We start from the raw sequence: 144,179 nt of genomic DNA, 5'->3' as shown, positions 1-144,179 counted from the left end.
CGGCGACGTTGAGCTCTATGCAAGCAGGCATCACGAGTGAAGTAGGGTGACGGCGGATTGCATGTCATAGGTAGGGGGCGAGGCGAGGATCAGGTGGACGACGTCAGTGACGGTGGCAGATCAATGTTTTGAATGGTGACCCTCTCCAAAAGCTATTAAAAAAACTATAGCGGGCTATAGTAGAAGCTATTCATTCTGCGGTTCTATAGAAAACTTGAAAATTCATAATGAATCATGGAAGAAAAAAATTGTGAACACAAATGCTCAAATACATGTAGAATATCTAAGAGAATATGTTTCCAAGTCCATTATGTTAGAACTGGCGGTCCTGAACAAGAGAGAGAAAGGAGAGAGCTCGGAGGTGGAGAGGGGACACACTAGGGCTTTGAACAAGTGGAAATGAGTGGGAGGTGAGGTCCCTTGCCCTTATGCCCTTGGTAACTTATATTAGCAATGGCTATTTACAAGTGACCCTTTGGTGGGGTTGGATTTCATATGACACTACTCTAGCTAGCTACTAGTTGGGCCTCTTTAAGGAGAAGACTTAGACCATATATCTCATGGGCTCCCCCAACATCGCTCCCAACAAACATTTCAGCAGGAGGGTCTTCGTTAACACTTCAGCGACTACAACGAGTCAACGACTCACCCATGCCAACACTTCCACTAGAGGGTATCATCATCTTCGATGACTGCAATGACTAACCTTCAATACCAACAGCTAGAGGGGCTTCTCTGACATCTCCGACATCAACATCGACAACATACCATTGTCAATATCTTTGGCAACTACAATAACTTTCCTCCACCAAAATTCGACATGAGGACTTTCACTAACATCTTCGGCGTACACAACGACAAACCTCCGCCAACACTTTGGCATGAGATGCTTCACCAACATCTTTGATGACTATGACGACTCATCTCCACCAACACATTGACAGAAGGGGCTTCGCTATCATCTTGGGCCACTACAACAGCTCGAGAGCCTTATCGACACCTTTGGCATCAATGTTTATGATGACTTACATTCATCGCCTAGTTCGAGGGGTGACATCAACTCATTCAGCACCGAGGTCTACTTCACCTTCCTTGACCACTTTGGCTTGAGGGGCCCACCGACAACTTTGGTTCGAACATCAACTTCTGCTGCTATGGTTACTATGAGTACGTCAACTACAAAAACCATAACTGAAAATTTGGTCACAAGTGCCAGCCAAGAGGAGTCAGGGGAGCATACTGGAGGACCTGACACTCTAGAGGGTGAAGTCTTTTGCTCGACACCCATGAGAGAAGATTTGGAGGCTTCACTACAACCTTTGGCTATGGCTATTTCGAGTACATCAACTACAACTGCACCCATTCATGAAGAAAAGGTGTCTCCAAGGTCCCAAAGGCAAAGATCTTCACGCCGAGAAGGTCATGAAGATGAAGATCTATGTAATGAGAAGGTCCCATAGGCAAAGTCCTACACGTTGAGTGAAGCTAACAATCCATGTCATAAAAGCGGTCGAGGGAGCCAAAGGCCAAATATGAAGATACCGGGTAGATCGACATTGAGGCACTTAGAGTTAGTGGCTTCCTGAGTTAGCACTTTTATAGACTAGAGTCGTATGCATGCTCTTTTATCCATGCCCTTTTTCCCATAGGTTTTTTTTGGGATGGAGTTTTTAGAGAGGCGCACAAGCGTAGGTTGCGAACGGCGATCCTCGACCAAGGTTTGAGTTCTATTTATGTCTCATCTAGTATGAGCATCTATTAGGTCATGTTGTACCATCTATAACCCAATAGCTAATGGGCTTCTGTTGTGGGAACCCATGAGGTATATGGGTCAAATCTCCCCTTTGAAGAGGCCCAACTAGCGGCTAGCATAGTGTCATGTGAAATCCAACCCCACCAAGGCGTCACTAGTAAGTAGTCATTGCCTATATAAGTGCCTAAGGGCATGAAGGCAAGGGACCTCACCTCCCACTCATTTCCACTTGTTCAAAACCCTAGTGTGTCTCTCTCCACTGTCTCCTCCCTCTCTCCCTCTCTCATGTTCAGAACCTTTAGTTCCAACACATTATTTAACATTTGTCATAGCTATCAACATACTGTTGTGATCAACACTCAATATTCAACAGTTCAACAATTATTTAATAATTTATTACATCATTTATTAAGTAAAGAACCTAGAGACGTAGATTATAGTGGGTAATGCACGAGAAAGTGAGGATGTAGGTTGAGTACTTATACCATTGGATGGAATGTGTGTCCGACTACCACAATTCATTGCATCAGAGTGTGTCTGAATCCGATTACGAGTCTAATTCCGACTATGAGCCGCGCCAAGATGGATGACAGCATAGGCCATTGTGCCGGATGGGCCACCGTCATAAAGCTACGCCACCCCACCTAGAGCCGCTTGGCAGGCCATGGGCCACACCTCGTGTCGAGCCATGGGTGGTCCACTACCGCCCCACGGTGCCCCACACCGAGTAGCTGGGCATGCCGCCGCCGCTGCACGGTGCCCCATGTTAAGCTGTAGGTAGACTGCTTCCACCCTGTGCCACCTGATAGGATCTAGATGGCTAGAGGGGGTGAATAGCCTATAAAATTTTCTACAAAAACACAATACTAGTGCAAACTTGGTTACAACAATAAGAGGCCCCTAATAGCTTCTACTTTGCATTATCTCAATTTTCACACAAGTAATCCTCCTATACAATTCTAGTAGCTTGATCTCTAGACTATGTCACAACAACATACAAGCTACAACTAGCAAGAGCTACTAAAGAAGCAACTACAACTAATTACATCTTGCTACTACTACAACTACCACTACTCTAGGTCAGGTACATAACTACCACATAAGCAATGTTATGAAAGTAATGCGAGAGTGTGAGTAGTAGGCAAACCAAACAGGACAAGTGATGACACAAGATATATCCTCGAGGTTCAGTTGCTTGTCGGCAACATGCGTCCTCGTTATGGTGAGTCCTCACTTGATGGTTCGCAAGCTAACTAGCGTGACAAGCTAGACCCACCAAGGGTGCCACAAAAACCACTCAAATGGTACACTCCAACTAGCCATGATTCCACTAGAGTTGCTCTTCATGATCTCCCATGGGGATGAGCACAAGAGCCCCTTACAATCACTTAATCAGAGCCGACAACAATCACCAAAGCGGCTCAACGATCCACTGCTTCTCCAAGCCATCTAGGTGGTGGCAACCATCAAGAGTAATAAGAATCTCGTAGCTCAAAGGATCTCTAGTGCCACTAGATGCAATAACTCAATGCAAATGCACTAGAATCACTCCCAATCTCAATTTGGATCAAACAATAAGCAAAGAGATGAGTGGGAGGTATTTGCACAAGCTCACAAGGGTGTATATTGTGTTAAAGTACTAAGAGAGCCAACCAAATGCCAACCACCACCTATTTATAACACCCCAAGCTCAAAGAGTCATTAGAGTTTTTATTGTGTCAGTCACGGGGGCACCGGACCATCCGACGGTCCCATCGGACCATAATATAGTCTATGGGTCTGATACCCTATGTTGTGCCCACATGGCAGTCAACCATTTAAACTAGTCATTGGTGCCAGCAACGGCTATTGCGGTGTATTAGACTGAGGGTCCTAGTCCGATGCCCCACCGGACCAACAGCGCCCTGGATCCGGTGCAACTCAGAAAGGTTCCAGGGCATGTTTTCACCACTGGACTAGTCCGATGGCCCGCACTGGAACAACAACCAGAGTTTGATGGAGCCTTTGAACTTCTCCCACACACTGACACGTGGGACCTCTTAGTGAATAGTGATATTGTATGGTCCGATGCTCCTAGGCGTGGCTAGGCTAGGGGTATTTGTAGGGTCGAGATGGCAGACTAGAGGGGGGGTGAATAGTCCTTTCTAAAATTAATCGCGCCGGCTAACCGAAACAAGTGCAGAATTAGAACTATCGGTTTAGCCAAGACTACACCCCTCTATCTATGTTCTCTAGCACCTTCCAAAGATACTAATTAAGCAACAAAGATGTCAGGCTAGCTAGAGCTCACCTAACAAATTCTAGGAGCAAGGTCACACAAACCTATGCCACTAGTACTTTAAGCGATAAGGGAGCTCCTACACATGCTAGTAAGCAAAAGCACAAAGCCAACTAAGCTCACTAGCAATGCTCAATAACAAGGCAACCAATGCCAAATTAGAGAGCGCAAATACTTAGCTACACAAACTAAGCAAAGTGACTAACAAGGTCACACAAACCTAATTAGCCACGCAAGGGAGCCACTTCTATGCTACACAAGCAAGAAGGTAACTAGTAAGCTACACAAGCTAACTAATTATAAGAGCAACTACATAAGCACAATGTATATGAAAGTAATTACAAGCTTGTGTAACGAGGATGCAAACCAACGGGAAGAACAAGGTTGACACGATGATTTTTCTCCCGAGGTTCACGTGCTTGCCAACACGCTACGTCCCCGTTGTGTCGATCGCTCACTTGGTGGTTCAGCGGCTAATTGGCATCACCCGCCAAGCCCGCACGTCGGGCACCGCAAGAACCTACCCCGAAAGTGAGGGTACCTCAATGACACGCTCAACTAGAGTTGCTCTTCGTGGCTCCCACGGGGCGAGCACAATGCCCCTCACAAAGCTCTTCTCTGGAGCACCGCACAAGCTTCTTGCAGGCTTTTACGGAAACCACCACCAAGCCATCTAGGAGGTGGCAACCTCCAAGAGTAACAAGCACCACCGGCTTGCAACTCGATCACCTAGTGCCACTCGATGCAACCTCACGATTCAATCGCACTAGAATCGCTCTCTCACACAATCGAATGATCACTATCAAGTATATGTGAGATGGAGGGCTCCCAAGCACTACTACACAAGCCACCAAGGCTCTAGTGTGCTCAGCTTACAGCCCAAGGCCGACCATGGCTTCTATTTATAACCCTATGAACAAATAGAGCCGTTACCCCTTCACTGGGCAAAAGTCAGGACGACCGGACGCTTCGGTCCGATCGACCGGACGCGGGACCTCAGCGTCCGGTCGTGTGATGTACGCCATGTGTCCTCTTCTTCAAACATAGTTCGCCCAATCTCAACAGTCACCTGTCGACCGGACGCGGCAGCTTGAACTGACCGGACGCACCAACCCCAGCATCCGGTCGTTTCCGCGATCGGACGCAGCACCAGCTCAGCCTGGGCGTTTGGTTTTAACCAACGGTTTGGTTTAGTTTTTTTGGTTTTTCAAAATTTTGGTTTCCAGAAAATGACCCCCGATCGGTTTGCTAAAATTCCAAAAACCGACCAATTTTGGTTTGGTTTTTTAGTTCGCTTTTTCTGTTAAAACAGAATAAACCGATGCAAGAAAACAACAGACAGGATTTAGAATTGACAGCACAACACGGTATATTATTTGAAGACTCAAAACTGTTACAAACTTAACAATTCAATGCTCAAATAAAATATTACAAATTTGTAGTTCATTCTTGATAATAAACCATAGTACTCCATTAGTTTTGATAAACAATAGGGAAAAAATAGGTTCCAGCCAGCAGGACTATGGACTATTCGGTTCCTCGGTACTTCAGTTTGGTATAGCATCGAAACTGAACCGAAAACCAAACATCGAACTTCACAGAACTGGAAACCAAAACCGAACCGAAAAAATGAACTACCGACTATTCGTTTCAGTTTCGGTTCGGTTCGGTTCGGTGTTCGGTTTTTGGTGAAAAAACGCCCAGGGTGAGCACCAGTGTCCGGTCACTTCCAACTTCTCTGCTCTGCCTACGTCATCACACGTCACCCTGACCGGACGCACCCTATCAGCATCCGGTTACTTCCAACGCCTGTGTCTGGTCGATGACCGATGCCTGCCCGCTGACTGCCACTACTGACCGGACGCTGGAACCCAGCGTCCGGTCACTACGTGACCAGTGTCCGGTCCACTCTATGAGGCCCTATCTTTTTGAAACAGGGCGCCGGTGGCACCGTCGGACTGTCCGCACTCTACGGGCGGACACTCTGCCGGTGGAGTTTTGAACCATTCTCACCTCCGTTCCTTCATCGAGTTGATCCACATCAACTCCAACTTCATCTCCTTTATAAATGTGCCAACACCACCAAGTGTACACTACTATGTGTATGTGTGTTAGCATTTTCACAATCATTTTTCAAAGGATTAGCCACTCAACTTGCCACGCCACTCAATCCTAGCGACGATGCAAAGTTAGATCACTTGAGTGGCACTAGATGACCGATATGCAAACAAGTTTGCCCCTCTTGATAGTACGGCCATCTATCCTAAACCTGGTCACAAACTTCTCTACACACCTATGACCGGTGAAATGAAATGCCCTAGGTTATACCTTTGCCTTGCGCATTCCATTCCATCTCCTCCAATGTTTATGCAACACATGCACCAACATGATCAACAATGATATGATCCACTTCATATCATCACGTGATCATATTGTTTCATCGATCTTGACATCACTTGCTTTTCATCGTTGCCTTCGTCCATCAGCACCAAGTCTTGCTCAAGCTTCACCGCCACGCGGTCCATCGCTCCAAAGCCTCCGACTTGCCCTTCACGCTTGCAACCGGTCCATCAAGCCAAGTCTTGTCTTGATCTTCTCCACCTTGATCACATGACTCAATGTCATGTCTCATGTGCAATGAGCTCCTTCATCATCACATGTGTGAGCTTTGCAACATCTCTAAGCCATTTTCACCTTCATGGCATATGTTGCTCACACACATGTACCTATAGACTAATCACCTATGTATCTCACATAACCACAATTAGTCCACCTAGGTTGTCACTCAATTACCAAAACCATACAAGGACCTTTCAGTATTGACCAGACTTCATATCATCACGTGATCATATTGTTTCATCGATCTTGACATCACTTGCTTTTCACTGTTGCCTTCGTCCATTAGCGCCAAGTCTTGCTCAAGCTTCACCGCCACACGGTCCATCGCTCCAAAGCCTCCGACTTGCCCTTCACGCTTGCAACCGATCCATCAAGCCAAGTCTTGTCTTGATCTTCTCCACCTTGATCACATGACTCAATGTCATGTCTCATGTGCAATGAGCTCCTTCATCATCACATGTGTGAGCTTTGCAACATCTCTAAGCCATTTTCACCTTCATGGCATATGTTGCTCACACACATGTACCTGTGGACTAATCATATGTGTATCTCACATAACCACAATTAGTCCACCTAGGTTGTCACTCAATTACCAAAACCACACAAGGATCTTTCAATCTCCCCCTTTTTGGTAATTGATGACAACTCTACAAAGATATGGAAATTAAGCTCTTTTGGATTCATGTTGCTTGCCCAAGCAATTTTACCATGTGAAAATAATTTTTGGACAAGTACCACAAATTCAAGATAGTAGTATTAGCTCCCCCTACATATGTGCTAGAGTGTTTGATTTGAAGCTCGCACATATGCATAGATTAAAATTGTGGGAGAGTAATTACTACTAAATGATGCTAAGGTGTATAGAATAAACCTTTGAAGCATGTACCAATCGGAGTTGCACCTTTAAGTTCATCCTTAGCACCATGGTTAGCTAGATATCACTTGGAAATAAAAGCACTAGATACCTTGTGAGATCAACATTAAAAGCAAGGTACTAGCATTACTTGAAAAACATACCAAGTGTCTAGCTATCATCCTATGCATGCTACTTATCAAATCATCATTCAAGTTCTACAACTAGCATATACCACACAAGCATTCATATTGAAATTGAAAGCTTATGCAATGCAAGCAAGCACATGAATATGCACATATCAAATGCAATCAATCAAAGTTCATGAGCTTGCTCCCCCTACTTGTGTGCTTCTCTTGTCCAAGAATTTTGATCCATCTCTTTTCTTCAATGTTGCTCCCTCTTTGTCCATGTCCATGTCCAACCTCTCCTTCTTTGAGCTTTTATATCTTATCTCTCCCCCTTGTACAATCTCAATCTCAAAGCTTTCATATCTTTGTACAATCTCTCCCCCTTTGTCATCAATTTCCATAAAAGTGTGCTTCTCATTGATGCAAAGGTATGCATTTGGGGTAGATGGTTGAGGCTTGAATCTTGCATTTTTTATGGACATCATTTGATTGGTGGAATGACACCATTTGTAAATACCACTTGTAACTTGTACTACTAGTACCACTTGTAGGGCTTCTTGAGATACCACACATAAGATTTTTGATCTTGAGATCAATTTATGGGACACCTCCCCCTATGTGATAGCATGGGTCATCCATTTGATACACTTGAGCTCTTGTAGGTGAGGGATGCATTCTTCATTTGATGATCACTTAAAGTTGAGGATCACTTGTGGAACCATCGTCTTGCATGATTGATACCATGTGTAGATATGATATCACTTGAAAGAATCTTCTAGTATGAAACCACTTGTTGGATTTATCAATAAAAACCATTTCTTAAACATTTGCTATCTTCATGAGTATCACTTATAGGATATCACTTGTGAGTTGATCCAGACATCATTTGTAGATTCTTGATGAAATGCTAGAGTCTAGATACCACTTGAAACAAATGAACTAGATATCCATTTGCATTGTTGTCTTGTGCTTGTACTTTTATCACTATCATGAGCTTCTATGGTTAGCTTGAACTAAATTGATTTGCCTAAGCTTTCAAGTCCAGTTTGAACCAATGACAAGCTTCTTCACACCTCTTGCAAGGGTTATCTTGCCAATGTTGTACTTGTCACTTGTTAGCAATCCAAATTAGATCAAGTACTTGGGATCACTAGCTCGTGAACAAATTCATATACTAACCATTAGATCAAGTAATAATTCAAGCAATAGTGGTAGGTTATGAATTTAAACATTTCATTTGTTATGCATGATCCTATGAAGTATGAACTATATGCACTAACCGCATACTAGTAAGGGATGAAATGATCATGCACATTACAATGATACCTTTGCTATGTTGGAGTAGAGGATAGTCACATAGATTCCAATTCATTACTCCAATAGCAATGTGAAGTCCAATTATAAGCTTGGTGAAGACCAATGGATACCATGTTGAATTCCATTCTTCACCCATATGAAATGAATACCACTTATGATCAAGTGTACTTTCTTGTTGTGGTTGGCTTGCTTCATCTTTTGATCAATGCTTGTATGAGAGCATCAACATGAGAATACCACTTGAAATATTATGACTAGCTCTCTTTTGGGCGTTGCTTGCTTTTCTTGATCAATCCTTTTGATTGCTTCAACTAAGCATCTCAAACATTCCTCGGATCACCACTTTCATGTTAGCCTTCCAAGTACCACACTTGGTTCACCTACACATAGGCGGCAAGCCCCTACACTAGGGAGAAGTGACATCTCTCCAAGAACCATTCTTGATACTCACTTGAAATGACTTGATTGATTGATCCAAGCGATGGACTTAACTTGGTGAGTAACCTTGATTCCTTCTTTAAGTCCTTTTATTTCTTCTTGTTTAAGTCCTTTTCTTTCTACCAAATGATTTCTAATAGTCACTAGAACTTAAACTTCAACTTCATCTTGAGTTTGATCTTGATCTTCCAATTTGAGTACCGAAGGTGTGCAAAGTACACTCCACAATCAAATGGCCTTATACTCTTTACTTTTCATGCTTCTAGATCATCTCAAAACCAAACTTAAGTACCTCACACACTTGTAACTATGTTTCCAACTTGAGGACATTTCAATTAAAGTGACTCTAGATCACTTTTCTGGCAGATTTTGTACCCTTCAAAGAAATAAGCATATTTCCCAAAGTACAAATCCAAATACCAAAAAATTTGGTGGAGGTGTGCATTACTAAGTTATCTAGCAGCTGTAAAAAACTTGAGCTTCATTTGACTTCTAGATTGCTACCAGATTTTAATTATTCCACCACTACTACATGCTGAAAACTGTTGCACCATAGCTGACAAGATCTACTCTAAAACCGAAGCATCTCTTATCCATTTTTCATGAAATTTGTACAGCATCTTATACCATAAGTCTAGAGCATGTACACCAATTTTTATGCCAATCCAATAAGTGTTGATTACTCAAACATGGCTAAGATCACAGCTAGCTCAGATTCTTAATTATAGGACATATTTCAACAATTGAGCTATACTTCATCAAATATGAATCAAACTTGAAACTAACTTGTTTGAATACTTCCATAAGACATATATCCATTCAAACCCCTTACTAAAAGTCATCTTATGAATTTATCCAACACAAATCAATCCAACCTTGATTACTAATCAATTATCCATTCAATCAACTTATAGCAAGCAACTTTGCATATTTGTCCATTTCAATCAACTCATATGCACCCAAATGAAATGATCAACAAGAGATATACCTTGGTTAGCTTATGATCATCCAACTAGCAAGCTTCAACTCAATTATTTGCATGTCATCAAATATATCCAATGAATCACCAACAACTTGAATTATAGCACTTGTATGTTGATAGCGCTTGGACTTCACTCAATTTTCTCTTGGCATTGGGTTTGGATGTGCACTAAGCTTCATAACTTGATTCAACATATGATGAACAATGTGAGATCAATTAAATCAAGTCTCCAATGTCGATGGTACCTACAAACAATCATCCACTTTTTGATGGTACCCAAATAATTTTGGGTCCTCGCAAGTTAGGTGCAACATACTTGGGCAACGCCTTAGTATGAGTAGCGGGATGTTTTGCAATAGCAACCATGGAGGTACCATTACCATCTTTTCTAAGCACATTATTATCAACAATTGAAATAGGCTTAGAGATGTCACCTAGGGGACATGAATGTGCCATGTGTCCCCTTTCCCGGCATGAGTAGCACTTTCTCTTTGCTTGAGCCTTCTCTTCTTTGCTCATGTGGTGCTTCTCATTGCCTTGCCTCTCATGGATTGCTTGAGCCTTCTTCTCAAGTTTGGTAGGACACTTAGAGGCAAAGTGTCCCACACTTCCACACTTGAAGCACTTGATGTGAGCATGATCTTTCTTCTCATCTTCATTCTTGCTCATCATCTTGGCATCTTGAGTTTGCATTGGATGCCTTGCCTTTCCTCCCCTTCTTGTTTTCTTCTTCTTTATCATCAAATCACCACCATCTTCATGGTTGATCTTGATTTGAACTTGGGGTGTCTTCTCTTGCTCAACTTGTGGCTTTGGTTGAGGCTTCACTTGTTGCTTCACCAATTGCTTGGTTGGGCACATTGAGGTAAGATGACCCCAAGTGCGGCACTTGAAGCACTTGACATGCTTGAGCCTCTCATCTTCTTTTATCTTCTTGAGCTTCCCAATGTTAGGGCAACCATTTGCAAGGTGTCCCGCTTCATGACACCGAAAGCACATGGTATGAGAAAGCTTTCTTTGTTGTAGCTTCTTCATCTTTCTTTCTCTCTTTCTTTCGCCCTTTGTCATCTTCTTCTTGAAGCCAAGGCCACACTTGTCACCATAGTTTCTTTGAGTCTTCAACATGTGCTCAAAGGTGACTTTTGGGTTGTAGCACCTCTCTAGCTTGTTGCTCAATTTCTTCACTTTATTTTTTAGCTCATTGTTCTCCTTCAAAAGGTTAGTCTCACAAGACATAGAAGTAGAACAAGCATCTAATTGTAAAGAGCATGTCATATCTAATAAATCGTCACAAGAGGTGGATACATGCTTCTTGCCTACATCACAAGGGTTAGCAACAATTTGTGATTTATCATTTGATCCATGTGATGAGCTCTCATTATTTTTAAGTTTCTTTGTAAACATTTTAATGAGAGAAGCATGTTGTTCTAATAATTCATCATGAGATGCAAGTAGTGTCTCATGATTCAATTTTAGCTCATCATGTGAAGATTTATAAGCATAAAAAAATTTCTTATGTTCTTCACAAGAGTTCTTTAGAAATGAGTTTTCATTTTCTAATTTCAATCTTTTAGCTTTCTCATTTTCTAAAGACATGGTCATGCTAGCAAGTCTACTAACAAGCTCATCATATGAATCAACATGATCAACCACATTATCATTTGTTACCTTGGTGTCACCTTGTGACATAAAGCAATGTGGTGATGTGGTTGGAGAGCTTGTAGTAGCATCTTCATCAAGGCTTGAGCATGAACCATCATCACCATCAAGTGTGCATGGGGTAGCATCATCACTTGCAACACTTGTGGCATCATCATCAACCTTATCAAGTGAACTTGTGGAAGATCGATCATCATCATCATCACTTGACCATGAGGTGGAGCAATCTTCCACAATCACCAAATTGTGGTTATGCTCAACACACTCATGTGCCTCCATCTTGGACTCATCATCATCATCGAAGACCATCCCATATTTCTCATTGAGATAACTCCAAATCTCATGGGCGGTCTTCATGTCAATGATCTCTCCAAATATACAATCATGCAAAGATCTATACATGATGTTAGTAGCTTGGATGTCGAGATCTAGGCATTTCTCTTGTGCTTGAGTTAGATTATCTTCATCCAACACATGAGAAAAGCCTACATCTACCATCCACCACATTTGAGGGCAAATAAACTTAAAATTGCATATCATCCAATTTTTCCATCGTGTAAAGTATGTGCCATCAAAAATGTGTGGACAATCAACATCTAGCCCATAAGCCGCCATCCTCTTGGGTCGGTGAAGACCACAAATGAGAGACCTAGCTCCGATACCACTTGTAGGGTCGAGATGGCGGACTAGAGAGGGGTGAATAGTCCTTTCTAAAATTAATCGCGTCGGCTAACCGAAATAAGTGCGGAATTAGAACTATCGGTTTAGCCAAGACTACACCCCTCTATCTATGTTCTCTAGCACCTTCCAAAGATACTAATTAAGCAACAAAGATGCCAGGCTAGCTAGAGCTCACCTAACCAATTCTAGGAGCAAGGTCACGCAAACCTATGCCACTAGTACTTTAAGCGACAAGGGAGCTCCTACACATGCTAGTAAGCAAAAGCACAAAGCCAACTAAGCTCACTAGCAATGCTCAATAACAAGGCAACCAATGCCAAATTAGAGAGCGCAAATACTTAGCTACACAAACTAAGCAAAGTGACTAACAAGGTCACACAAACCTAATTAGCCACGCAAGGGAGCCACTTCTATGCTACACAAGCAAGAAGGTAACTAGTAAGCTACACAAGCTAACTAATTATAAGAGCAACTACATAAGCACAATGTATATGAAAGTAATTACAAGCTTGTGTAACGAGGATGCAAACCAATGGGAAGAACAAGGTTGACACGATGATTTTTCTCCCGAGGTTCACGTGCTTGCCAACACGCTACGTCCCCGTTGTGTCGACCGCTCACTTGGTGGTTCGGCAGCTAATTGGCATCACCCGCCAAGCCCGCACGTCGGGCACTGCAAGAACCTACCCCGAAAGTGAGGGTAGCTCAATGACACGCTCAACTAGAGTTGCTCTTCGTGGCTCCCGCAGGGCGAGCACAATGCCCCTCACAAAGCTCTTCTCCGGAGCACCGCACAAGCTTCTTGCGGGCTTCGACGGAAACCACCACCAAGCCATCTAGGAGGTGGCAACCTCCAAGAGTAACAAGCACCACTGGCTTGCAACTCGATCACCTAGTGCCACTCGATGCAACCTCATGATTCAATCGCACTAGAATCGCTCTCTCACACAATTGAATGATCACTATCAAGTATATGTGAGATGGAGGGCTCCCAAGCACTACTATACAAGCCACCAAGGCTCTAGTGTGCTCAGCTTGTAGCCCAAGGCCGACCATGGCTTCTATTTATAACCCCACGAACAAATAGAGCCGTTACCCTTTCACTGGGCAAAAGTCGGGACGACCGGACGCTCCGGTCCGATCGACCGGACGCTGGACCTCAGCGTCCGGTCGTGTGATGTATGCCACATGTCCCCTTCTTCAAACACAGTTTGCCCAATCTCAACGGTCATCTGTTGACCAGATGTAGCAGCTTGAACTGACCGGACGCACCAACCCCAGCGTCCAGTCGCGATCAGATGTAGCACCAGCGTCCGGTCACTTCCAACTTCTCTGCTCTACCTGCGTCATCACACGTCACCCTGACCGGACACACCCTGTCAGTGTCCGGTTACTTCCAGCGCCAGCGTCCGGTCGATGACCGATGCCTTCCCGCTGACTGCCACTACTGACCGGACGTTGGAACCCAGCGTTTGGTCACTACGTGACCAGTGTTCGGTCCACTCTGTGAGACCCTATCTTTTCGGAACAGGGCGCCAGTGGCACCGTCGGACTATCCGCACTCTACGGGCGGACACTCTACCGGTGGAGTTTTGAACCCTTCTCACCTCCGTTCCTTCACCGAGTTGATCCACATCAACTCCAACTTCATCTCCTTTATAAATGTGCCAACACCACCAAGTGTACACCACTATGTGTATGTGTGTTAGCATTTTTACAATCATTTTTCAAAGGATTAGCCACTCAACTTGCCACGCCACTCAATCCTAGTGACAATGCAAAGTTAGATCACTTAAGTGGCACTAGATGACCGATATGCAAACAAGTTTGCCCGTCTTGATAGTACGGCCATCTATCCTAAACCTGGTCACAAACTTCTCTACACACCTATGATCGGTGAAATGAAATGCCCTAGGTTATACCTTTGCCTTGCGCATTCCATTCCATCTCCTCCAATGTTTATGCAACACATGCACCAACATGATCAACAATGATATGATCCACTTCATATCATCACGTGATCATATTGTTTCATCGATCTTGACATCACTTGCTTTTCACCATTGCCTTCGTCCATCAGCACCAAGTCTTGCTCAAGCTTCACCGCCACGCGGTCCATCGCTCCAAAGCCTCCGACTTGCCCTTCACGCTTGCAACCGGTCCATCAAGCCAAGTCTTGTCTTGATCTTCTCCACCTTGATCACATGACTCAATGTCATGTCTCATGTGCAATGAGCTCCTTCATCATCACATGTGTGAGCTTTGCAACATCTCTAAGCCATTTTCACCTTCATGGCATATGTTGCTCACACACATGTACCTGTAGACTAATCACCTATGTATCTCACATAACCACAATTAGTCCACCTAGGTTGTCACTCAATTACCAAAACCACACAAGGACCTTTCAGTATTGACCGGACTGGCCAGCCCTGCTCGTCCGGTGCTTTCCTCTTGGGTCCGATGGCCCATAGTGGTCATCCTAGCCCATGATTTTCATCCCTTTTTAAATGTGCTCACTTAAAATGTGTTCCAACATTTGTGCAAGTGAGTTAGCTTTTTCACAAACATTTTTCAAAGGGTTTTTTCACGTCCTTACAAGGCCTAATGCATATGCAATGAATTGATCCACCTAGTGGCACTTAGATAACCGTTTTAAACTATGGAGTTCTCCTCTTAATAGTATAGCTATTTATCCTAGATCCGATCATGCACTCTATTGCATCTGGACCAGCAAAACAAAAATGCCCTAGCTTGTACCTTTGCCTTGAGCCCATGCATTTTGTTTTGTTTTTTTTTCTTTTCCAAGAGTTAACAACTTGATCAACATTTGGTCACAATCATCTCCTCCCATGAGTGACATCCTTGCTCAACCTTGGTGTGGACCTAACATATCTCAACCACAACACTTAGAGTAGAGGTTAGTCCACTAGTTGCCTCAATTATCGAAACCAAACATAGGGATTTCACCACCACCACACCAAGTTGTGGGTGGGCCGCCGTCCCCTTGCCAACCACATGAGAGAGAAGAGGGAGGAGAGAACCAGCCACACATATATTGACATGGTAAGAGGAGAGAACCAATCGAGGATGAAAGGATCAAGATGCCCAAGAGGGGGGGTGAATTGGGTTAATTCTAAAATTCTTTGCAATAATTAAACCCTACGGTTAGCCCACTTCACCTCTTGTGCCTAGAAAGTATTTCTATTGTTCTACCGCACAAAAGTTTAGCAACCTATGTTACAATCCTACTCTAGCATGGCAATTCTATGAATGCTAAGACACGAATTGAATTGCTCAAAGTAAAGAGAGAAGGAGGAATGCGGCGATGTTTTGCCGAGGTATCAGAGAGTCGCCACTCCTCACTAGTCTTCATTGGAGCACCCGCGCAAGGGTGTAGCCCCCCCTTGATCCAGGCAAGGATCAAGTGCTCTCTACGGGTTGATTCTTCGACACTCTGTCGCGGTGACTCACCCACAACCGCTCACAACTTGAGTTGAGTCATCCACAAGCTCTGCCGGATGATCACAAGCTCCCAATCACCACCAAGCCATCTAGGTGATGGCAATCACCAAGAGTAACAAGCACGAACTCTCACTTAACCACGACAAGCCTAATGAGAAGGGTGGATGCACACTTTGCTACTCTTGCTTTCACTAATGAGGCCTCTCTCTTGGATTCTCAAATCTCAATCGCCTCACTAGGACCTTGCTCTTCTTGGCACTCTCAAGGGTGTTTCTCAGCTGTTGGAATGGGCAAAAGTGATCCCTTGAGTGAATAGATGAAGTATTTATAACCCTTCATTCAAAACAAACTGTTATGTGCCACTGCGGGGTGACCAGACGCTCCGGTCAAGGTGACCAGATGCTCCGGTCAGTTCTTCCTGCCACCGGCAGCTAAGTTGTAACTAGACATTGACCAACGTCCGGTCAGCACTGACCGGACGTGTCCGGTCATAAAAACTGTCCCTCTAGAACCTTACTGATGTTGACCGGACTCTAGAACCCAGCGTTCGGTCACTTTGCTGCTCAGTGTCCGGTCAGTAGCCGGAACCTGACCAGCGTCCGGTTACTACTGACCGGATGCGTTCGATTAGGATTCTCCCTCTCTGGAACCTTACTGGAGTTGACAGGACTCTGGCACCCAGCGTCCAGTCACATTTCACTCAGTGTCTGGTCGCATCCAGACGATTTCACCTTGATCAAATGAACTGACCAGACTCTGCGCCAGCGTCCAGTCACATCGAAACCAGTGTCCGATCAATATTTGACCATCCATTCACTTTCAACTCGCAATCATATGTGAATGAAGTTTGCTCCAATTGATCTAAGGGCTTTTTAGGAGCTACCTAGTGCTAGATTTAACAAGTGTGCACCACACCTAACCCACTAGACTCACCTAGGTCAAGCTACCCATCCATACCCCCCTTAATAGTATGACCAAAGGAAAAACAAAGTCCTAAACTACTCTAAGTGTCTCTTCAACACCAAACGACACTTAGAACTAGTCCATCCTTTGAAAATCGAAATGATTTCCATCATAAGGGCATGACCACCATGATTGCCCAATCAATTGTCATTACCATGACCTAACTTAATTGTATCTACAAAACACATGTTAGTCATAGTAATCTCGTATTGTCATTGATCATCAAAACCCAACTAGGGGCCTAGATGCTTTCAATCTCCCCCTTTTTGGTAATTGATGATAATACAACCTCGAGTATGTAAAAGAGATGAGGTTTTCAATATGCTTGGTTCATATAAGCTTTTGACAATAAGAACAAAAGAGTTAGGCAAGCTTATATGACCGAAGCCAACATGATGTACTCAATAGATATGAAATAAGCATGAGTACAAGTAATAAAGCTCATTTGCATCGGAGTAAAGCGCGAAAGCAAAGAAAATGAGCATAACCAAGTGACATGACATATAAATAATTCAAAGTAGAGAGCACACATGTCACATATCACATAAATATCATGATCACATTAATATCATGATTACGATCACACTTATGTAGTTCAATGCATAATAGTAAACATGAATGCATAAAAATGTATCATGCTTAGAAAGCCAAATGTAGATAAGCTCCCCCTAAAAGTATCGCTCCCCCTAAGTCTATCATACTCAATCCCTCTCCCCCTTTGGCATCAAACACCAAAACCTAAGGGTCGGTCAGCGGGGCTGCAGCGGACGAGTCGGGCTCTGAGGTGCAATGAGCGATCTAGAACTGGGCAGCATCATCATCTGATCCTAAGCTCTGAGCAGTCTAACCCTCTATGGCTAGAAGTGATGCTAAAGCGGTCTGGGTTGGATCAGGGACTAGTGTGGCCTATGACTCTGCAGGTATGACTGTAGTAGGTGGCTCTGATGATGCAACTAAAGAAGGGAGCATCTCTGTAGTCCTAGTAATAGGAGCAACTGTGGAAGGACCAGGGACATGTAGATATGGCGTAGTAGGCTGCCCTGTCAACTCATTGAATATCACACCAAGGCTCCTAGAGACTGAGGTATCTGACACAAGCAGCGAAGAAGTCTGAGCCAGTGTGAAGCCCGTTTGTAGAGGTGTGAACTGTGGGGCTGGCACTAGCGAGGCAAACCACTGGGACACCTGCTCTGTAGGCGAAGGAAACTATGCCGCTGGCTGTTCCTGACTCTAAAGCCCACTGGGATGTACAACTAGAGTCGGTGAAGTGGTGGCAAGCTGACTAAGCTAAGGTGTATGTTGTGGTGGTGGAGCTCCAATAGTAGAGACAACATGCTGCATAAATCCAAGTAACTGTTGATGCATCTAAAGCTGCTGCTACTACATGGCATGCTGCTGCTGCTAGATAGCCTGCTACTATCGCTAGAACTCGTCCTGTCTGGCCTAAAACTATGCAAATGTAGCTGCGGTCTCCTGGGCCTAGCGAGCCTGATCCTGCCTCATCCGCTCAAGGATAGCAAGTAGAGTGGGGTCTGTCTGTGGTGTTGGTGGAGCTGAACTAGAGCTACCAGCCTTATGGCCATGTCATCAAGGAGGCATATGAGGGATATCCTAATAATCATCTGTACTATTACTGGGGTCGCTCTCGACCATACCCTCCTGCTAAGCATCTAGCTCCTCCTCATCTATCGCTGCAATGCCCCTGATAGTCTCATCCTGCTGGGTTGTAGTCTCTGGCACCTCTAGGTGATGGCACGGCTGGCTAGGTGCACTTAGCCTGCTGTGACGGAGCATTTAGGTCAAGTTATATGGAGGGAACTCGATAGTAGCACCAGAATACTCTACCAACATCTCTAGAGGCCTCACTGTAACTGCCCTATGAATCAGAAAGGTAATCCAGTGTGCATAAGGCAACTGTCTATGTCCTCTAAATCCCTCTGTAAGGGTATCCTCCATCTCAGAAAGCATGACATCCCAAACATCAAAGAATGTCTGCCACATCAGGGCGTTCAGCAGCCACAACTGAATATGAGTCAATCCCTCACGATATCCCATCCTTGGAAGTAGGGTCCTCCTTATGATAGCATCTAGCAATCTAGTTGTAGGAGTAAGATCCCTGGGTGTCCTGCTCGACCCCTCGCCGAATGGCTCTATGAAGCAAGGGCGAACCAGATCTATAGGAGGCACATCAAGACCACCATGAGGGTGTCTAGGAGGCTCTGTGTGTCCATAGCAAACCTCGTGAATGCGGATGGCTGAATCCTATAGCCTGAGTATCTCCCTGACCCTAAAGCTCATCAGCCTACAGTCTCGGCCTCTGAATGCAAAGTGAATGAACTTGTGAGCTGGGTCAATCTAAAGTGTAGCATAGAACTCTCAAACCCATGATGGAACATATCTGCTTGTCCGTCCAAGTAGATCTGTTAGCCCTGGTAGGTAAGAAAGGTGAGGACGTATCTACTCTCCTGTAGCTGCTACAATGGCCTCAATAGAACAGACCCTCTGAGACCTGAATGCAACCCCACTGTTAAGATATGCATTATAAAAATCTTCCTGTAGTGGTGTATAGAACCCATCAGAAGCACGCTCATCCCTCCTAGGTAGGAACCACTCCTCGAACTACACAAATCTAAGCTGTTGCACCTGCTTGGCCGTGGCGACCCTCAAATCCAGACGAGTCACTAGAGGCGGACCCTGTGGTCTGGGAGGCGGACGAGAACCCCTCCGTTGTGTCTCTGCCCTCGATGTCACCTGGGTACGAGTATGACTAGAGCGGCGAAGCTATGGTGCCTGCTCTATCTCCTCTGCCCGCTCTCCCTCCTGAGCCTGCTCTGTCTACTGTTGTGGCTCCCCTTGAGGCTGAGTCTCCTCCAAAGCAACACGGCGTCCCTCAAGCATGATAGTCCCAGATGGACTACCATAACGATGCTCAACCTGCTCAATAGCTACCCTCTATGCTAGTGAAAGCTAATCTACAATCTAGACTCCACACCTAGCCCCTCCTCTCTCTACACGCTCAGCGGTGGCTGCAACTATGGCTGCTCTCGCTGTATCAGCATCTACAAACTTCCGCTTCTTCGACGTGATCTTCTTTGTCGCCTTGCCTTTCACATCAGTAGGCAAGCGAGGCGAAGGCCTCGGATCCTCATCACCTGGACCACCTCCGGTGTTCTTGACACGAGCCATCTAGAATGATCTATTGCCTTGGACAAGAAACAACTATCACTGACACTTCCGAGGCTTGGCCTTGATCCATACTCGTGATCTTGGCCCCAAGTTAACTGACAACTGCCAAAGTGACCTCAAGAATACCAACTCACTACATGTCAGAATAGATTGGATATATGAATAATTTCAATATGCATCTAGAGATACAAAACCCTAAGAAGCAAGCAATAGGTACGAAATTAGAATCGAGGGCTTGCTACCTGATGAACCGGTGAATAGATGAGAAGAGGAACGAATCGGGGAACCACCGGATCGGCAACGGTTAGGGTTTTGGTGATGTGTTGCGACAGCCGAGAAGATGTAGGGCAGTGGATTAGGGCATGGCAAGGAGCAATGGCACGGTGGTAGAGGTGCTAGGACATAGGCGGTGCTGCTACAGCGGCGTGGAGCAAAGCAAGGGTGTGGTGGTGCTCGGGAGTGGCGTGGGCATTGCGTGGGCGTAGTGAAGCTCTGCTGCGTGGCTCAGGAGCGCTGTGGGATAGCGGTGATGCTCGGGACGTGCGGTGGCATGGGTGCGGGGAGGTGCAGTGCGGCTAGGGCGATGCTGCGGACAGCGGCTAGGGCTCTACACGACAGCTAGGGAGACAGCGATGTCGGTGCAGGTGCGGGCGATGGTGGGGATTAGGTCAGATCGTGGTACGGTTATATGGTGGCCCCGACAGTTTAGAAAAGGAAACGAGATAAGAGTTGGAATCCCACACGATATCTATTGACCAGATGCTCCGATGGCAACGACTGGACGCTGCCACCCAGAGTCCGGTCGACTCCAGAGAGGTCCAAATCCCCTGGAGTCATGACCGGACACATCTGATCCCAACTAACCGGACGTAGCCAGAGTCCGGACGATCCTATCTTTGTCTTCTTTGCTTGACCGGATGCAGGATCACCTTCTGATCGGACGTAGAGAGAACAATGTTCTAGCGTCCGGTCACTCCTTCGCAGCACCAGTTTACCACCTGTGAACTGACTGGACGCAGGAGGTAGAGTCCAGTCCAGTGTCTGGTCACTCTTTTTCAGCAGATCTTCAATGTTCCTTCATGCTGCCTGTTCCCAATCAAGTCCTAACTTCAAAAAGACCCAAATAAACACCAATTGGGATTGATGTGAGTGACCTCTCTCAAACCCTCAAAATTTTCAAAATATTCTGCCTTAGGCTATAATTCTTTTTAAGAAAATAGGCAATAAAAAATGTGATTGAAGAGAAACGACAAAACAACATTCATGCATATGCAATGCAATACAATACTTGAAAGTGATTCTAGTTGCTTGTCAAGTTTGATCCAAGGTTAAGCTTCTTCACATGCTTTCCGACGGTTATCTTAACCATGTTAGACAAGCCCTAAGTGCATTACCATAAAGTAAACATGTTGTATATTACAATGCAATGCAAGGGACAACCAAGCTCATTTTCTAGCGAAGTTGCTAAAATCAAGCACATTAAGCTCATTCCTCAACCGACAAAAGTTGCCTCATCTAGCGGTTTAGTGAAGATATCAGCCAATTGATCCTTGGTCCTTACACCTTCTAATGAAATATTATTCTTAGCAACATGATCTCTAAGAAAGTGATGGTGGATATCTATGTGCTTGGTGCGAGAGTGTTGAACCGGATTATTAGCAAGTTTTACCTCACTCTCATTGTCACACAAAAGAGGTACTTTTTCTAGAACGACACCATAGTCTAGCAAAGTTTGCTTCATGTAAAGTATTTGTGCACAACAAGCATCTACGGCAATGTATTCCGCTTCGGCGATGGACAAAGCCACACTATTTTGCTTCTTGGAGGACCAAGACACAAGTGATCTACCAAGCAAATGGTACCCTCTGGATGTGCTTTTTCTATCAACTTTGCAACCAGCATAATCAGAATCAGAATAGCCAACTAATTCAAATATAGCTCCTTTGGGATACCAAAGGCCAATGCTTGGTGTGTGCTTAAAATACCTAAGGATTCTTTTAACGGCAATCAAGTGAGCTTCCTTAGGATTAGCTTAAAATCTAGCACACATACACACACTAAACATGATGTCGGGCTTAGATGCGGTTAAATATAACAAGCTACCAATCATAGAGCGGTAGAGAGTTTGATCAACCATGTTACCTCCCTCATCTAGGTCGAGATGTCTATTAGTTGGCATTGGTGTCTTAATTGGCTTACATTCATCTATTTTGAATCTCTTGAGAAGATCATTAGTATATTTCTCTTGAGAGATGAAAATCCCTTCTCTCATTTACTTGACTTGAAAACCAAGAAAGAATGTAAGCTCTCCAATCATTGACATCTCGAACTCCTTCGACATCAATTCACCAAACTCTTTGCAAGAATCTTCATTTGATGATCCAAAGATGATATCATCAACATATACATGACAAATGAAGATATATCCATCAAGCTTCTTGGTGAATAGTGTGATGTCGACCTTCCCAATAGTGAAGCCCTTCTCAATGAGGAAATTCCAAAGACGCTCATACCAAGCTCTTGGGACTTGCTTAAGCCCATATAGCACCTTAGACAACCTATAAACATGATTAGGATATCTAGGGTCTTCAAACCTAGGAGGTTGATCAACATAGACTAGTTCATTAATAAAGCCATTTAAAAAGCACTTTTCACATCTATTTGATATAGTTTCATTTCATGATGTGATGCATATGCAAGGAGGATACGAATGGCTTCTAGTCTTGCAACTGGTGCAAAGGTCTCTCCAAAATCCAACCCTTCAACTTGAGAGAACCCCTTTGCAGCTAGTCTTGCCTTGTTCCTCACAACAATGCCTTGATCATTTTGCTTGTTGCGGAACACCCACTTTGTTCCAATGACTCTTGCACCTTGTGGTCGCTCTTCAAGAGTCCAAATTCATTGCGGGTGAAGTTGTTCAACTCTTCATGCATGGCATTTATCTAATCCAGATCTTGAAGAGCTTCTTCTACCTTGGTAGGCTCAAAACAAGAGACAAAAGAGTGATGTTCAATAAATAAAGCAAGTTTTTTTAGATCGAGTCAATACACCCTTTGATGGACTCCCTATGATGAGATCTTGTGGATGAGCTTGTAGTAGAGGTGAGTTTCTTCTATCAACCACTTGAGGGGGAGGTTGTGGAGCATCAACATCTTATGCTTGTGTCACTATTTGCTCATGGGAGACATGAGTATCTTCATTTTCTACTCTCCCATATTTATCACTATCTTGTGGCACATTTGATGAAGAAGGTGGATTGATCACTTGTACATCATCTTCATCATCATTAGGCTTGATGTCTCCAACCGGAATATTCTTCATGGCCTCCCTTAATGATTCATCACCTACATCATCAAGATTCTCATGTGCTCCTTGGGAGCCGTTAGATTTATCAAATTCCACATCATATGTTTCTTCAACCAAGCCGATGGCATGATTAAATACTCTATATGCTTTGGACTTTGATGAGTAACCAACAAGAAAACCAAGATCGCAACGTCTTTGAAACATCCCTAGGTGTTGCCACTTCTTGTAGATGTAGCATTTGCAACCAAACACCCTAAAGAAAGAGACATCCGGTTTCTTCCTATTGAGCAACTCATAAGGTGTCTTGCCAAGAAACTTTTCAAGGAATAGGCGGTTTGATGCATAGCAAGCGGTGTTGATAGCTTCCGCCCATAGAGCTTCGGGTGTGTTGTATTCATCAAGCATTGTTCTTGCTAGTGTGATTAATGTTTGGTTCTTTCTCTCAACTACACCATTTTGTTGAGGAGTATATGTTCCAGAGATCTCATGCTTGATTCCAACTTCATCACAATAGGCTTTAATATTTGTGTTGTCAAATTCTTTCCCATTATTGCTTCTAATCTTCTTGAGCTTCACTTCAAACTCATTTTGTGCTCTCTTAGCAAACTTCTTGAAGCATGATGCAACTTTGGATTTGTCATGAAGGAAGAATACCCATATGTATCTAGAGTAGTCATCAACAATCACAAGACAATAAAGATTTCCTCCCAAACTCTTGTATGTTGTTGGTCCAAATAAATCCATATGAAGGAGCTCTAGCACTCTTGTTGTTGACATGAAAGCTTTTATAGGATGAGTGTTTGCTACTTGTTTGCCGGCTTGACATGCACTATAAAGCTTGTCCTTCTCAAACTTCACATCCTTTAACCCTCTCACCAAATCATTCTTCATTAGCTTCTTGAGTGAGCTCATCCCAACATGAGCAAGTCTTCTATGCCATAGTCACCCAAGTGTTGTTTTGGTGAATAGATATGTCTTCAAATTAGCACCTTCGGAGGTGAAGTCCACTAAATATGGGTTTTTGTATCTAAATCCCTTGAATATCACTTGATAATATCACTTGATCATCATCTTTCTTGGATACAACCACTTCCTTCTCGGTAAATAGGCATTGAAAGCCAAGATCACACAATTGTCTAATGGATAGCAAGTTGAAACTCAATGAAGCAATATATAGCACATTTGAGATTGAATGATCATTTGATATTGCCACTTTGCCCAATCCTTTAACTTTGCCCTTTGAATTATCTCCAAATGTGATTCTTTCTTGTCCATCTACTTCTTCATCTAGTGAGGTGAACATACGAGGATCACCGGTCATATGTTGTGTGCGACCACTATCAATTACCCAATGACTTCCATCGGTCTCGTAGTTCACCTACACACAAGAGATCAAGCTTTAGGAACCCAAACTTGTTGAGGGCCCTTGACTTTCTCAACAAGTGACTTTGCTACCCAAATTTTCTTAGCCCTATTCTTATTGGGAGGTCCTAAGAACGTAACTTTCATCTTTCTACTAGAGTCCTTTCTAAGCATGTAATGAGCATTGAAAGCAAAGGGTCTAGCATGCTTGGGCAAGGGTTGTGGTGGTGGAGTTTGACACTCATGGGCAAAGTGGCCTTCTTGTTCACACTCAAAACACCTCTTTGGCTTTGGCTTTGACTTGTGTTGTTGTTATTGAGCTTGAGCCTTCTTCTCCTAGTTTGCCAAATACACAATGCCACTTTTATCCATCTTTATGATGGTGTTCATTAGTAGCTCACTTTGAAGATGCTTGCCTCTTGTGAACTTCTCAATCCAATCTTGAGATGCACTTTCTTCAACTTGAGTTCTTGTTCTCTTCCTTGAGTGCATCATTATTTTTCTCTTCCTTGAGTTTCTTGTTCTCTTCTTTGAGCTTCTCATTCTCAAGAATCAAATCACCATCATGATCAAGAGTTTCTAGCACTATAGTGTTGGTGGTTTTGAGCTCTTCAAGATCTTTCTTGAGCTTTTCATTATCATGCTTGAGCTTGACATACTCATCATAGTTGTCGGTTTCAACCACTTGCTTGCCTTTGCCACTAGATCCTTACTCAATGCCCTCAACAATTAAATCATCACATGATGTAGCTATATCAATCTTAACAACATCGTTAGTAGCATCATGTGGCTCATTAGATAAAAATTCTTGAGCGATAACAAGATTATCATGATTGATCTTGAGAGTTGTATATTCTTCTTTTAGCATATTATGGCTAGTGATGAGCTCTTTATGCATCCTCTCAAGTTTATCATGTTTATCTTTAAGCTCTTTCTTAGAAGATTTGAGCTCCTTGAGTTTGGATGACATAGCTTCATTTGCTTCTCTAAGCTCAACACTAGCCTTTTCGGCTATATCACATTTAGCTAAAAGAGAATCATTCTTAGCTTCTAGCTTGTCATTCTTAGCTCTAGTCTTTCTAATGATCTTAGTGTATTGATTTAGCAATTTAACAAGATAATCATATGAAGGTGATTCATATTCATCATCATCACTATCACTATCACTATCATCATTGTTAGCATGATCATCACCACTACTATCATCATCATTTGATACCTTTCGTTCACCCTTGGCCATAAGGCATAGGTGTGTAGAGGATGATGGCGGTGGTATCGGTGAAGATGATGAAGAATTAATCATAATAGCGGCCACCTTCTCGTTGTCACTATCATCATCGGATGAGCAACTAGATGAATCAATGTCCGTGAGCCAATCACCGACGATGTATGCCTTCCCATTTTTCTTCTTCTTGTGGAAGTCCTTCTTCTTGCCATCTTTCTTCTTGTATGGCTTATTTTTCTTCTTTTCATCTTCATCACTTGAGTCATCTTTCTTACCCTTGTTCTTATTCTTGTACTTGTCTTTCTTAGGCTTTGTGCATTGATGTGCTAGATGACCAAGTTCTCCACAATTGTAGCAATCCATCTATGAGATTGGCTTCCTTCTAGTGCTAGTGAAGAACTTCTTTTTCTTTTCATCAAACTTTGACACCATTCTTGTTGAGCTTCTTTTGCATCTTGGTGGTTCTTCTCACCATGAGAGCAAGACTTGCATCATTAACTTCATCATCACTTGAGCTCTCATCCTTGATTCTTGCTTTGCCCTTCTCTTGGCTAGCCTTGAATGCTAAGTCTTTGTCTTTCTTCTTGGTAGAGGATGAGCCATCTTATGGTGTGATGTGCATGTACATCTCATGAGCATTGATCTTTCCTAAGATTTGAGTTGGTGTAGCGGTGGAAAGATCACCTTGATGAAGCACGGTCACAATATACCCATATTTGTCAATGGGGAGGACACTCAAAAATTTTCTCACAACATCGGATGGTTGCATTTGAGAAAGTCCAAGCCCATTGACGTCCTCTACAAGAACATTCAAGCGTGAGTACATTTCATTAGCACTCTCTTTAGGAAGCATCTCAAAAGAATTAAGCTTTTTCATAACGAGATGATAGCGTTCCTCACGCTCGCTCTTGGTTCCCTCATGGAGCGCACAAATGTCCGACCATAGTACATGGGCATCCTTGTGGTTCCTCACCCTGTTTAACATATCTTTGCAAAGGTCTCTAAAGATGGAGTTTCAAGCCTTTGCATTCCATTTCTCATAGTTTACTTCATCGCCTTGAAGGTGCGTGGGATCCCGAGGTTTTGAGAATCCTTGTGAGGCGGCTCTAAGTATTCCAACATCTAGAACTTCTAAATATGCCTCCATGTGGATTTTCTAATAAGGAAAATCATCTCCCTCAAAGATAGGAGGAGGTCCATCCTCGTGAGACATCTTTCTCTAGGTGGTTAAGCCTAAATACGTGAGCACGAGGCTCTGATACCAATTGAAAGGATCAAGATGCCCAAGAGGGGGGTGAATTGGGTTAATTCTAAAATTCTTTGCAATAATTAAACCCTACGTTTAGCCCACTTCACCCCTTGTGCCTAGAAAGTGTTTCTATTGTTCTACCGCATAAAAGTTTAGCAACTTATATTCCAATCCTACTCTAGCATGACAATTCTATGAATGTAAAGATAAGAATTGAATTGCTCAAAGTAAATGCTTAAAGTAAAGAGAGAAGGAGGAATACGATGATGTTTTGCCGAGTTATCGAAGAGTCACCACTTCCCACTAGTTCTCATTGGAGCACCTACGCAATGGTGTAGCTCCCCCTTGATCCGTGCAAGGATAAAGTGCTCTCTACAGGTTGATTATTCGACTCTCCGTCGTGGTGAATCACCCACAACCGCTCACAACTTGAGTTGGGTCATCCACAAGCTCCGTCGGATGATCACCAAGCTCCCAATCAGCACCAAGCCATCTAGGTGATGGCGATCACCAAGAGTAACAAGTATGAACTCTCACTTGACCACAACAAGCCTAATGAGAAGGGTGGATGCACACTTTGCTACTCTTGCTTTCACTAATGAGGCCTCTCTCTTGGATTCTCAAATCTCAATCGCCTCACTAGGATCTTGATCTTCTTGGCACTCTCAAGGGTGTTTCTCAGCTATTGGAATGAGTAAAAGTGATCCCTTGAGTGAATAGAGAAAGTATTTATAACCCCTCATTCAAAACGAACCGTTATGTGCCACTACGGGGTGACCAGACGCTCCGATCAAGGTGACCGGACGCTTCGGTCAGTTCTCTCCGCCACCGAGCAGTTAAGTTGTGACCGGACACTGACCAGTGTCCGGTCACAAAACTGCCCTCTAGAACCTTACTGATGTTGATCGGACTCTAGAACCCAGCGTCCGGTCACTTTGCTGCTCAGCGTCCGGTCAGTAGCCGGAACCTGACCAGCGTCCGGTCAACACTGACCGGACGCGTTCGATCAGGATTCTCTCTCTGGAACCTTACTGGAGTTGACCGGACTCTGGCACCCAGCGTCCGGTCACATTTCACTCAGCATCCGGTCGCATCCAGACGACTTCACCTTGATCAAATGAACTGATCGAACTCTGCGCCAGCGTCCTATCACACCGAAACCAGCGTCCGGTCAACATTTGACCCTCCATTCACTTCCAACTCGCAATCATATATGAATGAAGTTTGCTCCAATTGATCTAAGGGCTTTTTAGGAGCTACCTAATGCTAGATTTAACAAGTGTGCACCACACCTAACCTACTAGACTCACTTAGGTCAAGCTACCCGTCCATACCTCCCTTAATAGTACGGCCAAAGGAAAAACAAAGTCCTAAACTACTCTAAGTGTCTCTTCAACACCAAATGACACTTAGAACTAGTACATCCTTAACCTTGTCGTCCATCCTTTGAAAATCGAAACGATTTCCATCGTAGGGGCATGACCACCATGATTGCCCAATCAATTGTCATTACCATGACCTAACTTAATTGCATCTGCAAAACACACGTTAGTCACAGTAATCTCGTATTGTCATTAATCACCGAAACCCAACTAGGGGCCTAGATGCTTTCAGAGGATTAAAATGAAGGAACAATGAATCAGAGTAAGAGGAAAAGAACCATGTGAGAATCAAAATGAAGGAACAATGAATCATTTACATGTGGGCCCGTGTGCAAGGAAGTTTAAGGGGATTCATTTTTTTTCTTAGTCTACCTCTGCTTGCGTTGACAGGCCCAGCAATAGAGGAGACCTTGGTGCGATGGTGCCTGATTCCTAGCAATTTCCGAAACCTGGATTATGATGTTGGAGTTTATAGGATGTTTGGTTAAGAAATGTAGTTCAAGTTAGGGACCGTTTGGTTTGAAAAATGGAGTAGCCCATCATCTTTTAATTCCTCACTTTGTTTTTGTTTAATTTGTGGAATAAGAAGAGATAATATATCACTATCACAGTCAGTCATTCCCCACAAGTTTAAGGAAGGGATAGACTTATGAAGCAATGTCTCATCTGACATAAGATCATTTTTCAAACAAACAATCCCCATACCGTATTGCTATTGCCCTGAAAACGTTAATCAAAGCCATATTTTTTTGTTTATCTGACCAAACCGTATGTGATCGTAGGACCACCAAGTTGTGGCAGAACCTCCTAAGTTATAGGGCCCACATGCACCTGTCACTGTCCGACGACCTTTGACATTTATGCATATGTTTCCATTAACTTAAAAAGACTGTCGGGTGTCCTCGGGGAACCCCGAATCATCCACGATTTCCGAGCAGGATCACGTTATAGAGTCATTGCAGTATTACAACATTTATTCAAATATATGCATCAGAGTAAAAACAGCGGAAGTCTTACGATAACATAGTTTACAAACCATTTGTTTCAAACCTTACAAACTAAGTTTGATAATTATTACAAACCTTAGTAGTAGTGGAGTGGCATAATTAATATAACATATCACACAAAATAAACATCCTGCCCAAGGATCACACATTTACTTCTCATCGTCATCACAAGGTACAACTGTCATGCAGCACGATCCAAAACAGATCTGCTCATGAGGCTCACCTGCAACAAGGGTCAACGAACCCTGAGTACAAAAGTACTCAACAAGACTTAACCGAAATAAAACTGATAGAACTCAGGAATGCAGGTTCAGGGATTCAAGGTATGGTTTTAGCAATAATCGAAGTTATTTCACGTAAAAGCTCTTTTAACAAAGTTCTTTATTTCAACAATTTAAACTTCATAAAATCATATACAAAGATGACACGATCCGTAATGAGATCATGAAACTTCATATCCAACACCTTCATCAACCATTCTCAAGTTCTAGTTATTAATACTACGATGATGAACAGTGAGTTGAGTCTCCATAACCGAGGAGCAACGACGATTCGAACCGATTAAAAACCCAGCTGGGGATTCCAGACCACACGACATATGCAGGTCCCCGACTCACATATATCAACCTACCCTCGGATCCTCTAAAATAAGAACGGGTCCGCGCCACCCGAGAACACAGTACTCCACCATTCCAGCCCATGGCCACGTGGGTACACGCTATTCCCGCCATCTCTCCACTCCCAGTGCGCGAGTAGCCATTCTCGTAATAGAATTGCCAAGTTCAGGCTTACCGGAGTATGTGGTTAGTACTACAAATTCTCACCTCATGCAATTCAACAACGGACGTGCCTTAATCGACACAGGCGGAAAGAACCCGCTCACAAGACCTCCATGTCTTGTGGCTCACACACACCGAGTCCGCCCGGTCTAGATTTATTACTCCACATTCCCATATCACATGCTAACAATATTAACCAATGTTCCATTTAAAACTTGCAGGTGGCAGGTAATCACCTGACTTTCATCGTTCTACGCATAGCTAAGCAAAACTAGGCATATACGAGTTTAAAAACTGGTAATATGGTAAATATGGAATAACAAGGATGGTAATGCACCAATTAGGCTCTTACTTAACTCCTAATCACTTAATGCAGTAACGGAAAGCAAAAGCAAAATTAATTTGTAAAACACAAGGTAGGGTTGTATGCATCCGGGGCTTGCCTTCGTTGACGGAAAAGTCCGGCTCCTGCGTCGTTTCACAAGTATTCGACCCGACCTCAATAGACGGATTAACCTCCTCAACAACTTGATTAACTACCGCGTGTTCACCTTCGTTCACTACACGTAATAACAATGCCATGTTTAACATGATGCGGAATTACGAAACATGATGCTCGATGATGGATACAAAAATTAAGAATTTGAATACAACTTTCCTTCGCGGTATAGTTGCAAGTCAAACAGACTAAATCTTTTTCGTAACACATACATCAATTGCCAAGGATCATTATCAACTAATGAGCCAAGGTCATCACTCAATCCAAAATTACAAACAAAACCTAAATCACTAAAGGTTAACATTTGCTTTTATGAATTAATTATTTAATTAAAATTATGAAATAAATCAACTTATTCTAATTGAGCTCAAAATTTTAGTAAATGTTCATTACATGATAACTAAGTGGCAAAACAAATTTCATAATTTTTTGGACAAGTAAATAAGCCTAGAAAAATCATGGAAAGTCATTTATTAATTAATTGAGCAATTTTTATCATACCCCAAAAATACTGGAAATCAATATTTCAAATTTTTGTTATATAATATACATCATAGAGAATTCACACAAAAATTGTCATAATTTTTGGAGCTCTAAATAATTCTACACAAAAATAACAAATTACAGCACTATTCATTTAATTCTGAAAAATAGAAAATCCACTTAGAACGCTGAGTCACTGACACCCGGGTCCCACATGTCATCTTCAACCTCCGACGTTGACCATGGCAGCGACGGCTCTGACCGGCGATTTCTCGCCGACGGTGAGATCACCGGTGACGACCAACGTACCAAAATGATCACCAAGTCTAGGCGCATCGATTTATGGCACTAACGCGACCAATTACGGACTGAACCGAGCACTACGTCGACCATGGCGGCCACAACGGCGCTGCTGCACTATGCCGGCGATGGGAGACCTGTAAAGCTTAAACGGATGGCTCAGGAAGCACCAGCAGCTCACCCCGAACACGTTGAAGCAAGGAGCGAGGTCGGAGAAGCAACGGAGAGGCGTGACGACGATCACGGTGATCACGGCGGAGCAAAACGTCGTCGGCGATGGTGTACCGGCGACTGCAGTGGTCAAAATGAACAACCAACTATGGAGTAAGCACCACAGTATCGAGACGAAACAGAATCAGCCAAAACCAGGGACGAAGATGCACCGTGGAGCTCTGGCCGCGGTGAATCGCGCTCGGCGGAGGAGTTGCCGGCCGCGAGGAAGAAGACGATGCAACTCGAGTTCCTGACTTAGACTAGCTGAATTGGTGGGTTGGCTGGATGCGCAAGGATACGGCGGAGCTGGAGCACGCTTTACCGAGACGGCAACGGCGCTAAGTCGACGGCGAGAGCTCGACGGAGCTGCGGCGGTGGCGACGGGAAAAACAGAGGAAGAAGAAAAAAACGACGACGACGGCGCCTCGGTTCAAATAACACGGCTCAGAAGCTCAAGGAAGCTGCGCTGTGGCCTTCACCGCGCCAGCGCGACGCCAAAGACGGCCACGACCGCGCCTGGAAGCAAACCGAAGATCGCCGGCCATGTAGCTTCGGCGGTGGACACTGTTCATCCAAATTACAGAATTGCCATTCGCCAAAATTCACAAATTACTCTCAAATTTTCATAACAACTCAAAAATCTCCAAAAACAAAAGTTGTTCAAAATCAAAAGTTCTACAACTTTGCTTTTATAACCATCTTCTAATTCGGTCTAGATTTTGAAATGATCTTTTAAATTCAAATAGGGGATATTTAACGAATTACGCCTTTTTGAATTACTCAAACTTTTTCTAAACAACTTGAAAAACTCCAAAAATAAACTTTGCTTAACTTGCCAAGCTCTACACTTTTGCTTTTGGGATCAACCCCAAAATATGCTTAGATTTTGAAATGGATTTTCAGGGTAGGATTTAAATGCTGAAAATCGGGGTTTTCTCGAAAAATTCAAAAATCCAAACAAACTTTAAATTTAAGTCAAACAATACAATTCAACACATACCACATGAATATAAATTCGTTTTAGTGTATGCATCTCAAAGTTTTCACCAAATGCCAAATGCTTTGCAATGCATATGATGATATGTCAGGTTTTAGTATTTTAAACACCCGAGGTGTTACACAAGTCCATGGCGATATTCATTTTTCCAGACCATTGTGGATTTGCCTTCGTATTCCCAGGTTCCAAAAAGGGCCGTTGTTTTCCAATAGCTGCTGCCCTGTGACCATAAGGTCACGGGTTCAAGCCCTAGAAACAGCGTCCTGCAGAAATGCAGAGAAATGCCTTCGTATTCCCAGGTTCCAAAAAGACCCAAGTGATCGGACTCTTCCTCTGACCCTACGCAAGCAGGAGCTACGTGCACTGGGGCTTCCCTTTTTTTAAGTTTTCCTATAGCTGGTACAAGGAAGATACAGCACAGAAGAACCATCCTGCTGATCGCTTGGAAAAATTTGGATGATTTGGAGAAATGCTGTAGGAATTTATGAGAGAAAAACATTGTTCCGGATGAAAAAAGAAGCGGATCAAGCCGGGTTTAAAGGCACGCGAACAGGACGGTGTATGCGGTAACTATTTGCATTGGAAACAATATTACTCTGTGCTAGTACACGTTGGAGCGGCAATAACGTGAATTTATTCAGTACCAAGCTGGAGTCAGCCAATAATATACATTTTTTCCATAACACAATACAAACCAATAAATATACAACTTTGTCAGAAACAAACATCAACTGGGCACAAGAAACGAAAATCATCAAGTGTCCTCATTTTAACCATAATCTCACTTAGGCCTTGTTTAAACCTAGGCCCCCTTCGCTTCACTGAAAAACAAGCCGAAACGTTATTTCGACTGATTTATTGTGAGAAAAAAACACTGTTCCGGCTAAAAAAAACAAGCCGAAACGTTATTTGGACTGATTTATTGTGAGAAAAAAACACTGTTCCGGCTAAAAAAACAAGCTGAAAAGTATAGCTTATAAGAGAAGCGAACATGGCCCTAAGGTGTAAAGTTTTGAGGTGTTACATAGGTGTTCAGATACTAATAAAAAAATAAATTACAGAATCCTGTCAATAAACTGCGAGACGAATTTATTAAGCCTAATTAATCCATCTTTAGCACATGTGTTACTGTAGTATAACGTTGCCAAATCATGGACTACTTAGGCTTAAAAGATTATGTCTCACAAAGTAATCGCAATCTGTGCAATTAGTTATTTTTTTAGTCTATATTTAATACTCCATACATGTATCAAGACATTTTATGGATAGAGTGTAAACTTTCAAAGGAGTAGCTAAGCAAGGCCTTAGCAAATGAGCTAGGAGATGGAATGCAGCTAACAAAATCCATCAGAAGTGCGAAACAGTATCTGCATACACAGGGATGGCAACACCCAACGTATCATGACATGTTGAGTTGTTTCTTCGGGCTGAAGGCATCGACCAAACAAATAAAAAAAACTGAAATTTGTAGCTGACAACACAACTGGTGTCTACTCGCAAAACTATCATTTCTCTTGTAGAACTTTGGAGAACACTGAAGAATAAGGATCTGTATTAGGGGCCAGAGACGTATAAAATGTTGGATGTGTGCTAGACAAACCGCAAGCCAAGAATGCGGATTCTATCAAGACAAGAATAGGCGCAAAAACAAGAAGCCTACCAACAACCTTACATAGAGAGAGGCAACAACAGTCTTCTCTCTCGTTTCTTAGCCAGCTTTCTTTGCCTCAAAATATACAGGCCGGCAGGGAGAAGAATACCGAGTGAGATAATGATAGCACTAAGCCAGAAGTGCCTGAAGTATAGCGTCATGTATGAAGATATTATCAGAAAACAACACAGCAAGCCCCATGATATAGCTCCGATAACATCGCGCCTGCAAAATGTAGAGAGCAGATTCATGTTAAGGTCATTGAAGAAGCAGGTGTAAATGTGCAATCTGCCGAGTAACAGCTAACAGAGAGAGGAAATAGTTTTCCTTCTATCAGTATTGCATGATATGTTAAGAGAACCATCAGCTTCCAAACTGACATGAAACATGAAGTGGTATGCTAGCAAGGTTTAGCACTGCGACTCCAGGATCATCAAGAAAGTGCATGTTGTAGAACTTAGGGAAGAGACAATAAGCTCTTTAGAGTGATGTGGTTAAAAATGCAGTGGCAAATAGTAAGTCAAGACAATTTATCAACCAGGAATAAAACAACCCACTAGTGCCGCAGTGCTACATTCAGGCAAAATTATGAGATGCAATGCAAAATCCAGCACAGTTTGAATCTGCGTACCCCTATTCATTTGTAAAGAGCTGGTCACTGATTATGTATCAAGTGCCAGAAGGTGGAATTGACAATTCCGTGTTTGAGTATGGAGTGTATGGACATGTCAAGTGCCAATAGTCCCCCGAGGTTAACATCACAAATCTGGATAGAGAACACAGCAAGATCTACAAAATAATCACTTGCACAAACACTGCTCTAAGAATGGTCAATAGCCACCAAGTGCCTTCGACAACCATATATTGGATTATCTACACTGCGAGCTAACAATGCATCGCGAAGCGAAACAGAATTCAATCGCAATACCGCCATTACCTACAACTAATGCAACTCGGCCCACTGGAGTTCCGACACAAAACCTACCCACAGACCACGAGACCAAATCTAGCACCACGAGCGTCCAGGCCCGCGAGATCTGAGCACACTGCGACTACCCCATTAGCACGGACTAGGCAGAGTTTCCCAGTCGGGGTTTCAGGGGAATGGATGCGAGCGGGGGATTTACTTGTGCTGGGATCGGATCTGGTAGTCGCGCAGCTGCTCCACCAGCTTCGACCGGGTTATCATCGCAGATACCCCGGCAGCCGCCGCCGGCGCCGACGACTTCGCCACCACCGCCTGCCTGCTGCTGGTCCTCCTCTTCTGACGGTGTCTCCCCCGATTCTTCCAGACCCTGCTGGATCTCCGAGGCCGACCGATTTGGTGGCGTCGGGGCTCGGCTCGATTTGGTGGGCTTGCAGTTGCAGGTGGATTCCGCAGCGCCGCGGTGGGTTGGGGACTTGGGGTTGTGGAAGGGAAACGGGGAAAAGTCGTCCAGAGGACGACGAGCCCACGAGGGTCCAGACAATCACATAAACAAATTTCGCTCCGGTCTTACGGCTTGAAAAAAAAACTCATGTCAGGTTTGCCCAGGCTAATCGGCACAGGTCTTAAAAGTTTTTACCCTGCTCCAGTTTATAAGTATATCAAGATTCAAAATTTGTAATCTAGTCAATAAATTTTAGCTATTATCATACAAATTTGATATCGTTATATTTGTAACGAAATATACTATCAAATGATCATAGTAAGCTTATAACCATAAAAGAACATGATATAAAACAAATGAATAGTCAAATTGTAATTTACAAAACCATGTTATGTTAGACTACATCTTATAAAATAGACTAGATGGAATACGTCTTAATCAAACTATGGCGCAAGGTTTGTGTTACAATATGACAATAAAGACAACATTCGCTTAGACTTTTGAGCGCAATTCAGTTGGTTTTTTATGGGCATAAATCTTCCTCCAACTCAGCATGCGTAATTTGCACTTTTACTAATTGTTTTTTCAATAGTATAGGTGACGTGTTTGTTAACAAAAAGGGCTTATTGGCGACTTTCATTGATTTTAATACTTCTAGAGATATTCCTAAAAGGCAAGTGTTGCACGAAGCACTTAGATTTTCGGTGATTCCAAAGCAGGGGGAAAAGAAAAACCAAAGAATTACAGGGCGGGAGCAATTCGATAAACATGCTTTTGAGGAATCCATTTCAAATGTTCACTCTTTTGTAACACACAAATTGCTTTCCATGTAGGTTTTTCATGGAGCTTCTTCAGTTCCCTTTAGTTGCACTATGTTGCCAAGCAAAAGGTAGAATTCGCTTAGAAATACAACTTAATCTAACTTGGCAATAGTGGCCACTACTCACTTCTCATATTTGATATCTGACCCTCTAACCATCATTCCTCCAGAGGAGGGATCCTCAACCCCCCTATTTCATGGTATACCATAAGTTAGATATGTCTACCTCAAACACCCGTTAACTCATTTGCAAGAGCTTGAACGTTATGTTAAATCTGCAAAATATTCACATGAATCCAATTTTCACAGAAGATTGTTCTAGGATTCAAGAGGCTCTAAATGGTAAGCTACCAAAGTATTTAGTAGTATTCAAGTCCATTTCAAAGAAATTCACTAAATGTAAAACCATTGTGTGAAGATGATCGAACTTCCAATTGTTTTGTACTCGACGGACTCATGCCGATATGCTTCTCCATGCTATTAAGCCTAAAATTCTGGTGATGGAACCATCGGGTGGAATGAGTATGCAACGAGTAGAAGTTATGATAAAAGGTGGTGATAGCAGAAGAGATGTTGTAACATAAGGCATCGCTAAAAGCGGTATACGGTTAAGCTGTACACTTGATGTAATACATAAGCGACCTAATGTATCCTGGCCTCTAAAAAATGTCTGTAAAAAAAGTTAAACCACTTTCAAGGGAATAACCAATTGAGTGATCAAGTAATAATACTAGCCTATTATGGTTCAGAGGAGGTAACAAGACCTCGTGTGTTGAATCAAGAGTGAATAATAAGTGTATTTATTTATGGTATTTTTCATTCTATCTCCGCTTAGAAATGATCAAGCGGATATTTTTAGTATTGGCAGTGTGAAGAGTTGAACTTGGAGACATAGAAGGAACATACTCCTATATCACACATGACAAATTTGAGAACATACCACACCAATATTTGTCCTCAACGCCCCCTCTTAATGGACCTTGCTCTTTTTTACATCGGAAATGTTGTGGGTAGGGCGTCCATTAGTCCGGACGCTTGCGTTGGTGGGCCATGATGCCCGCCCGAATGGCTCAACAGTCTTACTCGCACCATCTCGCATTGCTAAAAACAACCTTCGCTCTCACTTTCCTGTATTCTATCGTCCTCATTCTCGTATCGTCGCCACGCCCGCAACGCCACAGCATGCTGCACTGAGAACGTGCCGCCACACTCGCACCGCTGCGGCGTGCTGCATCATGATCGTGCCACCCGTACGTGCTCCACCATGGCGCTCTCCACTGCGACCGCCCGACCGCCATTCCGCTGCACCCGAGTGCTCTCCACTGCTTCATAGGATCGTGCATAACAAATGAAAGTGTTAAATTCATAGCCTACCACTATTGCTTGAATAATTAGTTGATCTAGTGGTTAGTATATGAATTTGTTCATGAGCTAGTGAACCCAAGTACTTGATTTAATTTGGATTGCCAACAAGTGACAAGTACAACCTCGATAAGATAACCTCCAAACGAGTGTGAAGAAGCTTAGAGAGGGTTTAAACCGGACTTGGAAGCTTAGGCAAATCAATTTGGTTCAAGTCAACTTAGAAGCTCATGATAAGTAACAAGAGTACAAGAACAAGACAACAATGTAAATGGATATCTAGTTTGATTGTTTCAAGTGGTATCTAGACTCAAACAAGAAGAGTTCACAAGTGGTGTCTAGATCAACTCATAAGTGATATCCTACAAGTGGTACTCATGAAGATAGCAAATATTCAAGAAATGGCTCTATTGACAAATCATTCATACACGTGGTATCACATTTCTACACATGGTATCAATCATACAAGAAGGTGATTCCACAAGTGATCCTCAACCTTAAGTGATCATCAAGTGAAGAATGCTTCCCTCATCAACAAGTGGTACACAAGCTCAAGATTATCAAGTGGATGACCCATGCTATGACATAGGGGGAGGTATCCCACCAATTGGTATCAAGGTCAAAGATCCTACATGAGATAACTCAAGGGCTACAAGTGGTGTCATTCCAACATATGTGATGGCGTCGGTGCAGAAAGTGACCAACACATAAATATTTGTAGTTTTGCTATACGTTGTGGTCGGAGGTGGCCTATCACTCAATGACATAGGGTTTATACTGGTTCAGGCAACGTGCCCTACATCCAATTTGGGTCAGTCGGTGACTTTATTCCTGAGCCCAGGTGCTCGAAGTTTGCTGTCGGGTTACAAACGGAAGGGAGAAAGATGGGGGGTACAAGAGGTCCGGTCGGACTCTGGTCTAAAGAGCCGAGAGTGACGGGAGCTCTGCTTTGTGCTAAGTGTTCGAGCGTGTGCTCTGTATAACTTTAGAGTGTCTAAAGTTACAGAGGGTGAATCAATGTAAAGTGAACTGAGGGATCTCTCTCGTTGGGAGAGAGCGCATCCCCTTTTTTAGATGAAGGGGACAGCCTCACAAGAGAGAGAGAGAGAGAGAGTACGTATGCTAAGTCTTGTTGCCCACGTCGTTGGGTACAAGATGATTGTTAACACTATTAATGTCAGATGCATGTGGGAGGTTGCGTCATCCTCTTCTGGTATGGCAGACGTCGGTGCCTGTCATACTATTGATGCCCAGAGGCATGTAGGGGTTTTATCATGTTCACCTGGTATGGTAAATGTCGGCGCCCACAACATTGTTGATACCTAGAGACATGTGGGGGAGCCTTACCATGTTTGTCTGGTATGGGGGTTGATGGCGCCCATAACACTATGGGGAAAATGTTGGCGCCCACAACACTGCTTGGTTCTGACATGCCAAGAAGGTTGTAGGGTACGGTCCAACAGGTGTACAGGGTACGGTGCTCGGTATTGCAGTTGACTTGAGTACCCTGCCTTACTTGCTCCGTCCGTTTCCTGGTCCTTACTGAGCGGGCGTCCCCGGTCGGTTGGTTCCAGTCGGCTCTAACTGCCCCAGTCGGAGAAGAGCTGTAAGCAGGGGTTTGGTACATCCTTGGTCGAAGACGCGGGTCGGAGTTTGGAGGCGGCGTTTTGGCAAGGCTTTCGGTTGGAGAGACAGGCCAGAGTCAGAAGCGAGTGTTTTTCCTCCTTTAGCGAGGCCTTCCGGTCGGAGGTTGGATCGCCCTTCTGACCTGTCGTTTAGGTATTTTGGGCCGGCCCAAGAGTTGCGCGTTGTTCGCAATTTTGTTTGTTGGGCCGAGCCTTCGCTGGGAAGCCGGTCCATGTGGGGCCCCGGGTTTATGAACCCGACAGGAGCCCCTAAGCCCCCGAGCAATTCAGAAAGAATTGTCTAGGGGATTTTTGTCTTGACGGCGGGTGCGCGCGAGCACACCCGCGGGTATAGCCCCCGAGCCCTCGGGCGATTCGGGTAGAATCATCTGGGAGGTTTTTCGTGTTGCCAGCGGGGGAAGTTTGTTTCGTCAGCGGGTGCGTGCAAGACCACCCGTGGGTGTAGCCCCCGAGCCCCTGGGTGATTCGAGTCGAATCACCTGGGGGGTTTTGTCAACGGGCAGTTTAGGGATCGAGGTAGTTTTCAAGGAACGGGTGAGACGAAGCTCGTGGAGGCGTAGCCAAGGCAGTTTTAGGGATCAGGCAAGATGGAGCTCATGGATCCTGGCATCGGGTGCACACGTCGGGCGTAGACAAGGCGGTTTAGGGATCGAGCAAAACGGAGCTCGCGGATCCTGGCGTCGGGCGCACACGTCGGGCGCAGTTGAGGCAGTTTTGGGATTGGGCGAGACAGAGCTCACGGATCTTGGCATCGAGCACACGTGTCGGGTGCAGCCAAGGTATTTTAGGGATCAGGCAAGACGGAGCTCGTGGATCCTGGCGTCGGGCGCACGTGTCGGGCGCAGCCAAGGTAGTTTAGGGTGTCTTGAGCCCCTAAGCCCTGTTTGGGCATGGTAGGGGTCAGTTGAGTTTTGTGTGTTACCTCGTCTGTAGTTTCTCACAATTGGAGGGCTGAGCTAACATTGCTTGCCTCGATGGCTCGAGTGACGTGCTTGGTGAGCTCGCTAACGAGTACGTTCAAGTGAAATCCGGGTCTATCGTTCGTGACGGGGTCGGCATAGCCCTCATGTGACATTCCACTGCTCCTTAACCTGCAACCCGGCAGATGCCTGGGTCATTCTAGAGACTGACCCAGGTGGCCTGCTGGCCTCCCCTCGATGGAGATTCTATGGGTTTGGTAGAGGTTAGGATCAAACAAGAAGGTTGAGATGACCCTGTCTGCTTTGGGGCAGACTGGGCGAGGGCTGCTCGAGGCTCATCTGTGTTTTCTCCCTTGGCTCTGTTTGACGTGAGGCAGCCTCGAGCCCTTTGTGGGCTGGCCTTCGAACCTCGGTCGGTTGTTGCTCATGTTGAATGAGGCAACTACCGCTTTGTGATGCAACACGGAGCGTTGTGATGCATTTAACCGCATATGCGATGCCTTGGATGTATGGAATGAATGAATGTGTGTATAGATGTATGAATGATTATATAAAGGAATAGTGGGGGTTGGTAATGTTACCTTGATGACTCGAGTGACGGGGTTTGAGGAGCTCCAATCAGAAATGTCCAACCGGGATCTGCGCTTGTCGTTCATGACAGAGTCGGCATGGCCCACATGGAGCGTCCCTCTGCTCCTTACCTATCTCTCGGCGTTTGCTTGAGCCGTCCGATCGACTCAGGAAGCTCGATGGTCGCTCCTGGGCAGAGATCCCATAGTTGGGCCTTTCCAAGTCCCACCTAGGAAGGCGGAGGGCCACCTGTGCGTGGTGTCGCTTTGTTTCTCATGTCCAGCGTGCGGTAGTGGTGGGCTATACCTAGGCCATGTCCCGTTTGACCAGGCATTGTTCCATCGAGTAGGGCGCGTCCCATCGATCAAGGCGTGTCCCGTTGTTTCCTATCTGCATTGAAAGGGGGAAGGGAGAAGTTTTTTCATCCCAATCCTTGCTGCATCTCCTCCTTAAATAGGGAAAGGGAGAGGGAAAGGAGGACTCACAGACCCGTTCGTGATTTTGGAGTGCAATGTCAAGATGGAGGTCATCCAGCGTGGATGGGGTGGTGCTGGCCGCCTTCACCGAGAAGAGGCTGCTTTCGCTGAAGGAGGTGGCGCACTGGAGGGTACTGCACGTCGCCGACTTCATCACTGTCTGTGAGGCTTTTGTCGGGATGGAGCCACACATGGACTCCTTCTAGAGAGTCTTCTCCGGGTGAGCCTTGTCGGAGAGGAAGACGCTCGGGACTACATCGGTGGGAGGTTTCGCCCTTGCAGCTGCTCAGGTTAGCCCATTCATAAAGTTTGATGAGACATCTTCTAGCCACAGCGGCCATACCTCGGTGGGCAGCGTCCCTACTCAGGAGCTACCTCAACTGCATGAGAAGGTCAGGAGCTTCATGCTCTTCTGATGTGCATCTATGGTTGCGACGCCCTTAAGGTACTCGTTGCGCTCGCTGAAGTCGAGGGAGCGAAACCAAGCAGGGCCCTTAAGGTACTCATTACGGCGGTGGTTATGTCCGACGACATGTGCCGTGGCCTCTCCTTTGGCATCAGCCGATGCCGCCGAGCGGCCATAGTAGTATTTGGAGTAGAAGTAGTCAGCAAATGTAATCGTTAAGTTCATGGGGGAGCCCCCGTGTAAACATTTTTTTGTATCAATGAATACATCAGTTCTGTTTTGTGATAGAATCACTATATGTTCCTTGTTTTTTATCCTAGCATAGCTCTGTCTTTATCCTTTCTTTTTCGCACCTACCCGATCGTTCCGTAGGCTGCAACTTTAAGAACATGGGCGTGGCCCACGAGGCTCGGCTGCTCATAACCGTAGGTTGTGGTAGGGTGCGCTTGGTCAGGAGTAAAAACAAAGTCATGTAGGGTAATCAAAAGAATCAAATGCCCCTTTCATTCGGGCAAAAAAGTTTTTACCATGTGATAGTAAAAAAAGACTAGGTAGTATTTAGTATTGTACCCACATGGAGCCCTCGAGCGACATGGGCTGAAAGTGTTTAGGCTGGGGTGCTTTACACGAGCAAGTGTTTGAATAAAAGTGATAAGACCAAATTTAGGGGAAGAAACGACGTAGCTGTTCAATGTTCCAAGTGTTGGTGAGAACGTTGTCGTTGTCGTCCTTCAGTCGATAGGCGCTCGGTCGGATCACCTCGGTCACCGTATAGGGACCTTCCCATGGTGGAGAGAGTTTGTGTTTCTCCTTCATTGATTGGGTCCTCTAGAGTATGAGATCACCGACTTTGAGGATCGTCCCCCTGATCTTCCTTTAGTGGTACCTGAGGAGAGTTTGCTGGTAGCGAGCAGAGCGGATGACGGTCACCTCACGAGCCTCCTCGAGTAGGTCGACTATGTCTTGCTGAGCCTCCATGGCTCGATCATGGTCGAAAGCCTTCACCCTTGGAGCACCATGGTCGAGGTTGGAGGGCAGCACTGCTTTAGCTTCGTAGGCTAGGAAGAAGGGTGTGAACCCTGTGGATCGGTTTAGGGTCATTCTTAGGCTCTAGAGGATCGTAGGGACCTCTGCAACCCATCACCTAGCGTACTTGTTGAGTCGGTCGAAGATGTGTGGCTCAAGTCCTTGGAGGACCATGCTATTGGCATGCTTGACCTGACCATTAGTACGTGGATGTTCGACCGAGGCCTAGTCGATCCTGATGATGTATCCATCACTGAAGTCCAAGAACTTCTTCCTAGTGAAGTTAGTCCCATGGTCAGTGATGATACAGTTAGGAATGCTGAACCGGTAGATAATGTCGAGGAAGAATTTGACCGCCTCTTCCGAGCAGATGTTGGTGATGGGCTTGGCCTCTATCCACTTGGTGAACTTGTCGACCGCTACGAGCAGATAAGTGAAGCCGACCGAGCCCTTTTTGAGGGGTCCTACCATGTCGAGGCCCCAGACCATGAACGACTAGGTGATGGGGATGGTTTGGAGCTCATGTGCCGGCAAATGAGTTTGTCGAGCGTAGAATTAGCATCCCTCAAACCTACGGACGACCTCTTCTACATCTTGTAGTGCAGTGGGCTAATAAAAACCTTAGCGGAAGGCTTTTCCAACCAGCGACCTCAGGGCCACGTGATGTCCACAGATCCCGGCATGGACCTCAAGGAGGAGCTGCTTCCCCTGGTTGGTAGGAATGCACTTCATGAGAACCCCCGATGGACTCTGTTTGTAGAGTTTGTCACCGAGCGCGACGAAGGTCTTGGCACATCGAGCGATCCATCGGGCTTAAGTCCTTTTGGGTGGGAGAACCTCCTCGAGAAGGTAGGCGAGTAGCGGCACTCGCTAGTCGGTTTGATCGAGTGCCAACATGGCAACATCAGTGGGCGACATCGTCATGGAGGCACTAGGGTGTGTCTGGATCAGCCCTTCCAGGATGCGAGCAGGCAGCTTGTGGAGATCATTGATGAAGATCCCGCTTAGAGATGGATCCCCCCTGGTGGCCAATTTTGCGAGAAAATAGGTGGCATCGTTGTCCTTTCAGGGGACGTGATGTAGCTCGATCTCCTAGAATTTGTCCTCGAGCTTGCGCACCTCCTAGCAGTATGCTAGCATGAGGGGGGCTTTTCCAGGAGGACTCCTTCATGACTTGGTCAACTACCAACTCCGAGTTGCCACGGACGTAGAGTCACGTAGCGCCGAGCTCGATGGCGATGCGTAGCCTGTTGATGAGGGCCTCGTATTCTGTGGCGTTTTTAAGGCCAAGAAATGGAGGTGGATGGCGTAGTAGAGCCTACTCATGTCCGGGGAGATCAGAACCACTCTAGCCCCAGAGCCGGGCACCATTACATACCCGTCGAAGTACATTGTATAGTACTCGTGGGTGACGTCTAGGGTTAGTAGCTGCACCTCCGTCTATTCGGTGACAAAATCCATGAGAGCCTGAGATTTAATAGCGATACAAGGGATATACCTGATGTCATGGCCCATGAGTTCGAGTGCCCACTTGGAGATCCATCCCGCGGCATCGCGGTTGCGGATGATGTCCCCGAGCGAGTATGATGTGACGACCGCGACTTCATGGTCGGTGAAGTAGTGTAGGAGCTTCCGGGTAACCATCAGCATGACGTATAGGAGTTTCTGCACCTTGGTGTACCAGACCTTGGGGTCGGTGACTACCTTCCCGATGAAGTATACAGGCCACTGGACCTCAAGGTGGTGTCCCAGCTCCTCCCTTTCAACGACCAGGGTGGTGCACACCACATGGTTGCTTGCCACGATATAGAGGAGGAGGGGTTCTCCCTATTCAGAAGCGACGACGATTAGGACCGACATCAGTGACACTTTGAGGCTCTCTAGAGCCTGCTAAGCTTCCTCAGTCTAGACAAAGGCGTCCGTCTTTTTGAGGAGCTTGTAGAGTGGCATCCCCTGTTCATCAAGCTAGGAGATGAATTGGCTCAGGGTAGCCAGACTGCCGGTGAGCCTTTGTACGCCCTTGACATTGCGTATAGGGCCCATGTTGGAGATGACCGTGATCTTTTTGAGGTTGGCCTCGATGCCACGCTCGGACACAATGTATCCAAGCAGCTTCCCCTTCGGAACCCCAAAAATACATTTCTCAGGATTCAATCTAATATTGAACCTTCGGAGGTTCGTGAATGTTGCGGCCAAGTTTGCGATCAGGTCGTAAGCTTGAGCCATTTTGACCACTATGTCATCAACATAGATGATGATTATTGGTTTCGGTTGCTCGGCTTGATCAGGCTGATTGAGCGGGTTGATTTGGTCAGCGAAGCATTGCTGCATGCACCTTTGGTAGGTGGCGCCAGCGTTCTTCAGGCCAAAAGGCATGGTTACGTAGCAGCACAAACCATATGGGGTGATGAACGAGGTTGCGAGCTGATCGGACTCTTTCATCGCGATCTAGTGATAGCCCGAGTAGGCATCCAGAAAGGAGAGGATCTCACAACCCGAGGTGGAGTCGACTATCTGGTCTATGTGCGGCAAAGGAAAGTGATCCTTTGGATACGCTTTGTTGAGGCCAGTATAATCAACGCACATTCTCTATTTCCTAGTCTTCTTTTTAACAAGAACATGATTGGCAAGCTAGTCGGAGTGGAATACCTCTCTGATGAATCCAGCTGCCAGGAGTTTGGCGATCTCTTTGCCTATGGCCCTGCGCCTCTCATCATCGAAGCAACGCAGGCGTTGCTTAGTGGGCATTAAGCCCAGGATGAGGCATAGTGCGTGCTCAGCGACATATCATGGTATGCCCGGCATGTTAGATGCTTCCATGCAAAGACATCACGATTGGCGTGCAGGAAGTCGATGAGCTCGCATTCCTATTTGGCCGGGAGCTAGGTCCCGATCCGCACCATCTTGGTTGGGTTAGTGGGGTCGATCCCCACCGTCTTAGTTTCCTCGAGTGGGCGGAAGGCCGTCGAGGAGGTTGGTTTGTTGCAGTCCGAGACTATTAGGGTCGACGACTCCTCGTACTGTGGGAGCTCAGATGAGTTGATGACCACGGTGGCGAGCTCAAAATGCTCATGGTCGCACATAAAGGCATGCGAAAAGGCGCTATCCACGGTGATGATGTCGTTCGGCCTCAGCATCTTTAGCTTGAGGTAGGTGTAGTTGGGGATCACCATGAATTTGGCATAGCATGGCCGCCCTAAGATGGCATGGTAGGACCCGGGGAAGTCCACCACTTCAAAGGTGAGGACCTCCGAGCAGAAGTTGGCTCGGTTGCCAAACATGACGGATAGGTCGATCTGCCTGAGCAAGTACGCCTGTGCTCCTAGGATCACACTGTGGAAGGGAGAGCCCACTAGGCGGAGTTCCGACTGAGGGATGCACATGGCGTCAAGGGTGTTGACGTAGAGGATGTTGAGGCCGCTGCCTCCGTCCATCAGCACCTTGGTGAGGCACTTCTTGCGAACGATGGGGTCGACGACGAGCGGGTAGCGTCCTAGTCTAGCGACGTGGGAGGGATGGTCCCTCTGATCGAAGGTGATCAGGGATTCCGACCAGCTAAGGAAGGAGGTGATGGCCGTCTCGGCAGCGCATGCCTCTCTATAGCGTACCTTGTGCTGGCGCTTGGAGCAGATGGCGTCGGATCCCCCGAAGATCATGATGCATTCCTTGGGGTCAGGGAAGCTATCCCCATCCTTGCCTGTCGTGCCTCCTTTCTTGGCTGTCATCTCCTTCTTTTGACCCGTCGGTCTGTCGTAGGAAATGTTTGAGGAGCTCGTAGTCCTTGTAGAGGTGTTGGATGGGGTAGGCGTGGTTGGTGCATGGGCTATCCATGAGCTTGTTGAAGTGGTTAGGCAGGCTCTGCTGGGGCTGCTTGCCCACACGATCAGCTACCGCGACCAACGTGGTGTTGTCTGGTTGGTGCCGATCCTTTTTGTTCTTCTTGCCCCTCTGTGTGGAGGGGGCCTCGTCTTGGTCCCTACGCTTGGCCTTGCCTTTGTCCTGGCCTTCATTGAAGACCACTCTGACTGTCTCCTCGCTAGAGGCATGGTTAGTGGCAACGTCGAGCAGGTCACGGGTGGTATGGGGCTTTAGACAGCCAAGCTTGTGGATCAGGGACTCACAGGTCGTCCCAGAGAGGAATGCGCTGATGACGTCTGCATCGATGACATTAGGGAGGGAGTTGCATCATTGGGAGAACCTGTGGATGTAATCCCACAGGGACTCATTAGGCTCCTGCTGGTAGCTCTTGAGGTCCTAGGAGTTACCAGGGCGGACATACGTCCCCTAGAAATTTCTGACGAAGACCCTCTTGAGGTCCACCGAGTCGTTGATGATGTCATGTGGGAGGAATTCAAGCCACGCCTAAACATGTTCCCCCACACATATGGGGAGATATTGAATGATGAAAAGGTCATCATCCACCCCTCCGGCTCGGTAGGTGAGCTAGAAATCTTTGAGCCAAATACTAGGGTTCGTCTCCCCGATGTACTTAGCGATGTTGGTGGGTGGACGGAAGAGCTGTGGGAACGGCGCTCTCTAGATACGCTGGCCAAAGGCCCATGGTCCCAGGCCATCCAGGCTAGGACTCAGGTCGTCTGGCCAGTGACCATACCTAGGGCGCATTTCACCGCTCCCCTCGATGGTTCAGCTAGGGGCCGTGTCGCCTACCCTCATCGCTGCCCGGTGGATGTTATCATCATGTTGGGCCTGATGTCGGTTGCTGATGAGGCTATGAGCGTCTTGATGTGGACCGAGTCATTCACGTACTAGCGATCAGTGTGGAGCAGGCGCCAGGTCAGACCGTGGCACAACCGTGGCCTCCTATGTCACGCTTGGCGACTGTTGTGGTGAACGGATGGAGCGATCCATCTGATGCGTCCCCACTCCCCTGGTGGGGAGAGAGGCCGCGATTCAGAGTCGTGATGCGGAGCTTTGTGCCTGTTGAACAGCGATGGCTTCCACCAGCGCCCGGAGGTTTTGGTAGATCGCCCGCTCTTAGGGTCGATGGGCTTGGGAACGCCGTGTAGAAGCATTGCTGCAGCGGTGATGTTCTGGCTAGCCCGAGCGAACTATGGGGGATCGTTCCCCTCATTCATGATGTTGCGCTGGACCTAGCGGGCACGACCCCGAGCGCCGCTCGCCGGGTCATGCACATGGGGGGCAACGTGCTGCACCGAGCGTGCCAGCATAGGCGGTGGCTGTTTCTGTCACCGTTGTCGTAGCTCCTTGACGTGCTCCTGTGTGAGCACGAGGGGCCCCGTACATGGGTCTGGAGCGGTGTGAGTCTGCAAAGACTCCGCTACCACCGGTGGCTATCCCGGAGCATCCGCCATAGCGCACTCCCAGGACGGATGGTGGCTAGGTGCCATGTCACCGATGCTGGAGCCGTCGCTCTCAACCTCATCATCCAGGAGTTCATGGAAAGTAGTGGGAGCATAGCTCGCCATTCCCACAAATTTGGATGTGAGAGGGGGTAGCGCCAGTGTCTTTCGGAGCCTCCAAGCGTACATGTCCATGGGGGACACGAGGCCATAGGTGAACCGGTCGTACGGTGTTTGTGGTGCGGACAATATGGTCCCTCTAGATAATCGGCGGAATATAATAAATAGCGAGTAAATAACAACAGGTACATTACTCACAGTGGGGTTTGAGCAGAGCGTTTGCTCGGATTGAAGCGCAGGTGCCTCATCGTTGAAGTCGTCGTGTGTCCCAGAGCCGATGGAAGGTGCCCCTCTGACGGGCGTCGAAATAAGTGCCTCCTCGCTGAGGTGTAGTACGCTGAGCCGGTCAGCGACAAAGTCCAGGCTTCCAAAGAGGAAGGCCTGAGACAGCTCAAAGATGGGTGAAACCTACATCCCAATAGGTGGGAGTGCGGGAAACTCCAGTGAGCCGAAGCGAGTCGTATCGCTTGAGCCCACCATGGCAAAGGTGGTGGAAAAGTGGACCATCCAATGAACTAAAAAGTATGAACATACAACGTCTTCCCTACGGACGGCGCCAACTATCGGTGCAGAAAGTCACCAACATGTAAATATTTGTAGTTTTGCTGTGCATTGTGATCGGAGGTGGCCTAGCACTCAATAACACAGGGTTTATACTGGTTCAGGCAACGTGCCCTACATATAGTTTGGGTCGGTCGGTGACTTTATTCCTGAGCCCAGGTGCTCGAAGTTTGCTGTGGGGTTACAAATGGAAGGGAGAAAGATGGGGGGTACAAGAGGTCCTGTCGGACTCTGGTCTGAAGGGCCAAGAGTGACGGGAGCTCTACTATGTGCTAAGTGTTCGAGCGTGTGCTCTGTATAACTTTAGTGTGGGGGTATGGCCCCCAAGACATGGGCCGCACCATCGAAGGTGGCCCGGCCCACAAGATTAAGGCGTGCACGGTGCTACTCGGCGTGCACCACAAGACATTATATAGTACCAAATAGGATACTTTACTTGTAACCCTGTCTCTCCATACTATATAAGGAGAGGCAGGGGTCCCCTGGCGGATAGGCTACATCAAGCTACTTGGTCATCCAGATCAATACAATACACCAAAGACACAGGACGTAGGGTATTACGTCGATCAGACGGCTCAAACCTGTCTAAATCGTTGTCTCTGCGCCTTGTGTCACCATCCAGTTCCTGATTACGCGCACCCCCACCGACAAATCTACCATCGTGGGATACCCCTTGGTGGACTGCCGAGTATATTCTGTCGATAGTTGGTGCGCCAGGTAGGGATGTGCGCTTGATCCATGGCGAGCCAGATGGACCTCAAATCAACAACGTGTTCTTGTCATCAATCTCGTGGAGATCCATGCCGGTCCACGACGATGATTCATTGCTGCTACACCAGCCCCCGTGACAGCAGATCTGATCTCGGAACCACCTCTGAGGTCGTCTTCACCAATAACTCACCACCCACTAGGTGCTCGCCGTTAACGCCGACCACACAACGCCATACGCCGTCGACCAGACGCTCCGTCTAAAGCTAAGTCATGTTTTAATATTCTTCTAAATATTCTCCAATCTCCGTATATCGTCATAATGTTTCTCCAAGCTGTTTTCTCCATATTTGCTCTCCAAACGATTTTTTGAACTCTCGAACAGTCGTGTTGATGCTCGGATGCCTCTAGAGACGGCCCTGTCTCTGGCTCCTCCCTACACGTGCTACGGGCTCCGCGCTCTACGTTATGGGTGGTCGGCAGCGGCTCCTTGGTCACACCTGTTCCTCCTATACGTGCACGGGCTCCGCGCTCGATGTTATGGACTATGGACTAGCTAGAGCTGGAGACTCAGCTACACACTAACTGTTCAGGTGGTTTATATTAAACATAAATATATTTTTCACGCCAACTAATCGCCGAACTGCATACGCTGTTTCATCACCATTGCTGATTTTTCTCCAGAGTTCATTTATTTTTACATCATGTACTACCCATTCTATATGTTTGTATTGCAGGATCATCGTCTAGGTGCTTGGATCACCTGGTGCTCAGGCTTCTCCACTGATCAACTAGTCGGACCGCTCGGTTCATGGACTCCATCGCCGACCAGTTGACCGGACTGTTCGCCAGTCGCTTCTACTCAATGCTCACTTCGCTGCTGACCAGTTGACCAGGTTGTTCGTCGCTCATGCTTCATTGCTAGCTATGTCGGTTACTCCTCGGCCCTCGGATTCTTCATGCTCGAGGACTAAGTGGGCACACTTCACCGCACAGACATCATCAGCTATGTCGGTGCTCGGACCTCATCGCCTATGCCTGGGACTCCTTGCTCCTCGGTGCTCGGTCATCGCCGCCTACGCCAGGGACTCCTCGCTCCTCGATGCTCGGTCATCGCCAGCGACGCCGGGGACTCCTCACTCCTCAGTGCTCAGACATCGCTGCCTATGCCGGGGACTCCTCGCTCCTCGGTGCTCGGTCATCGCCAGCGATGCCGGGGACTCCTCGATCCTCGGTGCTCGGTCATCACCAGCGATGCCGGGGACTCCTCACTCCTCGGTGCTCGGACATCGCTAGCAACGCCGGGGACTCCTCGCTCCTTAGTGCTCGGTCATCGCCAGTGATGCCAGGGACTCCTCGCTCCTTGGTGCTCGGTCATCGCCAGTGACGCCGGGGACTCCTCGCTCCTCGGTGCTCGAACATCGCCGCCTACGCCGGGGACTCCTCGCTCCTCGGTGCTCGGACATCGCCAGCGACGCCGGGGACTCCTCGCTCCTTGGTGCTCGGACATCGCCAGCAACGCTGGGGACTCCTCGCTCCTCAGTGCTCGGACATCGCCAGCGACGCCGGGGACTCCTCAGTGCTCGGACATCACCAGCAACGCCAGGGACTCCTCGCTCCTTGGTGCTCGGTCATCGCCAGCGACGCCGGGGACTCCTCGCTCCTCGGTACTCGGTCATTGTCAGCGACGCCGGGGACTCCTCGCTCCTCGGTGCTCGGACATTGTCGCCTACGCCGGGGACTCCTCGCTCCTTGGTGCTCGGACATCGCTAGCGACGCCGGGGACTCCTCGCTCCTCGGTGCTCGGACATCGCCAGCAACGCCGGGGACTCCTCGCTCCTCGGTGCTCGAACATTGCCGCCTATGCCGGAGACTCCTCGCTCCTCGATGCTCAGTCATCGCCACTGACGTCGGGGACTCCTCGGTGCTCGGTCATCGCCAGTGACGCCGGGGACTCCTCGCTCCTCGATGCTCGAACATCGTCAGCGATGCTGAGGACTCCTTGGTGCTTGGATCTTGCTACGTCTCGTCGGTGTGCTATCAAGCTGCTCCATGCTATTCGGATCAGGGTGCTGATCTTGGGTAGCACGTCTAGGGTCTTGATACGCGCATGTCAGATGATGTCAGCAAGCTTTCAGACTTCTTTGACCCTACTACAAGATTCATTCTTCATCTTCCAGCAGGCTCAGGGACTAAGTGGGCACACTTCACCTTGCGATGAATGTGCTTGTTCTCATCGCGAGGCTACGCCTGGGGACTGGCTGCCTGCTCAGTTGGTCTTCTACTTTATGACCCTAGCACCACGTGACTGTGTCACCTACTGTCAGGCTCGGGGACTAGCTGTGGGGGTATGCCCCCTAAGACATGGGCCGCACCATCGGAGGTGGCCCGACCCACAAGATCAAGGCGTACACAGCGCTACTCGGCGTGCACCGGAAGACACTGTATAGTACCAAATAGGATACTTTACTTGTAACCCTATCTCTCTAGACTATATAAGGAGAGGCAAGGGTCCCCTAGCGGATAGGCTGTATCAAGCTACTTGGTCGTCCAGATCAATACAATACACTAAAGACACATGACGTAGGGTATTACGTCGATCAGATGGCCCGAACCTGTCTAAATCGCTGTCTCTACGCCTTGTGTCACCATCCAGTTCCTAATTACGCGCACCCCCACCGACAAATCTACCATCATGGGATACCCCTCGGTGGACTACCGAGCATATTCTGTCAACATTTAGAGTGTCTAAAGTTACAAAGGGTGAATCAATGTAAGTGAACTGAGGGATCTCTCTCATTGGGAGAGAGCGCATCCCCTTTTATAGATGAAGGGGATGGCCTTACAAGAGAGAGAGTATGTATGCTAAGTCTTGTTACCCACGCCGTTGGGTATAAGATGATTGTAGGCACCCATAACACTGTTAATGTCAGATGCATGTGGGAGGTTGCGTCATCCTCTTCTGGTATGGCAGACATCGGTGCCTGTCATATTGTTGATGCCCAGAGGCATGTAGGGGGTTTTACCATGTTCGCCTAGTATGGTAAATGCTGGCGCCCATAACACTGTTGATACCTAGAGGCATGTGGGGGAGCCTTACCGTGTTTGTCTGGTATGGGGGTTGATGGCGCCCATAACACTGTAGGGAAAATATTGGCGCCAACAACACTGCTTGGTTCTGACATGCCAGGAAGGTTGCAGGGTATGGTCCTGTAGGTGTACAGGGTACGGTCCTCGGTATTGCAGTTAACTTGAGTGCCCTACCTTACTTGCTTCATCTGTTTCCTGGTCCTTACTGAGTGGGCGTCCTTAGTCAGTTGGTTCTAGTCAGCTCTGAATGCGCTAGTTGGAGAAGAGCTATAAGCAGGGGTTCAATACATCCTCGGTCGGAGATGTGGGTCAGAGTTTGGAGGTGGCGTTTTGGCTAGGCTTTTCGGTTGGAGAGGCGGGCCGGAGTTGGAAGTGAGTGTTGTTCCTCCTTTAGCGAGGTCTTCCGGTCGGAGGTTGGATCGCCCTTCTAGCCTGTTGTTTAGGTATTTTGGGCTAGCCCAAGAGTTGAGCGTCGTTTGCAATGTTGTCTGCTGGGCCGAGCCTTAGCTAGGAAGCCAGTCCATGAGGGACCCCATGTTTATGAACCCGACAGATGGTGTCCATCAAAAATGAAGATTCAAGTGTCAACTATCTACCCCAATGCAAGCCTTTGCATCAATGAGAAGCATACCTTTTATGGAAAATAATGACAAAGGGGGAGAAGTGGACAAAGATATGAAATATGCAAGAAGAAGCATTGGGGAGAAGTTGGAAAATTGGGAATTGGGCATGGACATGGACCAAGAGGGAGCAATATTGAAGAATTAAGAAGGATAAAAAAGATTGAAGAACTGAGAAGGATCAAAATTTCTTGGACAAGAGAAGTACACAAGTAGGGGGAGCAAGCTCATGAACTTTGATTGATTGCATTTGAGATGTGCATATTCATGTGCTTGCTTACATTTGCACAAGTCTTTAAATTTGAAATGCATGCTTGTGTAGTGTATGCTAGTTGTAGAAATTGAATGATGATATGATAACTAGCATGCATAGGATGATAGCTAGACACTTGGTATGTTTCTCAAGTATTGCTAGTACCTTGATTCTAATGTTGATCTCACGGGGTATCTAGTGTTTTTGTTTCCAAGTGATATCTAGCTAACCATGGTGCTAAGGATGAACTTAAAGGTGCAACTCCGATTGGTATCACGCTTCAAAGGTTTATTCTATACACCTTAGCATCTTTGGTAGTTATTACTCTCCCATAGCTCCAATCTATGCATATGTGCGAGCTTCAAACCAAACACTCTAGCACATATGTAGAGGGAGCTAATACTACCAACTTGGGTTTGTGGTAGTTATCCAAAATCATTTACACATGGTAAAATTGCTTGGGCAATCAACATGACTCCATTTGAGCTTAATTTCCATATCTTTGTAGAGTTGTCATTAATTACCAAAAAGGGGAGATTAAAAGGTCCTTGTTTGATTTTGGTAATTGAGTGACAACCTAGGTAGACTAATTGTGTTTAATGTGAGATACACAGGTGATTAGTCTACATGTACACTTATGTGAGCAACTCATGCCATGACGATGAAGATGGCTTGGATTTGTTGCAAGTCTCACACATGTGATGAAGGAGCTCATTGCATATGAGACATGACATTGAGTCATGTGACTAAGGTGGAGAAGATCAAGACAAGACTTGGCTCGACGGACCGGTTGCAAGTGTGAAAGTTAAGTTAAGTGATGACTTGGCATCAATGGACCAAGGCAACGGTGAAGAGCAAGTGAAGTCAAGATCGATGAACCAATACGGTCATGTGATGATATGAAGTTTATCATATCATTTGGTGTTTAGTTGGTGCATGTGTTGCATCGACATCGAAAGAGATGGAATGGAATGCGCAAGGCAAATGTATAACCTAGGGCATTTTATTTCACTGGTCATAGGCGTGTAGAGAAGTTGATGACCGGGTTTAGGATAGATGGTTGTACTATTAAGAGGGGCAAACTTGTTTGCATATCGGTCATCTAGTGCCACTTGAGCGATCTAACTTTGCTACATGTTAGGATCGAGTGGCATGGTGAAAAGAGTGCTAATCTTTTGGAAAAATGTTTGTGAAAAGCTAACACACATGCACAAGTAGGTGAACACTTAGTGGTGTTAGCATATTTACAAAGGTGAAGAAGTTGGTAAAGAAGAGGAGGCAAAACCGGGCTCAGGGTGCTGCCTGGATGGCACCGCCACCCTCTGTGGCGGTGACCGGCTGGGAAGCCGAGAGCAGCGTGTTGCCTTGAGGGCACCGACACTGGTTGTCCGGTGGCACCGCCACCCCTAGGGTTATGCCCACCTAGACTTGGCCGAGCGCAGCAGAATCAGGGTGGTCATCGAAAGTGACGGTGTACATCGCCATGGTGAGGGTGGTGCACCGCCGGGTGCTGACCGGTGCCACCACCGCTTTTTGATAGAGAGCAGGAGAAGGCGAGGGGGTCACCGCCGCGGGCACCACTGTGCCTAGGGCGGTGTACCGCCATAATTTTCTCGAGGGCAAGGGTTTCGTGGGGTTGGCTTGGGTGGTCACCGCTACCCTGTCCAATGATCAACGGCTAGTTGAAATAGCCGTTGGAATTCGACCATTGGGCGGGCACCACCGTGTCCGGTGCCAAGCACCGCCGTGTTCAGTGCCCTCGTAGAAACCAGCAGTTTTGCTCCAACGGCTCTATTTGTCTTGGGGCTATAAATAGAGGTAGAGCTCGGGCTTAGGCTGGTTGCTGAGCACCCTTAAGCCTCGGTGGCTTGTGTAGGTGTGCTTGGATGCCCTCTAACTCACTTGTGCTTGGAAGAGTGCGATCCGATTATGAGTGAGTGTGATTCTAGTGCGTTGCATCATGAGATTGCATTGAATGGCACTAGGTGATCGAGTTGCAAGCCGGTGGTGCTTATTACTCTTGGAGTTTGACACCTCCTAGACGGCTTGGTGGTGGTCTCCGTCGAAGCACGCAAAGAAGATTGTGCGGTGCTCTAGAAAAGTGATTATGAGGGGGTTGTGCTCCCCCTACGGGAGCCGTGAAGAGCAACACTAGTATAGCATATCATTGAGCTATCCTCACTTGTGGGTAGGTTCTTGCGGTGCCCAACGTGCGGGCTTGGCGGGTGATGCCAATTAGACGTCGAACCACTAAGTGAGCGGTCGACACAACGGGGACTAGCGTGTTGACAGGCACGTGAACCTCGAAAGAAAAATCGCCGTGTCATCCTTGTCTTCCCGTTGGTTTGCATCCCCATTACACAAGCTTGTATTTACTTTCATATAGATTTCGCTTGTGTAGTGTCTCTTGTAATTAGTTTGCTTGTGTAGCTTTCTAGTTACCTTCTTGCTTGTGTAGCATAGAAGTAGCTCCCTTGCATGGTTAATTTAGTTTTAGTAACCTTGTTAGTCACATTGCTTAGTTTATGTAGCTAAGTAATTTGTGCTCTCTAATTTGTCATTAGTTGCCTTGTTATTGAGCATTGCTAGTGAGCTTAGGAGCTTTATGTTTTTGCTTACTAGTTGTGTAGGAGCTCCCCGTGCTTGAAGTACTAGTGGAATAGGTTTGTGTAACATTACTCCTAGAATTAGATAGGTGAGTTCTAGCTAGCCCGACACATTAGTTGCTTGTTTAGAATCTTTTCAAGGTGCTTGATAACTTAGATAGAGGAGTGTAGTCTTGGATAGACCGATAGTTTTTAATTCCACATTTGTTACGGTTAGCCGACGTGATTATTTTTAGAAATGACTATTCACCCCCCCTCTAGTCTGCCATCTCGACCCTACAATCGGACCTGCCACGGCCTTCTCCACCAAAGCGGCGAGCCCCGTGCCGCCGATGAGCACAAAGGTGAAATCCACGCGCCAACGAGCCTCCATTCGCCGAAGCAGCAAGGAGATGTTTGAGTTGAAAACGTATGTTGCAACTATATGTTTCGAGTGTTTCAGGTGTTTTAGAGGTATGTTGCAAGTGTTTCGTATCGGTGTTGCAAAAGTAGATTGGGATGTTGCACATGTTTTAAGTATATGTTCTAAATGTTTCATCTGTATCAGACGTATATTGCAAGTGTTTTCATCTGGATGTTACAAAAGTAGATCTGAATGTTGCATATACTTGAATGTTTCAAGGGTTTCAAGTGTTTCATACGTCTGTTGCAAGTGTTTCATCTAGATATTGCATATATTTGCAATGGTTTTCGAGTGCTTTCAGGCGTTTTTGCAAGTGTTTCAGACACTTGTTTCAAGTGTTTCATCTGTCTTCTTTTGCATCTTGCAGCTGCTCATCTGGATGTTTCAAAAGTAGATCTGTTGTTGCACATGTGATGTGTATTGCTGCTGGGCACTCACTCGCTCGTTGTGCGGGCTTCTTCTCTTGCGCGCTGGTACCGTCCAAACGCTAGCAAGCCCGTTTTTACACTAGGTACCGGGACATACTGGCCAGGATGGGTCAACAAACTTCCCATGTACAGCTCGTCGACTGACGGACCCTGGAGGCCTGGACAACAGTCTAGTATACTCCCTCCGTCTCTAAAAAAAGAATCGTTATGGGAATCGTGCTAGTCAAACTTTCCCAACTTTAGGTAGGTTTGTAGAAAATATGTACAACATTTATATCTCCAAATAAATTTATTATGAAAAATATATTCAATGATCTACCTATTGATACTAATTATATACCATAAATATTAATATTTTATTAAATATATTTGGTTAAAGTTAAAAATTATTTTTTTAAGCGAGAACGACTCTTTTTTTTATGTGCAAAGGGAGTACTGTATTTCGCGTCGTTCTCCGCGCGCGCCGTGCTGACTTGCAAACGGATGGTGTGCCCTACCTGGAGAGGCCTCCGGATCCCCTGTAATCTACACACGTATACGAAGCGTACAATAATCGTGAGAAGCTGTCTGAGAGCCAAGCAAAGGCAACGTGCTAAACCAACCCATGCACCAAAGCAAGGGACAGCGTTCTGTTCTGTGCCCCGCCTGGGAAGGCAGCTTCGGGTTCTTGGCGTGCTGCACCACCATCGAGCTCGAGCAACATCAAAGCACCCTTTTATCTACTTGCTGTTTGCTGCTGTCCTCCTATGACAACAGGATCAGGAATTCAGGATGTACTCTTGCGACACTTGTAGTTCCCATAAAAACAATCAAACGTGCATCGTAGCTGTTGGGTTTGAGTTTGAATTGATGCTCGTGTACTCGTTTCTGTTCGTAAAGATTGGTTCGCGGACAGGGAGGGATCGGAAAAGCGGACACGAAGACGACGAACCTGATTCAAAGTGATTAGACGGTTGATGCTAAATGCCAAACTAACAAAAGCACACTATAGCTATACACAACGTCTATCAACAATCTATGCGACAGTAGGAGAAGAGCTTTAAGCAGAGGTTCGATACATCTTCAGTCGGAGACATGGGTCAGAGTTTAGAGGTGGCATTTTGGTCACGCTTTTCGATTGGAGAGGTGGGCCGGAGTCAGAAGCGAGTGCTGTTCCTCCTTTAGCGAGGTCTTTCGGTCGGAGGTTGGATTGCCCTTCTGGCCTATCGTTTAGGTATTTTGGGCCAGGCCAAGAGTTGAGCGTCATTCGCAACATTGTCTGCTAGGCCGAGCCTTCGCTCGAAAGCCGGTCTATAAGGGACCCTAGCACATATGTAGAGGGAGCTAATACTACCAACTTGGGTTTGTGGTAGTTATCCAAAATCATTTACACATGGTAAAATTGCTTGGGCAATCAACATGACTCCATTTGAGCTTAATTTCCATATCTTTGTAGAGTTGTCATTAATTACCAAAAAGGGGAGATTAAAAGGTCCTTGTTTGATTTTGGTAATTGAGTGACAACCTAGGTAGACTAATTATGTTTAATATGAGATACACAGGTGATTAGTCCACATGTACACTTATGTGAGCAACTCATGCCATGACGATGAAGATGGCTTGGATTTGTTGCAAGGCTCACACATGTGATGAAGGAGCTCATTGCATATGAGATATGACATTGAGTCATGTGACTAAGGTGGAGAAGATCAAGACAAGACTTGGCTCGATGGATTGGTTGCAAGTGTTAAGGGTAAGTTGAGTGATGACTTGGCACCGATGGACTAAGGCAACGGTGAAGAGCAAGTAAAGTCAAGATCAATGAACCAATATGGTCATATGATGATATGAAGTTTATCATATCATTTGGTGTTTAGTTGGTGCATGTGTTGCATCGACATCGAAGGAGATGGAATGGAATGTGCAAGGCAAAGGTATAACCTAGGGTATTTCATTTCACCGGTCATAGGCGTGTAGAGAAGTTGATGACCAGGTTTATGATAGATGGTTGAACTATTAAGAGGGGCAAACTTATTTGCATATCGGTCATCTAGTGCCACTTGAGCGATATAACTTTTCTACATGTTAGGATCAAGTGTCATGGTGAAAAGAGTGCTAATCTTTTGGAAAAATGTTTGTGAAAAGCTAACACACATGCACAAGTTGGTGAACACTTAGTGGTGTTAGCATATTTGCAAAGGTAAAGAAGTTGGTAAAGAAGAGGAGGCGAAACCGAGCTCGGGGTGCTGCCTGGATGGCACTGTCACCCCCTGTGGCGGTGACCGGTTGGGAAGCCGAGAGCAGCGTGTTGCCTTGAGGGCACCGCCACTGGTTGTCCGGTGGCACCGCCACCCCTAGGGCGGTGCCCACCTGGACTTGGCCGAGCGCAGCAGAAGTTAGGGTGGTCACCGAAAGTGATGGTGTACATCGCCATGGTGAGGACGGTGCACCGTCGAGTGCTGACTGGTGCCACCACCGCTTTTCGGCATAGAGCAGGAGAAGGCGAGGGGGTCACCGCCGCGGGCACCATCGTGCCTAGGGCGGTGCACCGCCATAATTTTCTCGAGGGCAAGGGTTTCGCAGGGTTGGCCTGGGTGGTCACCGCCACCCTGTCCAGTGACCAACGGCTAGTTGAAATAGCTGTTGGAATTCGACCGTTGGGCGGGCACCACCGTGTCCGGTGCCAGGCACCGCCATGTTCGGTGCCCTCGCAGAAACCAGCAGTTTTGCTCCAACGGCTCTATTTGTCTTGGGGCTATAAATAGAGGTGGAGCTCGGGCTTGGGCTGGTTGTTGAGCACCCTTAAGCCTTGGTGGCTTGTATAGGTGTGCTTGGATGCCCTCTAACTCACTTGTGCTTGGAAGAGTGCGATCCGATTATGAGTGAGTGTGATTCTAGTACGTTGCATCATGAGGTTGCATTGAACGGCACTAGATGATCAAGTTGTAAGCCGATGGTGCTTGTTATTCTTGGAGGTTGACACCTCCTAGACGGCTTGGTGGTGGTCTTCGTCGAAGCACGCAAAGAAGATTGTGCGGTGCTCCGAAGAAGTGATTGTAAAGGGGATTGTGCTCACCCTGTGGGAGCCACGAAGAGCAACACTAGTATAGCGTATCATTGAGCTACCCTCACTTATGGGTAGGTTCTTACGGTGCCCGACATGTGGGCTTGGCGGGTGATGCCAATAAGACGCCGAACCATCAAGTGAGCGGTCGATACAATGGGGACTAGCGTGTTGGCGAGCACGTGAACCTCGGGAGAAAAATTGCCGTGTCATCCTTGTCTTTCCGTTGGTTTGTATCCCTGTTACACAAGCTTGTATTTACTTTCATATAGATTTCGCTTGTGTAGTGTCTCTTGTAATTAGTTTGCTTGTGTAGCTTTCTAGTTACCTTCTTGCTTGTGTAGCATAGAAGTAGCTTCCTTGCGTGGCTAATTTAGTTTCAGTAACCTTGTTAGTCACATTGCTTAGTTTATGTAGCTAAATAATTTGCGCTCTCTAATTTGGCATTAGTTGCCTTGTTATTGAGCATTGCTAGTGAGCTTAGGAGCTTTGCGTTTTTGCTTACTAGTTGTGTAGGAGCTCCCCGTGCTTGAAGTACTAGTGAAATAGGTTTGTGTGACCTTACTCTTAGAATTAGTTAGGTGAGCTCTAGCTAGACCGGCACCTTAGTTGCTTGTTTAGGATATTTTCAATGTGCTTGATAACTTAGATAGAGGGGTGTAGTCTTGGATAGACCGATAGTTTTTAATTCCACATTTGTTATGGTTATCCGACGCGATTATTTTTAGAAAGGGTTATTAACCTCCCTTCTAGTCTGCCATCTCGACCCTACAATCGGACCTGCCACGGCCTTCTCTACCGGAGCGGTGAGCTCCGTGCCGCCGATGAGCACAAAGGTGAAATCCACGCGCCAACGAGCCTCCATTCGCCAAAGCAGTAAGGAGATGTTTGAGTTGAAAACGTATGTTGCAACTATATGTTTCGAGTGTTTCAGAGGTATGTTACAAGTGTTTCGTATCGGTGTTGCAAAAGTAGATTGGGATGTTGCACATGTTTTAAGTATATGTTCTAAATGTTTCATCTGTATCAGACGTATGTTGCAAGTGTTTTCATCTAGATGTTATAAAAGTAGATCTGAATGTTGCATATACTTGAATGTTTTAAGGGTTTCAAGTGTTTCATACGTCTGTTGCAAGTGTTTCATCTAGATATTGCATATGTTTATAATAGTTTTCGAGTGCTTTCAGGCGTTTTTGCAAGTGTTTCATACGCTTGTTTCAAGTGTTTCATCTGTCTTCTTTTGCATCTTGCAACTGCTTATCTGGATGTTTCAAAAGTAGATCGGTTGTTGCATATAGGATGCGTATTACTGCTGGGCACTCGCTCGCTGTGCGGGCTTCTTCTCTTGCGCGTTGGTACCGTTCGGACGCTAGCAAGCCCGTTTTTACACTAGGTACCGGGACATACTGGCCAGGATGGGTCAACAAACATCCCATGTACAGCTCATCGACTGACGGACCTTGAAGGCCGGATACTCCCTCCGTCTCTAAAAAATAATCGCTATGAGAATCGTGATAGTCAAACTTTCTCAACTTTAGGTAGGTTTGTAGAAAATACGTACAACATTTATATCTCTAAATAAATTTATTATGAAAAATATATTCAACGATCTACCTATTGGTACTAATTATGTACCATAAATATTAATATTTTATTAAATATATTTAGTTAAAGTTAAAAATTGTTATTTTTTTTAAGCGAGAACGACTTTTTTTTACGTGCAAAGGGAGTATTGTATTTCGCGTCGTTCTCCGCGCGCGCCGTGCTGACTTGCCAACGGATGGTGTGCCCTACCTGGAGAGGCCTCCGGATCCCCTGTAATCTACACACGTATACGAAGCGTACAATAATTGTGAGAAGCTGTCTGAGAGCCAAGCAAAGGCAACGTGCTAAACCAACCCATGCACCAAAGCAAGGGACAGCGTTCTGTTCTGTGCCCCGCCTGGGAAGGCAGCTTCGGGTTCTTGGCGTGCTGCACCACCATCGAGCTCGAGCAACATCAAAGCACCCTTTTATCTACTTGCTGTTTGCTGCTGTCCTCCTATGACAACAGGATCAGGAATTCAGGATGTACTCTTGCGACACTTGTAGTTCCTATAAAAATAATCAAACGTGCATCGTAGCTGTTGGGTTTGAGTTTGAATTGATGCTCGTGTACTCGTTTCTGTTCGTAAAGATTGGTTCGCGGACAGGGAGGGATCGGAAAAGCGGCCACGAAGACGACCAACCTGATTCAAAGTGATTAGACGGTTGATGCTAAATGCCAAACTAACAAATTGTCTATCAACAATCTATGGGATGGCAGGCAGCTGTGTTCCATTAGGCACCGCAAAGCGCAGCTACTCCGTGCGAGCTTGGAGCCCACGCGCATAGACCATTGGTACACGTTACTTGGAAAAGCGCAATCCATGCATTGCGCGGCAGTACAGTACTACAGTACAAACTAGGAGTATCATACTCGTACGTACGAAAGAAAGCCATTGGTGCGGCCGTGCCCGTGCGTTTGTCCCTATGCCATGACCATGACATGATCAATCCACCCGCCCCGGACGACCTCAACCAAAAAAGTTACCCCGATGCGGAGGCTCTGTTATTAGCCGCAATGGTCAGCCATACCTACCGGTACCGGGGCACCGGGCAATGTGGTCCGCGGGCGCGTGCGTAACGTCTCTCTCCCGCCCGTTCCTCCTCTCAATCCTCTGCGAGCCTCGTCGGAGGTGGGTGGGAACGCCCACCGCATCCGCAGACCGCACAGCCGTCGCCTCCAGGGTCCAGCGATCCGACCGCCGTCCACGCGCCACGGCCCACGCACGTGGCCACAGCTCAGCGCGCGTCCTCGCACAGCCGCCCGCGGTCAAGTCGAGCCTCCGGTACACTGGATGCCTTCCTTAGACTGTCCGCACCGCTGCTCGGTAAAACGGCCGGTACGCTAGTGGTGGCGTATTGTGGGTCCGCACCGCGTGCCTGTAACGCGCGCTAGCGTACCGGTCGGGCCAGTCACCGTTACAGACGGCGTAGATGATGGAGGAACGTTAAACACGGTAGCGGAGAGAGTTGGTGAGGGAGAAAGGGAGAGGGAGGGGAATAAAATATGGAATAGTGGGTATAGTGCACGTGATAGAGATAACATGAGTGCGGGAGAAATTTGTATAGAGTAGAGAATTTTGATAATTACGATAGAATATTCCTTCTAAAAGATGAAAATAGAGGTGAACCATGCGTGGATAGCCTTACACTGGGCTGAGCTAGCCCGTGTCCGACGGCCGCACGGCCTTCCTGCTAGCGCCATAGCATAGGCTGCTGGAGTGCTGGGTAGCCCCCCGCGTAGGCATACGATTCCCGCGTCATCTGTCCCGCGGGCTCGCGTCCACGTTTTAACGGCTCCACTCCTAACACTGGCTCACACTTGGCCTCGTTCTGCTGCAGTGCAGCTCGTCGCTTTCCCCCAATCTTCTTCTCCAATCCCTTTCTTCTGGGCTCTGACAGGTGACGAATCCCATGGGCGCCGCGGCGAGGAAGCCCGCCGCCGCTCTGCTGCCAATCTGGCTCATCTGCCTCGTCTGCGCGTCGAGTGAGTAGCACCAATCTGTCTCTTTCTGTTACCACGACTGGTAGTAGCAATCTCCTTTTCCCTTTCTCGCGAGTCCCGAGAAGTGCACGGAAAGTTGGCGGATTGGGAAGGAAATCCAGGCTTTGCCCCCCCCCCCCCCCCCCCCCCCCCCCCCCCCCCCCCCGTAAAGTTCTTCTGGAACTGGAATGGATTTTCTATCTTTTCTGTTCTGGGTGGCGGATTGAGGGATTGAGTTGGGGGAGGATTATCCAATGTTTTTCGGCTGGCAGCTTTAGTTTTCTGTCATTGTGTGCGATTGGATTGGTGATGCCGGAGCGGATTTGTTTGCGCCACATTGCACGCGTGCAGGAGCAGGAGCGCAGCCGTACATCGGCGTCAACTACGGCGAGGTGGCGGACAACCTGCCGTCGCCGGACGAGACGGCGAAGCTGCTCAAATCCACGTCCATCTCCAAGGTGCGTCTCTACGGCGTGGACGCGGGGCTGATCCGCGCGCTGGCGGGGTCCGGCATCTCGGTAATGGTGGGCGTGGCGAACGGCGACATCCCCTCGCTGGCCGCCGACCCGGCCGCGGCGTCGCGGTGGCTGGCGGCCAACGTGCTGCCCTTCGTCCCGGCGACCACCATCTCGGCCGTGGCCGTGGGCAACGAGGTGCTGGAGTCCGGGGACGCGTCCCTGGCCGCCGCGCTGCTCCCGGCCATGCAGAACCTCCGCGCCGCGGCCGTCGCGGCCGGGGACGGCGCGGCGGGGATCAGGTTCTCCACCGTCAACACCATGGGCGTGATGGCGCAGTCGGAGCCGCCGTCCACGGGCGCGTTCCACCCTGACGTGGCGCCGCAGCTGCAGCAGATCCTGGCGTTCCTCAGCCGGACCAGCGCGCCCTTCATGATCAACCCGTACCCGTGGTTCGCGTACCAGTCGGACCCGCGCCCGGAGACGCTGGCCTTCTGCCTGTTCCAGCCCAACGCCGGGCGCGTCGACGGCGGGTCCAGGATCAGGTACACCAACATGTTCGACGCGCAGCTGGACGCCGTGAAGTCGGCGCTGGTGCGCGCCGGGTACGGGAGCGTGGACATCGTGGTGGCCGAGACGGGTTGGCCGACAAAGGGCGACGCCGGGGAGCCCGGCGCCACGGCGGAGAACGCCAGGGCCTACGTGTCCAACCTGGTGGCGCACCTGCGGTCCGGCGCCGGCACGCCGCTGATGCCCGGGAAGTCGGTGGAGACGTACCTGTTCGCGCTCTACGACGAGGACCTCAAGCCCGGGCCCACGTCGGAGCGCTCGTTCGGGCTGTACCACACGGACCTGACCATGGCGTACGACGCCGGGCTGACCTCCTCCGCGCCGGCAGGGGGAGGAGGGGCGGCGCAGCCCAAGCAGGCCGGCGGGTGGTGCGTGGCTCGGGACGGCGCCTCGGACGCGGAGCTGCAGGCGGACCTGGACTACGCGTGCTCGCAGGTGGGCGTCGACTGCGGCGCCATCCAGCCCGGCGGCGCCTGCTTCGAGCCCAGCACGGTGCGCGCGCACGCCGCGTACGCCATGAACCAGCTGTACCAGGCGGCCGGGCGGCACCCGTGGAACTGCGACTTCCGGGCGTCCGCCACGCTCACCTCCGAAAACCCAAGTACGTGTGCCCGCGTCCTCCAATCTCTCTTGTTGCTCTGCAATTGTTCTTGTTCATGGAATCATGGCCCGCCGAATCAACATGCTTGTTCATAATCGTCACGGAGCGTCAGCCGGCGCTGCTCGTTTGGCAGGCCGCCGACATGGCCTGGTTTGTTGGGCTTTGTCCATGCAGATCTTGCAGCGCTGCACGACCATGACAAAATGGTGACATGACATGTGCATGATAAAAAGAAAACGGCTTTGCTCATCCCCTGTCCGTCCTCCTCCTTTCCATCATCCACTGTCCATGTGCTGACAGTTCGCACACGCACAGCGCCAAGCGTCTGCACTAGTCCACTCTGCACTGATGAGTGGCCACGCTCCCCTGCGCTGCGGATAGGACGCTTTCTGTCGTGTTCCACTCTTCGCTGCAAAAAAATTTTTTGCTAGTCTCCATGCGTGATCACAGAGTAACAATGTGATAGTGCCCAAGTTTGCTTTGCTAGCCTTGTAGTCGTACGTAGTACACTCATGAGTCATGACTCATCTCTCGGGTTATCTAGGCGTCCGTATCTCTGTGCTTGCTTGTTGTTGGACTGCCCACGAAGGCAGTGTACGTGTACCGTCAGCACTCAGTTTTCTTGACGGAGATTGTTGTTATCTTTATGTCTGATTCTTTTTTCTGCGAGAAAATCTAACTTCGTTTCCCTCTCTACGATCTCTGCAGGCTACGGCGCATGCGTGTACACCGGGGGCGGCCAATAATGCACGGCGCACGGCGGTGCTAACCGCGTGGCACATGATTAATTTTGCGAGTACCATGCATGAAAAGTTGGGCCTGCAGGCTACAGCAAGGGCTCTGGACGAACCGAATAAAGCTACGAATAATTGTGGTTGTTGCCGTGGCGTGGTGTAGTGCATGGATGCGAATGCGATCCATGGAATGGAGGCGAAGCATCCTCTTGTCTCGTAGTATCGGAAGAAGTTTCCTTGGTTGCACACTTCTTTTCAGCTGCCCTGCCTGCCTGCCTTTGGACAGGCTGGGCTGTGATTGTGACTTCGTGTAAAAAAAAAAGAACTGTTAGATTTGCCAGTGTCGCCGTGAGCTTCCTGTACGTGTAGTGTGTGTGTGTGTCTAAATGTACGAGTAGAATGAGATTGTATGTATCTATCTATATATATATATTTTTAAATAATCTTCATGCAGCTTTCAGCATGCGAGGCGCCATAATGCCATATGTATGCATGTGACGATGGTCCGCATGGGAAAGGTTTCTGCTGTCAACGTGCTCCGTCAACGTCGAGTCGATCGATGATGGCTGGTGGAATTCGTTTGGTTGGTGGGGTTGGACCCACCTTATCGACCGGGTCATCTTTCTGTCGCGCTCCCTCGGCCCGTCGCCGCTCCACGAACACGAGTACACGACTGCCATTATCTTTCAGTATCGTTTTCACTTTTCAATCGACGGGCTCGACTTTGAACGGACCATTTGGGGAAAAAAGCTTGACTAGCGCACGATCGAGTGAGCCAATTCCGCTGGCTCCCGGTAGCAAAGAAAAAGCTTGGGCAGAAGCAGAACTAGTAGCCAGCACATATGATCCGGTAACGTAGCGAGACATCCAATGGTCCAAAAACATATAGCCAGCTCTAATTCCTAACCCGGCATCGGCATGGCAATGGTCCTGAGATGCTTTGTTCACAAGCATTTGTTTTGAGAATGCCCGAGAAAAAAAAAAGGCAAAAGGGTTTATATAACGAGCGCTATGAACCAAACACAAGTAAAATGAGATAGTCTTGTCCTGTCTCGTTTTCTCCCACGGACCAAACACTATTTTAGAGCCACAACCGGAAGGCACATTAAGATGGCGAAGCGTAGAGCGCAGTGGAGGAGAACGAGATAGCGTTAAGATCTGAAAAGTGTTTTGATGATTTTTCACATACATGCCAAGACATTGGTGTGCACATTGGATAGCTAGTTTCCGTCATTTTTTTTATTACTATCTAACAAAATCACTTTGGAATGGTGGTTTAATTCTATACTACTACTATCTATTTCCATACCTATTCCATTTATATTGGAGTCTTTACTTACTTTTTCCTATATCTTCTCATAAATCTATATCGCTCCAATATGTTTTCTTCCAATGTCATTATCTAAAAAATGTTTTCGTCCAATGAATGTAAATTGTTACTATTTTTATATACAGTTTAGCTTTGAATTTAGCTACTTAATCATTATAGTTTATATGGACTGTATATGTAGGTACTCTTTCTTAGCATTCGTTTAGAGATCAAGTCGTTAGCTTTTCAAAGTTTTTATGACTTTTTTCCTTCAGCAATTATGTTTTACATGTAATTTGTGTTTACGTATTTTTCTTTCCAACTCGTATGGAAATTTAATTGTCATTTTTTCTTAATTTGTTTTTTATTTTGAATTTACTTTCTATTACTTGTATTAAACACGGATTTGTTTAAATCTAAGGCAGTAAATTATCATAAAAATTAAAATAATCTCGTCGTTGTATCAGGCATCAGCTATTTGATTTAATCTAAGATGTTAGATTGCCATAAATCCAACAACATAGATATTTTATTATTTTCTATTTTATAAATATCATAATTGTATTATATGTATCTTTTTATTTAATCGAAGCCGTTAGATCAAATATCTTATGATATAAGTTCCTTTGTTTTTTTTACTATCGTAAAATCCAATGGTGTAGGTTCTTTTCTTTTTTTCGCCCAATAACCTCGTGATTTTAGACCCTCTTAGTGAATGTGAAGGATTATTTTAACACTGTTGTATCGATATATGATTAGTTTACACTACCATAGTCTTCTTACTAGAGTAATTTTTTATTCCTTGTTCAATCCATAGGATTATTAAAATAATACTTTTGCTCAGGAAAATTGATATGCCCATTCCCAACAATAAACCTATACATGTATCTAAAAGGAAGGAGAGAAATATAATGTGATACTTTGTTAAACAAATCATATTTATGTAACATGATGACGTGCTTGATTTCACACACAAGAAAAAGGTCATGCTTTTGGTTAAGGGTGTAAGCATTTATATATTATCTTAGTACGGAGTATTTGTCAAACAAAAGACTATGATTAACTGAACCTGATGAAATCGTATAATTTCTTAACAAAATATCGTTAATTCTTAAGTTTTATTAAACTTGACTCCATCTCATTGATTGCTAGATTTACCCTTACCTATAATGATTAGAGTTTTAAATGACGAGCTATAGAATTTAGCGTAGTCTTCTCCACCTGCTAATAGCATTGTTATATCCCGCTATTTTTATTGTAGCCGTTGTAATAGCTCTTTGACACTATAGCGTTGCTATAGCCTATAGTCCGCTGTTTAAAACACACATGTTATAATGCATGGTAGGGATTAAAGCCCTGAAAAGAAAAATATTAGTACACTCAAAGAAACGAGCTTGCTTTTTCTTAGGCTTAGTTCCACCTCAAATTCCTAAAAAGTACTACAGTACCTGCCACATCGAATGTTTGCGGCCCGTGCATGGAGCATTAAATGTAGACGAAAAAAAACTAATTGCACAGTTTGGTGGGAAATTGCGAGACGAACGTTTTGAGCCTAATTAGTCCATGATTGAACACTAATTACCAAATAAAAATGAAAAAGTGCTACAGTAACCCCAAATTCCAACTTTCTGAAACTAAACAATGCCTTATATAAAAAAGAGTGCAATCAGCTTCCAACTGCTTAACAAGAATGTGACCCGATGATCTTTTACCCTGTTTTCATAACTCGCGAACTGGTACAACCTCAACGGTCACTGCGGTCTCAGCACTCAATAGTCAGCACTTCAGCAGCCTGCCATAAACCCCCCACACCAGCCGGGCCCACGTCCCGATGGCGGGGCCCAGATGTCATGCGCTGTACGGGCGAGCAACTCGCCCCACGTCGTACCCAAATGCAAAAACCCAACGCGTCCCAACAACTCGCACAATCATACACTGCCCCAACGGCCCAACCTCTCCCCACCTCCCCTCCACTTTGTCAGTTTCCCGTCGTCGTCGCCATCGCCGCCGCCGCCGGCTTTCCTCCTCCTCCTAGTCCCTCAGCCGCCTCCGTTGGGAGCTCCCCGTACCATACCCGCAGCCATTGGAATTTCAGCTCCATGCGTGGATCCTCGTAGATCCCCACCCGTGTGCACCCGAATCCCGAGGCGGCGGCGGCCTCCGGCGCGAGGCTAGCAGCGGGCGGCACCCATGGCGTCCGTGGCGGAGCTCAAGGAGAAGCACGCCGCCGCGACGGCGTCGGTCAACTCCCTGCGCGAGCGCCTCCGCCAGCGCCGGGAGACGCTCCTCGACACCGACGGTGAGGCCTCTCTCTCCTCCCCGGTCCTCGTCGGGAACCCACTCTCGTGGGGTTCGGGGAATTCGCGGGCATTTGCTGATTGCTCTGTGTGCGTGCGACTGCGCGGTGCAGTGGCGAGGTACTCCAAGTCGCAGGGGAGGGCTCCGGTGAGCTTCAACCCGACGGATCTGGTCTGCTGCCGCACGCTGCAGGGCCATAGCGGAAAGGTTGTTGACTTTGGTCTCTCACCTCCATTTCGGCGCAACTTTTGCGACTTTTCCCTTAGTTTCTGTTTCCTTGTGTGCAATTGAGGGTGTGAGATGGGTGGGATTTCTTGTTCGCTTTTGCGATTGCGGAATTTGGAACTTGGAGTCGGTAGTGCTAGCAATTCCTACCTGCGATGTTGTTCGTCGTGAGTAATAAGTAATAACTGGTCAATAGGATCGCCTCCAGCTTCCAGGGTGCGTGCTTGTTGACCTGGATGGCGTTTTGTGCGTCCTGGACTCCTTGTGGTGTACTTGCTTTCAGCCTCAACTTCCTTGTATAATTTTCAAAGATTTCGCCTAATTTACCAGGGTTTAGCACCATTCAAGTTGCTCTAGACACAGTTTTGTTGATTACAGCGAAGTTGGCTAGTGGTCTGGGAATTGTAGGTTGGATGCACTTTCTAAGGTTGTTGGTTCAAAGTTTGAAGGCCCTCGTGCATTTAAGAGCAATTCTAAGAGTTCATCTAAAATTAATAGCCAAATTCTATGGTTTAGCCATTGTGTAAAATACAAAACTCCTCAAAATAGAAGAGGTCTACAACAGCCTAGGTATTTTTCACCTTCTATATTAAAAAAGTTGGCCACATCACGTAACTGCCATCAATTTTTACCTGCTGGATTATTCCTGGCGCTTGAAATAGGATAGGATCACGTGTTTGTCAACCAATCACAGGAGAGCTAGGCGCCTGGGAGAGGAAATCACGCGCGGGAGCCGTAGATGGCGAGCATGCGCGGCTCGCAAAAGATAACGAGCGAGATAGCAGGGATAGCTTTTGGGGAAAAAAAAAGAAAACGCGAGAGGTGTTGGACGTGTCTTTTGGCCAACAATCGCCAAACCGGGCTTTAAGGAGCATTATACAAAGGCTGTTGGAGTTGCTCTAAGGGGACGGAGTCTGTAAGTGCTCAATTAACTTTGTCTTGTAAAAAGTGTATCATCAGATTCATCCAGCAAGCAAGGCTTACCCTACCAAGTTATGAAACTGTTATGGGCGTTTTACAGTATTTAGCCACAAAATGGTTCTTAACTATACTGATTGGGCATTGCACTGGTAATTAGATAAGCCTTATCGTGACAGAATGTGTGGTAAGGTTAAATTGGAGTGCAATTTGGTCTATGAGAATTGTTAAGTGAGCCATATAGAATTTTGAAACTGCAAGTGCAGGATTCAGGGATCAATGTTTGTAAACATTTGTCAACAGCTGGAATGGGTCCATCAGACCATCAGTATGTAAGTTTGGTCCTGTATGATTTTAGTTTCTTCTAGCAGGCCAGGCTAATCTTACCAAGTGAATAGAATTTTGGGTACTTTGCACTACATAGGCACATCTTGGCTCTGGTTATAGTGAGTTAACACTATGTCCCTAATCAGATATTATCCTCAGACAGAATGCATCTTTTTGTTGAATCGAAGTGCGAATCTGAATTTTGATAACTGTAGGTTGCTATAATAAGATTTAAAAATATTAGTGAACAGTGAGGACACTTCATATCCAATCTTTCCATAGCCCTGAAGAAAAAAAAGCCAACTCTAGTACGTAACCATCAACTATACAAGAGAGAATCGATGCAATGGTACAACTGGATATGTGTTAAGCTGGGCCAATCATCATTCAATTGAAGTCACTGTTGCCACTGTAAGTGGTGAACTGGTGATAGCTAGAGCTCGTCCATAGAAAAGGTTCCCTTTTGTTACAAAATATATAGTGCAACATATTTCACATAGCGCGTTCATATAATCACTATATCACCTACATGTTATTGGTTGAAAACCAATTGTAGTTGCAGCATGGAATGTGGATAAACTGGTAGCTTTCATTTATCAAAGTGATAAGTGCCTCTTTATCCGTTTGCTTTTTCCACAAAGATGAGTAATATATGATAATTACATGGAGCCTGAGTCTGAGTAATGAAGAAGCAAACAATACCATTGTGAGGTTGATGTTTGAGATATGGGACAAGATTCTCTGCATGTAAATTCTGCTGCAGAGATACTGTAGCACCGCATGAACCTGTCACTGAAGTATTATTTGATAATTGGTAGCTAGAGGTACAGGTAAATAGTTCTGTAATCTGATGGGTTTATCTCTGTAGAGTAACTATATGAGGGAAGAGGGATGATGTTTACTTAAGGGGATTATTTCTAGGGGTCAAGTCAAGTCATCGCTGTTAAAGGAAAATCATTCTTTCTCTTCAGAAGCAAGCTAGCAAGGACTAAGTTTCCCCATCTAATGTTATATCATCCCATTGTTTTGGTGGAAGCCTTTGTTTGTCCAGGCTTTGATGCCGCTGCTAAAAATTAGGATCTTCCAGATTTATTACCATTTAACTAGAGTAGAACACCTCATGATGCTAAAGTTATGAAAAATTTTGGAACATGGAGTTCCAACTGTTCAAAGATGCCTATATTTGAGTTCTGTGGTGGTTCTTGGAAATTCAGTACTTCAGCTATCTTTGTAGGGTACTACTTGCAAAAGTGCTACATGAAATGGTTTAGCGATGTTCTATTAACTCCTAAGTCATCACAGGTATATTCTCTGGATTGGACCCCAGAAAAGAATTGGATAGTCAGTGCCTCTCAAGATGGAAGGTTAATTGTGTGGAATGCATTGACAAGCCAGAAAACGCATGCCATAAAGCTGCATTGCCCATGGGTGATGACGTGTGCTCTTGCACCCAATGGCCAATCTGTCGCCTGTGGTGGTCTTGATAGCGCATGCTCTATTTTCAATCTCAACTCTCAAGCAGATAGAGATGGGAACATGCCAGTATCAAGAATTCTTACTGGACACAAGGGCTATGTTTCGTCATGCCAATATGTCCCAGATCAGGAAACTCGCCTTATTACTAGCTCAGGTGATCAGACATGTGTTCTTTGGGATGTTACTACTGGACAGAGGATATCAATATTTGGAGGTGAATTTCCATCAGGGCATACAGCTGACGTTCAAAGGTAATTGTCTGTTCTTTGTGGACTGCATATTTTAGTGTCATGTGTAATGCTGCTGATTTCTCTCCTCAAAGTTAATTGGTATCTTCTCACTTATACATTTTTAGCTTAGGCTGGTGCACACTAGGTTGCTAGCTTTATCAATATGTCAATGTTTTATGATCAAATTATCACTATTGCTTCTAAAGTTTTGTTTGTGAACTGATTATTATTCATGTTGAGTTTAATAAAGTTTACCTACATAAATGAAAGCTTACTTTTTAGCACTCACTGTAATTTTAGTAATAACAAGTACTCCTTCCATTCCAAAATTTTGGTTGTTTTAGTTTGCCATAAGTCAAACTTCTCTATTTACTAAGTTTATTGAAAAATGCACCAACATCAACTACTTCAGATTAGTTTCGTTGATCCACCATGAGATATGTCTTGGTAGTACATTTTATTTGGTAGTGTGCGCGCACGTGCGCGTGTGTGTTTGTTGGAACGGAAGTGGAGTACTAAGATCTTCACGTGGTAGCACAGTAGGCATTTGGGTAACACTCTTGCCTAAGGTTGCTGATATTACATCACTTATTCTGGATGCAATTGCCCTAGTACAATTAGGCACTACTTAGGCTATTTCCAACAACAACACCCAAAATACAAGACCCATTCGTCCTTTGGGTAGCGCTACAGGCAAAAGGTTCAATACCTATTCGGCATCTTCTCCAACAACAAGACCCAAAAGAGAATCCTTTCTGCAAATTGGTTTCCAGGAGAGAGGATGCCCATATCTGGGTTGTGCCTCTCAGGCAACCCAAAATAGGTCTCCCGTATAGGTACTCTGTTGGAGGTTGATTTTGGGTATCTTGCTACCCATTTTGGGTTTGGGTGCCCATATGGGTTGGGTTCATTGTTGGAGACAGTCTTACCAACTAGTCTAGCCGATGCAAATGTGCCAAATGCATTGTCTATGCAGCAAATACATGAACATCAAAGTAATATATGGTAGCACAGTTGTGTTGCTGCTTTACAGTTTTTTAACTGAAAGTGCTGGTTTATCAGGTCATCATTGATATTTGGAGTTTGCTATACTCTTTTCGTGTGTACTTCTTTGGTTTTGAGTTCTCTGATGTTTTCCTTTCTTGTTCAGTGTGTCCATCAACTCATCAAATACGAATATGTTTGTCTCTGGCTCATGTGATACAACTGTGAGGCTGTGGGATATCAGAATTGCAAGCCGAGCTGTTCGAACCTACCATGGACATGAGGGCGACGTTAACAGTGTGAAGTTTTTCCCTGATGGCCATAGATTTGGTACTGGCTCAGATGATGGCACATGTAGATTATTTGATATGAGAACAGGGCATCAACTTCAGGTGTACAGTAGGGAGCCTGATAGAAATGATAATGAACTACCTACTGTTACATCTATTGCATTTTCGATATCAGGAAGGCTGCTTTTTGCTGGTTACTCCAATGGTGACTGTTATGTGTGGGACACACTTCTTGCCGAGGTTTGCATTTTTTACCATTTGCCATGGAATGAATACAGCTTATTATATATTACAAAGAAAAACTAATGCCCATAATCGACAAATTACTGTTTCACCACTGTCCGGTTTCCTTCTGTTGAGAAAAATATGACATAATTGATTACAGTTCACTTTTGTGAGCCACATAAATTCATAGTTAGGCAATGTTTGGCATGCTGTTAACACTAGTGATAAAATCTTTATGTTAGATAAGTGTAACTCCATTGCCACTCAGTAGCAATATAAGCATGCAAATGTGATTATTAAGTGAAATTTAGCCACAGGGGAAAGCAATGGAATATGATGAACTAATTGCCTATTTTTTCCTTTGAAATGCTCCTCAGCAACTATCACAATTACATGAATTGAAGTTTGCACTAGGCCCAGGACCTCATGAATAAGTAGCCTAGCTTCTGTTCCTTCCATATTAGTCCGCACATCATCAACCTGCGCAGGTCATGCATACAAATTTAGAGGATGCTGCTTCAGATCACCTTGTATTGTATCAAGATATTCCTAGTTAGTGCTATAGGCCAAAGAGGTTTAGAACGTTGGTTTTGAATTGGGCCAACTTAATGGATAATTGTATACCTGCATTTAAAAGCATATCTGAGTTCAAGTTATTGTGAAGGCTTGTGGGTCACCTCTGACATTTTTTGTCTGTTTCTCATTATTGTTGATATTACCTTCTCTTGTTAATTTTCGTTGAAACTTTGCAGGTGGTACTTAATTTGGGGAACCTGCAAAACTCCCATGATGGTCGTATAAGTTGCCTTGGGATGTCATCTGATGGGAGTGCATTGTGTACAGGAAGTTGGGACAAAAATTTGAAGGTAAGAACACTTAAGAAAGATCGTTTTCATTGACTGCTTCCTCAGTTTTGTTGAACTTTTATGCCTTGGACACTAACAGTTCTACTGTAACTGAAGTAGTAGTTGTACTACATGCATACTCACCTTATGCTGTTTGTTAAACCCTATTCAAAGTGAATACCTTTCATTAGAGTACTGCATGGTTAAATCTTTACTTGGTATTGATAATGAGTACTCTTTGGATTCAAATACTGGTACTTCTTAGTTCTTGATGCCTAGGATGGAATAATGGATTATGCCCTTCTTTTTCCGCACTCAACACATATTCTATCGCTAACCCTGAGAATTCCCAGATAAAGAGTAGTTTGGTGCAAATTTCAGTATTTCTGATATCGAAGTTGACAATTGTTGAAAATTTACAGATTTGGGCCTTCAGTGGTACCCGGAAGATAGTTTGAAGGCCAACTTTTCTCCCCCATGTTGTATGTTCCTTGTCGCGCCTTAACAACAGACAATGGTGATCGGTGATCAACTCGACTTGTCCTGGGGATCCTTTTGTTGTTTTTGTAGTATAGAATCTTTGTGCACTACGCCCTATGTTTAATGGAAAAAGTGCAATTTGTCTCAGAGCTGTATCTTGTTGAGTTAGTAACTGTTTATACTGTTATTACCAGAATATCAGTTACGTGTGATCTGCCCTTTCTTTGTACAACCATTTTACTTTTCAGATTTAGAGAAGTAGCATGTATATTCCTGAGTCAATTTATCATATCAGGGCCTTGTTCACTTTGCAAATTTTTTGAACCCGATAAATAGTACCACTTTCGTCTTATTTGGCAAATATTGTCCAATCGTGGACCAGCTAGGCTCAAAAGATTCATCTCGTGATTTCCAACTAAACTGTGTAATTAGTTATTTTTTTACCTATATTTAATACTCCATGCAAGCGGCTAAAAATTGATGTGATGGAGAGAGAGTGAAAAAACTTGAAATTTGGATGGCATCTAAATAAGGCCCAGTTTGCTCATTTGCCGAATTAGGAACATCAGCTTCCCATGACGTACTATGCATTTTGTGTTTAGTAATGTTGCTTTCTTTTCTTAATAAGTTAAACAGTGATTATTTGTGGATTGGGTTTAGTCACTTGTAGTCTCATAATTGATTACTCCCTCCGTTCCAAAATATTTGATCTTATAGGATTTACATTTTTATCTTAAGATACTTTGACCTTCTCACTTCCAACACACATTTGTCTAGTTCCAATATGCCTATTTCTTTTTCTCAATATATCTTTATCTCTGTTTCTCTCTCATTTTGTCTTAAAATACTTACCTTCTCACTCCTTAATACACATTTGTCTTCTTCTAATACATACTATATGTCTTTTTCCACTACATCTTTATCTCTATTTCCCTATCTCTCTTTTTTATTTTCACGGCACCTTTTAAACTCAAATATTTTGAGACGGAACAAGAAGAACCAATTCACGATTTGATGTTTCGAGTGTGGAGCGAAAAAAACCTGCTTCCTATCTGCCTGTCTCTGTCGTCTTGCACGTCCGCTCGTAGTTCTTCCCCACCCATCCGGCGGAGTGGCGGACGCCACTCTTCCCTGCTGCCGATGTCGTCGTGCATGTTTGGCATCGCTTTCGCTTGGTCCTTTATTCTTGTTTGTTACTTGTGAGGATCGTTTATTTCGGTAGAAAAAAAGTCGTCTTCGCGGTGTTGTTCAGTTGTTGTAACCGGGCCTTTTTTTTAATCTTTCTTCTCACTTAATGAAGAAATAAAACTCAATCCCCGAGAAAAAAAGCAAGCGGATTTTGCGGCAACGAAGAAAAAGTTTGTTTGTACTCCTAGGCACCTGGTGGTTGCATTTAAAATGGCTGGCAGGCCGCAGACCGCATCGAAGGCTGAGGAAAATTTCGAGGCAGCAGGGCAGGGCAAACATGGCGGGAAAGTTTGGCGCCATCTATTCCCGCGCCGCCGCCTGCCTATTTAGCCCCCGCCCCCGCAACATCTTCCTCCACTCAACCCCAACTCCTGCCAGATTTCTCCCCTTCTCCCGCCGCCTGCACCCAAGAAGCCTCTCGACCTTAGCCATGGCCGCTTCCAACGGCGCCGCCGCTGCCGCCACCGACTCCGTCCAGGAGCATCCCGCCGCCACCACTGAGTCCGTCCAGGAGCCTCCCCAGAAGATCTCCAAGATCTCCCCCCTGCTCAAGGTGAAGAAGCTCTCCGACAAGGCCGTGCTGCCGTCCCGCGGCTCCGCCCTCGCCGCCGGCTACGACCTCTCGAGGTACGCCCTTCATCTCCGCCCCTTAAATGCCCAAAAAATCCTCAGCGCCGCGCGGATCTGTTGACGGTCTGTTTCTTTGTCTATTGTTTGTCAGTGCCGTGGAGACTCTGGTGCCGGCGCGTGGCAAGGCGCTGGTGCCGACCGACCTCAGCGTCGCCATCCCCCACGGAACCTACGCGCGCATCGGTGAGCGACATAACCACCGCCCCTCTCCTTTTCCTTCGGTGTCTCGTTTCTTGTTCGGGTTGTTCGCCCCGCGGGTGTTTGACGAAATGCTTGGCTGGTTCTGGTCGCGTTGCAGCGCCGAGGTCCGGGCTGGCGCTGAAGCACTCCATCGACGTGGGCGCCGGCGTGATCGACGCGGACTACCGCGGCCCCGTCGGGGTCATCCTATTCAACCACTCCGATGCCGACTTCGCCGTGAAGCCCGGCGACAGGATCGCGCAGATGATCATCGAGGTGATCGCGACGCCCGAGGTCGCGGAGGTGGAGGACCTCGACGCCACCGTCCGTGGCGAGGGAGGGTTCGGATCCACCGGCGTCTGAAGAACCTTAACGGTTCCTTCCCTCACGGAAGGATTGAGTATCTAGATTAGGATGGTGATGGTGATGCGACCTTGGTGTCTTATGTTGGCTGTAAGAACTAGTGATGTTCAAGTCCCACTATCCTGCGACTACTAGTAAGATTAGTACGTCGTCGAAGTTTAGGTTGCGTAGGTAGCAGAATGCAGGTATTATCGAGAACTCAGTTGATTCTGTGATCTTTATTGTGCACCAATCGTGTTGATCGTTTCTGGAGTTCCGTGGAATTGCATTCACTTGTCGTTTCCAATCTGAAAAGACGAATTAACTGGAAGTTGACTGTTTCCACGGTTTTAACTGCCCGCAGTACTGCAGAATGCATCCATATGTATCCAGAAGTGCTGAGATCTGATTGATAGAAGCAGCTATTATGCTGCAGTATCCTTGTATGGTGGCTCGATGCCATAATTCATGCAATTCCTCTCTTGCAGAGGCGAGCGAAATCACAAATAGCCGGTTCAAGTTGGGAATTTGGGGTCAGACCATATCCCCAGTCAAAGTGACGCATACTGAGGCAGATTGCAACATCACATGAATGGCCTTTCTATTCACTCTGTTTTCGCCAAGTACGATACTTAATCTTTGTCCATCGGAAAACGACTTAGGTATATTTTCGAAATTTACCAGATTCCTAATGTCTTTTTGTAAATTACGAAAAGAATTATAAAAATAAAATAAAAAATCACTAGACGTATGGCCACATCATCCTGTTCCAATCCCGGTTCCTATCACAGCATCAAATTGGTCCAGCCTCCCATGTCTTGATCAGGAAACACAACGTGACTGAGTTCAGTTTGTTCAGCTCAAAATTTCTTGTCTCTGGCTCCTTGTCGCAACTTTCCTTGATCAAGATTCATCCATGGATCACTCCCTTGTGATTCTTGTTCCTCTTGATCAGTAACCTCTCCATCTTCCTGAAATCACATGTTTTGATTTTTCACTTCATTACTCAGTTTGTCTCCTGCTAGAGACCAGGAGATCCGGCATTACCAAAATTCAGAGACATCTAGGTGCCTCAGCACTCACCGTGTGATGGTTACAGCAAGGGTAAAATGGGCTTCACATTAAGAAACAAAGGGTTGTCAAAAGAGGCTTACTCCAAGCAAAAACAAGTAAAACCAAAACAAACTTAAACAAGAGCCTACCACTCCACACATGCATTGGTTAGATGAATGCACATATTAGTTTTAGGAAAATAATTCAAAGAGAGAAGGTTTACCACGCAGCTTGGTTTGAATTTGAAAGTTAACTCAAATTCAAACTTTGCGCTTAGCTTTTAAAATTAGTTATTTCAACAAAAATAAGTAGGCAAATTAGTTTGGAAAATATTATAAACTTTAAACCAAAATCTCTTCCAAGGTTTTAGTTGGCAACCTCTCCTTCCCTCAAGAATCTCCTCAAATAGATGTATAGCTACACGATCATGTTCCAATGTCCCGCATCAAATTGGTCCAGCCCTCCCATACCTTGATCAGGAAACACAACCTACTGAGTTCAGTTCGTCCAGGCTCCCCCCTGACTTTCCTCTGAAAATTTCTTGTCTCTGGTTCTTCCTACGGTCTTGGATGACCCAGCTCTTTTTGGCTGGCTCCTTCTTGTTGCAACTTTCCTTGATCCATATTCATCCATGCATCACTCTCGTGATTCTTGTTCCTCTTCATCAGTAGCCTCTCCATCTTCTTCCTGAATTCCCATGTTTTTATTTTTCACTTTATTACTCGATTTGTCTCCTGCTAGAGACCAGAGATCTGGCATACCAAAATTTAGAGACATCTAGGTGCCTTAGCGCTCTCACCATGGGATGGTTACAAGCTTACAGCAAGACCAATCAAATTCATTCAAAAGGACAACCAAAAATGATTCATCAATTGAAATAATACAATTTTACATCATCACAGTGCTCACAACATTACATTACAGGAGTTTAAGCTCCATCTGTTCACATCAGCAACAGACTAATTTTACATGATACAAGCAGCATCAAGGGAATTAAATCTAAGTCACACGCACACAGCACGCAACCTCTGTCGTTTGTGTGGCTTGGGCAACGTGGACGCAATCTTCTCTTTCTTTGGTAGCTCCAGACCGTCGACCTTGGCGAACCATGGGTGTTCGAGCGCGGCGGCTGCCGTCAGCCTCTTGTCGGGATTGCATGTGAGCAGGCCACTGAGGACCTCGAATCCATCCCTGGACAGCTTCGTCTCGGGGAACAGATCGCGCAGGAGGTTGTACCGCTGCATGTCCAGCTCCGGCACCACCTCGGTGGCGAATGGCGTCGACGAGAACCACGGCCACGTGCTGTCATCAGGAACGCCGAGCACATCGAAGATCGCGCAGAGCTGTCCGTCGTCGTGGGATCCTTGGAATAGAGGTGTGCCGTTGTTGACGAGCTCCGCCATGACGCAGCCAAGCGACCAGACGTCAACCTTGGCGTCGTAGTCGGGCTTCTCCAGCAGCATCTCGGGCGCCTGGTACCACAGCGTGCCGGCCGGCTCATACGGGGGCCGCTCGTCCGTGGATATCGCTAGCCCAAAGTCGCAGATCTTCACGATGCTCTGGCTCTCGTCGACGAGGATGTTCTGGGGCTTGATGTCGCGGTGGATGATGTGGGCGTCGTGCATCTTCTTGGCGCCCGAAAGTAGCTGCCACATGGCGGCGCGCACGTTAGCCTCGGGCAGCGGCGGGCTCCCGCGGGGGCGTTGGCGGAGGAGGTCGTGGAGGCTGCTCGTCACGCACTCCATGATGAGGTACATCTGCCAGGTGACCGGGTCGCGGACGACGCCGTGGAAGCCGACGACGAATGGGTTGGCGCCGCCGCAGCACGCGTCCTCGAGGAAGCGCGCCTCGCGTAGCAGCGTAGCGTGGCCGCCGTCGGCCGTGCTGTGGCGCTTCATGGCGACGCTCTGGCCCGTGGAGCGGTGGTGGGCCTTGAAGACGGCGCCGAAGGCACCCGCGCCGAGGCGGCTGGTCTCGTCGAACTCGTACGGCTCCGTGCTCCCGACGGCGATGCGCTTCCTCTTCAGGCCGGTCTTTGCCGCGGCGGTGGGGTGGCGGACGGCGGCGGCGGGCTCTACGCAGGCAGCCATCACGAGTGAAGCAGGGCGACGACGACGGCGGATTGCGATGCGTGCCCTAGGCAGGGGACGTCGGATTCTGCGAGGCGAGGAGGAGGTCCACGACGTAACGTCGGTGACGGTGACGGATGTGCGTATTGCGCGAGAAAGGGCGATACTTATAACACGAACGCGTGAGTGTCAAGCAAGCTGCGTTTCCCGCAATTCAGAGCATCGCCGAGTCCGACTGCGTGTCACTGATCACGTCTGTTCCACATGAACACAACGGGGCTCCTCACCGTATGCACGTCGTTCTCCCACACGATCTGGCCGAACAGCGCCATCCCCGCCGCGCCAGGTGCGCTCGGCGTCCTGTACTTGTTCCTGAACACGACGGTGTAGCTCTTCTTTTCGTACGGCTCGCCGCCGAACTCCAGCGTAGCCGGCGTCACCTCCACGAGCTGGCGCGGCGCCACAACCTTCACGGCGTAGGTCTCGGGACCCTCCGAAACCTTGGTCACGGTGCGCGACAGCACGCGGATGTCGGTGCCGTTGCTCATGTCCGCGACGAACGACGGGTAGTTGAGGCCGCCTATGCCGCCGGGGAGCGTCCTCGTGCAGCCGGCGAAGCCCGGCATGAACATCCAGACCTGCGCCGCGGTGTAGTTGAGCGTGCACAGGAAGTCGACGTAGTCCCGCTCCGCGACGTCGTAGACCAGGCCCGGGTGGAGCGCCTGCTGCGGACGGACGAGGCCGGCTCCGGTCGCCAACGGCGTCGCGCCATCGCTGGCGCCACCTCTGCGGCCGTTGTCCGCGATGGGCCTGCCGTGGTTGTCGAGCGTTGTCGCGGTTGTCATCAGCGCCGACCGGATCATGGCCGGTGTCCAGCCGGGGTGCCTGTGCTTCAGCAGAGCCGCGGCGCCGGCGACGTGCGGGCACGACATGGAGGTGCCCGACTGGATGTTGAAGCGTGCGCGCCTCGGGTCCTCCTCGGCGTACGTCAGGGGCGACTCGCCGGGCCCGACGGCGAGGATGTTGGTGCCTGGCGCGATCACGTCCGGCTTGAGGATCTCGCGGGTGACGTGGTTGGGGCCCCGCGACGAGAAGGACGACACCATCGGCGCCGGGTTCTCGCCGATGACCGTGCGGCAGGTGAAGCGGAACGATGCCACCGGGTAAGGCTCCGAGCGGACGTACGCCGCCAGCTTGTCGGCTTCGCGGGCGCCGAGGCTGACAGCAGGAAGGGTGAACGCCTGGACTACGAGCCCGTCCATACACCAATCCTGGATGGCGACGGAGACTAGCCCGCTGCCGCCGGCCTTCTGCACCGCAACGCCGAGTGATGCATCAGCGCCTAATGTTGACCTGTGGGAGCATAGACTTGTGGTAACGAGCCGGACCGGCTGTAAGTCAGCTCCAAGATCGTGAACTTGGTGGTCACCACCGGTTCCAACAAATTGGTATCGAGCCCATGGTAAAAAAAAGCTAAACCCGATAAAAAATCTCGAGCGTCACATATGGCGGGGACACCTCGATGTGTGACTAATGGGGAGATTGTTGGGGTTTAGTCCCACATCGTGTAACGATGGTGGGGGAGCACAGCATATAAGACGGGAGAACCCTCAGCATATAAGGCGGGAGAACCCTCACCTATAAGGCTACTCTTTTGGGTTGAGTAAGGCCCAAAGACCTTATATGTTGTAGCTCCGGTGGACCTGTAGGAGCACAGACTCGTGGTAACGAGCCGGGCCGGCTGTAAGCTAGCTCCAAGATCATGAACTCGGTGGTCACCACTAGTTCCAACACCCAAATCGCCAGCGCACATGACGATCTTGCCCATAATCCTGTCCGGCACCAGGTCCTTGTCTGTGCAGGCGCTGGGCAACAGCGTAGAGAGACTGTCCAGTTAGAACCTGGCCGTTCCCGAGCGTGACGCTCGCCGGGAATGTTAGGATCTCACCGGCGCTCGTGGCGATGCCCGGGGATGGGAGCGCGATGAACACACACACAACAAGAGTCTTTTCTTTTTAACTGCCTGGGGGCAATCTTTTTGATGCATCGCTAGTTCCTTTACATGGCCTTTGATCCGCATTCCCCGCCATGACGCACAGCTGCGTGGTGCACCACTTTCTTGGATGCCCGCGCGACATGCACGGCATGAACGCCACGGCGGGAGCTGGCCTTAGGACGCGGTCAGGGTGCACAACGTGTGCAATCTCCGTCATGCCCGCGATTCTACGCTGTTACATAAATATGTTTGAACTGAAACAAACTAGCTAATGCAATTACACGTTGATACAATTGTTTGACACGATTACAATATGAAACATGCAACATTTCACCCCCTTAATCTTGTCAAACTCTGATGATCCCCAGTTGCTTCCTCATCTCAATGAACCTAATTCTCCCCAGAGGTTTTGTCAAGATGTCTGCCAGCTGTTCATCAGTGCTTACATGCTCAACATCAACCACACCATTTGCTACACACTCCCTGATGTAGTGATAACGAGTGTCTATATGCTTGGTTCTCTCATGGTATATAGGATTCTTGCAAAGCTCTTGAGCAGATCTGCTATCAATGTAAAGTCTGAACTTTTTCACTTTAGTTTCAGTTAGATCAGCTAGTAACCTGCTTAGCCATACTCCCTGACAAGCACCAGTTGCTGCAGCAATGTACTCGGATTCACATGATGATAATGATACCACCCTTTGTTTCTGTGAACTCCAAGTAACCAAGTTTTCTCCCATAAAGAAGGCTACACCAGTTGTGCTTTTTCTCTTCTCTATGTCACTTGCATGGTCACTGTCAATGTACCCAAATAGCTCTGCATGCTTCCCCTTGACAAATTTGCAGCCAAATTTAGTTGTCCCTGCAACATATCTGATAATCCTCTTGATGGCAGTCCAATGTTCAGAGTTAGGTGTCTCCATAAACCTGCTGACCATCCCCACAGAAAAAGCTAGGTCTGGTCTAGAGTTCACCAGATATCTGAGGCTCCCAACAATGCTTCTGTATTTTGTTGCATTGGCCACTAACTCAGGCTTGCCTGGCAACAGCTTTACATGCTGCTCCATTAGTGTGTCAACTGGGTTGCACCCTTTCATACTTGAGATTTCAACAATCTTTTGAGCATATGCACTCTGGCAAATAGTGATATGTCCTGGCTCTTGCTTTACTTCCATGCCCAAATAGTAACTAAGCAAGCCAAGGTCACTCATGTTGAAACTTTTACTCATCTGCTGTTTGAATGTAGCAATACCACTGCTATCTGGCCCATAGATGATTAGATCATCCACATACACCCCAACTAGGAGTAGTGAACTACTAGATCCCCTCCTATACACTGCATGTTCTTCAGTGCTCCTGACAAAACCCAACTTGTACAACTCCTGATCAAGTCTGGCATTCCATGCCCTTAGGGCCTGTTTTAGTCCATATAATGCTTTCTTGAGTCTCAATACTTTCCCAGGTGACTTTGGATCAGAGAACCCAGGTGGCTGGTGCACATAGACTTCTTCCTGCAAATCACCATTCAAGAAGGCAGACTTAACATCCATGTGATGAACTTCCCATTCTCCTTGTGCTGCTAGAGCCAGTAACATTCTCACTGTCTCCAACCTTGCAACAGGTGCAAAGACTTCATCATAGTCCACCCCCTGGATTTGTGCATAGCCCTTAGCTACCAATCTAGCCTTGTGTTTTACTACATTGCCAGCTGGATCTCTCTTCACTTTGAACACCCATTTAAGCCCTATGGCCTTGTGATCTCTTAGCAAATCTGAGAATTCCCAAGTTTTGTTCTGAGTGATGGACTCCATTTCGGCTTGCATTGCTCTCTTCTAGCACTGTTCATCAAGAGCTTGCTCCACACTAAGTGGTTCATCAGCTGCTAACATGCATACTCCACTATATTCAAAATCTTGCACCTCTTCAGTTGAGTCAAACAAGTCTGTCAGTGTTCTGTATCTGACTGGTCCTGAACCTTGACTTGCTGAAACTGAATCTGGTGGTGTTGCCCACCTAATGTTTGGTGATGCACTGGAGTTTGGAGTGATTGGAGAATTCGGTGCTACTTCTTCTGGACCCACAACACCCCCTTGATCAGCTGGTCCATGCCCAACTGCATCTGGTTTAGGAAACACTGCATTTTCAGTGTCAGTTCCCATTGTTGGATTTGAGTCAGTTTCCTTATAATGCACAACAAAAGTATATGCTGGCTGTTGAACTGTATTGCTCTGTGCATTGGTCCAATCCCAAGGCTTGTTTTCTTCAAAAATGACATCCCTGCTCACAACCAATTTGCCAGTAGCAGGGTTAAAGAATATGTAGCCTTTTGTTCCTGTTTCATACCCAATGAAGATCATTTTGCTTGATCTATCAGAGAGCTTGTTCTGACCAGGACCAACCACCTTTACATGAGCTAAACATCCAAAGATTTTCATGTGACTGACTCTAGGTTTCTTGCCATGCAAGCTTCAAATGGGGCTCTATTATCTAGTGCCTTTGTAGGTGATCTATTCAGCACATAGATTGTAGTGCAGACTGCTTCTCCCCAAAATTCAGGTGGAACCTTCATTGATTTCAGCATACACCTTGCCATCTCAATCACTGTCTGATTTCTTCTTTCAACTACTCCATTTTGCTAGGGGGAATAGGGAGTAGTGGTGTAGTGCTTGATTCCACTCTCATTGCAGAAGATTGAAAACAGATTTGAGGTGAATTCCCCTCCTCTATCTATTCTCATGGCCTTCAACTTGTCACCAGACTCTAGTTCATCCCTGACTTTGATTCTTCTGAAGCAATCCAAAGCCTGATCTTTTGTTTTGAGCATTTCAATCCACATATACCTACTATGATCATCTACCACCAGTAGGAAATAGGATGCACACCCAAGGTTTTAGGAGTAATATGCCCACATAAGTCTGCATGAACAAGTTCCAAGACTTTTTCTGCTTTAAAACTTGACACTGATGGAAAAGGCTTTCTGTGTTGTTTGCCTAAGACACACCCATCACACACTTGCTTAATTCTTTTGACTATTGGCATACCATCTACCATGTTCTTGCCACTCAAATCATGCAAAGCTCTGAAATTCAAATGGCCAAATCTAGCATGACATTGCCAAGCCAAGTTATCTGAATTTGCTAGTAGACATACAAGTGACACTAACCCAAATTTCACAGTGTACAACCTATTAGCAGTTCTTGGAGCAGCAATCAATAGAGAGCGTTCTTGATCAAACACACACATTTTTCCATCCTCTAAAGTGACTTTGAAGCCTTTTTCTTCCAATTGACCTAGACTTACTATGTTACTTTTCAGTTTAGGAATATAGTAAACGTGGGTCAATACCTTGTGCTGTTGATGACGAGCTTTCATCACCACTGAGCCGATGCCGTGGATCTCAACATGAGACCCATCGCCAAAACATACCATGCCCTGGACTCCCTCGTCCAGCTGTGTTAGGGCTGACCTGGTGCCAGTCATGTGGTTGCTGGCACTAGTGTCTAGCACCCACAAGCCATCTAGGACATCCGCCGGCACCACGTTGTCCGCTAGGTGCATGATCTGTGTCGCTCCACCCGCCAACGTGACGTCGCATGTTGCCAACATGAGAGCCAGATCACCGTCGCCCACGGCGATGTTCGCCTCCGTGTTCTTCGGCTCTTTCTTCTCCTTCTTCGAGCGCTTGTAGTCTTGTGCCCAATGGCCATATATCCTGCAGTTACAGCAGCGCCCCTTCCGCCTGGGCGTGCCCTCAGAGGTCAATTTGACTAGAGCCGAGGCGCCGCCATCTGAGCGCGCTGCTGCCTTGCCCTTGGACTAGCCGACACTAGACCCGCCGCCGCCGCCTTCTTTTGGCCCCGCATGGAATCGATGTTTGTGCTTCTCCATCCACTCCTCCTTGGCCAATAGGAGTCGCCCTGTCTTGTCGATGATGTGCTCGACCTTGACGTCGAGCCAGTCCTCCGCCGCATGCAGGCGCCCCACCAGCTCCTCCACCTTCATGGTTTTCATGTCGCAGAACATTTCGATCGACACGACCACCAGCGTGAAACGTGAAGGCACCACGCGCAAGAACTTCTTGACGACGTGAGTGTCCTCCACCGTTTCACCCAGCGTGCGGAGGTTGGCAACAAGGTTGGTGATGCGCATGCCAAATTGATCGACGGTCTCACCATCTCTGAAGGCAATGTTCTCGAACTCCTAGAGCAGCTTTTGGGCGTTCACCTCCTTCACCTGATCTGCGCCAAGGCGCATGGTTTGCACCGCCTCCCACACCTCCTTCACCGTCTTGTGGTTGCCGAGCATCTACCACATCTCCTTCGGCACCGAGCGCAGGAGCATGCTCATGGCTTGACAATCTTGTGATCTCTTGACGTTGGTGCCCGGATCAATTACATGCCAGATCTCCAACGCCTCCAGGTTGCACTAGACGAGCATCGCCCACTCCACATAGTTCACCTGGTCTAGCATCGGCCAGACCAGTGAGCTCTCATGCACGCCATGGTTGCCACTTCCTGACACGCCATTGTCGCCCATCTTCTTCTCCGTCGTTGTACGCCGAGGAATCACCCGCTTCTTCTTCGCCAGTTCACGCAGTGGGCTCACCGAGCCACCATAGAACATCAACCGGGCTCTGATGCCACCGTGTTAGAACCAGTGGCTCGCCGAACCTAGGATCTCACCGGTGCTCGTGGTGATGCCCAGGGATGGGAGCGTGATGAACACACACACACACAACAAGAGTCTTTTCTTTTTAACTGCCTAGGGGCAATCTTTTCGATGCATTGCTAGTTCCTTTACATGGCCTTCGATCTGCATTCCCCGCCATGACGCACAGCTGCGCGGAGCACCACTTTCTTGGATGCTCGCGTGACATGCATGGCATGAACACCATGGCGGGAGCTGGCCTTAGGACGCGGTCTCGACGCACAACGTGTGCAATCTCCGTCATGCCCATGATTCTACGCTGTTACATAAACATGTTTGAACTAAAACAAACTAGCTAATGCAACTACATGCTGATACAATTGTTTGACATGATTACAATACGAAACATGCAACAGGGAACACCTGGTCCATGGTGGTGGCATCGACCGTCGTGATCCATGGCACCACGTTGCTCAGCGAGGATGCTTCTAGGCCAGAATTGCCAGCCGAGCAGGCAACGAAGGCGTTGTCGATGTTTGACCACCGATAGCCTACCATGGGGGTTCTCAGGGCAGTATGTTCGGGCTTCAGTGTATGCGGAACTCAACGGTTAATGCAAGAGACAGTCGATTTATCCTAGTTTGGACCCTCGATCTTTGATCGAGTAATAGCTCTACGTCCAGTCGGTGTTAGCCTTTGCGTTGGATTGATTGTTAAGTGTTGTGTTGTCAAAGTCTCCGTCCCTAGGAACCCTGCCCTCTTTTATATAGTTAGGAGGTCCGAATCCTAGTCGGTTTATAATGAGAGTTCCTAGTAGGATTATAGAATAATGCTACTACTAAGATTATAGGGGAAGAATCCTAGTTAGACTTGATCTTCTCCCTTCCTTGCGGGGTATCCCATGGGTCCCGCATCGACAAGTCCCTGAGCACTTCATGGTTGAGTTCTGGAAGCCTCGTCTTGTTCCTTCAAGTCTTGTCAAGCAGGAACAAGTGTTGTCCAAGTGCTTTCTTGAGCGAAACCGTGTAGTGCTTCGTGAGATCTTCGCGTGGTGTGTACCTTTTTGAAGAAAAAAGTACTCTCATTTGGGTGTAGCCCCTGAGCCTCTTGTTGTTTGGCACAAGGAGCTAGAGGGTCTTTTCTTGAAATCTTCCTGATTCTTTGTCGAAGGGCTCCTGAGCATATACCCGGATTCTATCAAAAAGAGCTCGGATATAGCTATGTCCGGGTTCTTTTTGTCATGTGGCCTTGAAGTGGTCTGTCTTGAAGAAGTCTTTTGGGTGATGTGCGTTTTTTTAAGGAAAAAGTGCACTCACTGAGTGTAGCCCCCGAACCTCTTGCTATTTAGAATAAAAAGTTGGAGGGTCTTGAATCTTATGTCGTTTGAAAAAACTGTTGTCTTGAGGAAGTCTTCTAAGTGATGTGCGCTTTTTTGAATGAAAAAGTACACTCTCTGAGTGTAGCCCCTGAGCCTCTTGCTGGGTTCTTTTATCAAAAAGAACTTGGATATAGGTTCTTGGCATGTTCTCTGGTAGTCTGCTATTGTTAGATGTAGTTGTATGGTGGTGGTTGATAGTAAATGCTGTTTGTTCATAAGTTATACAGTATTGGTATATTCTTCCGAATATGCTTGTTCTCGAGTACTACTGCTTTACGCCTGACTCCTCTTTCATTGAATTATGTCTTCTCACTGTGTCCCTTGTTAGGTTTGTTCCGCTGGTGCTCCTGGTCCATGTGCACCACTTCTTTGGCCTATAAATATCCTCTTTCTATGCTGTTTTGATTCATTGAGCATTTTTGTTGCATGGTCTGAAGTCTCTGTAGTCATGAATATGGTAGTTTGTGAAGTAGAGCAGCCCCCGGGCATATTTTATAGTTCTTGTGTATCTTGTCGTAGCTGGAGGGAGTCTTGTGATAGGGATTAGAGGTAGGCTAATCCCGCAGCAGCATTATTCTTGGAAGTACGTGGCAGTAGTTGGAGGGAGTCTTGTGATGTGGGATGTGACCATTCATCTGGCAGTTCTAGGTTGATCCTCGTCGCCTGCCCTGAGACTGTCCGGTGCAGATCAACACCATATCCAGCATCACATCGGTCTTGGGTAGACAGATGCCTGTTGGCCTTCTCTGCTCCATGTTGTCCCGCCGCGCTACTGATTTCCGCCTTGGATGCACTGCGTCTGTCCTTTGAAGAAAGCAGTGTAGCCGAGGGTGGTTTGTTCTACCGAGTAGCAATTTGGAACACGTAGTCGTTCCAAAGCCTAGCTATGTCCGGGTTCCTCTTTGCTACCTTGCTTGTCGTAGTACCAAGTTCGTTGGGTCTTGTAAGATGTGTAATCTTCTATTTTTTGAAACCATTTATAATGGAAAGAATCTTGTCTTCTGAGTTGTCATTCTTTATTCTCCTGATGTCCCTGTTGTTTGTGAGATTCCTGAGTTCTTTTTATAGGGACCGGGTTGTCTCGGTTGTTTCTATCCAGGAATCTTTCTCATGTCTTTTCCTCTGCGGTAGTCATCTTTTCCACTGTTTGTCTGAATTCTTTATTGTTTCTTGGGTTTTCTTTGCAGAAGTCTTGAAATTGCCACCTAGCCATGATTCCGTGAGAGAAAGCTTTGATTACTTCTCGTTGGGTGATGTCATGTACTTGAGCTCATAGTTCACCAAACCGTTGATAGTAATTTCTACGACTTTCACCTCCTTTCTGCTTGAGTCCTTTTAACTCTGCGTGGGTGATTGGGTGTATAATGATACTCATGAAATTTTTATAAAAAGCTCTTTGCAAGTCCTCCCAATTTCTGATTGATCCTGGATTCAATTTGTCAAACCACTGAAGGGGCATGGTTTCTAGGGCCATGGGAAAGAACAAGGTCTTGATGTCATCGTCTCCTCTGGCCAATTCAATCAATTATGAGTAAATCCTAAGCCACTGCCTTGGTTCGGTCTTGCCATCATACTTGGAGTGGCTGGATGGCTTGAACTTGTGAGGCAGTCATATTGAAGTAAGTATGTTTGCAAAATAGGGGAATCTATCGTGCGTTCTGGCTTTTGTGTATTCTGATTCAGCGCCCCCTTCTTGCCAACTGTTGTCTCGGTGAGAGTAGTTTTGTGTGGCTGTTCGAGTAGGTGCTTTGCTTCTGGCCTTTTTTTGTTGTTCGACTTGATCGTTTTGACTATGATTTCTTCTACTTTCTCTATTGTGACTTCCACTTGGTCCAAGTCTCTCGAAAGCGGACTTCCTTTGATTTTGATCTTCCTGTTCATGAGATGTTGACTTATCAGGTAGTCTTGAGCGGGCCCTTCCATCATGCGTCCTTAGGACTGTTGATCGAAAGAAGTCCTGGAGCTGTTCTTGTTTTTCACTAGGATGTGAAATCGCCCTGAGTTCCTCTAGTGCTTCTCGGATCTTATCGTAGGGTGTATTCGCTGCTCATCCTTCTTCGACCTCTCGCTCTGATTTTCTTCTATTGTACTCGGCTAGGTCTGACTCATATTTGATCCAAGCTTCCTTGCGCTGCTTAGCACGGTGTTGACGTCCTTGTTTTAATTCGTTCTTTCTCTCTCTGGCTTGCCTCTGACTCTTAGTCTCACCATCGTGCCCCTGGGTAAATGGTGATATGTTGGATTCGGATTCATCTGAAGACCTGACATTGGGCGCTTCAGGGGGGACCAATGGTGATCGAGGACGGTGAATCATGAATACTTCTTGAGCGTGAGTTGTTCTACCATCAGCGTTGGTTTCCGTACTGTCAGAGTTGTTGATAACTTTAGTAGAGGCTTTAGGGTCGCAGATCGAGTCTCCTTCTTGGTAGGGTAGAGCTGTTGTCATTGTTGTGTCAACTAGCCGGGTATTGCTATCCTCAGGAACAGAACCTGGCTAGTGGATGATGCAGTCTTGAGATGTTACGGTTAGTATGAGACCTTTCTGAGCTCCTATCAGTGGTATTCTAAGCACTGGATTAAGAGATCTTTCGAGCTATGCCCGATAAGACATTGCCATGTTGCCAAGACCGAACAGAAAAGGAACCGTCTTCTTTAGAGTGCTCTAAGTCTGCTCCGAGCTGTATTCTTGATAGGTCGATATCGCGTTCCAGAGCCTTATTGAAAAAGAACTCGGTTTTTCGAAAGAACTCAGATAGGACTCCATCTCGAAAGCGGAGCCTGAGTTTGAATTGGATGCGTGAAGCCATGAAATCTGAGTTGGATCGGACATCGCGAGCTGTGCGAATCTTCTAGCAAGTTGATCTATCATTGTCGCCAAAATGGAAAGGTCTTGATGATGATCCAAATCTTTGAGGAGACGGCCTTAGAGCTTGCCATCATCGCCTACCTCGCAGATCCATGAACCGAAGATGAAGGTTGATCCCGTCGAGAAGATCATGTTGACGAGGTCCGTCGAGCTCTTGGGTGCAAATTCGTCGAAATCCCCTACCTGGCATGCCAGCTGTCGACGTTTGACCACCAATAGCCTACCACGGGGGTTCCTAGGGCAGTATGTTTGGGCTTTAGCGTATGCGGAACTCGACGGTTAATGCAAGAGATAGTCGATTTATCCTAGTTTGGACCCTCAATCTTTGATCGAGTAATAGCCCTACGTCCAGTCAGCGTTAGCCTTTGCGTTGGGTTGATTGTCAAGTGTTGTGTTGTCAAAATCTCCGTCCCTAGGAACCCTGCCCTCCTTTATGTAGTTAGGAGGTTAGAATCCTAGTCGGTTTATAATGAGAGTTCCTAGTAGGATTACAGAATAATGCTACTACTAAGATTACAGAGGAAGAATCCTAGTTAGACTAGATCTTCTCCCTTCCTTGCAGGGTATCCCATGGGTCCCCACCGACAGACGCCCGCCCGCATGGCCCCAAACAAGGTGATGGACATGGGTTCCTTGTAGAAGTCGTGGTCCTGGCTCCCAAGGGACAAGGACAGGATGTCGATGCCATCTTTGACGGCGGCGTCGACCACCGCGGCGATGCCCAACATGCTGCAGAAGCCCATCGGCCCGCACACCTTGTACATGGCCACCCTAGCCTTGGGAGCCACACCCCTTGCTGTCCCGCTCGCAAACTCGAAGAGCTAGGCGCCGGGACCTCTGAGCCGGCGGCCGTCGATGCCACTAGTGTGCCGTGCCCGTCCTTGTCCCTTGGGGACTAGAAATCATGGGCCTCGTTTCTTCCCGGCAACCATTCCGTGTGCGTGCCGGCACCGGCGGTGAAGGTCCTGGCGCCCACTAGCTTGTTGTTGCACATGTGTAACACCCTAAAATTAGCTACTTTCTAAAAAGAGTTAAACGATTTCTGTTAATTGTTTTGTGCTCATAAAAACATAGGTAAAAGAAAACTTTCTTTAAATTAAATCCAACATAAGGGTAGCAACATGTTTGCGCATACATGCAGTTGTATTGGTACTTTTGTGATGAGTGGTTTGGAAAATAAATTCAAATCTCAATCTTCAAAATATTATTTTCAAGTAGTGGTTTAAAAAGAAATTGAAAACTTGCAAAAACAAAAGTTAGATAAGATGCTTTGTTTTCAAAATCCAAAGGCTTGGAAAAGGTTTTAAGACACGTAGAACGATGCCTCTCTTTCCGGGAAACTTTCTGACCTTTTTCGAGATTAAATTCCTATTTCTTAGAGCCTTGTCTTTTTTTTTCTCGATCAATCCGAAAGTCTTTTCGGGAGCTAAAACCACTTTGGTTGTGTTCCTTATCCTTCCATCTATCTTTAGAAATTTTTATGGAATTTTTCGGAGCTCAGAGATATTTTCAGAGCCTAAATAGTAATTCCCGATTTTCTGTAATTATTTTAATTCCGAAAATCAATAATTGCTAAAATATCTCGACTTTCCAAAATCGACAAACCCTGCGTATATATATATATGCCGGCATAGCCCTCGACGCGAGGATTCTAGAAGTACAGCCCATTTTTCGAGCCGTCACTCGTAGCCCCGCAGATCGGACGCCGAAGTTTGGCACAGCTAGGTTTTCGACGAACTCTTCGGCGAGCTTTTCCGGCCAAACTGTCGCGTTCCGGCGTCAACCACCACCGCCACAAGGTAGATCTCGTCATTCTCTACACCATAGTATATTTGTTTTGTCGAATCCATCACCGTTTGATCGTTTCCCCTTCGTTTTTCCTTTTCCGTTGATGTTTTTCGGCGAACTTCACCATGGACGGGTCTTCTTGCTTCGTGTTCGACCAACTCAGGGCATGCCGTGCCAGTCCCCGCATCCTCCTCTTCGGCCTCCACCAGCACACGCCACCACCTGGCCCACAGCGCTGCCCTCCCGGACCCACCCTCACACCCTCTGCGCTGCTCTATAGCAGGTCGCCGTCGACCTTCAGGCCCGTGCAGGAGCGCCCTGCGCCGCCCCTGTCCCGGCGCTGCGCCGCCGTTGGTCGGCCAGCAGGCCCCACGGCCGAGTCCCCTACCCCATGTCGGCCCATTCCGCGAGCAGCAGCAAGCCTTCATGGCCATGACCGGACATTGCTCTGTACGTACGTACTGCAAGAACACAGAGGTAGAAGATGAACTATTTACGATTTTGTCATCCTAGTGTTAATTTCGCCGTTTAATCGTTTTAATTCCGTTTCAGTTCGTTCCAGTTGCGTTAGTTTCGTGTCGTCGAGATCTATGCAGTAGAGTTATTAGTTTATATGTCACATGTTTATGAATTTATTTTATTAAAATATTAATTGAGTCTATAATTAATTAATTTTTGTTTAATGAAAGCTGATTTAGATTTTTGATTTCGATTCGATTGCGCGAGTTTCATCGCAATGGGTGATACGTGTTCATGACGATGTGTTCCATGTTACCTTATTACACTTTTATAATTAAATATTAAAATGATTAAGTATGCGTGCAAACAGTTTTATAATTAAGTAATATATGTTTCATATCTCGGCAATTCGTGTATAATATTAATATGATTAATTGTTGATATTAATATTCTTTTCAATTATAAGTTTGGTTAGTTTAAACCCGTTGTATATATGATAAACTTATATAGATGCTCTCACATGCATTTTACTGTTGCAAGTTTAAGTTTAACTTGCTTAATCTACCTGGCAACATTTATAAATAAAACATGATTACTCTAACTCAGTTTCTAAATTAAAATATAATTTGACTAATGCTACGTGTTAGCGGTGACGTTTAACATGTCTCATATCTCAAAAATTTATAAGTTAAATGTTAATTTGTTTAATGGTTATGCAACTGGGTTTAAAATTAAAAGCAACTTAGGTGAATACATCAGTCCTTCATAAATCACTATCATTATGATTAATATCGACATTAATACATTTTTAATTTATAGCATGCTTAGTTTAACTTCAACACATGATGCTTTCGTATGGCTTTTGTTAACTCAACTTTTCAAATTGAATACGTTCTGAGTAACCTGAGTGGATACTACTCACATAGTTTTTCTTAGTTAACATGAATCAAGCTCGTAAATGTTTCTTTTATAATATATATAAAACTGTTCGGTAGTTCTTTCTTCTTAACGATAGTTTTATTATCGACGTGTTCTATGCAGTGGCGTTAGTGGTTCTCATGTTACTCAAATATGTTTTGGCAGTTAAAAAGTTAATTGTATTAATACTATCACTTGCATCGTTTTTGGAATATAAAGTCAATATAGGTTTTATACTATGCTCTTTCTTAAGCAATGAATCAAGTTGATTAATGAAAATATTCACATGTGTTTCTACAGTTAAAATAAGTTAAATGGATAGGTTTTATTTTCCGTTGCACCGAAAATCCTTCGATAGTCGCTTTTTCGTTGAATCACATATAGCGTGTCTTTTGCGTTTGTGTGTTCGTAGCGATACGCCGTTTTGCTTATTTTATTGGTTGGTGTACTGTTCTCATATATTCTTGTTTGTATGCCATGTATGGATGTTTGTGCGGTGATATTTGGTTCAGTCAATCGGTGATGTTTACGTGGTGATTAAGAAGCTATTCTCTGAAGACTAGAAGCTGAGAATTGGAAGCAGAAGATTGAAAGTTGAATACTAAAGGCTTTTGAGCGTATTGCTTTGGGGGAAAAGCAAGTTAAGGCAAGTATAGCATGGGACCATCCTTGTTACCTATTCACATTTAATCACTAAATTCATATTGCATGTGTCTCCCTTGTTACCATTAAGGATATCCTAGATATTTGATATTTTGCACCTTGAAACCTTTGGGATATTACATTGGGTAGTTTTTGCTAGTGCTTAATCAAAACCATGATCTTGTAACTTGACTAATGGTATATGCAATAAACATTAAAACATGACTTTTTAGTAACATGGAAACAGGGGGCTGGAGTGTTTATATGCTTCAGATTCCTCTCCCTAAGGACTTATCTGTAAGCGATCATCCGAGACTTACAGTACAGCTGTGAGGGCTATATGGCTCTGGCTTTAGCTCAGTATGATGATCTTTTCTAGCTTGTTAGTGGTTACCTTTAAGGCGCAGGGTATGTTTTCTTTGCTGCTGGGAAGTGTGTACTGTGCTGCGATGCCCACGCGTGCCACTCCTAGAGAGGGGCCACATATGTCTAGCGGCCCTAACTTGTTAGACGAAATCCTTTGAAAGGCTTTATAGTGAACCCTGCCGACCTTCCTTGGTAGTGGGTTAAGGGGCTGATCACCCCGGGCGAAAGGATAAATCACGACTCATAGTGAATGTGTATAACCTCTACAGAGTGTAAAACTGTTATAACAGCCGTGCTCATGGACACGAGCGGCCTTGGACCCTTATGGAATAGAGATTATCACTACTGGATAATTATACTAATGATCAATTGTTTATGTTATACATTATTCATGATTACCTGATCATGTGTTTATGGGAATGATAAATTCTTTGTCACTGAATTGCTTAAAAAGATGACCTATTAAAGCTAATCGCAGTAAACCAGTGTCATCCTTTTGAGCCTCATGAACCCTATGATATAATTGTTAAGTACGACATGTACTTACGCTTGCTTTATTTTTCTATACTTTGGATAAAAATCCTGGATGGGTACCAGATTGCTGGTTTGGAGGAGTTAGGCTTGCGGTCAACCAGTCAGTCGTCCCTGTGGATTCGGAGTCTTTGCCAGAAGATCGGAGTCAACTTTCCGCTGTCTTTACTCTGAGGTTATTTTCTTTTTACTAATACGTTATGTAATAAGTATTGTCTCTTGATATTACCCTGATTTGTGGCTATATGTGAGATTTGACTTCCTGGGCTCATATATAGTGTGTATCTGGTTTTTTCTTTAAAACTGGGTGCTATAAAGTGGTATCAAAGCAATGCTGACTGTAGGACGCAGGCCTAGTTAGCACTGGTCATTTCTAAAAACCTATTTTACTATAAAACTATTTCTCCGCCTCCTTGACTCATTGAATTGAATATTTCCAATCCTTGTCCTATTGTCTCCCCTCCTTGATAGCTTCCTTTGAGCTATACTTTCTTATCTCCTTGAGTTGTTGTTCTTGATCTCTTGCAAACTTTCTAGTCTCACCTCTATTCAAAATTCCAAAGCCATGTTAAGAAGTTTTCCCTTAAGAATGCCTACCAAGTAGCTAGAAGGAACGATTAGCAACGAGCTTGTATTTTGTGTTGGATGGTTTGTCCTTATGTTATGGTTGAGTTGGATCTTTGTAATGAGTGCAGTGAATTTGTGGGTTATGCTCACAATTTCATTTATATTGAAGGTTTAAGGTATAAGGGATAAGGAAATAAATAGTTTGGGTTCTCTTTCTCTTGTTTCCTGCTTTCGGTCTTCCGGAGCAATCTGACTTCTATGGCCTATGCCTCCAACCTCTGGGCAACTAAAAATTCTAAGAAAATTCTGGGTGAAAGTAAACTTCAAGATCTTTCTTTTCCCGAAAGAGTCACCTTGATAGCATTTCTAGTTTGGGAGATATAAAAATCATAAGGCGATACATCTGCGCTGTCTAGAATCTGGAATAGTTTCTGTTGAGCAAAGATTTCGACCAACTTAAATGTAGAATCTGAAGAAGTGATCTAAAAGAAAGTTGTGGGGAATTTTATAAGATTTCCAACAGTTTAAGATGCAACTTTATTGGATAAACGGAACTCGAGATATTGATGTTTTTCTGCGCTGCTATTTTCTATCTACGGGAAAGATCAATTTTTCTTATTCTTATCTATGTCCACAAGCTCTCTAGGATGTCAGAGGATGATAATACACCTTGAGAAAGTTACATGCTGGATGTTGGTGCCCCTATCCCATCTCGTCTTAAGGGAGGGGGTAGCCAAGCTAAGAGTGTTGCGAGTTGGTGAACCACAAGGAGTTTGGATCTATGTCAAGATTGATCTTTGAGCTAGCTATGGTTGGGAGTTTGATCTTCACGTACGTAGGATATAGACAGTTGCAAGAATGCTCAAGACTAAGATTAACTCTTGAAAACAATTGGATTGGTTTTGATTTCTATTTAAAGCCCTTTCCTTGAAATAAAATCTTTAAAAGATGTTGGAAAATGAATTAACAACCTTTTGATTTAAGAACTTTGAAAAGCTTCTTCAAAAGTTGATTTGAACTAAGTTCAAAAAGGGTATAAGTTTGTTTTCTCATTTTCAAGAGTTGGTATTCGAAACTTAAAGTGTTTCGCCAAAGAAAGAGATTTGATTTGAAAAGAGTATTAAAGTTTAAAAGATTCAAAAAGAGTTGCTAAAGACTATATTTGAGACATTTTAAAAGTTTTGATTTGAATTTTGAAAGACTCTTTTGCTCATTCAAAAGAAAACAATTTGATTTGAACTGCTTCACTCAAGGTTTTAGTTTAAAGACAGATATTCATAAAAAGTTTGAAAGTATCTTATTCCTAAAACTTCAAAAAGTTGAAAGTGAAATCAGATTTGAAAACCCACTTTGCTTTGAACTAAATTTCAGAAAGAGTAAAATGTATTAGGATACTCTTCAAAGTGTTATTCTAAAAACACTTTTGAACCATTTTATTCTAAAACACTTTGAAAATGACTCTAAAGTGTTTTTAAAATAGGCTGTTTGGAAAAGACCGATTAAAAAAACAATTTGAGTTGTCTTATTTCAAATTTTATTTGAAAGGTGTTCAAAATACTTTCAAGATATTTTACAAAAATTTGAAAAATTTGGTTCAAAAGTTTGCAACAATTTGCATTTGGAAACGGAGCACTTTTGGCTTTGAATTAGAATTAAGTTTGATTTCAAAACAAAATTTGAAAAGAAAAGGTTTGAATTGATTTCAAAAGTGTATTTCTAAAAGAAGTCTTCCAAAATAGTTTGAAAGGGTTAAAAATTATTTGATTTGATTTGATCTCCCAAAAGGCTTATTTCAAAAAGAATTTGAAAATGTGGATTAAATCTTTTGTTTGACTTCAAAAGAAAATGGGAATTGAAAACTTACTCTCTTTATTTCTAAAGTAGTTTTGAAATTGATTTGGTTTGATTTTAGAAATCCCAAAAGAGTTCATTCAAAATGATTTGAAAATGAAGTTCGAATGTTTCATTTGTTTTCTAAAATCTTGAAAATCCCTTGTTTGAAACAGATTTCAAAAGAACCTGAGTTGATTTGTCTACTCTTTATCTGAGATTTGATTATAAAGTTGAGGTTTCAAAAGAGTTTGGAAAACAAAGCTTAGTATGTTTACCTGAGTTTTCAATGATTTGAAAATGGTTGGGTTTATTTCAAAACCTTAAAAACATTTATTCAAAAGAGTTTCAAAATATGGTTGAAATATTTTCTTGAGTTCTAAACATAAAACATATTTTGAAAGCTATTTCAAAAGGAGTTGAAAAAGAAAATTTGTTCGGTTTTGATTTAAAGTCTTCCTTTTGAAAAGTAAAACATTCCAAAATGCATAAAAATGAACCATGGAATTCAAACTTCTGATTCAAGCTAAGCAAGATCTTTTGGAAGCTTAACATATGGATGATAAGATTCACTAGAACGAATTAAGAGAAGCAACAAGATCACATATAGTGTGTATCTGGTTTTGTCTTTAAAACCGGGTGCTACAACATGCTAGCGTTGAACCGCTCGCCATCGGCGCACCAGCCCTTCCAGCTACGCCGGACGGGGGTGAGCCCGATGTCGTTGAAGCTGGTGGTTTTTGGCCAGATGCCGCTGTCGACAAAGCCAATGATGATGTCATTGCTGAAGTCCGTGTCTGGCCAGATGCAAGAGTCCTTGTCGAGGCCGAGGAAGGCCGGGGACCTGGTAGTGTGCAGATGCACCGCCTTGTCCTTGAACACGCCGGTCACACTCGGAGTGTTCGACACGCGCCGGGCCTCATCGATGGTGAGCTCAGCGGTGAAGCCGTGCATCACGGTGTCGTACACGTACAAGAAGCGGGTGGAGTTGGTGGCTGGGGAGAGGGAGCCCACCATGGAGGTGTACCAGTGCTCGAGGGTGGTGAAGTTGGACGGCTTGGCGACGTGGTCGGCGTAAATGATGTAGGCGCTGGAATGCTGAGGATTGTGCTCATGATGGCCGCCTCTGCTCGTACTGCTCGACAGCGAGATGGCTACTGAGCGAGCGAGCAGCGCAAGCAGAAGCCAAAAGGTCAAGCAATGTAGGGGACTGAATATCATGGATGCCGCCATTATTGATGTGGCAGAGGCTCGACTCAGGCCAAAATGCGCATGGAACTAGGGATGTCTGGTTCTCTTTATAGCACGGCACAGCACCGGCGCAGTCCTCAAATAATATTCCCTCCGAAAAAAGAATCTATAGGTGTTTTGAGGCCCCAAAACACCCGGTTTCTGAACCGTTGATCTGGTCATGCAAAAGCTCATAGCTCTATTCTTTCTCCTTCACATCTTCTCCCTCCTCCCGACACCCCGTCCATCGTCGTCGAGCACCCCACCCTTCTCCTCCTCGTCGCCCCCGCCGCCGACCACAGCCTCGCTATGGGCGCTTGGGTTCGTTGGAGCTCTAGAGATAGGGGACGAGGAGATTAATGAGGGTGTCCTAACCGAGAAGGAGGCCCAAAGCTCATCCGGTTCGAGTCACTAAGGTGGAGGCCCAAATCAAGTTCGAGCCCATCTCGGGTTCTAGGACCAGTCTATCATAAAACTGGTCACACGGGCGCGTTCGGGCTCTGTTTTCGACGATCCACATATGGATGGAAAGCTAATTAGATAAGGAATCCAATACAAGTGGTCTCACATCAAAAGCCCTTCAAGATCAATGGGAATCGTCGAAACAAGTCAGCGTCCAGAATCTACCAGGGTGCTGCGACACCGTCTTTTGGTCTGTTGGGCCGTGTATCGTCTTAGAGCCCATTAGGGGGCACATCCAGGGGGTGACGTCTAGGGCTGTATAATTAGCAGTCGTCGCTCTCTTTAGAGTTTGTGTTTTGTTTAGTTCTAGATTTCCTTGTGAAACAGACATTGTTTTGCTGTAACTGTGCCGCCAAGGCCGCTTGCTGTGAACCAGGGCCCTTTTCTTGATCTTGTTCGCCTGTGGCGATTAGTCTTTTTGAATAAAGATTTGAACTCCTTCTCGTTATCATAATCCTTATATTTATTTGCAATTTCAGATTGCGTTCATCCTATTCTTGCTTGTGTTCTTGATTTGCTTGCAGGAAAGCTTTCTCGGTGAGGTCAATCGTGTTCGCGTGGTTGATAACCAATGGAGTAGTGGTGTAACGGTTGCGAGGGTCCGAATCAGTCTTTGTTCGAACCCTAGATCATGAACGTCGAGTCTCCACCAATCGACGCTATTGTACCTATCAGAAGATCGGGTCTTGTCTACATCAAGTGGTATCAGAGACCTTGTTGCCCGTTAGGTATACTTTTATTTTCCCTTTTAGATTGTTACTGTTTTTGCTTTAGCTATAGTCCACAAAAGGCAAAAAAATATACACCACCTCATATTCCCTATCCTATAGCATCGTTGTGCCATGTAATTTCGTCTCTGTTTCACGTTGTTGAGTTTGTGTCCTAGGGCAAGTTCTGGTTGCTGGTTTTAGATCGTTTTTAGTCCAGTTTGTGTCTTTTCTTTTGTTTTTCATCATAACCCGTGAACACCTTCAAGTCTTGCTGTGTTTCCTTTGTATCCATGAAACCCTAGTCCACGCCATCTAATTTGTTACACTTATCTTCACTGTTTGCATCTATCCATAGCCGCCGCAACAACTTTTGCGCGCATTGTTCCCGTTTTGTCCTCTAATTCGGAGTCAGTTCTCAAAATTGGTCTAGTTTTCGTATACGAACTCGGATTTCGACGTTCCATATATCAAAATCGATCAGAAAAATTTTTGGATCCATTGGTCCCTTGCTTTGCCAGGTTTGGAAAATTTTATTTTGGCCAAAAACTGGTCACAAGATCCTCTTTCTGTGGTCACAAGCTTTTTGTCAATTTTAAGCACGTCTTCTGAATTTTCCATAGGCCACGCCTTTCACTTGTTTAAGCTCATTTTTAGTGGTTACTTCTTTTGTGCTCCTAAGTGAAGGAAAAAAAAATAAAAAAATAAAAAGAAAAAGTCAAAGAATCCCAAAAAAACGACGACAACCCAAAAATAGAGAAAAAAGAGGGGTAAAAGTGGAACAATATCTAGAGGAACACATAGAGAGCGCCATTTGAGCTGTGTTTTCTTGTTTGATGCTAACAATGACAGGTTACAACATGTACTGATATGAGACATCAATGATGCATGAGCCATGCACTATTGCTACTACACCTCCTTCTGTAGGTCAATCTATTCTTTCTTCCCCGCCTACTTATGATGGTATTGGTGCTCATAAGTACATTGAGTGGGAAACTAAAATAGATAATATTTTTGCACAAAGTTATATGTGTGAACGGAGGAAAATAAAAAATGCAACTAGTGTTTTGAGGCAATCTGCCTCAACTTGGTGGGAGTCTTTAAGTTTTTTAGATAAACCTCATGCATGGAATGATATGAAAGATCTTATGAGAGAAAATTTTGTTAATCCATCTCTTGTAATTAATTCAAATGATGAGGTGCATCAACTAGATCAATCTCTTATTATTCCTCCTGCTATGCCTAACCTTTTGCAGGACAATGAACAAAAGAGCGAGGATGACGTGACAGAAAATGAGACGCTCACAGTCTCATGTGAAAATTCAGAACCATCAACTATTACTACTGCTGAATATGAGAGCAAAGGTAATGCCCATGATGCTAAACTCACGGAAGATGAGAGTTCTCTTAATGTACTGAATTTTTCAACCAATCATGCTATGATACAACAAATTTTAGTGGAGCCTTCGCTTGATTTACCTTTGTCACAAGATAATTTGCTTGATGTTCCTTGTGATGAAGATGACTTTGAAAGAATCAAGATGCCCAAGAGGGGGGGGTAAATTGGGCTAATTCTAAATTTCTTTGCAATAATTAAACCCTATACTTAGCCCACTTCACCCCTTGTGCCTAGAAAGTGTTTTTAATGATCTACCGTACAAAAGTTTAGCAACCTAAGTTCCAATCCTACTCTAGCATGGCAATTCTATGAATGTAAGGATAAGAATTGAATTGCTCAAAGTAAATGCTCAAAGTAAAGAGAGAAGGAGGAACGCGACGATGTTTTGCCGAGGTATCGGAGAGTTGCCACTCCCCACTAGTCCTCGTTGGAGCACCCGCGCAAGGGTGTAGCTCCCCCTTGATCCGCGTAAGGATCAAGTGCTCTCTACGGGTTGATTCTTCAACACTCCGTCACGGTGAATCACCCACAACCACTCGCAACTTGAGTTGGGTCATCCACAAGCTCCGCCGGATGATCACCAAGCTCCCAATCACCACCAAGCCATCTAGGTGATGGCGATCACCAAGAGTAACAAGCATGAACTCTCACTTGACCACGACAAGCCTAATGAGAAGGGTGAATGCACACTTTGCTAGTCTTGCTTTCACTAATGAGGCCTCTATCTTGGATTCTCAAATCTCAATCACCTCACTAGGACCTTGCTCTCCTTGGCACTCTCAAGGGTGTTTCTCAGCTGTTTCAATGAGCAAAAGTGATCCCTCACATGAATAGAGGAAGTATTTATACACCATTGTTCAAAACAAACTATTATATGCCACTACGGGGTGACCGGACGCTCTGATCAAGGTGATTGGATGCTCCGGTCAGTTCACCCGCCACTGAGCCGTTTAAGTTGTGACTGGACACGTTCGGTCATGAAAACTGCTCTCTGGAACCTTACTAGAGTCGACCGGACACTGGCACCCAGCGTTCGGTCGCACCAGACGACTTCACCTTGATCAAATGAACTGACCGGACTCTACGCCAGCGTCTGGTCACACCGAAACCAACGTTTAGTCAACATTTGACCCTCCATTCACTTCCAACTCGCAATCATATGTGAATAAAGTTTGCTCCAATTTATCTAAGGGCTATTTAGGAGCTACCTAGTGCTAAATTTGACAAGTGTGCACCACACCTAACCCACTAGACTCACCTAGGTCAAGCTACCCGTCCATACCCCACCTTAATAGTATGACTAAAGAAAAAACAAAGTCCTAAACTACTCTAAGTGTCTCTTCAACACCAAAACACTTAGAACTAGTCCATCCTTAACCTTGTTGTCCATCCTTTGAAAACCAAAATGATTTCCATCATAGGGGCATGACAACCATGATTGCCCAATCAATTTCCATTACCATGACCTAACTTAATTGCATCTATAAAACACACGTTAGTCACAGTAATCTCGTATTGTCATTAATCACCGAAACCTAACTAGGGGCCTAGATGCTTTTAATCTCCCCCTTTTTGGTGATTGATGACAATACAATCTCGAGTATGTAAAAGAGATAAGGTTTTCAACATGCTTGGTTCATATAAGCTTTTGACAATAAGAACAAAAGAGTTAAGCAAGCTTATATGACCCAAGCCAACATGATGTACTCAATAGATATGAAATAAGCATGAGTACAAGAAATAAAGCTCATTTGCATCGGAGTAAAAATGCGGAAGCAAAGGAAATGAGCATAACCATGTGACATGACATATATAAAGATCAAAGTAGAGAGCACACATGTTACATATCACATAAATATCACGATCACATTAATATCACGATTATGATCACACTTATGTAGTTCAATACATAAAAGTAAACATGAATGCATAATAATGTATCACACGTAAAAAGCCAAATATAATAGATAAACTCCTCCTAGATATATCGTTCCCCCTAAGTCTACCATACTCGATCCCTCTCCCCTTTTGGTGTCAAACACCAAAACCTAAGGATAGGTCGGCGGGGCTGTAGCGGACGAGTCAAGCGCTGAGGTGCGATGAGCGATCTGGAACTTGTGCCATCATCATCTGATCCTGAGCTCTGAGTAGTCTGACCCTCTATGGCTGGAAGTGACGCTAAAGTGGTCTGGGTCGGATCAGGGACTGGTGCAGCCTATGACTCTATAGGTATGACTGAAGCATGCGGCTCTAATGATGCTACTGAAGAAGGGAGTGTCTCTGTAGTCCCAGTGATAGGAGCAACTGTGGAAGGACCTGGGACATATAGATCTAGCGGAGTAGGCTGCCCTATCAACTCGCTAAAGGTAGCACCAAGGCTCCTAGAGACTAGGGTGTCTGGCACAAGCAACGACGAACTCAAAGCCGGTGTGAAGCCCATATGTAGCGGTGTAAACTACGGACCCGAGGCTATCACTAGCGAGGCAAACCACTGGGACACCTGCTCTGTAGGTGAAGCAAACTAAGTAGCAGTCTATCCCTGACTCTGAAGCCCATTGGGTTGTAGAACTGGAGTCTGTGAAGTGGTGGCAGGCTGGCCGATCTAGGGTGTAAGCTATGGCGGTGGAGCCCCAATGGCAGTAACAACATGCTGCATAAATCTAAGTAACTGCTGCATGAGGAGCTGCTGCTGCTACTGGATAGCCTACTGCTATCACTAGAACTCGTCCTGTCTGGCCTGAACCTGTGCTAGAGCAGCAGCTGTCTCCTGGGTCTGGCGAGCCTAATCCTGCCTCGTCTGCTCAAGTATGGCAAGTAGAGCGAGGTCTGTCTATGGTGTAGGTGGAGCTGAGCTGGAGCCACTGGCCTCACCATCATGTCATCGAGGAGGCATCCAAGGGATATCCTGATAATCATCATCTATACTGTCGCTGGGGTCGCTCTCGACCATACCCTCCGGCTGAGCATCTAGCTCCTCCTCCTCTGTAGCTGCTATGCCCCTAATAATCTCATCCTGCTAGGTGGCAGACTCTGGCACCTCTAGGCGATGGCTCGGCTAGCTGGGTGTCCTCATAGCACTGTGGTGGAGCATCTGAGTCAAGTTATATGCAGGGAACTCGGTAGTAGCACCACTATACTTTGCTAGCATCTCTGGAGGCCTCACTGTAACTACTCTATGAATCATAATGTAATCCAGTGAGCATATGGCAGCTACATGTGACATCTGAACTCCTCTGCAAGAGTGTCCTCCATCTCTGATAGAATAAGATCCCAAATATCAAACATAGTCTACTGCATCAGAGAGTTCAGTAGCCATAACTAAATGCGAGTCAAGCCCTCGCGATATCCCATCCTCGGGAGCAGGGTCCTCCTCATGATAGCATCGAGCAGTCTAGCTGTAGGAATAAGATCCCTAGGTGTCCTGCTTGACCCCCCCACCGAAAGGCTATGTGAAGCACTGGCGGACCAGATCTGTAGGAAGTACAAGACCACCGTGAGGGCGTCTAGGAGGCTCTGCCTGACCATAGCACACCTCATGTAGCTGGATGGGTTGCTCCTGAAGCCTAAGAATCTCTCTGACCCTAAAGCTCATCAGCCTGTAGTCACGGCCTCTGAATGCAAAGTGAATAAATCTGTGCTGCGGGTCAATCCAAAGTGTAGCATAGAACTCACGGACCCATGATGGTACATGTCTGCCAGTCTGTCCAAGTAAATCTGCTCTCCTGCTGCTGTAACAATAGCCTCAATGGAACAAACTCTGTGAGATCTGAAAGCTACCCTACTGTTAAGATATGCATTATAAAAATCCTCCTTCAGTGGTGTGTAGAAGCCCTTTGAAGCACTCTCATCCCTCCTAGGCGGGAACCAGTCCACAAACTGAACGAACCTGAGCTGCTGAACCTGCTTGGCCGTGGCAACCCTCAAATCCAAGTGAGTCACTGGAGGCAGACCCTGAGGTCTAGGAGGCGGATGAGAACCCCTCTGCCGTGTCTCTGGCCTCAGTGTCACCTGGGTACGGGTACGACTAGAGCGGTGAAGCTATGGTGCCTGCTCTGTCTCCTTAGTCTGCTCGCCCTCCTGAGCCTGCTCTGTCTGCTGTTGAGGCTCCTCCTAAGGCTGAGTCTCCTCCAGAACGACACGCCGTCCCTCAAGCATGACAGTCCTAGCTGAACTACCATGACGGCGCTCAACCTGCTCAACTGCAGCCCTCTGTGCTGGTGAAAGTTGATCTACGATCTGGACTCCACTCCTAGCACCTCCTCTCTCTGCATGCTCTACGGCGACTGCAACTGCTGCTGCTCTCTCTGTATCAGCATCTGGATACTTGCGCTTCTTCGTTGCAAGCTTCTTTGCCTTGCCTTTCACATCAGCAGGCAAGCAAGGTGGAGGCCTCAGATCCTCATCACCTGGACCATCTCCAGCATTCTTCACACGTGCCATCTGAAACGAACTACTACCTCTGACAAAAAACAACTGACAACTGTCACTTCCGAGGCTTGGCCTCGATCCGTACTTGTGAGCTTGGCCCTGAGTTGACTGACAACTGCCAAAGTGACCTCAAAAACACCGACTTGCTGCATGTTAGAATAGATTGGATATATGAATAATTTCAATATACATCTAGAGATACGAAATCCTAAGAAGCAAGCAATAGGTACGAAATAAGAATCGAGGGCTTGTTACCTGACGAACAGGCGAACCGAAGAGCAGAGGAACGAAACGGGGAACCACCGGGAATCGCCTAAGGTTAGGGTTAGGCGAGTCAATGAAGCACTGGTTCGGCTGTGGAGAGGCGATGGATGGTAGTTAGGGTCTTCGGTGAGGATGCAGTGCGGGCGCGTGGCTGAGTTGAGGCACGACGGCGCTAGGGCACGGGCAGGTGGCGCGGGAGGGGGCACGGCGGACGACGCGGAGAAGGCACGGGCGGTGTGTGGGACTGGAGGCGGCACGTGGGTGCGGCTGTGCAGGGGTGGCGTGGGACGAGGTCGCGGCGAGCAATGCGGCGTGGTCAGGCGGCGCGGGCGTGGGAGCAGGGCGGCGCGACGAGCGGTGGAGCACAGCTAGGGCACGCGGTGCGGCGGCGATGTCGGCGCGATGGTAGATGGGATGCAGCCTTAGGTCATGGCAATGCGTTATATGGTGGCCCCTAGACGGAATAGAAAAGGAAACGGAACAGGGATGGAAACCCGCACGACTTCTATTGACCGGATGCTCCGGTGGCAACGATCGGACGCTCCCACCCAGAGTCCGGTCGACTCTAGAGAGGTCCAAATCCCCTGGAGTCGCGACCGGATGCGTCCGATCACCACTGACCAGACGCAACCAGAGTCCGGTCGATCATGTCTTCATTGTCTTCGCTTGACCGGACACAGGAACGCCATCTGACCGGACGCTGGAAATCAGAGTCCGGGGAAGCGTCTGGTCACTTTTTTTCAGCATATCTTCAAAGTTCCTTCGTGCTGCCTGTTGACGGTCTGTTTCTTTGGCTGTTGTTTGTCAGTGCCATGGAGACTCTGGTGCCGGCGCGTGGCAAGGCACTGGTGCCGACCGACCTCAGCGTCGCCATCCCCCACGGAACCTACGCGCACATCGGTGAGCGACATAACCATCGCCCCTCTCCTTTTCCTTCGATGTCGCGTTTCTTGTTCGGTTTGTTCGCCCCATGGGTGTTTGACGAAATGCTTGGCCGGTTCTGGTCGCGTTGCAGCGCTGTGGTCCAGGCTGGCGCTGAAGCACTCCATCGACGTGGGCGTCGGCGTGATCGACGCGGACTACCGCGGCCCCGTCGGGGTCATCCTCTTCAACCACTCCGACGCCGACTTCGCCGTGAAGCCCGGCGACAGGATCGCGCAGATGATCATCGAGGTGATCGCGACGCCCGAGGTCGCGGAGGTGGAGGACCTCGACGCCACCGTCCGTGGCGAGGGAGGGTTCGGATCCACCGGCATCTGAAGAACCTTAACGGTTCCTTCCCTCACGAAGGATTGAGTATCTAGATTAGGATGGTGATGGTGATGCAACCTTGGTGTCTTATGTTGGATGTAAGAACTCGTGATGTTCAAGTCCTGCGACTACTAGTAAGATTAGTACGTCGTCGAAGTTTAGGTTGCGTAGGTAGCTGAATGGGGTATTATCGAGAACTCAGTTGATTCTGTGATCTTTATTGTGCACCAATCGTGTTGATCGTTTCTGGAGTTCCGTGGAATTGCATCCACTTGTCGTTTCCAATCTGAAAAGACGAATTAACTGGAAGTTGACTGTTTTCACGGTTTAACTGCCCGCAGAACTGCAGAATGCATCTATATGTATCCAGAAGTGCTGAGATCTGATTGATAGAAGCAGCTATTATGCTGCAGTATCCTTGTATGGTGGGTCGATGCCATAATTCATGCAATTCCTCTTGCAGAGGCGAGCGAAATCACAAATAGCCGGCTCAAGTTGGGAATTTGGGATCAGACCATATCCCCAGTCAAAGTGACGCATACTGAGGCAGATTGCAACATCACATGAATGGCCTTTCTACGAACTAGTGGCATTCACTCTGTTTTCGCCAAGTACGATACTTAATCTTCGTCCATCGGAAAACGACTTAGGTTTATTTTTGAAATTTACCAGATTCCTAATGTCTTTTTGTAAATTACGAAAAGAATTATGAAAAAATAATAAAAAATCACTAGACGTATGGCCACATCATCCTGTTCCAATCTCGGTTCCTATTACAGCATCAAAGTGGTCCAGCCTCCCATGTCTTGATCAGGAAACACAACCTGACTGAGTTCAGTTTGTTCAGGCTCCCCCCGACCTTCCTCAAAATTTCTTGTCTGTGGCTCCTTGTCGCAACTTTCCTTGATCAAGATTCATCCATGGATCACTCCCTTGTGATTCTTGTTCCTCTTCATCAGTAACCTCTCCATCTTCCTGAAATCACATGTTTTGATTTTTCACTTCATTACTAAGTTTGTCACCTGCTAGAGACCAAGAGATCCGGCATTACCAAAATTCAGAGACATCTAGGTGCCTCAGCACTCACCGTGTGATGGTTACACCAAGGGTAAAATGGGCTTCACATTAAGAAACAAAGGTTTTTCAAAAGAGGCTTACTCCAAGCAAAAACAAGTAAAACCAAAACAAACTTAAACAAGAGCCTACCACTCCACACATGCATTGGTTAGATGAATGCACATATTAGTTTTAGGAAAATAATTCAAAGAGAGAAGGTTTACCACGCAGCTTGGTTTGAATTTGAAAGTTAACTCAAATTCAAACTTTGCGCTTAGCTTTTAAAATTAGTTATTTCAACAAAAATAAGTAGGCAAATTAGTTTGGAAAATATTATAAACTTTAAACCAAAATCTCTTCCAAGGTTTTAGTTGGCACCTCTCCTTCCCTCAAGAATCTCCTCAAATAGATGTATAGCTACACGATCATGTTCCAATGTCCCGCATCAAATTGGTCCAGCCCTCCCATACCTTGATCAGGAAACACAACCTACTGAGTTCAGTTCGTCCAGGCTCCCCCCTGACTTTCCTCTGAAAATTTCTTGTCTCTGGTTCTTCCTACGGTCTTGGATGACCCAGCTCTTTTTGGCTGGCTCCTTCTTGTTGCAACTTTCCTTGATCCATATTCATCCATGCATCACTCTCGTGATTCTTGTTCCTCTTCATCAGTAGCCTCTCCATCTTCTTCCTGAATTCCCATGTTTTTATTTTTCACTTTATTACTCGATTTGTCTCCTGCTAGAGACCAGAGATCTGGCATACCAAAATTTAGAGACATCTAGGTGCCTTAGCGCTCTCACCATGGGATGGTTACAAGCTTACAGCAAGACCAATCAAATTCATTCAAAAGGACAACCAAAAATGATTCATCAATTGAAATAATACAATTTTACATCATCACAGTGCTCACAACATTACATTACAGGAGTTTAAGCTCCATCTGTTCACATCAGCAACAGACTAATTTTACATGATACAAGCAGCATCAAGGGAATTAAATCTAAGTCACACGCACACAGCACGCAACCTCTGTCGTTTGTGTGGCTTGGGCAACGTGGACGCAATCTTCTCTTTCTTTGGTAGCTCCAGACCGTCGACCTTGGCGAACCATGGGTGTTCGAGCGCGGCGGCTGCCGTCAGCCTCTTGTCGGGATTGCATGTGAGCAGGCCACTGAGGACCTCGAATCCATCCCTGGACAGCTTCGTCTCGGGGAACAGATCGCGCAGGAGGTTGTACCGCTGCATGTCCAGCTCCGGCACCACCTCGGTGGCGAATGGCGTCGACGAGAACCACGGCCACGTGCTGTCATCAGGAACGCCGAGCACATCGAAGATCGCGCAGAGCTGTCCGTCGTCGTGGGATCCTTGGAATAGAGGTGTGCCGTTGTTGACGAGCTCCGCCATGACGCAGCCAAGCGACCAGACGTCAACCTTGGCGTCGTAGTCGGGCTTCTCCAGCAGCATCTCGGGCGCCTGGTACCACAGCGTGCCGGCCGGCTCATACGGGGGCCGCTCGTCCGTGGATATCGCTAGCCCAAAGTCGCAGATCTTCACGATGCTCTGGCTCTCGTCGACGAGGATGTTCTGGGGCTTGATGTCGCGGTGGATGATGTGGGCGTCGTGCATCTTCTTGGCGCCCGAAAGTAGCTGCCACATGGCGGCGCGCACGTTAGCCTCGGGCAGCGGCGGGCTCCCGCGGGGGCGTTGGCGGAGGAGGTCGTGGAGGCTGCTCGCCACGCACTCCATGATGAGGTACATCTGCCAGGTGACCGGGTCGCGGACGACGCCGTGGAAGCCGACGACGAATGGGTTGGCGCCGCCGCAGCACGCGTCCTCGAGGAAGCGCGCCTCGCGTAGCAGCGTAGCGTGGCCGCCGTCGGCCGTGCTGTGGCGCTTCATGGCGACGCTCTGGCCCGTGGAGCGGTGGTGGGCCTTGAAGACGGCGCCGAAGGCACCCGCGCCGAGGCGGCTGGTCTCGTCGAACTCGTACGGCTCCGTGCTCCCGACGGCGATGCGCTTCCTCTTCAGGCCGGTCTTTGCCGCGGCGGTGGGGTGGCGGACGGCGGCGGCGGGCTCTACGCAGGCAGCCATCACGAGTGAAGCAGGGCGACGACGACGGCGGATTGCGATGCGTGCCCTAGGCAGGGGACGTCGGATTCTGCGAGGCGAGGAGGAGGTCCACGACGTAACGTCGGTGACGGTGACGGATGTGCGTATTGCGCGAGAAAGGGCGATACTTATAACACGAACGCGTGAGTGTCAAGCAAGCTGCGTTTCCCGCAATTCAGAGCATCGCCGAGTCCGACTGCGTGTCACTGATCACGTCTGTTCCACATGAACACAACGGGGCTCCTCACCGTATGCACGTCGTTCTCCCACACGATCTGGCCGAACAGCGCCATCCCCGCCGCGCCAGGTGCGCTCGGCGTCCTGTACTTGTTCCTGAACACGACGGTGTAGCTCTTCTTTTCGTACGGCTCGCCGCCGAACTCCAGCGTAGCCGGCGTCACCTCCACGAGCTGGCGCGGCGCCACAACCTTCACGGCGTAGGTCTCGGGACCCTCCGAAACCTTGGTCACGGTGCGCGACAGCACGCGGATGTCGGTGCCGTTGCTCATGTCCGCGACGAACGACGGGTAGTTGAGGCCGCCTATGCCGCCGGGGAGCGTCCTCGTGCAGCCGGCGAAGCCCGGCATGAACATCCAGACCTGCGCCGCGGTGTAGTTGAGCGTGCACAGGAAGTCGACGTAGTCCCGCTCCGCGACGTCGTAGACCAGGCCCGGGTGGAGCGCCTGCTGCGGACGGACGAGGCCGGCTCCGGTCGCCAACGGCGTCGCGCCATCGCTGGCGCCACCTCTGCGGCCGTTGTCCGCGATGGGCCTGCCGTGGTTGTCGAGCGTTGTCGCGGTTGTCATCAGCGCCGACCGGATCATGGCCGGTGTCCAGCCGGGGTGCCTGTGCTTCAGCAGAGCCGCGGCGCCGGCGACGTGCGGGCACGACATGGAGGTGCCCGACTGGATGTTGAAGCGTGCGCGCCTCGGGTCCTCCTCGGCGTACGTCAGGGGCGACTCGCCGGGCCCGACGGCGAGGATGTTGGTGCCTGGCGCGATCACGTCCGGCTTGAGGATCTCGCGGGTGACGTGGTTGGGGCCCCGCGACGAGAAGGACGACACCATCGGCGCCGGGTTCTCGCCGATGACCGTGCGGCAGGTGAAGCGGAACGATGCCACCGGGTAAGGCTCCGAGCGGACGTACGCCGCCAGCTTGTCGGCTTCGCGGGCGCCGAGGCTGACAGCAGGAAGGGTGAACGCCTGGACTACGAGCCCGTCCATACACCAATCCTGGATGGCGACGGAGACTAGCCCGCTGCCGCCGGCCTTCTGCACCGCAACGCCGAGTGATGCATCAGCGCCTAATGTTGACCTGTGGGAGCATAGACTTGTGGTAACGAGTCGGACCGGCTGTAAGTCAGCTCCAAGATCGTGAACTTGGTGGTCACCACCGGTTCCAACAAATTGGTATCGAGCCCATGGTAAAAAAAAGCTAAACCCGATAAAAAATCTCGAGCGTCACATATGGCGGGGACACCTCGATGTGTGACTAATGGGGAGATTGTTGGGGTTTAGTCCCACATCGTGTAACGATGGTGGGGGAGCACAGCATATAAGACGGGAGAACCCTCAGCATATAAGGCGGGAGAACCCTCACCTATAAGGCTACTCTTTTGGGTTGAGTAAGGCCCAAAGACCTTATATGTTGTAGCTCCGGTGGACCTGTGGGAGCACAGACTCATGGTAACGAGCCGGGCCGGCTGTAAGCCAGCTCCAAGATCGTGAACTCGGTGGTCACCACCGGTTCCAACACCCAAATCGCCAGCGCACATGACGATCTTGCCCATAATCCTGTCCGGCACCAGGTCCTTGTCTGTGCAGGCGCTGGGCAACAGCTGGATGAAGTCTGTTCGGTTGGCCGTGACGGCGTAGAGAGACTGCCCAGTTAGAACCTGGCCGTTCCCGAGCGTGACGCTCGCCGGGAATGTTAGGATCTCACCGGCGCTCGTGGCGATGCCCGGGGATGGGAGCGCGATGAACACACACACAACAAGAGTCTTTAATTTTTAACTGCCTGGGGGCAATCTTTTTGATGCATCGCTAGTTCCTTTACATGGCCTTCGATCCGCATTCCTTACCATGATGCACAGCTGCGTGGTGCACCACTTTCTTGGATGCCCGCGCGACATGCACGGCATGAACGCCACGGCGGGAGCTGGCCTTAGGACGCGGTCAGGGCGCACAACGTGTGCAATCTCCGTCATGCCCGCGATTCTACGCAGTTACATAAACATGTTTGAACTGAAACAAACTAGCTAATGCAATTACACGTTGATACAATTGTTTGACACGATTACAATATGAAACATGCAACATTTCACCCCCTTAATCTTGTCAAACTCTGATGATCCCCAGTTGCTTCCTCATCTCAATGAACCTAATTCTCCCCAGAGGTTTTGTCAAGATGTCTGCCAGCTGTTCATCAGTGCTTACATGCTCAACATCAACCACACCATTTGCTACACACTCCCTGATGTAGTGATAACAAGTGTCTATATGCTTGGTTCTCTCATGGTATATAGGATTCTTGCAAAGCTCTTGAGCAGATCTGCTATCAATGTAAAGTCTGAACTTTTTCACTTCAGTTTCAGTTAGATCAGCTAGTAACCTGCTTAGCCATACTCCCTGACAAGCACCAGTTGCTGCAGCAATGTACTCGGATTCACATGATGATAATGATACCAGCCTTTGTTTCTGTGAACTCCAAGTAACCAAGTTTTCTCCCATAAAGAAGGCTACACCAGTTGTGCTTTTTCTCTTCTCTATGTCACTTGCATGGTCACTGTCAATGTACCCAAATAGCTCTGCATGCTTCCCCTTGACAAATTTGTAGCCAAATTCAGTTGTCCCTGCAACATATCTGATAATCCTCTTGATGGCAGTCCAATGTTCAGAGTTAGGTGTCTCCATAAACCTGCTGACCATCCCCACAGAAAAAGCTAGGTCTGGTCTAGAGTTCACCAGATATCTGAGGCTCCCAACAATGCTTCTGTATTTTGTTGCATTGGCCACTAACTCAGGCTTGCCTGGCAACAGCTTTACATGCTGCTCCATTAGTGTGTCAACTGGGTTGCACCCTTTCATACTTGAGATTTCAACAATCTTTTGAGCATATGCACTCTGGCAAATAGTGATATGTCCTGGCTCTTGCTTTACTTCCATGCCCAAATAGTAACTAAGCAAGCCAAGGTCACTCATGTTGAAACTTTTACTCATCTGCTGTTTGAATGTAGCAATACCACTGCTATCTGGCCCATAGATGATTAGATCATCCACATACACCCCAACTAGGAGTAGTGAACTACCAGATCCCCTCCTATACACTGCATGTTCTTCAGTGCTCCTGACAAAACCCAACTTGTACAGCTCCTGATCAAGTCTGGCATTCCATGCCCTTGGGGCCTGTTTTAGTCCATATAATGCTTTCTTGAGTCTCAATACTTTCCCAGGTGCCTTTGGATCAGAGAACCCAGGTGGCTGGTGCACATAGACTTCTTCCTGCAAATCACCATTCAAGAAGGCAGACTTAACATCCATGTGATGAACTTCCCATTCTCCTTGTGCTGCTAGAGCCAGTAACATTCTCACTGTCTCCAACCTTGCAACAGGTGCAAAGACTTCATCATAGTCCACCCCCTGGATGTCGATGCCATCTTTGACGGCGGCGTCGACCGCCGCGGCGATGCCCGACATGCTGCAGAAGCCCATCGGCCCGCACGCCTTGTACATGGCCACCCTCGCCTTGGGAGCCACCCCCCTCGCTGTCCCGCTCACGAACTCGAAGAGCTTGGCGCCGGGAACCTCGGAGCCGGCGGCTGTCGATGCCACGTGTGTGCCGTGCCCGTCCTTGTCCCTTGGGGACTGGAAATCGTGGGCCTCGTTTCTTCCCGGTAACCATTCCATGTGCGTGCTGGCGCCGGCGGTGAAGGTCCTGGAGCCCACTAGCTTGTTGTTGCACATGCTAGCGTTGAACCGCTCGCCGTCGGCGCACCAGCCCTTCCAGCTCGGCCGGACGGGGGTGAGCCCGATGTCGTTGAAGCTAGCGCTTTCCGGCCAGATGCCGCTGTCGACGAAGCCAATGATGATGCCGTCGCCGAAGTCCGTGTCCGGCCAGATGCCAGAGTCCTTGTCGAGGCCGAGGAAGGCCGGGGACCTAGTAGTGTGCAGATGCACCGCCTTGTCCTTGAACACGCCGGTCATGCCCGGAGTGTTCGACAGGCGCCGGGCCTCGTCGACGGTGAGCTCGGCGGCGAAGCCGTGCATCACGGTGTCGTACACGTACAAGAAGCGGGTGGAGTTGGCGGCCGGGGAGAGGGAGCCCACCATGGAGGTGTACCAGTGCTCGAGGGTGGTGAAGTTGGACGGCTTGGCGACGTGGTCGGCGTAAACGATGTAGGCGCTGGAATGCTGAGGATTGTGCTCATGACGGCCGCCTCTGCTCGTACTGCTCGACAGCGAGATGGCTACTGAGCGAGCGAGCAGCGCAAGCAGAAGCCAAAAGGTCAAGCAATGCAGGGGACTGAATGTCATGGACGCCGCCATTGTTGATGTGGCAGAGGCTCGACTCGGGCCGAAATGCGCACGGAACTAGGGATGCCTGGTTCTCTTTATAGCACGGCACAGCACCGGAACAGTCCTCAAATAATATTCCCTCCGAAAAAAAAGAATCGTAGGTGTTTTGAGGCCCCTAAGCACCCGGTTTCTGAACCGTTGATCTGGTCATCCAAAAGCTCATAGCTCTATTCTTTCTCCTTCACATCTTCTCCCTCCTCCCGACACCCCGTCCATCGCCGTCGAGCACCCCGCCCTTCTCCTCCTCGTCGGCCCCGCCGTCGACCACAGCCTCGTTGCGGGCGCTAGGGTTCGTTAGAGCTCTGGAGCGCTAGGGCCACTTTCTTCCCCTCCCCCCTCTCGTCGGAGCTCCGCCACGGCCATGCTCGCCGGCGATGCCGAGCTCTGAGCTCCGTCATGGCGTCCCCGTCCCGACCTGGCCTGGCCGCCACTACCATTGCCAGGGCCCCTGAACCACCTGGCCACCATCTCCACCGCCTGGCCTGCCTGCCTCCCCCAGGCCGGCCCCATCTATACCTGCCGGAGTTGGAGAAGAAAGAGGGGGAGAGGCCCGCCGGAACACTAGCCATCTGGCGGAGCTAGGGAAGAAGACGGCGGGCACAGACCTAGGAGCACGATGAGGAGGAGGATGAGGGACCGGCCTACCTCGTCGGCGCTGACGCCGCCGGAACCCGCCGCCGCTGCCGGAGGGGAGAGAGGGTTGCACCGCGTGGAGAGGAGCGCCGAGCGCGTGCACGCCGGGGAGGAGGGAGTCGTGTGCGGGTCAGGGTGGAAGAAGTCGGGTGTTGGAGAGGGATAAAACACCCGGTTGGTGTTTAGCATTACTCAAAAAGAATGTTATTCGATAAATTAATCAATTTCAAATTTAACTAGACCTTTATAAAAAATCACTAACATTGACGATGCCAAATAAATATTATTAAATTAATCATAGAAAATATTTTTTTAGTAAAACTATTTATAAATATATTTTTTCTATAAACTCTGTTAAAAAAATTAAACATAATTCAAACCTAGGGTTACATTTTATAGGGTAGAGGCAGTATCTAGAAGGTAACTGAGAGAGAATAATTTTTAAGATAAACAAGGTGTAGTTTTAGATAGCAAGAAAGTGGGTAAAATGACAAAGTAACTCCATGTGAATGACGTGTTGACATTGCTAAAATATGATCACATACATCTTATATTCTTATCGACGTTCCCTCTCCTTCCAATATATCCTCCTCAGCTCTGTGACTCTGTCACCTGACGCGCTTCTCTGAATCAATTTCTACTCTTACGAAGAGTACATATATAGCTTTGGCATGACATCTAAATCAGGTGGATGCCAACTCTTACGAAGAGAAGAAGTTACTCTTAGCTGGACGCGGTACCGGAGAGTAGCAACTCTGAAGATAAAAATATCTCGGTTTAGAAGAAAGGGAGGCTTTATCGGAGGCTAGGCCATGCACATGGTGGCACTTGCATCCATCCAGCCATCCAGCAAAGTGCCCACATTCTGTTGTGATCTCTGCACTAGCAGGAACTAACGTGTACAGTAGCGTGCTAATCGGACTTGTTTAAATTCAGGATATAAAGTTCGGGGTGTCACATCAGGTGTCACATGAGGGTGTCACGGTGTTCGGATACTAATAACAAAACAAATTACAGAATCTTTCAGTAATCCACGATACGAATTTATTAAGCCTAATTAGTATATGATTTGATAATGTGGTGCTACAGTAACATATGCTAATAATGGATTAATTAGGCTTAATAAATTTATCTCGCGGATTACTTGGGGCTTTTGTAATTTATTTTATTATTACTAATACATATGTAACATCCGATGTGACACCCAATATAATATCCCTAAATTTTATTCCCTAGATTTAAACAACACCATAGCAAAGAGTTGGAAGTTGTTCATGACAGGAAGCATGAATTCCTAGTGGTCTACTAGAAGTGAGACTTGGTCTACTAGTAGCGTGACAAGCCATATATATACATATATATATATATATATATATATATATATATATATATATATATATATATATATATATATATATATAGGGAGAGGCTATTCAGTAGCCGGCTACAAAATAAGTTATTCTGTAGCCACCTCCATTTACTATAATTTTATACACTAATTTACGATAATGTCAATACATATTTACGATAGTTGGGTTACTATAACACATGGGGATATTTACCATAACGTTATAGTAAACCACTTAGTAAATTAATATAGTAATTATCGTAACTCAAAGTGGCTACAGAATAAGTTATTTTGTAGCCAGCTACAGGATAGTAGTTCTATATATATATATATATATATATATATATATATATGAGCTGGAGCCACCTACGACCCACGGAACCAACCTAGCCCTTATTTACTTCCTCCCAAACTTCTAACTTTGATATTATAAAAAAGAAGATTTCCCGTCACATCAAACTTGCGGTACATGCATAGAATACTAAAAGTAGATGAAATTAAAAACTAATTGCATAGTTTGGTTGTACTTTGCGAGACGAACATTTTGAGCCTAATTAGTCAACGGTTGGACAATTATTACCAAATACAAACGAATGCTACAGTAACGCTACAGTATATTTTGCCAACTTTACACATCTAAAGTTTGGCAGCTAAACGAGACCCTAACCAAACGAGTGAACCCGAAATATACTGCACTTGCAAACCTAGCTGATTCGATTACGAGTGTGGTTGATTCTCTGGCGATACGTATTTGCCTATTTGGGCTGGGTTGTTGGGTAGTCAGAGGCTCAGAGCTTATTACCTTTCTCTGCAGCAAGGCCCTTTCAGGCGCCTGTCGTGAGTACGTGCGCCATGTGGTGACCCACGACGAGGCCTGTCTACTCTGCTACATCTGCAACCTCCTCCAGCACACAGACAGAGTGATAGAGAAACGCACAGGACCGACGCGTTAGCGTTTCCATTTCCAACCTTCGATCCAACGCGGCACGAAGCACTGCTGCACGGCTCCAACAAACGATGACGAATCCCGCAAATACCCGTGTTAGCCGAGGACGTCCAGGTCCAGCACGCACAGAGAGCTCAAGGTGGCGTTCCCTTCAACCAGTGATCCCAGACGTGGCAACATCGATCACAGGATAAACTTTAACCAGTTATTAATCACACGTGTAAAATTAGGCTCCATGATGTTTCAAGGATCTCTTATTATCAAAGCAGAGAACTTTAGCCGCCTCTCAGCCTGGCCACGATAGCACATTTAGTTTGGTCCGTTAGATCTTCGTTTACATGGCTTAGGCCCCTCCGACCCACTGTGCACCCATCTCCGCTCCCGTTCGCCTGCCTTCTCGTAGTGCCTACTGCCCGTCCAGATCGCCCCACCCGGCTTGTTCGCTTTCCTCGTCTCTGTCGTCCTCGCCCGCTCTGTCCTCTCTGCCGTCGCCGTCGTTGACGCCTCCGTGGGTCCCGTCCCGTGCTCCGCCAGTTGACTGGGTTTGCTCCCTCTCCTTTTCTCCTCCTTGATTTTGCTTGTCGATTTGGTTTCTGTCGTCCCCGTTTGTTCCGCCTCCTCCTACCCTGCTCGCTTCGTTGCCTTTGCGATTTCCTCGCCCGGTGTTCACCCTGCCCGACACTCCTATGCCCGCACTAGGCCCCCCGCGCTTCGTTGCCCTCGTTCTTGGATGCCATCTTCATCGGCTGTTTACGGCTAGGGTTCCACGCTACAGTGGGAAACCCGCCCTGTTCTTGCCGCCAACGCCTTGGCCATCTTGGCCGAATCGGCCGGCCGTGCTTCGCCACCATGTTTTGTCCCTGTGGTGTCCGCCTAATCGTTGCGCCTGCGGTTGACGCCCACCGGTTCGCCCCTTTTTGCCCTGTTCCTCCTGCCGGCGCCATGGCCCTGGTTGCTCCTGCTTCCTTTACCCTGCTTCCTGCGCCGTTTGTTTTCTTCTCCGCCTGTGCTCTTTGGGTATGGTTGGGGACCTACAGTTCATGCCGGTGTGCTCTCCACAGACCTTTTCCCCTTCTCTCTCGCAATTTCTTGATTCCTGTTTCGCTTCATTTTGTTCTCGGACCTAATTTCCCCTCTGCTGTGTGTACTAATACTTGACTTTGTTTCCAGGTTTCTGCCCTGCCGTCGCGTCGCCGCTCCGGATCTACTATGTAGGTGCTTGTTGCAGATGCGCTATGGACGGAACTTAGCTTCCTCTTACTGCCGGTAATTTAGTCTGCTTTGTTTGCGGGTTCAAATGCCATGTTTGCTGTGTCCTTACATTTGTCTGCTTATTACGGACAATATCCTCATGTTTGTGTGCTTCTTACGAAAAATTTAGAGCTTCAGCATCCTTCGTTCCAGTGTCCGAACCCAGCCAGAGTGCTTAGATTTTGCTTACATGCTTTCCTGACCCTGTTCGTAGTGTTACCTGCTTCGCCGGTTGTTTTCTATGAGCTTAGGGTGTGTGTCAACTGGTTGTGGCCGTTATTTTGCTTGTATGTTGTCCGAACATGTCTCCACGTACATGTGTGTTTTTTTCCTGTGGTATCCTTTGATTTTTAGGTCTCTTCATATTGGTTTGTGTTACAGGTGCATTGTGTGGCTTGCATCGTACTCCTTCGTCCTTGTGCTTGCTCTAGCCTTACCAGATATCCGGCGTGTGTTGATGTAGTGAGGTGCGTCCGATAAAGTCGGGCATATTTGTATGCCATTGATGTTTTGCCTATTATGTTGAACATATTTCAATGCCGATAATGCTGAAAATAATTTGTTTCCCCTCTGAATAATGGCATGTGAGAATAGACAGTTAGAGTTATCACTTTTTTTTGGTCAAATCCGAGCAAATTTGTATGCCATTGCTGTTTTGCATATTATGTTGGCCATATTTCAATGACGGTAATGCTGACATTTTTCCCCCTCTGAATAATGGCATGTGAGAATAGACAGTTATAGTTATCAATTTTTTTTGGGCTTCTGACTCTCATTTGAGGTCAGCCATAGCCATATGTTGTCATGAAGACTTGGTCTTTTATGATATTTGTATTCCGCCTTTATTCAACTGAGCCATTTGGCGTATGGGGTGACGCTAACCATTACATACATAGATGATCCTTTTTTGTTGTCTTAGTGAACTGAGCCAGTTTGGCATATGCAGTGATGACCTATTTTTCTCCGCCAACAATCCAATCTTGTTTCGTGCGCTTCACTGCTATCTAAAAAAAATGTTGTCCAAACTTTGTCCTCTTGTGTGATGATGTGGTGAGGTGCATCCGGTAAATCCGAGGATATTTGTGTGCCATTGCTGTTTTGCCTATTATGTTGACCATGTTTCGGTGCCGATGATGCTGAAAATAAGATTTTTCCCCTCTGAATAGTGGCATGTGCGAATAGACAGTTATAGTTATCATTTTTGTGGTCAAATCCGACCATATCTGTGTGCCGTTGCTCTTTTGCCTGTTATGTTGGCCAGATTTCACTGTCGATGATGCTGAAAATTAAATTCCCCCCTCTAAATAGTGCCATGTGAGAATAGACGGTTATAGTTATCACTTTTTAGTGTTATTCTGCTTCTCATTTCAATTCAGCAATAACCATATGTTGTGATGAAGACTTGGTCTTTTATGATATTTGTATTTATTCTTCTTCTGCTCTGTTTCTATATGTGTCTGTGTTGTGTGTCTAATCGAGCTCGTTGCCTATGCCTTATCGTTGTTGCGCTCTACTTTGCCACCACTGTTTGTTATTTTTGTTTCTCGAATGGTCACAGCTGATGCGTATCGTTCTATTAGGTACATGATTGTTGGCTATTGTCTTTACAACCTTTATACATTATTTCCTTTGTGTCAGGTTGTCCCACCGCTGCTGATCCGGTCACCTCTTGCTGTTCTTAGGTGCAGCACCACAGTTCCATAGGATTTACAGGTTGCTATTTCTTTTGTTCGTGTATTGCCTACACGTACATGTGGTTTCCTTCGGTACTTGATCTTGTTCTCCTCACCCCGTGCCAGCGATACTGCCCTCCTGCGTCTATTAACGTGTTTGCTACATTCATCTGCTGCGTGTCTGCTCTACCTGGTATGTCCACGCCTGTTCCAACTATGTTATTTTGGTTTCGTACCCATCCTACACGATACCTGTTTTCCCTCTTCCACTGTTTGCCAACAGCTCTCCTATATATGTACGATTCTCCTCTGTGCTTGTGGATTCCTACATCGTTACCGATATATATAATTGTATGCATACATACATATATATGGTTACGTATTGTTACATATCTATATATATAGATACACACATTTTATGTGGCATTGTGCCTGACAGCTTACTCTTTCCTTTTTTTTCATCCTCCTTGTTTTTACATATATATAGCATGCTGGAGGCAGTGTTACAAGAAGGTTTTTCTTCTGGTCAGCCCAGCACCTGGATCCGACTGCTACCTATGATCATCCCGCTTCGCAGCCCGTGTGCTGTCTACAATCCATAGATGGATTTGTTATTCTAGATTATAGTTTCGAGCGATTGGTTTCCTAGGCTAAAGTAGCTCAGCATGCTATGTGTCTTAGAGGTAAAGCTGTTAGGTTGCCTAATATCCTTGTGTCACATAGACATGAATCTAGCGTTGTCAGTTCTCAGGTATTTTTGGATGTTCGGCGTCTGTTGCATAGGCCTGCATCTGTGAGTTGTTATACGTGCAATTGGTGCCTGTGGACAGTTTGTTCAATAACTCTACTTTCGCTTTCAGTCATAATAAGATATATGTATCATTTGCTGTTCCATTCTTTTCAGCTGTCTTCGCACACTGCTTCAGCACATTATTTTCCTTACCTTAGTTTATACCTGTTGTCCTTGCCTCCTTTTCTAGCCGTCCTAGCTTTTTAGCCGCTTGTATACAAGTTCTTCCCGTGCCTTCGTGTGACGGTCCCTGTATTTATGGATTATTTGCGTTCTTTACCATTTCCATTCTCTTACGCACTCTGTCAGCGCATGCCTTTTTCTCCTTCCTAGTTGCTATACTCTGAGCTCCTATACATCCATGTCCACTGGGCCGTAGCTCTCTGCTGACAACGAACAATCATGTGTGTAAATTTTTTCCTTCGAGCTTCTGTATCCAAATATTAGCTTCCTCTTATACTGTATGGGTTGCTCATTTACTGAAATTTTCCTTTGATTATCTCATCATGCTTGGGGTGCTTGCCTTATTCATGAACTTGATCCTTCTGTGCGCTGATTCTGTTTAGCTTCCTCAGCATCCTCACGCCCCGCACGTTCTGTGATCGGCTGCACAAGAAAATGTATGTTGTTTGTCTGTGTCTTTCTTGCTCTGCTCGTTCCTTATTCTCGATCCTCTTCTCTGATCATAGTGCTATCTGTGTTCTGCTTCTCTTCTCTTAGGTGCCCGTGTTTTACATGCTTCACCGGTCTTAGATCCTTCTGAGTCCCGTCATAGGCGAAAAGGCTATTAGATCAACACTGGCTTGCATGGATAGGTATATTGCCGGTTCCATATGAACCAAATAGACCACACAGCTTCCGCGTTTTCTTTTTCTCTTTTTGTATCTCCATAAACTACACTCTTGTTAACACTCCGTGTATCTCTCCTTTAATCGAGCCGCCTCACAGGTCATTCAAAGAATTATACACCGTCTCTTCAGTGTGGCCATTTCGATGACGAGTACGTTAATGCGCTCAAAGGTACATTTTAGACGTTCCTGAACCAACATGATTTGTGCTTTCCTATCCTTGTTTCGTTCCCTCCACGGCTCACTGATCCTACTCATCGGCTCCGAACGGCCGTTTCTAAAAAACCTTTCTGTTGATGCAAAAGTGGATCTGCAAACACAAAGGGCTAATACCCGAATCGATATCCAAAGTGTGCCAGTCGATTTGACCTGTTAATCGACAAGGATGAAGATACGAGCACTTTGGTCCTGACAACAGCGATATGCCCGGAAGTCACAGCCAAGAGGTACTCACGTGGAACTCGAGAATCACCGAAGGTCGCACTGAAGCGATGCAACTCGCCGAATCAATGAGAACTCGTAAAAAGGAAAAAATATGCAAATTGACGAAGTCGCCGAAAAGTAAGTAGATGCAAATAGGAGTAAAAATTGGGTTTGATATTGATTGATATATTTATTACATTGCCCCTCAATCTATATTTATACCCTGATCTAAAGAGACATAACCAAATACGACTAGGACACCAAGTCCATATCTAAGGAAACACGTGACTCTTACATGAATCATACTCTAAATATAGAAAAGGAAATCAACTCCTATCTATTTCCCTGTCCGCCTCAATTACGATGGAATTCTCACCGACCTCCTTTCCATTGGCATACTTCCTGTTTCATCGGCAGTAGTTTTTAAGCCTTCCTTCATCGGCATCGACAATAACATCTCCAACCTTATCGGCAACGCCCGAGTGAAAGCTCTAGTTTGTTTTTGGTTAATTGATGAAACCCTAAGTGCTAACCTAGTTTATCAAGATGATTATGAGATAGATAGCACTACTCCAAGTGATGAAGCAATGGCGAAGATCATGACAATGGTGATGGCATGGTGATGGTCAAATGCTTAAACTTGGAAAAGAAGAAAGAGAAAAACAAAAGGCTCAAGGCAAAGGTATAAAATGTAGGAGCCATTTTGTTTTAGTGATCAAGACACTTAGTGAGTGTGATCACATTTAGGATAGATAGCCGTACTATTAAGAGGAGTGAAACTCGTATCGGAATGCGGTTATCAAAGTGCCACTAGATGCTCTAACTCATTGCATATGCATTTAGGATCTAGTGGAGTGCTAACACCCTTGAAAATATTTGTGAAAATATGCTAACACATGTGCACAAGGTGTTTGCAGGGTTGAGATGGGTTTGGCGCTTTTGGAAAAATGAAATGTCTATTTTCTATTGCGCCGGATGCAAAATTCTTGGTGGTTGGCACACTTAAGCAAGGGTGAAGAAGTTAGAGTTGAAATGGAGTTGGTCGAAATGATGCTGGCGTCGGTCTACTGACCGGACGCTGGGTCACTCAGCGACCGGACGCTGAAGGGCTACGTCCGGTCGAGCTGTCAGATGGCACAGTCGCTGGGGTTGAGCACCGGATGCTGGTCTGCGTTCGGTCAAGGTGGACCGGACGCGTTCGGTCGAAAAAATATGCCTCGGGGAGCTTACTGGAAACGACCGGACGCTGGGGCTTCAGCGTCCGGTCAGTTTTGACCGGAGCGTCCGATCAGCTTCGTAGCCGTTGAAATCTAACGAACAGCGTTTGAAGCAGGTGACGCGTGGCGTCCATCGGGTGACCGGACGCTGGGGGCCAGCGTCCGATCGGTATGACCGGAGCGTCCGGTCAGAGCGTGTTTTGCCCAGTGAAGGGGTACAACGGCTCTATTTGATGAGGGCTCTATTTATAGCCCCATGGCCGGCTCAAGGGATAACTCTTGCACATTTTCATTGACATAGCAACCTTGTGAGCTTAGCCAAAGTCCTCCCACTCATCTCCATCATTGATCCATCATCATTGTGAGATTGGGAGAGAATCCAAGTGCATTGCTTGAGTGATTGCATCTAGAGGCACTTGGTATTCGTGTTGCGCTGCGGATTTCGCTTGTTTCTCTTGGTGGTTGCCACCACCTAGACGGTTGGAGCAGCGGTGAAGGATCGGCACGAGTTAGTGATTGTTCGTGGTCGCCTTCAGTGATTGTGAGGGGAGTTGTACCTTTCCCGGCGGAGTGCTGAAAGGTAACTCTAGTAAATTGCTTATGTCATTGAGTTACCTCACTTGTGGGTCGGTTCTTGCGGTGTCCTATCGTGTGGACGAGGTTTGTGAAACACCTCTTAGCCGCTGAACCACCAAGTGTTGGTCGACACAACGGGGACTAGCGTGTTGGCAAGCACGTGAACCTCGGGAGAAAAATCGGTTGTCTCTTGTCATTTACATTCTTGCAAACTAGTTGATACAAGCTCTTTAGTGTAATTAGAATTGAGAGCTTACTTTATTATTTACATTCATCTAGTTGAGCTCTTTGGAGTAGCAAGTTTGTGTGCCTAAGTAATCATTGCAACTAGAATTGTTGGATAGGTGGCTTGCAACCCTTGTAGAGCTAGAGCAAGTTTGCATTACGCTATTTGTCATACTAATCAAATTGCTCTAGTTAATTTGTAGATTTTTAAATAGGCTATTCACCCCCCTCTAGCCATATTAGGACCTTTCACTGAGTCTAAATCAACCTTTCCATCGATCACCACCATTCATCGGCAACCATCTTTACAAGCTGATTTTCATCGGCTGTCAGCGTATACAGTAACTTTCCTCCTACCGATTAGCCTACTCTGATCATTTTGACACGTGCAAAAAACGGTGTCAACACATGCCCCCCAATTTCGGAGTATAAAACCATTAATGCTCCGAAATTTACTCCAGATAACGTTTGCCTTCGCCCAATTACCGTAACTCATCCTCCAAGCCAAAACTTGATCTGTTATCAAATCGAATCAAATCTAGTCCTGATTCACGCACCTCAGTAAATATCGCACAATTTCCAACCACTCTTGCCCTGATTATGGTTAAGATACCGAAACAATAATCCATCGGCAAGATCCTAACATAATAATGCCGCCATTTTTAGAATTAAAATATCCTGTACCGAGATCTCTTCCAAGTCATGATTACTTGCCATCAAATTATCTGTACAATCCCTTGATTATCGTGTGAACAGTTACCATATCCATCTGAACCACCTCGACCCACATGCACGCGGCATAGAGATAAGTCCAAAATACCCCTACTCCGAGCGGCTTATAAATAGATTTCTCCGGAACGCTCATCCTCTACCCCTACCATGAAGTGCTCGGAGCCTGATTGTCGATCCTAGGATGTTTTTGCAACCAGGGAAAGGACCAAATAATGACCACATCCTGAGTTAAGCTGAAAAGAAGAAGCTAAAGATCCTTGAGATCGTCGATCCTAAGTCTTTTTAGCACTAACAAGAACACAAAGTTTGTCAAGACAACGATCTATATCGAGTTGTTTACACGACACAAACGAAAGCCAAAAAAGCACTCGACAGATTAGGAAAGTTTGTCAAGACAACGATCTACCTAAACCGGATTGTTTACAAGACGAAGAAATACAGGCAAAGTTGCTTACAAGTCATAGATGAAAGCTAGACAAGCCCTCGTCAAATCAAGAAAGTTTGTCAAAACAACGATCTACGTATACCGAGTTGTTTACATGGCACAAACAAAAGACAGAAAAGCACTCGACAGATCAAGAAGACATCAACAAAAAAATAAAGAGTCTTCATTCAATCTTCATTCAAAAAGAAGTTTAGTGTTCTATTATAGAAGCTAGAGCACAAAGGTCAATTACATCAAGCATTGTCATCAGGAGAAGAAATATCAATGTTAAGATTATCAACAATCCTCCTGGCTAAATCTTCGACCTCGGGCTCCACCTTCTCAACAGCATCCAGGTATTCTTGATTCTCGGCTTCATCAGCAACCTTAGACAAAGGAAACTCCAGAGAAAGAACACGGACCTGGGCACGAACATTTTTGGTACATAGTTGGGCGCACCTCTTCACGAACTCCTAAAAACGGGTCGGCACTTGGGGAATAAACTGAGCCCAAGATTGACCATCGTTCGCTAAAGTCCAGAGAAGACCGACTACTGACCAAAAGGATTTCCACAAGGCATTCTAGTTCTTAGTAGCCGTCGCCAACTTACCAGTCAAGGCTTTGATAGTTTTTTGGGCCTACACAAGATCCATGTCAGCCCCATGCCTAATCAACTTAGCAAGCGCGAGTTCTTCTTCAGCTCGAGTAATTACCTCCTCATCCTTATTGTGGTTAGTACGAACAAGAGTCTTCATCTCCTCGATGCCCTTTGAGAGCTTCTACTTTTCAACTCGGAGAGCTAGACCAGGCAACAAAAAACAAGTCAGCAGAAAGGCAAATTCGAATACAAAAGGAAACAAAAAAGAACTCGCAATACCAGTGCACTCTTTCTTCATGGCCTCCACATTTTTCGAGGCCTCCTAGGTAGCTGAATCCCTCTGCATTTCTGCCTCAACCAACCAGGCACGAAGAGCCTTCTCCTCCTTCTGATGCATCTGACGCTCGGTCTCCAACTCGGCCCGACAGAGGTCAAGCTCTGCCTTTAGGGTACTCACCTCAGAAGACAACTTTTTCTTGGTTTCAGATGAGAAAAAGAAGCCGGTATGATCATGAGAAAAAGACTGAGCAAAAAAAGAGAGAGAGAAAAATAAGACATAAGGAAAGAAGAAAGACGAACATCCAAAGAAAGAACTTCAGAAAAACTTACCTGGAGCTTTTCCCCAAAAGAAGTCCCAAGGGTCGACAAGCTTCCCTAGGCGGTGGTTAGCTCTGACAATTGATGAGTAGCATCAAATTGATGCAACACATCATCGTCCAAACATGGAGCACCGATACCAAGAGAGGCAGAAGGAGAAGTCAGCGTAGGCAAAGAAGGAAGAACCAGGGCCATATCCTGGGAGGCCCTGGCTACCTCTTTAGATGGATCCACCCCCACGGCCACAGTCACCCCCAGAGTTAGCAGATCCAAAGCAGCATGATCACCAGGGGGGCCCGTCTTCCTCACAGCCACCTCACCGACCATACTGTTGATGCAAAAGTGGATCTACAAACACAAAGGGCTAATACCCGAATCGATATCCAAAGCGTGCCAGTCAATTTGACCTGTTAATCGATAAGGATGAAGATACGAGCACTTTGGTCCTGACAACAGCGATACGCCCAGAAGTCACGGCCAAGAGGTACTCACACGGAACTCGAGAATCGCCGAAGGTCACACTAAAGCGATGCAACTCGCCGAATCAATGAGAACTCATAAAAAGAAAAAAAATATGCAAATTGACGAAGTCGCCGAAAAGTAAGTAGATGCAAATAGGAGTAAAAATTGGTTTTGATATTGATTGATTATATTACATTGCCCCTCAATCTATATTTATACCCTGATCTAAAGAGACATAACTAAATACGACTAGGACACCAAGTCCATATCTAAGGAAACACGTGACTCTTACATGAATCATACTCTAACAAATATAGAAAAGGAAATCAACTCCTATCTATTTCCCTGTCCGCCTCAATTACGATGAAATTCTCACCGACCTCCTTTCCATCGGCATACTTCCTATTTCATCGGCAGTAGTTTTCAAGCCTTTCTTCATCGGCATCGACAATAACATCTCCAACCTTATCGGCAATGCCCCAGTCTAAATCAACCTTTCCATCGATCACCACCATTCATCGGCAACCATCTTTACAAGCTGATTTTCATCGGCTGTCAGCGTATACAGTAACTTTCCTCCTACCGATTAGCCCACTCTGATCATTTTGACACGTGCAAAAAACGGTGTCAACACATGCCCCCCAATTTCGGAGTATAAACCCATTAATGCTCCAAAATTTACTCCAGATAACGTTTGCCTTCGCCCAATTACCGTAACTCATCCTCCAAGCCAAAACTTGATCTGTTATCAAATCTAATCAAATCTAGTCCTGATTCACACACCTCAGTAAATATCGCACAATTTCCAACCACTCTTGCCCTGATTATGGTTAAGATACCGAAACAATAATCCATCGGCAAGATCCTAACATAATAATGCCGCCATTTTCAGAATTAAAATATCCTATACCGAGATCTCTTCCAAGTCATGATTACTTGCCATCAAATCATCTGTACAATCCCTTGATTATCGTGCGAACAGTTACCATATCCATCTGAACCACCTCAACCCACATGCGTGCGGCATAGAGATAAGTCCAAAATACCCCTACTCCGAGCGGCTTATAAATAGATTTCTCCAGAACGTTCGTCTTCTACCCTCAGACTCTAATCTTTGGCATTCTCTCTTTTCGGCGGTGACTCCGATGAACAACTGCGCGACCTCAACCAACAAGAACTTTTCTCCAGCATCAACCTCGAGTCTCCAGCTCGTGCTCCCATCTACCTCAAGATAATGGCAATCAACTTTGACGTCCCTGCGGTTCGTTCCACTTCCGTTACTTTTTACCTCGATTCCTCTGGTCTTTGCGAGTTTATACAGTTGGTAAATTTTTCTCTTTTTCTTTGTTCTTTGGATCCTCTAAACTTAGGAACTTCGCAACAAATTAGTTATTCCAACCGATCAGCCGCATTTCCAATGCCTAGGACCAATGGGCAACCTAGATCCAACTGATCTGATTAATGCAGAGGTTAACAGAATCCCTTTTAGAGCCCAAAATTTCTCTCTGAATTTATGGAAAGATACATTCCGATCTTGGCCCAAAACCACCAAAGGGTGGAAAGATTGGTACTTGAGGGTCAACAGGTCGATGCAAGTACACTGGGCAGAATGGAAGCTAGACCAATGCATTAGGCTATCCATTGCCGATATGTAAAAGAACGAGTCAATGATGATTGCAGCTGCTTACTTCTGGTCAGACACAACAAACACTTTTATGTTTGGACATGGCCTAGCTACTCCCACACTTGCCGATGTCTACATGCTCACTGGCTTGGACATTTCAACTGTCGATGAAGGCTCCATCTATGGCAGAAAATCTGAATATAGGGTGAATACCCGCAACATCGGCGGTTGGACGGGATATATTCAAGAATGCCAGAAGACCGGGACTGTTAATCAGAGGGAACATGTCACATTCTTGAATATGTGGTTAGAAAAATTTATCTTCTATGGTCGATCAGTAGGACCAACCAACGCCTTCCTCCCCGTGGCTGAACTCTTGGCCAATGGTGTGAGGTTCCCTCTTGGCTGATACCTTCTGAGCTCCACTTATCATCTTCTTCATCAAGTGTCTCAGAAACTTTTGCTTGGCAAACCCATCGGCAACTTAGGAGGCCCGTGGTGGTTTATCAACATGTGGCTAAATGCCCATATGCACAAACGTTTGCAATGGGACTTCTTTGCCCAACAATTCCCACAAGAAATTGTTGAAGACCACGTGCTTGGGGATGAGGAATCGGCAACACGCTCACCCCTCAATTTTGGTGAAGCTATAATTGTCCTCCCTAGAACAGAGGTCAATGAAGACCAGATCGGCAGATTCTTCCAAAGCTTCTACAATGGTCTTTCTCGTGATCATAGGGCCTAGGTATCTTATATTGACGAAGAAAATAGATTCTCCCTTCTTTTCAACTTTGCCGATGACACTCTGAATTAGGATAATGAACTCATGATGGCCATCATTACTCCTAGGGCAATCCTAGTAAACACATTCGGTAGCAGGAAAAACACCAATATCACATATGAATTTTACAATCCATCGGCAGTATCCTGTCAAATGGCTTTTGGGCAACTGCTAATCAAACTTTGTTTTGCCGATGTGATCAAACCCAGAGAAACAATCACCTACGGAACAGATTGGAGCAGGGTAGTGCGACTTTCCCCCGATGTTGATACTACAGATGTCGATATATCCATCTGGACGCCAACATCTTTCATCACTGAATCATATAGGCAATGGTGGCGAGAGTGGAGGGAACAACTGTTTGCAACATCTGCTCACACATATCGGCACATGATCGACCCTGAATACGCCATCCCCGATGACGCGGTAAGTTTCTTTTAACTCCCTTCTGCTTTTTCCTTTCATATATCGGTAACTAACTTTCTCGTGACAGGTTAACAACCCAGCGCCATCTATGAGCAAAAGTGGGAAACCCTTCGATCTTTGGCCTATTTCCCTGATATCACCGATCGGCTACAACGCCCCCACCTTAGCTGCTCTGACTCACCAGAAGACCTGTGCCAAGACTATCACCTCCAAGTCCAAATTGGCTACAGCTAGGGCCACTCCATTGGCTGCTGCTACAACCCTGATCAAGGCATTCAAGGTAACAACCCTATTTATTTCTACTCATGCCGATCACAGACTGTATTAACATTAATCATCAGGGTGTAAGAGCCGCTGCTGGATCATCATCGGTAATTCCTCCGACATCAAGCACCACTACCTCTAACAAACCTTCAGAGGTATTCCTTTGATTTTACATTTTATCTGTTAAATATCATACCTTACACTTGTTTTGCAACAACAAATGGGTACATCGGCAAGCGTACCAGATGTTCAAGCTCCACAACCAACAAGTGCCGATGCCCCCCAGCCAACCGTTGCTGAGGCCCAAGCAAAGCACAAAGCCTTAACAGATGCTAAGGCACAGCCAAAACGACAGAAGTCTATGCCGATCCCCACATCTGCCCCAACGTCTGCAAGCCGGCAAGAATCAGTCGATGCAACTGAGCAAGCAGTTAATCCTCCTGTACAAGACATACCATCGGTCATCATACCCCAAGGGCCAACCACTGATGAGCCATAGAGGATATCCCATCGGCAAGCTCAGCCAATCCTCCACACGGCATACTCTAGGCTGCTTCCTCCAGCCAAGTACAGGAAATTGCCTTGAAACAGGTAAGCCAATTGACCTAGTCGATTTATAATATTCATACTTATCCTCAGCTGACCTCTTTTTCTTTTTCTCAGGAACAAGACTCCCCAAACAGCCTATTTTCCTTTGCCATTGACGTTTCTGACGATGATGGAGAGGAAACAAGTTCTTCCCTTGCACTGGGAACAATATCGGTAGAAATTAAGTCCAAGTTGGAAGCTCTCCCGGACTTGTTACAGCAGGATACCGCCCAACTGGTAGATGACTCGGACCCCACAAAGGCAATTTTCAAAACAATCTGTGGCCAGGTCCCTGCCGATGTTGAAGAAGCACTCTTCCCAGCAGCCCATTTAGAAAGCCACCAACTGTAATATCAACGGGCTGCTCAACGCATTGCCGATAGAGCAGCTCAGGCTCAACTCAAAGAAGAGATGCTACAACTGAAACAGATTGCCGATGAGAAGCACAAGGGCATCGGCAACTTGTAGACTTCGGGCGCAGAACTTAAGCAGAAAATCTTATATTTATCGGCAAAGAGGATGGCTCTATTGGCTAAATTGAAAGAAGTCGAGGCAGCCTTAACTCATGCCCAACAAGAAGAAAACTAGCTACCCGATGCCATCAAGGCCCTTCAGCAAGAAAGAGACATCCAGGCTCACAAAGCCTTGGCCATGAAGAAAAAACTCAAGCCTATGGAGGGTGCTGTCGATGAAGACATCAAAGAAATGAAGGAAGCCGACCAGATTCGCCTGCGTGCGATATTGGCTATCCAATCCTTGTTAAACTTGTAAATCTTGTCTATTGCATCGGCACTTTATGAGACATTGATATCCTTGTATAATTCTAGCCGATAGGACTATTATCGGCACTTATACTTTTATACATCCATCCAGATACTAGGGTAATATTTCTTTAAATATTTTCCATTTAATGCTCTGGGAAACACAACCCCTTCGAGGGTTTCTAGAATATATGCGTTACCAGGAACAGACTGATTTATCTGATATGGACCTTCCCAATTAGGAGACCACTTTCCAAACTTTGAACTTTTAGTCCCAATCGGTAAAATCAATTTCCAGACCAGATCTCCATCGGCAAACTCCTTTACCTTCACCTTCTTGCCATACCATCTGGCTACTCTTTTCTTATTTTCTTCGATGCTAACTAAATCCCTTAACCGATGACCCGTCACATCTTCCAACTCATCCTTCATAAGAGTATCATAATCATCGGCTGTCAGCTAATTTTGAGAACGTATTTGCCTAGAGCCAGTTTTAATTTCCCAAGGCAATACTACGTCGTATCCATATACTAACTGATAGGGCGTTACTTTGGTTGCACCATGACATGACATCCGATATGACCACAAGGCTTCATTTAATACTGTATGCCACCTCTTAGGATTTTCTTCAATTTTGCGCTTAATGAGTTTGATGATCCCTTTGTTAGAAGCCTCAGCCTGACCATTAGCTTGAGCATAATATGGAGAAGAATTTAAAACTTTAATTCTCATACCTACAACAAACTCATCAAATTCTCCCGATGTAAACATAGTACCCTGATCGGTAGTGATAGTTTGAGGAATACCAAATCGGTAAACAATATGCTCTTTCACAAAATTGATCATATTAGCCGATGTCACCTTTTTTAAAGGAATTGCCTCAACCCATTTTGTGAAATAATCAGTAGTAACCAGAATAAATTTATGCCCTTTGCTCGATGGTGGATAAATCTGACCGATGAGATCGATAGCCCATCCCCGGAATGGCCAAGGTTTAATTATAGGGTTCATAGCCGATACAGACGCTCTTTGAATATTACCAAACTTTTGACACCCCTGACATCCTTTATAATATTTAAAACAATCTTCAAGAATAGTCAGCCAATAGTATCCATTCCTTCTGATCATCTACTTCATCTTGAAAGCCGATTGATGCGCTCCACACACTCCTTCATGAATTTCACCCATCAAGCTTTTTGATTCATCATTGGTAGCTTGGAACCTTATACGTCTTTCAACCTTTTTATATGGATCCTTTAAATAATCGACAATCTCCTTTCTCCAGTCATCGGTATCGACTGCCGATGTTAGCACTTCCTGAATAGGCCGATACCCTGAAGCATGCTGAGCTAGTCGATTAGCCTCTTCATTATGCAGTCGAGAAATATGTTCAAGACAAAAATCTCTAAACCCTTTCAACAATTGCAAACATCTTTCATAATACGAAATTAAAACTTCACTTCGGCATTCATAAATCCCAGCCAATTGATTTATAACTAGCATAGAATCACCAAAGATTTCAATAGCATCGACACGTATCTCCTTCAGCAATTCTAACCCTTTTATCAAGGCTTGGTATTCAGCCTGATTGTTTGTCGATGTAGCAACAATCGGCAATGAAAACTCATACTTCCTTCCTTGAGGTGAAATCAACACAATGCCGATACCTGCTCCTTCACCACATGTGGACCCATCAAAGAAAAGTATCCAAGGAGCAACCTCCAGAGAGTCCACTGTATTACAATGCTGAGTGACAAAATCAGTCATAACCTGCCCCTTAACTGCCTTAGTCGATTCGTAACGTAGTTCAAATTCTAATAATGCTAAAATCCACTTGCCGATTCTACCACTTAATATCGGCATCGACAACATATACTTGACTACGTCGTCTTTGCATATGACCGTACATTCGGCAGATAACAAATAATGTCTTAATTTGACACAAGAAAAGTATAAACACAGACATAATTTTTCGATGGCCGAATACCTTGTTTCAGCATCCACTAATCTTCTACTCAAATAATAAATAACACGTTCTTTCCCTTTAAATTCTTGAATAAGAGCTGAACCGATAACGGTATCATCAGTTGACAAATACAACCTGAATGGTTTCCCGTGTTGAGGTGGAACTAGCACTAGAGGATTTGTTAAATATTTCTTAATTTCATCTAGGGCTAACTGCTGCTCAGCTCCCCATACAAATTCCTGATTGACTTTCAATTTAAGTAATGGACTGAAAGCCTTGATTTTACCCGACAGATTAGATATGAATCTTCTAATGAAATTAATCTTACCGATCAAAGATTGCAATTCAGTTTTATTGGCAGGAGCAACCACCTTGTTAATTGCATCAATAGACTTCCTACTGATTTCGATGCCCCGCTGATGCACCATAAAACCCAAGAATTGACCTGCCGATACACCAAATGCACATTTATTAGGATTCATCTTCAATCTATGCTTCCTTATGCACTCCAGTATCTTTCGTAGATCGGTTAGATGTTTTGTGATATCTCCAGACTTAATCACTACATCATCAATGTAGATCTCCACTAATGTGCCGATGTATTCATGAAAAATAAAGTTCATAGCTCTTTGATAAGTAGCGCTGGCATTTTTCAAACCAAACATCATGACTATCCACTCAAACAACCCTACATGACCTGGACATCTGAAAGTAGTCTTGGGAATATCTTCTTCAGCCATGAATATTTGATTGTAACCTGCATTACCATCCATGAAGCTGATAATTTGATGTTCGGCTGCAGCATCAATCAACAAATCAGCAATCGGCATTGGATAGCCATCCATCGGTGTGTCTTTGTTGAGATTCCTGAAATTAATACAAACATGAAGTTTTCCATTTTTCTTATAAACAGGAACCACATTAGAGATCCACTCTGCATATCGACACTGTCGAATAAACTTTGCCTCAATTAATTTAGTTATTTCGGCCTTAATGTCAGGAAGTATATTAGGGTTGCATCGGCGCGCTGGCTGTTAATGTGGCCAAAATTCAGATTTGATAGGTAACCGATGTTCAACTATCGATCGGTCTAATCCAGGCATCTCAGTATAATCCCAAGCAAAACAATCTTTATACTCTTTAACAAATCAGTTATTTGCTGCTTACACTTGGAATCTAACTTAGCACTAATAAAAGTAGGTCTTGGCCAATCGCCATCACCAATATCTACTTCTACTAAATCATCTGCCGATGTGAACCCTTGACCTAATTTTCCATCATCGGCAAACCTATCCATTAAAACTCTTCTTCAGAACCGACTACTTGGATCGGTGGAATTTCATAATCAGCAACTCTAAGGAACTCTTTTTCCCAAACTTCTCCTGATATGCATTTAGTTCGCTCATAAGTATCTGATTCTGCCGATGCGATGATATAAGAAGAATCACCAGAGACAAACTCAATCTTATCCCCAATCCACTGTACGAGGCATTGATGCATTGTAGAAGTAACACAACAATTAGCATGAATCCAATCCCTCCCTAGAAGCAGATTATATGCACCCTTGCCATTAATAACAAAGAACGTCGTCGGCAAGGTTTTGCTGCCGATGGTCAATTCAACGCATACTGCCCCTTTAGCCGGTGACACATTGCCTTCAAAATCCTTCAGCATCATATCGGTTTTGGTCAAGTCTTGATCTCCCTTACCATGTTTCTGATACATCACATAAGGCATAATATTAATCGCAGCCCCTCCGTCGATAAGTATTTTAGATACAGGCTGCCCATCAACTCTGCCTTTCACAAACAAAGCCTTAAGATGCTGTCTCTCGTCATCGGTAGGTTTCTCAAAAACAGCCATCATTGGATCTAGTGTCAACTAAGCTACTTGATCAGAGAGAACAACTTTTTCCTCATTATCAGATAGTGCCAAAAACTCCATCGGCAACATGAATACCATATTAACATCTACCGATGGACCCTTATTTTTGTGTTTTACCTGCCACTGCTGATGACCGGACCTCTCATTGGAGGGATTTTCCTCTCGGTATAAATAAATCCTCCTGATGCTCACGTTGCATCCTCCTTTTTTGTGTCTTTGTCAGACCCTCCGGGCACCATCGAGGAAACTTGGTTTTCCAAACTGGCTGATAATAGGTCCCAGTCGATTCTACATGGCGTATATTAGGGTCCCTGTAGAATATTTCTTCATCGAGAACTCTTGCGTTTGCCATCTCCTCAAGCTCCTCTTGATTCCTTAGAAAATATCCAGCACGTTTACCAAGCCTTTCATGTACACTAAGTCTACCCCCCAGCCGATCATGCACTGATGCTCTGCCTCTGATCGGCTCGTTGATAAATAAACCCTGATTGCCAGGTTGAAACCTCCATTCTGACCGATTGACCCCATAATAACCATTGCACTCAGGGCAATTTTCAATAGTTGGCAATTTAATACCTTCTTCTCAGCAATGGATGAAAAACGGGCACCTCCAATGATCTTTATGCTGATACCATTCTTCCCAACGTCTCTCTTCTTACTGTTGTCGATATCAGTCCTTACGCTGACGCCAACCCTCTTGCTGCCTTCGATGGGTAATCACAATGCCAGGTCAAGGAGGGTTTTTGGAACTACTGCTTTCTCCTAGCAAACCCTTACTTTTTGCATCATCGGTAGTTATCCGATGTTGGGGATCCACTGATGTGTTTTTCTCAGCAGCCTCTGATGTCAATACCTTGGTCTTCCCTTTGGCCTCCAATATATTTGCTGGAAAAGGGTGTTGATCAATTTTCATCGGCTTCTGGGCCTTGGAAGTACCAAACTTAATTCTCCCAGATTCAATAGCCGATTGTAACTGTTGCCTGAACACCTTGCACTCATTTGTACTGTGTGAAGTTGCATTGTGCCATTTGCAGTACAAGATCTTCTTCAACTCTTCTACCGATGGGATCATATGATTAGGTGACAGCTTAATTTGGCCCTCTTGAAGCAGAAGATCAAATATCTTGTCGGCCTTGGTGATATCAAAGGTAAACTTTTCTAGCTCTTTCTGACCAAAGGGACAAGATATCGGCTTTTTATTCTTAACCCACTCAGCTAAGCCGATAACTGGTTCTTCATCAGAATCAGAATCTCCTACTTCTTCAACAAATGATACTTTTTTACTCCAATTCTTTTTAGGTTCAAAAACCCTAGTATCTTGATCAGAGATCCTTTGCACAAGATGACTGAAGCTTTCAAACTCCTGAGAAGCATATCTGTCTTTAAGATGTGGCAATAACCCTTGGAAAGCCAGATCGGCAAGCTGCCGATCATCCAGCACCAGGCTGTAGCACTTATTTTTTACATCTCGTAGCCTTTGCACAAAGCTTTCTACCGATTCATCATTACGCTGTCTCAATTTTACTAAATCAGTAAGCTTCTTTTCATGGATTCCAGCAAAGAAATACTTATGAAATTGTTTTTCTAGATCAACCCAAGTAATAATAGAATTTGGTGGTAACGAAATGAACCATGTAAATGCCGATCCAGACAAAGATGATAAAAATAATCGAACTCTTAATTTATCTCTGCTAGCTGCCTCTCCACATTGAATAATGAAGCGATTGACGTGTTCCATTGTTGATGTATCATCTTGCCCAGAGAATTTAGTGAAATCTGGTACCTTGTACCAATTTGGGAGAGGAATTAAATCATATGCAGGAGGGTATGGAGTCCGATAAGAATAAGTATTGACCTTGGGCTTTATCCCAAACTGATCCTTCATAATTTCTGCTATCTTATCGGCCCAAAAAGCATTAGCCTCCTGCTGACGAACTGGCTGAATTTCTACAGGAGGTGCCTGCTGATATCCCTCCACATATCTTTGTGGCCCACGATCTCCAGCAATCGACATATTTGCCGTTACTTGTGGTCCATTAACCTGTTGGAAAGGATTCATCGGCTGAGCTACCGATGCTTGATTCTAGAAACCAGCTTGCATATGACCTTGTTGAATCCCTGCAACCTGCTGATTTTGCTGAACTGTATGTTGAACAGGTAACTATCCTGACCAACCATTATTAGAACTCATTGGTACAAAACTTACCGATGGCTGGTAATTTGTTGACATTGTTGGATAATTATAACCAGCTTGAGGCATGAACTGAATGTAACGGAACCGACCAATTTATAAGAGCACAAGTACAAAAGCAATCACCGGAGTGATCAAACCGTCATACTTGAACCCATATAAACCCGGTAGTCAACTGAAACCACGAAGGATTTCAAACCAACTTGCCTACAACCAAGATCACAGTAATTCAACATAACAAGCCACATGTTACATCCATTTCACAAGTAGTTCATAAGTACCACATACATCAGAGTACACATAGTTATTACAAAACGAGTTCACAAATAGCGGAAGCAAAGTAGTTTAACGCCATCACCCACACTTAGTTCAAATACAAGCCAGTACCATAGTCATATCCAGCAAAAGCAGTAAGATGAGAAAACATAGATGATCATGCCCATGGTCTAGTCTTCATCCCCCGCAGGGTGGAGACAATACTTGCAGTAGCCGTTATATAGCACGTCATCTGCAACAAGGGGGAAATAAACCCTGAGTACGAGAAGGTACTCAGCTAGACTTACCCGTCGTAAACCAGAAATAAATGACACCAAGGATTATGCAAGGCTTTATCGGAGGATCTAGCTTGACAATCATTTAGCAAAAACGCTTAAGTGATATGAGAGCATAATTAGATTTATGAGTAAGCAGCAATTTAACAATATTAACCTATCAACTAGATTAGCACCTGTACTAGAGCAAGCAATTGATTAACTCCAAACATTAGTAACCATATCCGGTATAATGTTGTATCATCCTCATCAATTTAACCATCAAGTTCAATTAAGTGCATCTACGTTGCCGCTGCTCAGTCAAGTTCTCACTATCCGGGAGAGACGGCGATTCGAATCGATTCCTATCCAGCTGGAGGGGTATTCCTAACACAAACCCAGGCATACCTCGCGAAGGCAGCCTTAGGTCACCTTTGGTACATCTTAGGAATCGTGGCTCCGAGCAGCGCCGCACCCTCAGGGAGTCCACTCTGCCAGGTGGTCAATCTCACCACGGACTTACGCCAATAGCTCCCCGCACATCCTTACTACCGCCAGGGTGCGCACTTTCACTTCTCGGTCTTCTGGCCTGAGTTGAGCTACTCGGCTTCGCGGTCGGAACGAGTTATCCGGCCAACTAAGTGATAGGCATGCGTTCAACATGACATGAGGACGTACAGCGAATCGGTCCTTAACCGACACAGACGGGGATAGATCCACAACCAAGACCTCCTTGCCTTGTTGCTTCTCTATCGACCTCCCGCCCGGTCACAATTCATTATTAACACATGGTTATTCTCCATGATAGCAATTATAGCCAGCCGTGACCAGACATTTTTCTAATATGCAGGTGACAGGAAATCACCTGACTTTTACCGGTCTAAGCATGGCTAAGCTTTGATTCGCTCCTGGACCTAAATAGGATTCAGGGTACGTATACTGGTCAAGGAATAGATATATATGCAACAAGGGTTCGCATCCAATTCCTATCACTTAATGCATCAATAAATAAAGATACTCAAAGTAACCATTTTGAAAACATAGGAGTCTTAGAATGCTCCGGGGCTTGCCTTTCAGAAAAGATGAAGGTTGGTGATCGGGGCACTCAAGAACTTCTTCGTTGACTCCTTCTTCGGGGGCTTGCACCTCCTGCTCCTGAGCTTGCTGCTGCTCCTCCGGAAGTACTGGCTCGAACTCCAGAAGCGTAACTCCCTCCGGAACACCTATTGCATGCATATGCATAGTAAGAATCGTGCATGCACAAGAGATGGAAGATGATGATGGAATGTATATCCATGTATGAATGGATCGTAGTAAGTGTTTACGAACGCATTACTGGACACTCGTTTACCGAGTAAGACTAGCCCTATTCAAATCACTTTAAGCATATTTCTAACTTAACTGAAAGAACAAGATTAACTTACCTAACTTGCATAACCTAAGATAAAGATGCTCATCTTCAGTTAAGGGCCTAACACCTAGGAACAGTACCATGAACTTAGAATAGTAAAGACATACTTAAAATAACAGTTAAAGTTTCATATGCAACAAGTAGTCACTTAATTCAATCATAACCAGAGTTCTATAAATCCAAATGACTTGCAAGAGGACATTCTGGAAAGCTCATGAAATTCTCTACAATTCATTTGTAAACATCACAGCATGATTCTTATGTTAACCAAACTGAATTCCAGTAAATCTAGAATCTGTCCAGAATTGACAGGGTTACTAACTTAATTATTTACTGATGAGGCAAAAGCCTAATTTGACCAAACAAAGTTTACCAACTTGTTTCACACACCAGAGGAACACTAGAAAGTATAGTGCCAACTTCTAAATAAATTATTTATTACCCTTTTCTAATTTATTTAATTAATTAGGTGATTAAAGCAATATATAGTAAAACTGCTCACAAAAATCTACAAAAATTACAGTGGCTATCTCATGCTTCACATAGACTACCATAAAATTTTCAAAGCCATTGAGCAAGCAGAACTTGCTGTACCTAAAATAACAAGTGGTATGTCCATTTTTAGCATAATTAGGAAACCCTAATGAAAAGTGTCAAGCAACAGATTTCACATTTTTCCTAGCATCACTCTAGCCTAAGAACCTTACCCACCAAATTTTACCTATACTGGATCTATAGAAAAATTATGAAAATTCACACAAGATCTATCTATTGATAAAAAGAAATTCTATAACTTAAAAACTATACATGCACTGGCCCTCAAACTTTTACCAGAGATTCTAATCATCAAGAAAAGCTCACCCACAAAATTTCATAATTTTTGGACCACAAAAACTCAAGATAAAATTCAAACAAGTTTGCATGTATCCAAAAACACATTTCACAATCCTATTTAATTTATCCAGACTTTCTAAAACATGTGCTCATATAATATTTTTATTAAATACTAGACAATACTAGGAACTCAACAAAATTAGAGCCATAGCAATTGGATCTACCAACTAGGAGATACACATTTTTGAATCTATATGCCAAACTGTGAAATAAAACAAACAAAACAAATAAGAAACAAACACAGCCACAGCTGTTGGGCCGGCCCGAGGAACGACGGCCCGCGAGCGATGCTGGCGCGGCCCAAGACGCGGCGCAAGCGGCCCAGCCCCCCCCACCACGGCGCGGTCCAGGCAGGTGGCCTCCTCAGCAGCGGCGACTGACAACGGGCCCCGCGCGCCAGTGAGAGAAAACAGGGGAGGAGGAACGGCGGTGGCGCAGTTCGCCGCCGGCGGCTTCTCCGGCGAAGGGTGCGGCACCAAAGTGCACAGCTCACCGCCCCGCGCCGATGGGAGAAGAAAATGGGCTCCCTAGCTACCGGGGAGGAGGTCGCCGTCGGCAATGGTGCTTGCGGCGGCGCGGAAATGTCGAAAGCGGCCTCACCAGAGATTGACTGGCTGCGTGGAGGCGACGACGAGCAAGAGGAGGTCGCGGCGGAGCTTGGAGCAGGCTGGCAGCAGCGATTTTGCAGTGGTGCGAGAGCGAGGTGGCGGCGGAGACCCGGCCGGCAATGGCGAGCGGCTGCGGCTCGGTTCGGCGCGAACTGACGAGGCCAGACGCGCTTGGCGAAGCAAATAGGCGAGTTGAGGGGCGCGTGGCGTCGTCGTGTCCGCAATGGCCTGACCCGCGGGGCCAACGCCGGCGTACTGCCGCCACTTGGCGCGCGCGGCCTGAGCTCGGTCGGCCATGACGGTCACTGACCGTTTTCTGAAAACGGTGATTCAGACTTAACGACGATGACTGACAGCGTAGGTTAAACGGTGATTATCTCCTAATCTGTGACGATCTAGACTATGCCATAGTTAACAAAGTTGATCATCCATATGAGAACTACAATTCTTGTAATAGGAGCTCGGGCTGATTTGGCTTGGTTAGTGAGATACAGCGCTCCCAACATCAGCTCAAGAA

General features: G+C 46.2%; 7 protein-coding genes and 2 pseudogenes across 7 annotated transcripts; 4 read left to right on the top strand and 5 right to left on the bottom strand.

The window, feature by feature from the left end:
• The window catches only part of LOC136452229 (putative cyclin-dependent kinase F-2), a 2,546-nt pseudogene extending 2,515 nt beyond the window's left edge, over positions 1-31 (bottom strand).
• Positions 32-63,865: 63,834 nt separating this feature from the next.
• Positions 63,866-66,898, top strand: LOC136473384 (glucan endo-1,3-beta-glucosidase 7-like). The gene is made up of 3 exons (XM_066471036.1): positions 63,866-64,098; positions 64,447-65,721; positions 66,430-66,898. The coding sequence occupies exons 1-3, from the start codon at positions 64,026-64,028 to the stop codon at positions 66,465-66,467; spliced, it is 1,386 nt and encodes a 461-aa protein (XP_066327133.1). The 5' UTR covers positions 63,866-64,025; the 3' UTR covers positions 66,468-66,898.
• Positions 66,899-69,693: 2,795 nt separating this feature from the next.
• On the top strand, positions 69,694-76,274 carry LOC136546091 (guanine nucleotide-binding protein subunit beta-like). The gene is made up of 6 exons (XM_066538093.1): positions 69,694-70,063; positions 70,175-70,269; positions 72,835-73,259; positions 74,389-74,752; positions 75,490-75,603; positions 76,005-76,274. Exons 1-6 carry the CDS (start codon positions 69,955-69,957, stop codon positions 76,038-76,040), a joined length of 1,143 nt encoding a protein of 380 aa, XP_066394190.1. The 5' UTR covers positions 69,694-69,954; the 3' UTR covers positions 76,041-76,274.
• Positions 76,275-77,502: 1,228 nt separating this feature from the next.
• On the top strand, positions 77,503-78,737 carry LOC136473377 (deoxyuridine 5'-triphosphate nucleotidohydrolase-like). The gene is made up of 3 exons (XM_066471024.1): positions 77,503-77,877; positions 77,972-78,063; positions 78,179-78,737. The coding sequence occupies exons 1-3, from the start codon at positions 77,528-77,530 to the stop codon at positions 78,421-78,423; spliced, it is 687 nt and encodes a 228-aa protein (XP_066327121.1). The 5' UTR covers positions 77,503-77,527; the 3' UTR covers positions 78,424-78,737.
• A 1,722-nt stretch (positions 78,738-80,459) lies between these two features.
• On the bottom strand, positions 80,460-81,545 carry LOC136473366 (putative cyclin-dependent kinase F-2). Its single transcript, XM_066471020.1, has one exon. The coding sequence runs from the start codon at positions 81,543-81,545 to the stop codon at positions 80,460-80,462; it is 1,086 nt and encodes a 361-aa protein (XP_066327117.1).
• A 221-nt stretch (positions 81,546-81,766) lies between these two features.
• Positions 81,767-100,745, bottom strand: LOC136452218 (subtilisin-like protease SBT1.7; annotated as a pseudogene).
• Positions 100,746-108,393: 7,648 nt separating this feature from the next.
• LOC136452207 (deoxyuridine 5'-triphosphate nucleotidohydrolase-like) lies at positions 108,394-109,262 on the top strand. The gene is made up of 3 exons (XM_066452845.1): positions 108,394-108,407; positions 108,811-108,902; positions 109,018-109,262. Exons 1-3 carry the CDS (start codon positions 108,394-108,396, stop codon positions 109,260-109,262), a joined length of 351 nt encoding a protein of 116 aa, XP_066308942.1.
• Positions 109,263-111,313: 2,051 nt separating this feature from the next.
• LOC136473357 (putative cyclin-dependent kinase F-2) lies at positions 111,314-112,399 on the bottom strand. The gene has a single exon (XM_066471009.1). The coding sequence runs from the start codon at positions 112,397-112,399 to the stop codon at positions 111,314-111,316; it is 1,086 nt and encodes a 361-aa protein (XP_066327106.1).
• A 221-nt stretch (positions 112,400-112,620) lies between these two features.
• LOC136452198 (subtilisin-like protease SBT1.7) lies at positions 112,621-116,961 on the bottom strand. Its single transcript, XM_066452838.1, has 4 exons — positions 114,797-116,961; positions 114,498-114,633; positions 114,173-114,416; positions 112,621-113,720 (listed from the first exon to the last, which is right to left on the bottom strand). Exons 1-4 carry the CDS (start codon positions 116,959-116,961, stop codon positions 112,621-112,623), a joined length of 3,645 nt encoding a protein of 1,214 aa, XP_066308935.1.
• Positions 116,962-144,179: the final 27,218 nt, after the last annotated feature.

The sequence above is a fragment of the Miscanthus floridulus genome, chromosome 1, assembly GCF_019320115.1.
Source record: "Miscanthus floridulus cultivar M001 chromosome 1, ASM1932011v1, whole genome shotgun sequence".
NCBI lineage: Eukaryota > Viridiplantae > Streptophyta > Magnoliopsida > Poales > Poaceae > Miscanthus > Miscanthus floridulus.
This window is presented reverse-complemented; position numbering and strand designations above follow the sequence as displayed.

Bases quoted from the DNA above. Each gene is read 5' to 3' on its own strand.
- LOC136452198 (XM_066452838.1), bottom strand. From the start codon at position 116,961: ATGGCGGCGTCCATGACATTCAGTCCCCTGCATTGCTTGACCTTTTGG. The intron at 114,417-114,497 runs GTAAGGAATGCG...TAAAAATTAAAG, and splicing joins CCACGCAGCTGTGCATCATG to ACTCTTGTTGTGTGTGTGTT. The intron at 113,721-114,172 runs GTGTTGGAACCG...GGTCAACATTAG, and splicing joins CATGTGCGCTGGCGATTTGG to GCGCTGATGCATCACTCGGC.
- LOC136473357 (XM_066471009.1), bottom strand. From the start codon at position 112,399: ATGGCTGCCTGCGTAGAGCCCGCCGCCGCCGTCCGCCACCCCACCGCC.
- LOC136473377 (XM_066471024.1), top strand. From the start codon at position 77,528: ATGGCGGGAAAGTTTGGCGCCATCTATTCCCGCGCCGCCGCCTGCCTA. The intron at 77,878-77,971 runs GTACGCCCTTCA...ATTGTTTGTCAG, and splicing joins GCCGGCTACGACCTCTCGAG to TGCCGTGGAGACTCTGGTGC. The intron at 78,064-78,178 runs GTGAGCGACATA...GTCGCGTTGCAG, and splicing joins CGGAACCTACGCGCGCATCG to CGCCGAGGTCCGGGCTGGCG.
- LOC136546091 (XM_066538093.1), top strand. From the start codon at position 69,955: ATGGCGTCCGTGGCGGAGCTCAAGGAGAAGCACGCCGCCGCGACGGCG. The intron at 74,753-75,489 runs GTTTGCATTTTT...GAAACTTTGCAG, and splicing joins GGGACACACTTCTTGCCGAG to GTGGTACTTAATTTGGGGAA. The intron at 75,604-76,004 runs GTAAGAACACTT...GAAAATTTACAG, and splicing joins GTTGGGACAAAAATTTGAAG to ATTTGGGCCTTCAGTGGTAC.
- LOC136452207 (XM_066452845.1), top strand. The intron at 108,903-109,017 runs GTGAGCGACATA...GTCGCGTTGCAG, and splicing joins CGGAACCTACGCGCACATCG to CGCTGTGGTCCAGGCTGGCG.
- LOC136473366 (XM_066471020.1), bottom strand. From the start codon at position 81,545: ATGGCTGCCTGCGTAGAGCCCGCCGCCGCCGTCCGCCACCCCACCGCC.
- LOC136473384 (XM_066471036.1), top strand. From the start codon at position 64,026: ATGGGCGCCGCGGCGAGGAAGCCCGCCGCCGCTCTGCTGCCAATCTGG. The intron at 64,099-64,446 runs GTGAGTAGCACC...GCACGCGTGCAG, and splicing joins CTGCCTCGTCTGCGCGTCGA to GAGCAGGAGCGCAGCCGTAC. The intron at 65,722-66,429 runs GTACGTGTGCCC...CGATCTCTGCAG, and splicing joins GCTCACCTCCGAAAACCCAA to GCTACGGCGCATGCGTGTAC.